The following is a 129,378-nucleotide window of genomic DNA, read 5'->3' on the forward strand; positions in this document are numbered from 1 at the left end:
GAGTATTGTGTGCAGTTTCGGTCCCCTAATTTAAGGAAGGACATTCTTGTTATTGAGGGAGTGCAGCGTAGGTTTACAAGGTTATATTGTCATTTGTACCTAGCTCGGTGCAGTGAAATTCTTAGTTTTTGCATACCATGTACACAAAAGAGTCGCCACAAATACACCGACAATTTACAAAAAGTGCTCACCCCTTCTTTCTTCCCCCCTCCCACCCCCATTAGTCTAGAGTTTAGAGATACAGCGCGGAAATGAAGGAATAAGTTTATTGGCCAAGTATTCCCATACAAGGAATTTGCTTTGGTGCTCTGCCCGCAAGTGGCAACATGACATACACTGACAGTTAGGAAAGACACATAAAACATAAAATAGGCTCTTCGGACCACCGAGTCCGCGGCGACCAGCGATCCCTGCACACTGGCACTGCCCTACACACACTAGGGACAATTTACAATTTTTTACAGAAGCCAATTAACCTACAAACCTGCACTTCTTTGGAGTGTGGGAGGAAACCGCAGCTCCCGGAGAAAACCCTCGCAGGTCACGGGGAAGAATGTACAAACTCCGTACAGACAGCACCCGTGATCGGGATTAAGTCTCAAATTAAGTCTAAATTAAAAATAAAAACAGACAAGAGAACAAACAGGAATAGTGCAATGTCTAGATAATGCCCCCAAGTCTATGTAGCTCACAGGGGTAGAAGCTGTTCCTCAAGCTGGATGTCACAGTTTTCAGGCTCCTACACCTTCTTCCCGATGGCAGGAGTGAAATGGCAGCTTGGCCAGGGTGGTGATTGTCTCTGATGATGAATAGACGAGTGAATTGGTCTCTGACGATGCTGGCTGCCCATTTTAGATGCAGTGACTCCTGTAGATGGCTGCAATGGGGGGTGGCCTGTGCGAGTCTCAATGGGCCAGTCAGTCTGCTGAGGGGCGCCTGTAGTGACCTTGTCCCAGGTGATCCACAACAGGATCCCACCAGGTGTGATGCTACGAATGACACACCTGTGTGGTCATATAACTCATTAATCTCCAGTCACGCAGCCAGTGATCCAGGCAGCTGCACTTGCAATGTCACCCCACCCTTCACCATAGTGACCTTCATCACGCGATAAACCGTCTCCCCTCTCCGACAAACTCTCCAACTCCCGCACCATCCATTTCCTTCCCAATAACAGGCAGCACGGTGGCGCAGAGGTCGACCTACTGCCCTGCAGTGCCAGGGACCCCGGTTCGATCCTGACCATGGGTGCTTGTCTGTATGGAGTTTGTACGTTCTCCCTGTGACCCCGTGGGTTTTCTCCGGGTGCTCTGGTTTCCTCCCACACTTCAAAGACGTGCAGGTTTGTAGGTTAATAGGCTTGGGTAAAATTGTAAATTGTCCCTAGTGTGTGTAGGATAGTGTTAGTGTGCGGGGATCGCTGGTCGGTGCGGACTCGGTGGGCCAAAGGGTCTGTTTCATAACTAAAATGTCCCCAATAAGGCACAGCGGAACACAGGGAACCATGTTCGATCCTGACCTCAGTGATACTTAGTATCTAGTTTTAGTTTTAGAGATACAATGTGGAAACAGGCCCTTCGGCCTACCGAGTTCGTGCCAACCAACGATCACCCTGTACACTGGTTCTATCCTACACACGCGGGGCAATTTGCAGAAGCCAATTAACCTGTAAACCTGCGCGTCTTTGGAGTGTGGGAGGAAACCGGTGCACCCAGAGGAAACCCACGCGGGTCACGGAGAGAACATACAAACTCAGTACAGACAACAGCTGTAGTCAGGACCAAACCCAGGTCTCTGGCGTTTTTGGGCATCAACTCTACCGCTGCGCCACTGCGCGCCCTAATAATGCACAAAGACCCGCTGAGTACATAGATGGAACTACACAACTTGGAGTTTTCCCTGTTGGGGGATGCTAGGCAGTCTATATCTGTCAATGCTTCATATTTTCTAGCACACGCCATAAAGGTTTGAGAAGGAAAGAACTGCAGATGCTTGTTTAAATCAAAAGTAGACACCAAATGCTGGAGTAACTCAGCGGGACAGGCAGCATTTCTGGAGAGAAGGAATGGGTGACGTTTCGGGTCGAGACCCTTCTTCAGACTGATCTAAAAGGGACTGAGCTGATTAGATAGGGTCTCTGGTGCTGCAAGGCAGCAACTCTACCACCTGTGCTGTCCGCGTCGAGTTACCAGGTTCTCCCCGTGACCACTTGCGCTTCTCCCGGGCAGTACTGAGCAGTCATTGTACATCAGGAAGCTCGAAGGGCTGAATGGCCTCCTATTTTTCTATGTTTCTAGGAGGAACCTTCATGTAATGCAGGTCTTTCCTCTCGTCCCAGATATACCGAAGGATGGATCCTACTGTAATAAAAACAGTATATGAAATCACGAGAGGAATAGATTGGGCAGAGTCTGTTGCCCAGAGTAGGGGAATCGAGGACCAGACGACATGGGTTTAAGGTAAAGGGGAAAAGATTTAATAGGAATCCGCGGGGTAACATTTTCACACCAAGGGTGGTGGGTGTATGGAACAAGCTGCCAGAGGAGGTAGTTGAGGCTGGGACTATCACAATATTTAAGAAACAGTTAGACAGGGTAGGATAGGTTTGGAGGGATATGGACCAAATGTGGGTAAGTGTGACTAGTGTACCTGGGACATTTTGGGCGTTGTCGGCAAGTTGGGCCGAAGGGCAGATTGCTCAGTTTGGCCGGGCAGCCAGCTCTATGAAGAGTCCTGGTGGTTCCAAAGTTCTTCCATTTAAGAATGACGGAGGCCACTGTGCTCTTTGGGACCTGCAATGCTGCAGAAATTGTTTTATACCCTTCCCCAGATCTGCGTCTCGACACAATCGGGTCTCGGAGCTCTTCGAACAATGTCCTCGTCTTCATGGCTTGGTTTTTGCTCTGACATGCACTGTCAACTGTGGGACCTTATATAGACAGGTGTGTGCCTTTCCAATGAATTTAATTTACCACTGGTGGACTCCAATCAAGTTGTGGAAACATCTCAAGGATAATCAATGGAAACAGGATGAGCCTAAGTTAAATTTTGAGTGTCATAGCAAAGGGTCTGAATTTTTATGTAAATATGATATTTCAGTTATTTATTTCTAATTACTTTACAAACATTTCTAAACACTTGTTTTCACTTCTTCATTCTGAGGTATTATGTGTAGATTGATGATAAAAAAAATGAATATAATCCATTTTAAAATTAGGCCGTAAGGTAACAAAATGTGGAAAAAGTGAAGGGGTTTGTATACTTTCTGAATGCACTGTAGATGTCAGGACCGCTCTCTAGTTGGTGAGAGGAGGGTTCATTTGCCTGATAACGACATATCTATTTTTGTTACAGGCTTTATGAACATAAAACATAGAACAGTACAGCGCAGTAACAGGTCCTTCGACTTAAAGCGCCGAGTCCACACTGACCGTCGATCACCCGTTCACACGCCCAGTTTCATGATATTCCACTTTCTCAACGACTCCCTACACACCGAGTGCAATTTACAGAGGGCCAATTAACCTACAAACACGCAAGTCTTTGGGAGTGTGGGAGGAAAGCGGGACACCCGGAGGAAACCTTCGCGGTCACAGGGAGAACGTGCAAACTCCGCACAGACAGCACCCGAGGTCAGGATTGAACACGGGTGAATGGCGATGTGAGACAGCAGCTCTACCCGCTGCGTCACCGTGCCACCTAAAGGGCCTGTCCCACTTACGCGACCTTTATAGGCGACTGCTGGCACCCGTCATAGGTCGCTGAAATTTTCAACATGTTGAAAATTCAGCGGCGACCAGAAAGACACTACGACTCTTTGGAGACCTTTCACGACCATAGGAGACCTCTCACAACCATACAGGCGACCCCTGGCAGCATGTCGCGGGTGACCTCTCACGACCATAGGAGACCTTTCACGACCATACAGCCTATGGTCGTGAGAGGTCTCCAAAGAGTCGTAGCGTCTTTCTGGTCGCCGCTGAATTTTCAACATGTTGAAAATTTCGGCGACCTATCAGGTGTGCCGGCAATCGCCTGTAAAGGTCGCGTAAGTGGGACAGGCCCTTAAGCTCGCTTGTGGTGGGTTATGGTCCCGCGCAAACGACTTCCTGCCCGGTAGTAGACAAAATGTGTGGGAAGGAACTGCAAATGCTGGTTTAAACCGTAGGCACGAACACAAAAAGCTGGAGTAACTCAGTGGGACGGGCAGCATCTCTGGAGAGAAGGGATGTCTGAAGAAGGGTCTCGACCCGAAACGCCACCCATTTCTTGATGCTGCCTCTCCCGCCCGCTGAGTTAAGGGCCTGTCCCACTTACGCGACCTTTACAGGCAACTGCCGACACCTTTGATAGGTCGCCGAAATTTTCAACATGTTGAAAGTTCAGCGGCGACCAGAAAGACGGTACGACTCTTTGGAGACCTATCACGACCATAGGAGACCTCTCACAACCATACAGGCGACCCCTGGCGGCATGTCGCGGGTGACCTCTCATGACCATAGGAGACCTCTCACAACCATACAGGCGACCCCTGGCGGCATGTCGCGGGTGACCTCTCGTAACCATAGGAGACCTCTCACAACCATAGAAGACCTCTCACAACCATAGGAGACCTCTCACGTCCTATCACGGGTGCCGGCAGTCGCCTGTAAAGGTCACGTAAGTGGGACAGGCCCTTCACTCCAGCTTTTCTGTGCCTATCTCCTGCTTGGTAGTATAATCCATAAAGCTGCTGGTGGAAGCAGGGAACCCCCTCCCATTCAAGTTCCCTCAAAACTCAATCCCGTTCAGCTTTGTCTTCAGTGTAAACAGAGTGAAGTCTAATCTCGGACTCAATTGTTGACATGGTTCTGGACTCCTCCTGCTTATAATTGCCATTAAAAACAGTGGCAGCCCCTTCTAGATATAAAAGGCAACGGTGTGAACAGAGGAGACACAAGTCCCGGCCACCTAACCTCAGTCACACAGTTCTAGCAGGAGAGTGAGTACTATTCAAACTTCTTTTTGTTTCACCGGCTGAAAAATGTACCATTTCGCTGTTTGCTGTTGATGGTCTGAATGAACGAATGGGATTACTGTGCGGGTATTAACAATGGAAGACAGTGTGAGTTTTGTGTGGGGGAAAAACACATTGTTTGTTTAAAGGTAGACAAAAATGCTGGAGAAACCCAGCGGGTGAGGCAGCATCTATGGAGCAAAGGAATGGGTGTTCCATTCGAAGAATGAAGAAGGGTCAGTCTGAGTCTGAAGAAGGGTCTTGACCTGAATGGAGTACCTATTTCCTTCGCTCCACAGATGCTGCCTCACCCCCTGTGTTTCTCCAGCATTTTTGTCTACCTTCAATTGTTCCAGCATCTGCAGTTCCTTCTTAAACACTTGTATGTTTGAAGATTCACTTTGTCTTCAGATTCATTTGCCGATTTTTCAAAGAAAGACAAGGTCGCCCAAAGTTTCCACCATCATCCTTACGGGCGAGAGAGGTTTTTTATTTTTTTACAAATGGTGAACTCTGACGGGGAAAACATCAGAGAGGGAGAGTTAAACCAGTCGCCGATCCGAAAGCTTAGCCCTTTCTCTTTCCATGGATGCTGCCCGACCTGCTGAGTATTTCTCAGCATTTTCTGATCTTGTTTCAAGATTACCCAGTGTCTGATTTTCAATGAACCAGGGGATGTTCGTTGGGGAGTAGCAGAGAGATCTTGATGTGGGAGTCAGTAACTGATTCGAGTCATCGAGTCGCACAGTGTCTGGTATCAGGCCCTTTGGCACATCTCGACAATGCCGACCAAGATGCCCCATCTACGCTAGTCCCTCTTGCCCACGTTTGACCCAAATGCCTCTAAACCATTCCAATCCATGTCCAACCGTTTATATGCTGTTCTAGTATCTGCCTCTATAACCTCCTCTGGCAGCTCGTTCCATACACCCACCTGCTGGTTCGAAGGGCCGAATGGCCTAATCCTGAGGGATTGTCAGGAGTTTAGAGAAATGTATTCAATGGATATGCTGGGAATGAGGAGGGGTCTCATTGAAACTTACCGAATAGTGAAAGGCTTGGATATAGTCGATGTGGAGAAGATGTTTCCACTGGTGGGAGAGTCTAGGACCAGAGGGCACAGCCTCAAAATTAAAGGACATTCCTTTAGGAAGGAGATGAGGAGGAATTTCTTTAGTCAGAGGGTGGTGGACCTGTGGATCTGCAGAAGACTATGGAGGCCAAGTCAACGTATATTTTTAAGGCAGAGATAGATTCTTGATTAGTATGGGGAGAAGGCAGGAGAATGGGGTTAGGAGGGAGAGATAGATCAGCCATGATTGAATGGCGGAGTAGACTTGACGGGCCGAATGGTCTAATTCTGCTCCTATCACTTATGAACTTACGAATGGAGGGATATGGATCAGGTGCGGACAGTGGAGGTTAGTTGAACTTGGCATCATGTTCGGCAGGACATTGTGGGCTGAAGGACCTGACCCCATGCTGTGCTATCCTGCCACCTCTGTTTTCAAGAGAGAGTTAGATTTAGCTCTTAGGGCTAACGGAATCAAAGGACATGGGGAGAAAGCAGGAACGGGCTACTGATTCTGGATGATCAGCCATGATCATATTGAATGGGGGTGCTGGTTCGAAGGGCCGAATGGCCTACTCCTGCACCTATTTTCTATGTTTTGTAAATGATATATATATATTAAATAAATTAAATGTTGCGGAGTTCATTCCAGACACAATGAGCCTGATCACTGCTTTTCAACAGGTTTACGATGAAGATCACGGACTTCCTCGTCGCAGGAGATGTGGCGGCTGCCCTCGCCGAGTGCAACGGTAATCTCACTCTCCACACAATCCTCCATATTCCGCTCTCGTTCCTGCCCTTGGTTTCACGGAGTCCTGGTGCCATCTGTGCGTAACCCCGAGTCACTGATCCTCGTTAGGGATCGCTTCCATAAGTCACCTTATCCGCACGGTGGCGGCGCAGCGGTAGAGTTGCTGCCTCGCTGCGCCAGAGACCCGGGTTCGATCCTGACCCCGGGAGCTGTCTGTACGGAGTTTGTACGTTCTCCCCGCAGGTTTTCTCTGGGTGCTCCAGTTTCCTCCCATACAAAGATGTGCAGGTTCGAAATTCATTGGAACTATTTCCGTGCTGTAGCTCGATAATCTAATTCCTTAATTGATGTAAAAGAAGGCCATTCAATCCATCAGTTATATGCCAGCCCCTAGAAAAGCAACTCTCCTTGTTTCTCTGTGGTTGATGCTACATTGGATCAGAATTAGGCCATCAAGTATATTCTGCCATTCAATCATGGCTGATCTATCTTTCCCTCCGAACCCCATTCTCCTGACACTTGCCCAGCAATTTGCTAGTGAATCTTTCTGCCATTTGCCCTCACTAGGGGGTCATTTATAGTCGCTACCAACAAATTTGGGGGTTAGAGGAAAATCCACGCGGTTCTCCTCACAGGGAGAGCGTGCAAACAGTGAAGGGTGGAACTGCAGATGCTGGTTTAAATCGAAGATAGACACAAAATGCTGGAGTAACTCAGCGGGACAGGCAGCATCTCTGGAGAGAAGGAATGGGTGATGTTTTGGGTCGAGACCCTTCTTCAGACATCACCCATTCCTTTTCTGTAGAGATGCTGCCAGTCCTGCTGAGTTACTCCAGCTTTTTCTCTGGGTGCTCCAGTTTCCCCCCCACACACACAAAGATGTGCGGGTTTCGAGATTCTGCGCTGTATCTCTATAATCTAATTCCTCAATTGATGTATCACAACACTGAAGGAGGCCATTCAATCCACCAGGTCTGTGCCAGCCCCAGTCCCTCCGCGCAAACTGTACCTATCTTGGTATCCAACCCTGGACTTGCGAGGCAACAGCAATTTCAATGGTGCTTTAATGCAATGTGTGCTCTGCAGAATTACATTATTTCTACATAGATCACACATGCACGAGTCGCTATATTTTGGGTCCAAAGTCCGGTCCAAGCGCTGGATGTACTGGAGCGGCTCCCGATCAAGACGAGCCCCAGGCTGCTGTAGGGCCTCCTCCGTCACCCTCGACTGGCCCGGGGAGGGAGGGAGGGGTGGGCGCCTCATGTAGCTGTCCTTGCAGGTGCTGGAGGCAATGGGCGGCACGGTGGCGCAGCGGTAGAGATACTGCTTCGAAGGCGCCAGAGATTCGGGTTCGATCCCGACCACGGGTGCTGCCTGTACGGAGTTTGTACTTTCTCCCCGTGGGTTTCCTCCCACACTATGTAGGACTGTCGGTTAATTGACTTGTTGTGCAGCAAATGTAAATTGTCCCTAGTGTGTGTGTGTGTGTGTGTGTGTGTGTAGGACAGTGTTAATGTGCGGGTGATCGCTGGTTGGCACGGACTCGGTGGGCCGAAGGGCCTGTTTCTGTGCTGTATCTCTCCCACCCGGCCCACTCCTCGCGTCCGTCATATAACCATATAACAATTACAGCACGGAAACAGGCCATCTCGGCCCTTCTAGTCCATGCCGAACACTTATTCTCCCCTAGTCCCATCTACCTGCACTCAGACCATAACCCTCCATTCCTTTCCCGTCCATATACCTATCCAATTGATTTTTAAAATGATAAAATCGAACCTGCCTCCACCACTTCCACTGGGAGCTCATTCCACACAGCTACCACTCTCTGAGTAAAGACGTTCCACCTCATATTACCCCTAAACTTCTGTCCCTTACCTAAACTCTGTCATCACCAGCGGCTCCCTTGTTCCTTGTTCTTCAGGGCCAAGCGCGGCGGCTTCCCAGCTCCCCACCACCGGGCTCTTCTTCGTTCTGTTCCACGGCGCATCCTTGGAGCACTAAGCTCTGCGCCACCATTTCTAAACTCCGAGCCCCCCCCCCCCCCCTCCCCTCGCTCACACTTGGCCAATATTTCTTCCAAGACGGTATTCTCCCGCTGACAACTCTGCCCTGTTCCAGCTCCAGGATCCTTCCACCTCAAGAGATTTTCCCAGACCTCTGGTCTCGCCAAGAAATCTTCGGAAGAGATGGGGAAAATCTTCGGCATTATCGACGAGGACGGGAGTGGCTTCATTGAGACGAGTGAGCTCAAGTAAGCAACTCCTCATTGCTCTCTAAACCTCCGCGGGCATTATCTCTGGAGCTTGAGTTTGAGTTTAAAGTGAATATATATATATATTCAATGGTATATGGACACACTGATCTGTTCTGTATTTATGCCTACAATGTTCTGTTGTGCTGAAGCAAAGCAAGAATTTCATTGTCCTATCTGGGACACATGACAATAAACTATCTTGAATCTTGAGAGAGAGAAAGTTTAAAGAAGATTTGCAAGGCAAATATTTGTCGCGGAGAGAGGTTGGTACCTCGAATGCGCTGCCAGGTGAGTTGGTAGAAGCAGATAAGATATCAATGTTAGAAGGAACATTTAGACAGATGTCTGAACAGGCAGACAGTAGAGGGATAAGGACCATCCAACTCTTGATTAGTACACGTGTCAGAGGGAGAGATAGATCAGCCATGATTGTATGGCAGAGTACACATGATGGGCCGAATGGTCTAATTCTACTCCTATTTCTTATGACCTTATGCAGGCAGATGGGATTAGTAAGATTTACATCATGGTCAGTGCATATATGATGGGCCGATGGGCCTATTTCTGTATTGTGTGTTCTGTTATAAGATTAGCAGCTGGAAATCTTTACGGCGCGGGAACAGGCCCTTCGGCCCACATAGCCTGCGCCGACCATTGATCCCCACACATTAACACTATCCTTCACACACTAGAAACAATTTACAATTATACCAAGCCAGTTAGCCTACACACCTGCACGTCCTTGTAGTGTGGGAGGAAACCGGAGGTCTCAGAGAAAACTCACACAGGTCACGGGGAGAAAGTACAAACTCCGTACAGACAGCACCCGTAGTCGGGATCGAACCCGGGTCTCTGGCGCTGTAAAGCAGCAACTCTACCGCTGCACCATTGTGCCGCCCTGTGCAGGGAAAATGTTACAGGGAACATTCACCTGCATTACACAGTAACTGTACACGGTGGACAGCTTGATTGTAATCATGTACAGTCCTTTCTCTGACTGGATAGCACACAACGAAAGAGCAGTTCACTGCACCTTGGTACACGTGGCAATAGACTAAACTAAAGTGATGGACTCCTCTTTACGTTAAAGGCTGTTCCTACGGTACTTCTGTCCAGAAGCCCGAGAGTTGAGTGACGCTGAGATGGACAGTTTCGTCTCCGCTGGAGATGTAGATGGAGACGGCAGGATTGATTGCGGTGGTAAGTTTACACACATTTAAAAATGCCTCACTGTATTTGGGCAGCACAGTGGCGCATCGGTAGAGCTGCTGCCTCCCAGCGCCAGCGACCCAAGTTTAAACCTGACTATGGGTGTTTGTGTTTGTACGTTCTCCCCATAACCTGTGCGGGTTTTCTCCGAGATCTTCGGTTTCCTCCCAAAGTCGTGCAGGTTTGTAGGTTAATTGGCTTGATATAAATGTAAATTGTGCCTTGTGTGTGATGGATAGTGTTAGTGTGCGGGGATCGCAGGTCGGCGCGGACACGGTGGGCCGGTTTCCGTGCTGTATCTCTAAGTAAAGACTATTTCCCTTACTCCCAATTCCTCGTCTAAGCCACATCTGCGCCCAAAATGAGGTGTTCCATACCAGGACTTTCGTAAAGTCCTCATTCTTTAGGGAAATGGGGTTACCTACTACCATCATTGATGAGGCCCTCACACGTGTCTCCTCTGTACTCCGCAGCTCCGACCTTGCTCCCCCTCCCCGTCACAAAGACAGCCTCCCTTGTCCTTACCTTTCACCCCATCAGCCGTCGCATACAACACATAATCCTCTGAAATTTTCACCACCTCCAACGGTATCCCAACACCAGTCACATCTTTCCAGCTCCACCCCTTTCCGCCTTCCACCGAGACCTTCTCACCGCAACTCCCTGGTTAACTCATCCTTTCCCACCTAAACCACCCCCACCCCAGGTACCTTCCCTCTGCAACTGTAGGAGATGCAAAACCTGTCCCTATACCTCCTCCCTCGATTCTGTCTAGGGACCCCGGCAGTCCTTTCAGATTAGACAGAAGTTCACTTGGACCTCCTCCAACCTCATCTACTGTATCTGTTGCTCAAGATGCGGACTCTTATACATTGGCGAGACCAAACGTAGACTGGGCGATCGTTTCGCTGAACACCTTCGCTCAGTCCGCCTGAACCTACCTGATCTCCCTGTTGCCAAACACTTTAATTCCCCTTCCCACACTGACCTTTCTGTCCTAGGCCTCCTCCATTGTCAGTGAAGGAACAGCATCACTTATTTCGCTTGGGCAGCTTTCAACCCAGTGATAATAATCTTGATTTCTTTGAATTCGAATAACCCTGGCATTCTCTCTCTCTCTCTACCCCCCTACCCCCACCCAAGTCACATCATAGTCATAGTCTAGGAGTCTCAGTGTGGAAACAGGCCATTTGGTCCAACTTGCCCTCACCTGCCAACATGTCCCATCGATACTAGTTCCACCTTCCTGCATTTGGCCCATACCCCTCTAAACCTGTACCTGTCTGTTTCTTAAACATTGCAATAGTACCTGCCTAGACTACATCCTCCGGCAGCTCGTTCCATACCCACCACCCTTTTAGTGAAAATGTTACCAGCAGATTGTTTGTGTAGGATGGAAAGTAACCTCAAAATGCTGACATCAGCTGTTCTGAACCTGCAGAATTCCTGAGTCTGATAAGTACGCAAGGATAAATCGGATGAAGATTCCCTTCAAGTTGTCGCTCCCAAACCCACCTCTGGAAACAATGGAAAATACCTGGAATTCTTCAAATCGATCAGCGTCAAATCCTGTGTCGTTGAGTTGCACCCGATGGATTGTCACTGCTGGATTCAGTCAAGTAACAGCAATAAAATCTCTTTGTGAACCACTGTCTGCTTTTGTTTTAGAACATAGAAGAGTATTCCACTCCTTCTTTAAAGGACGTTCTTTTAGAAATGAGATGAGGAGAAATTACATTACTCCTGTGAAGTGCACAGAAAACGGGCATTTCAGACAATAAAATTTACCCCACACATCTCCATTAAACTCCCTCTCTCTGCTCTCAAGTGTTAGCCATTTCTACCCTGGGAAAAAAAGGTACTGACTGTCTCCTCTATCTGTGCCTCTCATAATTTTACTAACTTCTATCAAGTCTCCCCACACTATCTGACGTTCCAGAGAAAACAATGCAAGTCTGTCCAACCTCACCCTGTAGCTGAAGTCCTCTAATCCAGACAGCCTTCTGGAAAACCTCCTCTGCACCATCTCCAAAGCCTTCACTTCCAGAATTGCATGCAGTACTCCTAATGCGGCCTGACCAAAGAGCTGCACCATGACTTTGGTCCTTGAGAATAAGGGGTGGGATGTCTTTGGCTGCTTGCAATGATAGTCAGTGATACACCGTGGAAACAGGTCCTTCGGCCCAACTTGCCCCCACTTCACTCGTCAATATCCCTCCAAACCTGTCCTATCCATATAACTGAAGAAGGGGTTCGGCCCAAAACATTGCTTATTTCCTTCGCTCCATAGATGCTGCTGCACCCGCTGAGTTTCTCCAGCATTTTTGTGTACCTATCCATATAACTAAGTTTCTTAAACGTTGGGAAAGTCCCTGCCTCAACTACCTCCTCCAGCAGCTCGTTCCATACAACCACAATCCTTTGTGTGAAAAAGTAACCCCTCGGATTCCTATTAAATAATTTCCCATTCACCTTAAACCTATGCCCCCTGGTCCTCAATTCCCCCATACTCTGGACAAGAGACCCAGTGCGTCTACCAGATCCATTCCTCTCATGATTTTGTACACCTCTTATAAGATCACCCCTCATCCTCCTGTGCTCCAGGTAATAAAGTCCGAGCCCGTCCAACCTCTCCCTGTAGCTCAGGCACCTCGAGTCCTGGTAACGTCCTCGTAAATCTTCTCAGCACCCTTTCCAGTTAACGATTTTGCAGAGATGCTGCCATCCCAGAGATCAGCCATCCATGTCCTCCAGAAATGTTGTCTGAAGAGTAACGATTCGGCCCAATGTTACTTGAAGATGCTTTTGACCAAATGTAGCAGCCCGAGGCAGATGGACACAGCCAGTGTAGATATGTCACCACTCTATACAAACTCACAGGAAACACACTGATGTTAACGAACTTTATAAAAGACTATTTATTTTTTTAATTACAGCAACGAAAGAGCACATTGAGGCAAACGAGAGATTGGATCGAATGGAATGATTAGTTTTTTTTAGCTTGTATGAAAACGACATTTTGATAAGCTCTTGTACTCACACTATAAACATATATCACAAATATGATTAGATTAATTGGTAACTGCTATGCTTTAGAGCTAATCAAATATCAAAGAGAGACACAAAAAGCTGGAGTAACAGCGGGTCAGACACCACTCTGGAGAAAAGGAATTGGTGACTTTTCGGGTCGAGACTCTTAATCAAACTGCAATGTGGACTTTAACCAAGACTTGGTCAATAATCGCTAATATTGCGTTTAGTTTAGAGATACAGTGTGCAAACAAGCCCTTCAGTCCATCAAGTCCCCTAGAGTTCAATGTTATCCCAGTTTCGCATCCTACACACTGGAGGCAATTCACAAAAGCCGATTAACCGACAAACCTACACGTCTTTGGAATGTGGGAGGAAACCGGAGCACCCAGGGAAAACCCACGCGGTCACAGGGAGAACGTACAAACTCCGCACAGGCAGCACCCGTCATTGGGATCGAACCCGGGTCTCTGGCACTGTGAGGCAGCTGCCCTACATCTCTTTACAAAGCTTATTAAATGTTAGCTACTTGATTTACATCTTTTAACCGTGCTATCATTATAGTTGGTAATGTTGGTCCTCAAGAATCCTAAGTGGATGAATAATGCCTATGAATGATCTCTCCAGCAATCCCATGGTGAACTCCAAACTACCTGCGGTGAACCCTCAGCTCTTTAGTACAATGGGACGGTGAAGAGTAAGGAGATAGCCACCGCCATCAAAAACACAGGAGCAATGCAGTTTTAAGCTGATTTTAAACTAATGGCTAAATTACAAAAACTGGAATGCTGGAATGTTTAAAGTTTAGAGATACAGCATGGAAACAGGTCCATCATCCCACCGAGACCGCGTCGACACTAGTTCTATGTCCCACACTCTAGGGGCAATATACAGCAGCCAATTAGCCCACAAACCCGTACGTCTTTGGCATATGGGAGGAAACACCCAGAGAAAACCCACGCGGTCACAGGGAGATGGTGCAAATTCCGCATAGGCAGCACCCGCAGTTTATTGCTGCGCTGGAGCAGTATTAGGCTATTCTGCCCATCGAGTCTACTCCCTCTCATCCCCATTCTCCTGCTTTCTCGACATCCGTACTAATCGAGAACTGTCTATCTTAAAACCTGCCTTAAAAATATCCTGTGCACAGGTAGACTGCTAGAGTCAAGAGTCAGAATATAGCCTGGATGTCAAGGACCGTTCCCTAACATAGCACAGTCACTGACTAGGTAATGCCGAGGCTCTAGAAGGCGCGGGTCAGGCCGCATTTGGAGTATTGTGAGCAGTTCTGTACCCCGCATCCAAGGAAGGATGTGGAGGCGTTGGAGGGTCCAGAGGAGGATTACAAGAATGATCCCAGAAATGAGTGGGTTCACGTATGATGAGGGTCTGATGGCACTGAGCCTGTGCTCGCTGGAGTTTAGAATGATGTGGGTGGGAGGGGGGGGGGGACTTCATTGAAACTTTCCAAATAGTGAAAGGCCTGTACAGAGTGGATGTTTCCACTAGTGGGAGTATCAAGGAGCAGAGCCCACAGCCTCCAAATAAAAGGAAGGAGATGAGGATGAATTTCTTTAGTCAGAGGGTGGCAAATCTGTGGAATTCATTGCCATGGAAGGCAGGGTTGATGGCCGAAATATATAATGCCAAAATCTACTAATCTACCTGTACATGGTCTATATATCTAATCTACCTGTACATGGTCCATATCCCTCAATTTCCTGCATATCCACATGCCTGCCCATGTCAATGAAAGCACTGAGTCCACGTTGACCATCGATCACATGTTCACACTAGTTCTATGTTATCCCAAATTCTCATCCACTCCCGACACTAGGGGCAATCTACAGAGGGCCGATTAACCCTCAAACCCGCGTGTCTTTGGGATGTGGGAAGAAATCCTCGCGGTCGGAGGGAGAACGTGCAAACTCGATACCCGCTGCACCACAGGAGGCTGTGGAGGCTACGTCAAAGGTTATTTTCAAGGCAGAGACAGATACTGTATATTCCTGTTTAGTACCGATGTCTGGGGTGATGGGGAGAGGTTAGAAGGGGTTGGGAGTGAATGAGAGATCAAAGGGCGGAGTGGACGATGGGCTGAGTGGCCTAGTTGTGCTCCTGTCACCGATGCATTAAGAGAGGTCCAGCTGGTACACGGTGATGAACCCGTTGCCTTGGGTGACAACCAGGTTGTTGCAATTGTCGATGGTGATTACGCGTGGTTTGTGAAGGCCGTTGGCAGTGGTCAGCAGCTCCTCCCTGAAGTCCCCATCGGGCCAAAACAAGAGGATCCGGTTCCGCTCGGTGACCAGAATGTTATCGGCTTCATCCGTGCAGATGCTGTAGGGATAGAACGCCCGGCCCACTCCGTTCATGGTGACCTGGTCCCAGTTGGCCAAGACGCAGCCATCTCTGTCGAAGATCAGGATGCACTTCTTGCCGCAGTCGGCCACGATGAACCGCTCGTCGCTGTTGACGGCGAGGAAGAGGAAGCGCCCCCCCTCGTAGCCGTACGGCTGCACCATGTCGACCACCTGCCCGTTGATGTCGTACAGGGAGAGGGAGCACATGGACCCCTCACTCACAGCCACGTATTCATCACTGTAGGCGGCAAGGTGGTAGACGGACTCGGAGCCGCGGAGGAAAAGCTTCCTCAGCAAAGTCCCGTCCATGTCCAGCATGTACAGCTGGTTCCGAGACGAGCAGACGATGGTGTCATCAAAGATGGCAACACTGCATGGTTTGTCATCATCGTCCGGCAGTGAGATGGTCGCAGTGAGGTGCCCGTAGTTGGTGAAGCATTTCAGAAGGGAATTGTCCTCATCCGCCACCACGATGCCGTTGCTGGAGATGCTGACGCCCGTCAGCTTCGGATCACGCACGTCACCACCCAGCTCCGTTTCGAAGCAATGTAGATTCCGCGCCCTCTGCTTAAGTTGGGGAAGTGGCGCGAAGGCCGGCGGGTTCTTGGGGGCCGAGTCTTCGCCAAAGGTGACGCTGAAAAGGTTGGAGTGAGACAGTATGCTCTTGAGCGACTCGTTGACGGTCAGGCTGGGGCGGGTCTTCTTGTTGTCTGGGACCCTCGGCGCTTGGAGTCCATCGATCTGGTCTTCCACGACGGACCGCAGGCAGACTATTTCCCTCATTTTACCGGAATCCAGGACCCCCTGGGAAAATTCCCTGGTGTCCTTTGCCTTCTTGATCTTGAGCTGCAGATCGTCTCGTGCGACCTTGTACAACTCTTCCTGCTCCCTGACGTAATTGGAGAGCGTGTCCTTGATGGTGTCGCCATGTTTTATCAAGTTATTTGTTACCTCGGCCAGGGTGCACTCTATCATAGATATCAGAGATCTTTCCGTCGCCTTCATCCCCTCCATTTCCTGGATAATATCGTCTTCCTGTTGGACCAGCGACTGCATGTCAGTCTTCAGTCTCTCCATGAGATTCATCACCGTGGGTCTCTCTGTGGCCCCTGCCTTGACCAGGGACACCTTCGAGTGCTTGGCGTGGGCGTGCGAGGAACAACTGCTGCAGATCATGCTGTTGCAGGTGTTGCAGAGATGGTCCACCAGGGTTCCTGGGTGGCTCTGGCAGTAGATCATCTTCTGCATCTTTGTCTCTGCCTCGCAAAGGCCGGCGCCGTGAGCAGGCAGATCCTCCAGCACGTGGCGTGGGTTGGCAGTCCCGTGGGTGAGCTTGCAAGGTGGGCAGAGGCACTTGAGGCAGGTTTTACACCGAGCCATGGCGGCAATCTCGCTGAGACCAGCTGTCGCGCACCAACTGCAGACCACCTTCTCGTTCTCCTTGCTCTTGATGATATCCATCAGACTGTTAATGTGAAAGTTGGTCTTGAGTTTGCTGACGCCACCTCTCACGTCAAACACTTCCCTGCACTCCGGGCACTGCACCTTCCGGTCTGACCTAACCATCTTCTCCAGGCACCCCTGGCAGTAGGTGTGGGCACAAGGCAGCATCTTGGGCTGTGTGAACCAACTGAGGCAGATCTTGCAGTTTAATAGATCGTTTTGTATCTGATCTGTAATATCCCCCGACATGGCCATGATGTGGACACAATCTGCAACAGATCAGAGGACACAATGAGATAGTTGAGGCTGGGACTATCCCAACATTTTAAGAAACAGTTAGAAAGGTACATGAATAGGGCAGGTTTGGAGGGATATGGACAAAGCACAGGCAGGAGGGAAACAGCTGTTTCCACACTGACTATGAGAAGTTTGCTCACAGAAAGTTTGGGTCTTAAAATACAGGTCCGCGATTCAAGAGTGTTTTATTTTCACACCAGACGCCCCGTGGACCTGTTGGATCCCCGTTGTGATACCGGACAAGTACACACGGAAGTATTTTGGCGATCTGAACCCCATCAGCCACGCCCGCGCAGTTGGGGGAGAGTTGCCGGGCATCTTAATCTCGAAGATTTAAAGACATCCATTTGTATCATTAGAAAATATACTTCCTAATTGGCCTGTCCCACTTAGGTGACTTTTTAGGCGACTGCAGGAGACTATGCGGGCTGGTGAAGGAAGCGATGTGTGTGTGTGTGTGTGTTCCACTCTGACAGTTGTCATTCTAGTCGCCGGTTTTACAGGCGACTGCCAGTGACTTGACATTCGCCTTAAAAATCGCCTAAGTGGGTCACGCCTATAAGCAAATTCAGCAGGTGAAAGAAATATGTGATCTCAACTTTGATCTTAGCTGATCTCAACTTTTTTAGAGTATGCATGGAGGTTGGTGACAGCAAACAGTTAGTAGTTGGAAATGGGATCAATAATCAGCAAGAATTAACTGACCACTGGAAGTGTGCATGTGATTTTGAGAGTGGTTTGCCGGCAGGGTCAGTTTTCTCTCAAAAGTGCCGATAGCTCCGATTGTACAGTTAAACATGCTGGTCTCCAACTTCACCCAAGCATCAAACATGACCCCAACTTCAGCTTCCTGCCACACACTAAACATGCTTTCAAAACATTGGCACCTGCTGGAATATATCTAACAAGGCACAAAGTGCTGGAGGAGGCCAGTGGGTCCGACAGCATCTCTGGAGAATACACCCGTTCGTTGGTTCCCCGTTGTGACGAGGGAAGAACTGCAGATGCTGGTTTAAATCGCCGACATACACAAAATGCTGGAGTAAAACCCCTGTCCCACTTGGATGATCTATGCCGACCTATTACTCATGGACATTTTTAAATCAGGTTGGAAAAAACGCTGCAACCTACTTGAGGCCACGAGTACACGGAGACCACTCACGAGCATGAGGAAGAGTTACAAAGACCTCCCATGATCTCGTGGCGACCTAGCTGCGAGTACGTCAAGGGCAAACTCGGCAGAGGTCGACAATTAGGTCGTACAAGTGGGACAGGCCCTTAACTCAGCATCTCTGGAGAGCAGGAATATTCACGACGTCCCGTGGGCCCGTTGTGACGCTAGATGAACTGCAGATGCTGGTTTAAATCGGGTCCACGGGCCGTTTAAATCGGGTCCACAGGCTGTCTAGTATTCTTTAAAAATCACTGCCGATTGTTTGAGTTCAAATTCCTCAGGTGGTCAAGGTGGTGGAGACGGCGGACGTGAGGAACACGGGCCAGTAGGAGGGGGAAGTGTGTTAATGCCTCCATCCAGCATCTTCAGGCTCGGCTGCAGGAGGAGTCCCCGGGACACAAAGATGGCTGGGCGGGGAGAGGAGAGGAGGGGGATGTAGTTTCGCGGGAACTATAATATTAATTTATTGTCCGTCTATTCTTTAAAAATCACTGCTGTTTGCATGAGTTCAAATACCTCAGGTCGTCGACTGCTGCGTTCAATATTCAACCACTCACATGTGCTAGAGGCAATTCTCAGCGAAAATGGCGGTTCCAGGCAGGCAACCCTCGCCCCAACCGCACAGGCCAGACGGCCGCGTTCAAACATGTACCGTTGACGGTTGAACCTTCCCCCAACTATGCAGGCGCGGCTGAGTGACGGGGCCGGCAAGTGGGAGCACACTGCGCAAGCGTAACTGCCGCGTTCAAACTTTTGTGCCGTTGACTTGACGGCAGAAAGTCAATTAAAATTTATGACGGGAATAAATGACGTGTGGAGTCGTTTGTAAAATAGAAGGAAACTTACCCGTGGACCCGTTGCGAGGCCAGTTAACTGCACAGGTAAGCATGAGATTAAAAAGGCGTTCTGAAAATTGCCAAAGGCAACCCTCAAAGGAAAAGGTAATAGGGGGGTTGCACGTAATTTCATTGGATCAAAGGGCGTGACGCATGGAGCAGCTCAATCCGTCTGGAGGACATGGCAGCCTCGGCATACACTGTTAACACAGGAAACATGTACTTTCTTACCAGTTACAATTCGACAAAATTGTCAATTTTTGCGCTGTAAATAATTGTGGAAATCAGGGTAACCGTGAGAGACATTTATCCAACATCAGAATTCCAAAAATGAGGAGAGAAGCGACAGCTGAAGGGACAACAGCTAAAGTGGTGCGCGAACATTGGTCGTGCAAACATCAAGATTTAATATATTGGGAATTATCACGTTTGCTCACTGCATTTCATCAACAGTGAGGCGTTATTTGTGGTTTTTCTTGATTCCTTTGGTATCTAAAAAGTTTCAGAAGTGATAATTCTGGCTGTAAAATTTTAAAATCGCCCATAGGTCTCAAGTGGGTTTTCACATGCAAAAGGAAAACGCTTCTGAAGCTAAATTTATCATTAAAAAAATCTCCAGACTTACGAGTGGTATGTGGGAAAGTAAGTTTTCTATCATTATGTTAATGAGATGTATATTTTAGCAAATAATAAAATGTCCTGACAGCTTAAACACCCACTCCCTTTCAAAGATATTGTCAATTTGCTGAGGTTGATTATGTCCAATTAACAGCTAACAATTATGCCATTCCTTGGCTTGCATCTGAGTAAAATGTAATTCAAAACCCACTTATGGTTTGCGATTTAAAAAAAATATGTAAAAAAGTAACAATGATAAAGTCCTGGTCTGTCTAACCTCTCCCTGTATCTCAGGCACCTCGAGTCCTGGCAACGTCCTCGTAAATCTTCTCAGCACCCTTTCCAGTTTAACGATTTCGCAGAGATGCTGCCTGACCCGGAGATCAGCCATCCAGAAATGCTGGCTGAAGAGTAAAGATTCTGCCCAACGTTACCTGAAGATGCTTTTGACCAAATGTAGCAGCCTGAGGCAGTTGGACACAGACAGTGTAGATATGTCACCACTCTATAGGGAGGTTTCACGGCAGTCGGGTCACGACCCATGACCCGTATTGTTGCTAGGCTACTCCAAATGGATTACACGCGATGAACTGCAGGTAGGCACTTACCATTGTTTCCAGCGTAGCGGGCCTGTTAAAACCCACTGAAATTGTCAATTTTTGCGCTGTAAATAATTATGGAAATCGGGATAAGTGTGTGAGACATTTAGCCTACTTCAGAATTCCAAAAGTGAGGAGAAATGTCGGTAGATAGAAGCGAGAGCGCAAGGACAACAACAGGCAGAGTGCTTGGCGAACATTGGCCGTTTGCTCACTGCATTTCATCAACAGTAAGGCATTATTTGTGTTTTTTCTTGATTCCTTTGGCATCTAAAAAGTTTCAGAAGTGATAAATCTGGCTGTAATTTTTTTAAATCGCCCATGGTTCTCGTGGGTTTTTACATACAAAATGAAAACGCACCTGAAGGAAAATTTACAGCCAGATTTATCACTTCTGAGAATTTTTAGATACCAAAAGGAATCAAGAAAAAACACAAATAATGCTTTACTTGATGAATTGCAGTGAGCAAACGCAATAATTCCCAATATTTTCAATGTTTACCAAACATTTTAGCTGCTGTAGTCCCTTCAATTCTCGCTTCTCTATACCTTCATTTCGCTTCACGTTTGGAATTCTGAAGTTGGGTACATGTCTCTCACACTTACCCCAACTTTCACAATTTTTTTCAGCGCAAAAATACAACATTTTGGCGGTTTTTAACAGGTAGGAAAGTACGCGTTTCTAGCATTAATAACATATACCGGAAGTGACGTATGTCTTCCAGTTGGATTTAGCGGCTCCGTGCGTCGAGCCCTCTGACCCAGTGACCTTTCGTGCAACCTCCCTATACAAACTCACAGGAGAAACTCACCGATGTTTAAGAAATCATAAAAGTTTAGTTAATTTTTTAATTACAGGAACGAAAGAGCACATTGAGGCAAACGAGAGATTGGATCGAATGGAATGATTAGTTATTTTTTTAGCTTGTAGGAAAACGACATTTTGATAAGCTCTTGTACTCACGCTATAAACATAAATCACAAATAGATTAATTGGCGACTGCCATGCTTGAGAACTAATCAAAGACCAAAGAGAGACACAAAAAGCTGGAGTAACTCAGCGGGTCACACAGCATCTCTGGAGAAAAGGAATTTGTGACTTTTGGTGTCGAGACTCTTAATCAAAGTGCAATGTGGACTTCAACCAAGACTTGGTTAGTAATCACTAACATTGCGTTTAGTTTAGAGAATTAACCGACCACTGGAAGTATGCATGTGCTTTTGAGAGTGGTTCGCTGGCAGGGTCAGTTTTCTCTCTAAAGCGCCCAGAGCTCCTTGGTTCTTGGTTACTTGGTCCTCCAAAATATTCCAACTGGAATTTAAACTGGAGGTGGTGAAGGGAGGGATTAAGCCAGAAAGGGTTATTGGGAAGAAAATGCTACTTTAAATTTAGTTGCATCTGGTTGGGTAACTATAGTTTGGTGGAGATTATTCCATGCTTTAATTGTGCGTGGGAAGAACAAATTGCTGTATACATCTGTCTTTGTAGCACAGTTAAACATGCTGGTCTCTAACTTCACCCAAACATCTAACACGACTTCAGCTTCCTGCCACACACCTAAACATACTGCAAAGCATTGGCATCTGCTGGATTACATCTAACAACAAGGCACAAAGTGCTGGTGGGCAGTGGGTCAGGCAGCATCTCTGGAGAATACACCCGTTCGTTGGGTCCCCGTTGTGACGCGGGAAGAACTGCAGATGCTGGTTTAAACCGACGAGAGACACACAAAAAAATGCTGGAGTAACTCAGCATCTCTGGAGTCAGAGCAGGAATATTCACGACGACCCGTGGTGACGCCAGATGAACTGCAGACGCTGGTTTAAATCGAAGGAAGTCCACGGGCCGTCTGGTATTCTTTAAAAATCACTGCCGATTGTTTGAGTTCAAATTCCTCAGGTGGTGGAGACGGCGGACGTGAGGAGCAAGGGCCGGTTGGAGGGTGAAGCGGGAATAATGCCTTCATCCAGCGGCTGCAGGAGGCGCCCCCGGGACACAAGGATGTCCGGGCTGGGAGAGGAACGTCGTTTCGCGGGAACTATAATATTGACTTAAATTGAAGATAGACACAACGGGTTCACGGGCCGTCTACTCACTGGCGTTTGCATGGGTTCAAATACCTCAGGTAGACGACTGCCGCGCTCAATATTCGACCACTCACCTGTGCACGAGGCAATCCTCAGCGAAAATGGCGGTCCCGGGCGGGCAACCCTCTCCCCAACTGCGCAGGCGCGGCTGACGGGGCCCGCACTGCGCCGGCGCGCGGCCGCGTTCAAACTTGGGCCGTTGACGGTTGACCCCTCCCCCCAACCGCTGAGTGCAGTGGGAGCGCACGGCGCAGGCGCGGCTGACGGCGGCCGGCAAGTGGGAGCGCACTGCGCAAGCGTGGCTGACGGGGGCCGGCAAGTGGGAGCGCACTGCGCAGGCGCGGTTGACGGGGGCCGGCAAGTGGGAGCGCACTTCGCAGGCGCGGCTGCCGCGAGCGTTCAAACTTTTGTGCCGTTGACTCGACGGCAAAATGTAAATTGAAGCTTATGAAGGGAATAGACGACCTGTGGGGTCGTTTGTACAATAGAAGGAAACTTACCCCTGGACCCGTTGTAAGGCCAGTCAAGTGCACAGGTTAATATGAGGTAAACAAAAGACGATCTGAAAATCACCAAAAGTGACCCTCAAATGGAGACGGTTAGATGGAGCATGGCAAGTAGGCCCCTGATGAAGTGGGACCCCTATATCAAGTAGGCCCCTGATGAAGTGGGACCGCTATATCAAGTAGGCCCCTGATGAAGTGGGACCGCTATATCAAGTAGGCCCCTGATGAAGTGGGACCGCTATATCAAGTAGGCCCCTGATGAAGTGGGACCCCTATATCAAGTGGGCCCCCTTTGTCTCCTGGCAACCAATATTTTTAGACCCAGTCCGCCACTGCACAGTAACTGTACACGATAAGCAGATCTACATCGGTGAGACCAAGCGGAGGCTTGGCGATCGTTTCGCCGAACACCTCCGCTCGGTCCACAATAACCAACCTGACCTCCCGGTGGCTCAGCACTTCAACTCCCCCTCCCACTCCATATCCGACCTCTCTGTCCTGGGTCTCCTCCATGGCCAGAGCGAGCAACACCGGAAATTGGAGGAACAGCACCTCATATTCCGCTTGGGGAGTCTGCATCCTGGGGGCTTGAACATTGAATTCTCCCAATGTTGTTAGTCCTTGCTGTCTCCTCCCCTTCCTCAGCCTTCCTGCTGTCTCCTCCCATCCCCCAGCCTTCGAGCTCCTCCTCCTTTTTTCTTTCTTCTCCTAGCCCCCCCCACCTCCGATCAGTCTGAAGCAAAGATCCTATAGCAGAGCTCCGCTATAGGATCTTTGGTCTGAAGAAGGGTTTCGGCCCAAAACGTTGCCTTTTTCCTTCGCTCCATAGATGCTGCTGCACCCGCTGAGTTTCTCCAGCTTTTTTGTGTACCTTCGATTTTCCAGCATCTGCAGTTCCTTCTTAAACACTGTACACTGTGAACAGCTTGATTGTAATCATGTAGTCTTTTCTCTGACTGGATAGCACGCAACAAAAGAGCAATTCACTACACCTTGGTGATGGACTCTTCTTTACTTTAAAGGCTGTTCCTACCGTACTTCTGTCTAGAAACCCGAGAGTTGAGTGATGCTGAGATGGACAGTTTCGTCTCCGCTGGAGATGTAGATGGAGATGGCAGGATTAGACAATAGGTGCAGGAGTAGGCCATTCGGCCCTTCGAGCCATTCACTGTGATCATGGCTGATCATCCCCACACTCAGTACCCCGTTCCCGCCTTCTCCCCATATCCCCTATCTTTAAGGGCTCTATCCAACTCTCTCTTGAAAGCACAGGATTGACCTCCACTGCCTTCCGAGGCAGAGAATTCCAGATTCACGACCCTCTGAGTGAAAACGTTTTTCCTCATTTCCGTTCTAAATGGCTTACCCCTTATTCTTAAACTGCGGCCCCTGGTTCTGGACTCCCCCAACATCGGGAACATGTTTCTTGCGTCTAGTGTGTCCAAACCCTTAATAATCTTATATGTTTCAATAAGATCCCCTCTCAACCTAAATTTCAGAGTGTACAAGCCCAGCAGCTCCATTCTATCAGCATATGACAGTCCTGCCATCCCGGGAATTAACCTCATGAACCTACGCTGCACCCCCTCTCATACTTCGCTTGGGCAGCTTTCAACCCAGTGGTATGAAGGTTGATTTCTTTGAATTCAAGTAACCCCGGCATCCCCCCTCTCTTTCTATCCCCCTCCCCACCCAAGCCATGCCAGTTTCTCGTTCTCACCCAACAAACAGCTAACAATGACCTGTTTCCTTTATCATTGTTACTTCTTTGCATATCTTTCATTCATTTGTTCTATATCTGTCTACATCATCGTCTATATCTTACGTTTCCCTTTCCTGTGACTTTCAGTCTACCTCCTCCAGCGCCTCGTTCCATACACCCACCACCCTTTGTGCGAAAGAGTTACCCCTCAAATTCCTATTAAATAATTTGCCCTTCACCTTAAACCTATGCCCCCTGGTCTCAATTCCCCCATACTCTGGGCAAGAGACCCTGTGCGTCTACCCAATCTGTTCCTCGCATGATTTTGTACACCTCTTATAAGATCACCCCTCATCCGCATGTGCTCCAGGGAATAAAGTCCTAGCCTGTCCAACCTCTTCCTGTAGCTCAGGCATCTCGAGTCCTGGCAACGTCCTTGTAAATCTTCTCAGCACCCTTTCCAGCTTAATGTTTTCGTAGAGATGCTGCCTGACCCATAGATCAGCCATCCATGTCCTCCAGAAATGTTGTTTGAAGAGTAAAGATTCTGCCCAATGTTACTTGAAGTTGCTTTTGACCAAATGTAGCAGCCTGACGCAGCTGGACACAGCCAGTGTAGATATGTCATCACTCTATACAAACTCACGGGAGAAACTCATTTATTTCAAAAGTTTATTTAATTTTCTAATTACAGCAACGAAAGAGCACATTGAGGCAAACGAGAGATTGGATAGAATGGAATGATTAGGTTTTTTTTAGCTTGTATGAATATGACATTTTGATAAGCTCTTGTACTCACACTATAAACATAAATCACAAATATGATTAGATTAATTGGTGACTGTCATGCTTTGGAGAGCTAATCAAAGATCTCTGGTGTAAAGGAATTGGTGACTTTTCGGGTCGAGACTCTTAATCAAAGTGCAATGTGGACTTTAACCAAGACTTGTTCAGTAATATTTAGTGATGTTACAAAACCTACCTTCAGCGGCGCTGCAGTTCTGCCACTGGCCGACTTTAGCGCCTTTGAGGGGGGGGGGGGAGGCGGAATTAAAATGCAGTTTTGTACTGCTTGTCAGAGAGGGATTTCTTAGGGCTGCTAGCTGATGAAGAAAAATCGATCGGACTTCCGCTCCTGTTTTTTTTTTTGAATCGCTGGACAATTTAATAATTGGATTAAAATAAAATGCGACTTTGAACGCCTACAACGTGACGTATCGTAATGACAGGACAAATCAAAGGGTAAGTCGTCTATTTTACATGTAATCTTGCTTCTTGGGATGGCTTTAATCTAATTTTACGTTGCGAAAATGTTATTTGGGCCCCATAGGAACCGGCCATGTCTTTCCTGCAGATATGGGGTTCAAATTCACCGCAAGCGCAAAGTTCCAATCGATCGCGTTCGAGAAACACCCACTCGCATGATGATTTATATGCTTTTTTTTGGACAATCATGTCATAAGAGCATCTAAATTGTCTATACTTTGTGTTATTGTCTATCCATAGTCAATATTTTTATACTAAATATACACAATAGTTTTAGCCACATCTATTGCGCAAAAAATAATAATTTTGATTATATTGAGTGGATGTTTCTAGATTAATTTATGGGACTTAAACATTACATTTCTTCCATCTGGCATATAAATTAATGACAGTGAGATTTAAAAATCATGTTATATTGTGAATTCTTGTGTGAATGGGATTAGTTTGTTATTTGGATACTTAGGCTATTTAAAAAAAATATCCTTTTCTTAAGAAATGGAATCTACAGGACATTCGTAATGGGAAAGTAGTAGGCAGAAAGGGATCATGTGTTCAACAGGTAACTGCAGATGCTGGAATATCGAAGGTACACAAAATTGCTGGGGAAACTCAGCGGGTGCAGCAGCATCTATGGAGCGAAGGAAATAGGCGACGTTTCGGGCCGAAACCCTTCTTCAAAGGGATGTTGTGTATGGTTTGAAGAGCAAAAACTTGTAGGTTACAATGCCAAAATTGAAAAGTTGAGGAAAAACAAGGTGTACAGAGTTGCTTATTGGTTACAATCTGAGGAGTATGATGATGCTATTGATTATGATATGATACCAGCTAGCAACTGATCTTCTCCATAAAGACTTGGTCTATTGCTAGAAATTTTAATTTATTTACCTATCTGTTACGGACTTACAGTATATAATACAATAATATTAAAGTTCTGATCTTGAGAATATCACATTTTTGAATTTTCAAGGCAGTCTGGGTGTTTATTGCTATTTCCATCACAACGGTCAATTTTGTAATTAGCTACAATTAGATAATTAGCTAATTATATGCTTTAATTTCAGTTCATCCAAGTAAGCTGTTTTATATTTGTTTCAGAATGCTTCAATCTATAATAACTGAAAATTTCATTCAGTTCTCTTAATTTTTAAGAAAGTCATGGGCTTTTGACTGTCCTCGATCACAGCTTTTGTGTTAAGTCAATGGAAAAGCAATAGGGAACAAGTTGCTAATTTCCGAGTATGAAAATGGCTATAACATTTTTAATACTAAAGATATGAAAGTGAATTAGGTGTCAAATTAAACTTCTTTTTATGCTTTATCTGATGGGATAAATTGCAGACTTGGTTTTTAAAATCTCAAAAGTTTATAACATTGCTATAACATTGCGTTTCGTTTAGAGATACAGTGTGCAAACAGGCACTTCAGCCCATCAACTTCATGCTGACCACTAACCAAACGCCCAATTGTGTTCAATGTTATCCCAATTCGCATCCTACACACTAGAGGCCATTCACAAAAGCCAATTAACCGACAAACCTGGACATCTTTAGAATGTGGGAGGAAACCGGAGCACCCGGAGAAAACCCACACAGTCACAGGGAGAACGTGCAAACTCCACACTGGCAGCACCTGTCAGTGGGATCGAACCCGGGTCTCTGGCGCTATGAGGCAGCTGCTCTACATCTCTTTGCAAAGCATATTAAATGTTAACTATTTGATTTAATAATCAAAAGCTTTCCCTATATCCTCAATGATCCTTACTGAAGTAAACTTGTATTGTATTAGTGCATTTGTTTACATCTTTTAACCATCTCATCATTATCGTTGGTAGTGTTGATCCTCAGGAATCCTAAATGGATGAGTAATGCCTATGAGTGATCTCTCCAGCAATCCCATGGTGAACTCCAAACTACCTGCGGTAAACCCTCAGCTCTTTGGTACAATGGTGGGAGGGTGAAGAGTAAGCAGATAGTCACCGCCATCAAACACATGGGAGCAATGCAGTTTTAAACGGATTTTAAACGAATGGCTAAATTACAAAAACTGGAACGCTGGAATATTTAGAGTTTAGAGATACAGCATGGAAACAGGTCCGTCATCCCACCAAGACTGCGTCGACCATCGATCGACCCGTTCACACTAGATCTATGTCCCACACTCCAGGGGCAATATACAGCAGCCAATTAGCCTACAAACCCGTATGTCTTTGGGATGTGGGAGCACCCGGAGAAAACCCACACGGTCACAGGGAGAAGGTATAAACTCCACATAGGCGGCACCGCAGTCGGGATCGAACCCGGGTCTCTGGAGCTGTGAGATAGCAGCTTTACAGCTGCGTCATTGTGCCACCCTTTCAAACAGATGCTGGAATATGAATCAATTACAGCATCTAAATGTGGATACCAAAGAAACGTCAGATGTACCACGGTAAAAAGTGAAGCTTGCTCACCTCTAACCAAAGCCAGCACCCAAAGAACATCTTCATGTGGTTGGTCCTCACCATTTGAGACTTTAGAGTTACAGCGCGGAAACAGGCCCTTCAGCCCACCAATTCCGTGCCAACCAGCGATCACCCCGTACACTAGGATTATCCTACACACTAGGGACAATTATTTTCTCCCTGTACGTCTTTAGAGTTTTGGAGGAAACCAGAGAAAACCCACGTGATCACAGGGAGAACTTGCAAACTCCGTAGACAGCGCCCGTAGACAGGATCAAACCTGGGTCTCTGACGCTGTAGGGAAGCAAGTCTATCACTGCATTGACTATTCTGCCCATCGAGTCTACTCCGCCATTAAATCGGGGCTGTTACATCTTTCCCTCTCATCCCATTTCTCCTGCTTTCTCGACACCGGTACTAATCGAGAATCTGTCGATCTTAAAATCTGCCTTAAAAATATCCTGTGCACAGATAGACTGCTCTGAGCTCGACTCAAAATACAGCCTGGATGTCAAGGACAGGTCCCTAACATAGCACAGTCACTGACATACTCAGCGCCACATGTGTGAAATTTCAGTAGGGAGGTCCACGCTTAGGTAATACGGAGGCTCTTGAAGGCGCTGGTTGGACCGCATTTGGAGTATTGTGAGCAGTTCTTTGCCCCACATCCAAGGCGGGATAGGGTCCAGAGGAGGATTATGAGAACGATCCCAGGAATTAATTGGTTCACATATGATGAGCACCTGATGGCACTGGACCTGTACTTGCTGGAGTTTATAAGGAGGGGGGGGGGGGGGGAGGACGGGACCTAATTGAAACTTACCAAATAGTGAAAGAGTGGATGTGGAGAGGATGTTTCCACTAGTGGGAGAGTCAAGGACCAGATGCCACAGCCTCTGAATAGTTCCATGTTATCCCATGTTACCTAGTTCCATGTTTTTCCCAAATTCTCATCCACTCCCTACACACTGGGGGCAATCTACAGAGGGCCGATTAACCTACAAACCCGTACGTCTTCGGGATGTGGAGGAAATCTTCACGTTCATAGGGAGCACGTGCAAACTTCATACCCGCTGCGCCACAGAAGTCTGTGCAGGCCAAGTCAATGGGTATTTTCAAGGCAGAGACAGATAGATTCCTGATTAGTACGGGAGTCAGGGGTGATGGGGAGAGGTTAGGAGAAGGGGGTTAGATTGGAAAGAGATCAGCCATAATTGAATGGCGGAGTGGACTTGATGGGCTGAGCGGTCTAGTTGTGCTCCTGTCACCGATGCACTAAGAGAGGTCCAGCTGGTAAACGGTGATGAACCCGTTGCCTTGGGTGACGACCAGGTTGTTGCAATTGTCGACGGTGATGACGCGTGGTTTGTGAAGGCCGTCGGCAGTGGTCAGCAGCTCCTCGCGGAAGTCCCCGCTGGACCAAAACAAGAGGATCCGGTTCCGCTCGGTGACCAGAATATTGTCGTCTTTGTCCGTGCAGATGCTGTAGGGATTGATTGCCTGAACCACCCCGTTCATGGTGACCTGGTCGCAGGTGGTTAAGACATAGCCGCCCCTGTCGAAGATCAGGATGCATTTCTTGCTGCAATCGGTCACAATGAACTGCTCGTCGCCGTTGACGGCGAGGAAGAGGAAACGCCCCCCTTCATAGCCGCACGGCTTCACCCTGTCGAGCACCTGCCCGTTGATGTTGTACAGGGAGAGGGAGCACATGGACCCCTCACTCACAGCCACGTATTCATCCTGGTAGGCGGCGAGAGGGTAGACGGACTCGGAGCCTCGGAGGAAGAGCTTCTTCTGCATGGTCCCGTCCATGTCCAGCATGTACAGCTGGTTCCCAGACGAGCAGGCGATGGTGTCGTCAAAGATGGCAACACTGCATGGTTCGTCATCGTCCGGCAGTGAGATACTTATGGTATGGTCCCCGCAGTCGATGAAGCATTTCAGAAGGGAATTTTCTTCGTCCGCCACCACGATGATGCCATCGTTGGAGACGCTGACGCCCGTCAGCTTCGGATCGTACTCGTCACCACCCAGCTCCGTGTCGAAGCTATGTAGATTCCACGCCCTCTGCCTGGGTTGGGGGAGGGGAGTGTAGGCCAGTGGGCTTTTCGTCGGGCTCTTGCGCGGCTTGCTATTCGCTGGAGCGGCCATCGCCTTGGCGGCCGATTCTTCGCCGAAGGTGAGGCTGAAAAGGTTGGAGTGGGACAGCATGCTCTTGAGCGACTCGTTGACGGTCAGGCTGGGGCGGGTCTTCTTGTCATCCGGGACCCTCGGCGCTTGGAGTCCATCGATCTGTTCTTCCACGACGGACCGCAGGCAGACTATTTCCCTCATTTTACCAGAATCCAGGACCCCCTGGGAAAATTCCCTGGTGTTCGTTGCCTTCTTGATCTTGAGTTGAATATCATCCCGCGCGACCTTGTACAATTCTTCCTGCTCCCTGACGTAACTGGAGAGCGTGTCCTTGATGGTGTCGCCCTGTTTTATCAAGTTGTTTATGACCTCGGCCAGGGTGGACTCTATCATAGACATCAGAGATCTTTCCGTCGCTTTCATCCCCTCCATTGCCTGGATGATGTCGTCTTCCTGTTGGACCAGCGACTGCGTGTCAGTCTTCAGTCTCTCCATGAGATTCATCACCGTGGGTCTCTCTGTGGTCCCTGCCTTGGCTAGGGACACCTTCGAGTGCCTGGCGTGAGCATGCGAGGAACAACTGCTGCAGATCACGCTGTTGCAGGTGTTGCAGAGATAGTCCACTAAGGTTCCTGGGTGGCCCTGGCAGTAGATCATCTTCTGCATCTTTGTCTCTGCCTCGCAAGGGCCGGCGACGTGACCGGGCAGATCCTCCAGCACGTGGCGTGGGTTGGCAGTCCCGTGGGTGAGCTTGCAAGGCGGGCAGAGGCACTTGAAGCAGGTTTTACACCGAGCCACGGCGGCAATCTCTCTGAGACCAGCTGTCGCGCACCAACTGCAGACCACCTTTTCGTTCTCCTTGCTCATGATGATATCCATCAGACTGTTAATGTGAAAGTTGGTCTTGAGTTTGCTGACGCCACCTCTCACATCAAACTCTTCCCTGCACTCCGGGCACTGCACCTTCCGGTCTGACCTAACCATCTTCTCCAGGCACCCCTGGCAGTAGGTGTGGGCACAAGGCAGCATCTTGGGCTGCGTGAACCTACTGAGGCAGATCTTGCAGTTTAATAGATCGTTTTGTATCTGATCCGTAATATCCCCCGACATGGCCATGATGTGGACACAACCTGCAACAGATCAGAGGACACAATGAGGTAGTTGAGGCTGGGACTATCCCAACGTTTTAAGAAACAGTTAGAGGGACTAATGTTGTTGGGACATATTGGCTGGTGTGGGCAAGTTGAGTCAAAGGGCCTGTTTCCACACCATGAGAAGTTTGGTCACAGAAAGTTTGGGTTTTAAAATACAAGTCTGAGAATCAAGAGTGTTTTATTGTCATATATCCCAGATAGAATAGTGAGATTCTTACTTGTTTTTACACGCACACACACATACACAGAAAACCTCCACCACCGATTTTCTGGCAACTGGTGATCCAGCACCTCCTTTAATCCGGACAAAATGACCAGAGCGCACTTGAGACCTCCTCCTGGAAGTCCCCCCCGAAAATGAAGCGCCCTTGCTGAGTGAGGCGGCCGATATCGACCTCATTGGGACTTTCACGGCCGATCAAACTTGCCCTCCTGCGGCCAGGTTTTTTCTCATATAGAGATACATTGCGGAAACACGGCCCTTCGGCCCACTGTGCCGACTGGCGTTCCCAGCTATCCTATCCCTTCACACACTAGGGATAATTTACAATTATACCAAGCCAATTAACCTACAAACATGTACGTCTTTGTAGTGTGGGAGGAAACCGGAGCACCCGGAGGAAACCCACGGGGAGAACCTACAAACTCTGTACAGACTGCACCTGTGGTCAGGATCGAACCAGGGTCTCTGGGGCTGTGAGGCAGCAACTCTACCGCTGTGCCATCGTGCCACCACTTACTCCAGCCCAGTCAGAGCCGGCAGACCCGTTCCCATAGATGGCTTCCAAGGCAGACTTTGCGGACCCCCGGCGGCCTAGGCGGAATGTTCCAAGACCGTTAGACGCCTCTGTTGGTCTGGCAAAACGGATCATCCGGCAAGGCTCTGGAACCAAGGGTGCTGGGAAATCGGTGGTGGACCTGTAATTGTTTAGATCAGAGCCCATCCATTCCACACAACTAGGCAGCACAGAGGTGCAGCTGCCTCACAGTGCCAGAGTCCCTGGGTTTCATCCCGACCACGGGCGATCTCTGTGTGGAGTTGCATGTTCTCCCTAGGACCACGTAGTCAGGATCGAACCTGGAGAACCAGGTGCACCACTGTTAAAATATTCTAAAAGATTTTTCTTTTGTATTCAGAGTAATTTCTTCAGAGGTTATAATGTACAAAGGGCAGCACGGTGGCGCAGCGCTGTTCTGCCTCACAGCGGCAGAGACCCAGGTTCAATCCTGACGATGGGTGGTATCTGTGTGGAGTTTGCACGTGCTCCCAGTGACCGCGTGGGTTTACTCCAGGTACTCCGGTTTCCTCCCGCATCCCAAAGACATGCGGGTTTGTGGGTTAATTGGCCCTCTGTAAAATTGCCCCCGGTGTGTAGGGAGTGGATGAGAAATTGGGATAACATAGAACTATTGTTCAGTTCAGTTTAGTTTAGTGTTCATGTACAGTAAAGGCTTTTGTGTGCTTATCAGTTAGGGAAAGACGATACATGATTGCAATCGATACATGATAAGAGAATAACGTTTAGTGTAAGGTAAAGCCAGTAAAGTCCGATCAAATATAGTTCGAGGTGATTCAGTTGCTTGATAACAGCTGGGAAGAAACTGTCCCTGAATCTGGAGGTGTGTGTGAATGAGTGATCGATTGTTAGCATGGACTCGGTGGGCCGAAGGGGCTATTTATATGCTGTATCTCCAACCCAAACTGCATGAGCTGTGATTTACCCCAGCTAGAAACGAAACTTAGAGTGAGAGAGATTCCAGAATGGAAAGTGAAAGTAATGACACGGCGACATTGTTGTTGAACAGCCCCTTTAAATATACAGTGGTTTAAAACGCTTCCACCAGCGAACAGCCGAGGACCAGGTGGTAATGAGTGTCATTGCCCGGGAGAGGTGACACTTGGTTCCCAAAGTAAGTCACGCAAAGACCCCGTTTCATCTATGAACCTTGTGTGTTAACATACTCCCATCGCTGCTCTCTCCTCTCTTCTTCTTCCCTCCCCTCCTCTCTCTTCTTCTCCCCTACCCTACCATTTCCTGCCCACCCCTCCCATCTCCACCCCGACCTTCCCTTTCCCTCCTCTCCTCTTCCCTCCCGCCCCAACCAGAGACTGGGCAACATCACAGCGCCGTGTGATGGGCCCGATTTCCTAGCTCACCGCAGTGACGCGGATGTCCCGGCGCCTGGAGATTTAAAAACACGCTCTTACATCCTATCTCAACCTCACTCCCTCCCTCTGAGCCCCCCCCCCCCCCCCCCCCGCCAGTCGCCCTCTGCAGCATGTCACTCACCTGAGCTGGGGTGGTGGTGAGCAAAGACGATCTTTGGTGGTGAGTGTGTGTGGAGGTCCACGTCTCTGCTGCGAGGCGAGAAAATGAACAGCGAACTGAGAGACAGAGGCGGGGCAGCCGGTCTCTCCGCCTCGCTGCCCTTTATGTCTCACTTAGTGTGTTTGTGTGCGTGTGTGTGTACTCAATGAGAACCCAGCTTGTTTACGCTGGAGAGCAAGGAACTGCAGGTGGTTGACGCCGTAGATAGACACAACGTGCTGGAGGAACTCAGCGGCTCTGGCAGCATCTCTGGAGAGAAGGAAAGGGTGACGTTACGTGGTCGAGACCCTTCAACTACCTCCTCCGGCAGCTCGTTCCCTACACCCAGCACCCTTTGTGTGAAAACGTTACTTCTCAGATTCCTATTAAATAATTTCCCCTTCACCATAAACCGATGCCTCCCGGTCCTCAAATCCCCCATACTCTGGGCAAGAGACCCTCTGCGACCAGATCTATTCCTCATGATTTTGTACACCTCTTATAAGATCACCCCTCATCCTACTGTGTTCCATGTAATAAAGTCCTAGCCTGTCCAACCTCTTCCTGTAGCACAAGCACCTCGAGTCCTGGTAACGTCCCTGTAAATCTTCTCAGCACCCTTTCCAGTTAACGATTTCGCAGAGATGCTGTCTGACCCAGAGATCAGCCATCCATGTCTTCCAGAAATGTATGGAGAGTAAAAATTCTGCCCAATGTTACTTGAAGATGCTTTTGACCAAATGCAGCAGCCTGACACAGATGGACACAGCCAGTGTAGATATGTCACCACTCTATACAAACACAGGAAACACACTGTTGTTAAAGAACTTCATAAAAGTTTATTTAATTTTCTAATTACAACAATGAAAGAGCACATTGAGGCAAACAAGAGATTGGATCGAATGGAATGATTAGTTTTTTTTAGCTTGTATGAAAACGACATTTTGATCAGCTCTTGTACTCACACTATAAACATAAATCACAAATATGATTAGATTAATTGGGGACTGCCATGCTTGAGAGCTAATCAAATATCAAAGAGAGACACAAAAAAGCTGGAATAACTGCGGGTCAGACAACATCTCTGGAGAAAAGGAATTGGTGACTTTTTGGGTTGAGACTCTTAATCATAGTGCAATGTGGACTTTAACCAAGACTTGGTCAGTAATATTGCGTTCAGTTTAGAGATACAATAATAATAATAATAAATGTTATTTATTGGGCGCCTTTCAGACATCTCAAGGACACCTTACATAGATTAACAGGAATATAAACATATAATCAGAATAAAATAAATAATAAAGACATCACAGAAACACAAACTAAAAACAGATTCAGTCCAAAAACAAAAAATCAAAAACACAATGTGAAGAGAGAGCAGCAGTGTGCAAGAGAGATACAGTGTGCAAACTGGCCCTTCAGCCCATCAAGTCCACGCTGACCATCAATTACTCGTCCACTCGAGTTCAATGTTATCCCAGTTTCGCATCTTATAATTCACAAAAGCCAATTAACCGACAAACCTGCACATCTTTAGAATGTGGGAGAAAACCCACGCGGTCAAAGGGAGAACGTGCAAATTCCGCACAGGCAGCACTGGTCAGCGGGATCAAACCCGGGTCTCTGGCGCTGTGAGGCAGCTGCTTTACATCTCTTTGCAAAGCTTATTTGATTTAATAATCAAAAGCTTTCCCTATATCCTCAATGATCCTTACTGAAGTAAACTTGTATTGTATGAGTGCATTTGTTTACATCTCATCATTATCGTTGGTAGTGTTGGTCCACAGGAATCCTAAATGGATGAGTAATGCCTATGAATGATCTCTCCAGCAATCCCATGGTGAAATCCAAACTACCTGTGGTGAACCCTCAGCTCTTTAGTACAATGGTGGGATATTTAGAGTTTGGAGATACAGCATGGAAACAGGTCCGTCATCCCACCGAGACCGCGTCGACCATCGATCGACCCGTTGACACCAGATCTATGTCCCACACTCTAGGGGCAATATACAGCAGCCAATTAGCCAACAAACCCGTACGTCTTTGGGATGTGGGAGCACCCGGAGAAAACCCACACGGTCACAGGGAGAAGGTCCAAACTCCACATAGGCGGCACCGCAGTCGGGATCGAACCCGGGTCTCTGGAGCTGTGAGATAGCAGCTTTACAGCTGCGTCATTGTGCCGCCCTTTCAAACAGATGCTGGAATATGAACCAATCACAGCATCTAAATGTGAACACCAAAGAAACACCGTCAGATGTACCACGGTAAAAAGTGAAGCTTGCTCACCTCTAACCAAACCCAGAACCCAAAGAACATCTCCATGTGTTTGGACCTCACAATTTTAGACCTCAGAGGTATAGTGCGGAAACAGGCCCTTCGGCCCACCAAGTCTGTGCCGACCGGCGATCACCCCATACACTAGGAGTATCCTACACACTAGTGACAATTATTTTCTCCCTGTACGTCTTTAGAGTTTTGGAGGAAACCAGAGCACCTGGAAAAAACCCACGTGATCACGAGGAGAACTTGCAAACTCCATAGACAGCGCCCATAGACAGGATCAAACCTGGGTCTCTGACGCTGTTGGGAAGCAAGTCTATCACTGCGCTGGCTATTCTGCCCATCGAGTCTACTCCGCCGTTCAAACAAGGCTGATCCATCTTTCCCTCTCATCCACTTTCCCCTGCTTTCTCGACACCCGTACTAATCGAGAATCTGTCGATCTAAAAATCTGCCTTAAAAATATCCTGTGCACAGGTCGACTGCTCTGAGCTCGACTCAAAATACAGCCTAGATGTCAAGGACCGCTCCCTAACATAGCACAGTCACTGACATACTCAGCGCCACACGAGTGAAACTTCAGAAGGTGGTCCACTCTGAGGTAATGCTGAGAGTCTAGAAGGCGCGGGTCGGGCCGCATTTGGAGTATTGTGAGCAGTTCTGTACCCCGCATCCAAGGAGGGATGTGGAGGTGTTGGAGAGGGTCCAGAGGAGGATTACGAGAACGATCTCAGGAATGAGTGGGTTCACGTATGATGAGCGTCTGATGGCACTTGGCCTGTACTCGCTGGAGGCCGGAATTCAGTGTATGTGGAGAGGATATTTCCACTAGTGGGGGAGTCCAAGACCAGAGGCCACGGGCTCCGAATAAAAGGATGAGGATGAATTTCTTTATTCAGAGGGTGGTGAATCTGTGTAATTCATTGCCACAGAAAGCAGGGTTAATGGGCGAAATATATAATGCCAAAATATACTAATCTAATCTACCTGTACCTGGCCCATATCCCTCAATTTCCAGCATATCCACATGCCTGCCCATGTCACTTTAAGCACTGAGTCCATGCTGACCATCGATCACATGTTCACACTAGTTCTATGTTATCCTAAATTCTCATCCACTCCCAACACTAGGGGCAATCTAGTGGGCCAATTAACCTACAAACCCGCACGTCTTTGGGATGCGGGAGGAAAACCTCGTGGTGGCAGGGAGAACGTGCAAACTCCATACCCGCTGCGCCACAGGAGGCCGCCAATGGGTATTTTCAAGGCAGAGACAGATAGATTCCTGATTAGTATGGGTGTCAGGGGTGATGGGGAGATGGCAGAAGGGGTTAGGAGGGAATGAGAGTTCAGCCATGACTGAATAGTGGAGTGGCCGAGTGGCTTAGTTGTGCTCCTGTCACCGATGCACTAAGAGAGGTCCAGCTGGTACACGGTGATGAACCCGTTGCCTTGGGTGACGACCAGGTTGTTGCAATTGTCGACGGTGATGATGCGTGGTTTGAGAAGGCCGTCGGCAGTGGTCAGCAGCTCCTCACGGAAGTCCCCGCTGGGCCACAACAAGAGGATCCGGTTCTGCTCGGTGACCAGAATATTGTCGTCTTTGTCCGTGCAGATGCTGTAGGGATTGATCGCCTGACCCACCCCGTTCATGGTGACCTGGTCACATTTGGCCATGACGCAGCCATCCCTGTCGAAGATCAGGATGCACTTCTTGCCGTAGTCGGCCACGATGAACCGCTCGTCGCTGTTGATGGCGAGGAAGAGGAAGCGCCCCCCTTCGTAGCCGCACGGCTTCACTCTGTCAACCATCTTCCCGTTGATGTCGTACAGGGAGAGGGAGCACATGGAGCCCTCGTTCACCGCCACGTATTTATCCCGGTAGGCAGCGAGGTGGTAGACGGACTCGGAGCCGCGGAGCAAGAGCTTCCTCTGCATGGTCCCGTCCATGTCCAGCATGTACAGCCGGTTCCCAGATGAGCAGGTGATGGTGTCATCAAAGATGGCAACACTGCATGGTTCGTCATCGTCCGGCAGTGAGATGGTCGCGGTGAAGTGCCCGTAGTCGGTGAAGCATTTCAGAAGGGAATTGGCTTGGTCCGCCACCACGATGATGCCGTCGCTGGAGACGCTGACGCCCGTCAGGTTCCGAACACACAAGTCACCACCCAGCAACGTGTTGAAGCAATGTAGATTCCACGCCCTCTGCCTGGGTTGGGGGTGGGGTGTGTAGGATAGTGGGTTTTTCGCCGGGCTCTTGCGCGGCTTGCTTTTCGCTGGAGCGGCCAGGATCTTGGTGGCCGAGTCTTCGCCGAAGGTGACGCTGAAAAGGTTGGAGTGAGACAGCATGCTCTTGAGCGACTCGTTGACGGTCAGGCTGGGGCGGGTCTTCTTGTTGTCTGGGACCCTCGGCGCTTGGAGTCCATCGATCTGGTCTTCCACGACGGACCGCAGGCAGACTATTTGCCTCATTTTACCAGAATCCAGGACCCCCTGGGAAAATTCCCTGGTGTCCTTCACCTTCTTGATCTTGAGCTGAATATCATCCCGCGCGACCTTGTACAATTCTTCCTGCTCCCTGACGTAACTGGAGAGCGTGTCCTTGATGGTGTCGCCCTGTTTTATCAAGTTGTTTATGACCTCGGCTAGGGTGCACTCCATCATAGACATCAGAGATCTTTCCGTCGCCTTCATCCCCTCCATTGCCTGGATGATGTCGTCTTCCTGTTGGACCAGCGACTACGTTTCAGTCTTCAGTCTCTCCATGAGATTCATCACCGTGGGTCTAGCTGTGGCCCCTGCCTTGGCCAGGGACACCTTCGAGTGCTTGGCGTGGGCGTGCGAGGAACAACTGCTGCAGATCACGCTGTTGCAGGTGTTGCAGAGATGGTCCACCAGGGTTCCTGGGTGGCTCTGGCAGTAGATCATCTTCTGCATCCTTGTCTCTACCTCGCAAGGGCCGGCGATGTGACCGGGCAGAACCTCCAGCACGTGGCGTGGGTTGGCAGTCCCGTGGGTGAGTTTGCAAGGCGGGCAGAGGCACTTGAGGCAGGTTTTACACCGAGCCACGGCGGGAGTCTCACGGCGACCAGCTGTCGCGCACCAACTGCAGACCACCTTCTCATTCTCCTTGCTCTTGATGATATCCATCAGACTGTTAATGTGAAAGTTGGTCTTGAGTTTGCTGACGCCACCTCTCACGTCAAACACTTCCCTGCACTCCGGGCACTGCAGCTTCCGGTCTGACCTAACCATCTTCTCCAGGCACCCCTGGCAGTAGGTGTGGGCACAAGGCAGCATCTTGGGCTGTATGAACCTACTGAGGCAGATCTTGCAGTTTAATAGATCGTTTTGTATCTGATCCGTAATATCCCCCGACATGGCCATGATGTGGACACAACCTGCAATAGATCAGAGGACACAATGAGATAGTTGAGGCTGGGACTATCCCAACGTTTTAAGAAACAGTTAGAGGGACTAGTGTAGTTGGGACATACTGGCCGGTGTGGGCAAGTTGAGTCAAAGGGCCTGTTTCCACACCATGAGAAGTTTGGTCACAGAAAGTTTGGGTTTTAAAATACAAGTCTGAGAATCAAGAGTGTTTTATTGTTCTACTAGACCAAGTGCAGACCCGTTGGGTCTGGTTTCCGAACGTGCTTCAGACCCCGAGTACGGGGGTGGGGGGGGGGGGGGAGGGGTGGAGGGAGGATTTTATTTTTTAAAACGTGTAAATAAACATGTCCAAATGTTTTGGGAAGTGCATGAGTGAATGTAAAAGTGAATTAGCTAGCGAAATGGAAAAAATCACGGAGTTTCAGAGTGTGGTGCTGGCGGACCAAGGAATCAAAGGCCGAATCTGACATACAACCACACACACAGAGTTTTAATAGTATAAGATAGATGTCCCAGATAGAATAGTGAGATTCTTACTTGTTTTTACACGCACACATACATACACAGAAAAAACAAACAATAATACTCCGCCACCGATTTTCTGGCAACTGGTGATCCAGCACCTCCTTTAATCCGGACAAAATGACCAGAGTGCACTTGAAACCTCCTCCCCGAAGTCCCCCCAAAAATGAAGCACCCTGGCTGGGTGAGGCGGCCGATATCGAGCTCATTGGGACTTTAAACTTGCCCTCCTGCGGCTGGGTTTTTTCTCATATAGAGATACATTGGGGAAACATGGCCCTTCGGCCCACCGCTCTGACTGGCGATCCCAGCTATCCTATCCCTTCACACACTAGGGATAATTTACAATTATACCAAGCCAATTAACCTACAAACATATACGTCTTTGGAGTGTGGGAGGAAACCGGAGCACCCGGAGGAAACCCACGGGGAGAATGTACAAACTCTGTACAGACTGCACCCGTGGTCAGGATCGAACCCGGGTCTCTGGGACTGTGAGGCAGCAACTCTACCGCTGTGCCACCGTGCCGCCACTTACTCCAGCCCAGTCAGAACCGGCAGACCCGTTCCCATAGATGGCTTCCAAGGCGGACTTTGCGGACCCCCGGTAGCCTAGGCGGAATGTTCCAAGTCCGTTAGACTCCTCTCGGAGGCCTTGACCTCTGTTGGCCTGGCAAAACGGATCATCCGGCAAGGCTCTGGAACCAAGGGTGCCGGGAAATCGGTGGTGGACCTGTAATTGTTTAGATCAGAGCCCATCCATTCCACACAACTAGGCAGCACAGAGGTGCAGCTGCCTCACAGTGCCAGAGTCCCTGGGTTCCATCCCGACCACGGGCGATCTCTGTGTGGAGTTGCATGTTCTCCCTAGGCCCACGTAGTCAGGATCGAACCTGGAGAACCAGGTGCTAACCACTGTTGAAATATTCTAAAAGATTTTTCTTTTGTAGTCAGAGTAATTTCTTCAGAGGTTATAATGTACAAAGGGCAGCACGGTGGTGCAGCGCTGTTCTGCCTCACAGCGGCAGAGACCCAGGTTCAATCCTGACGATGGGTGCTATCTGTGTGGAGTTTGCACGTGCTCCCAGTGACCGCGTGGGTTTCCTCCCGCATCACAAAGACGTGGGGGTTTGTGGGTTAATCGGCCCTCTGTAAAATTGCCCCCAGTGTGTAGGGAGTGGATGAGAATTTGGGATAACATAGAACTATTGTTCAGTTCAGTTTAGTTTAGTGTTCATGTACAGTAAAGGCTTTTGTGTGCTAACCAGTCAGCAGAAATACATGATTACAATCGAGCCATTTACAGTGTATGGATACATGATAAGGGAATAGGGTGATTTCACGAAAGGTCACTACAGCATAGATCCTCACCCACGTGACCGCAAAATTTAACTGGGGTACAAGCGTCACTTCCGGTACATGTTAGTGATGTTGAAAACATGCACTTTCACACCCGTTAAAAAACGCGAAAACGGCCAGTTTTTGAGCTGTAAATTACTGTGCCAGTCGGGGTGACCGTGAGGCACAGCTACCTAACTTTACAGTCCAGAAGAAAGATAAAAACTAAGGTAAATTCAAGAGGGAGCTGAAGCTGCAAAAACAGCGGAAGTGGTCAGCGGACATTTGCCGTGGAGATATAAAGATCGAAAATATCGGGAATTATCGCGTTTGCTCGCTGCATTTCATCAAAAGTAAGGCATTATTGACATTTTATCTTTATTCATTTGTTATATGAAAAGTTTTAAAAGTAAAAAATCCGTCCGTAAAATTGCAAAATCGCCCATGGTTCTCAGGTGGGTTTTAACATGCAAAATGAAAACGCTTCTGAAGCTCCATTTACCATTTAAATAATCGTAAACTATCAATGCGTTTTGAAATAAATTTTACTCAGATGCAAGCTAAGGAATGGGATAATTGTCAGCTGTTATTTGGACAAAATCAGGACATTTTATTATTTGCCAAAATATATTTCTCAATGTTTCTTGTTTAAAGCCTGCACAATCACCCAAACTACTTATTTATTTATCATCTAATAACAGACAAGCCTGCAGCATGGAATGATGTCAACAATCCTGATTGGGCACCCACTGTGAGCATTGAGAAATATATTTTGGCAAATAATAAAATGTCCTGATTTACGTTGCAGTGACCTTTCGTGAAATCACCCTATAATGTTTAGTGCAAGGTAAAGCCAGTAAAGTCCGATCAAAGATAGTTCGAAGGTCACTAAAGAGGTAGATAGTAGTTCAGGTCTGCTCTCGAGTTGTGATGAGATGATTCCGTTGCATGATAACAGTTGGGAAGAAACTATCCCTGAATCTGGAGGTGTGCGTGAATGAGTGATCGATTGTTAGCATGGACTCGGTGGGCCGAAGGGGCTATTTCCATGCTGTGATTCACCCCAGGTAGAAACGAAACTTAAAGAGTGAGTGAGATTCCAAAATCGAAAGTGAAAGTAAAGACACGGCGACATTGTTGTTGAACAGCCCCTTTAAATATACAGTGGCTTAAAACGCTTCCACCAGCGAACAGCCGATGACCAGGTGGGAATGAATGTCATAGCCCGGGAGAGGTGACACTTGGTTCCCAAAGTAAGTCACGCAAAGACCCCGTTTCATCTATGAACCTTGTGTGTTAACATACTCCCATCCCTGCTCTCTCCTCTCTTCTTCTTCCCTCCCCTCCTCTCTTTTCTTCTCCCCTACCCTACCCTCTCCTCCCCTACCATTTCCTGCTCTCCCCTCCCATCTCCACCCCGCCTTTCCCTTTCCCTCCTCTCATCTTCCCTCCCGCCCCAACCAGAGACGGGGCAACATCAGAGCAACATCATGGGCACTGTCACACCAAGGGTCTGGGACGTTCTGGTGAGAAGGTCCCGATTTCCTAGCCCACCGCAGTGAGGCGGATGTCCCGGCGCCTGGAGTTTTAAAAACAACACGCTCTTACATCCTATCTCAACCTCACTCCCTCCCTCCCCCTGAGCCCCCCCCCCCCCCCCCCCCTCCCACAGTCGCCCTCTGTAGCATGTCACTCACCTGAGCTGGGGTGGTGGTGAGCAAAGACGACCTTTGGTGGTGAGTGTGTGTGGAGGTTCACGTCTCTGCTGCGAGGCGAGAAAATAACCAGCGAACTGAGAGACAGAGGCGGGGCAGCCAGTCTCTCCGCCCCGCTGCCCTTTTATGTCTCACTTAGTGTGTTTGTGTGCGTGTGTGTGTACTCAGTGAGAACCCAGCTTGTTTACGCTGGAGAGCAAGGAACTGCAGGTGGTTGACGCCGTAGATAGACACAACGTGCTGGAGGAACTCAGCGGCTCTGGCAGCATCTCTGGAGAGAAGGAATGGGTGACGTTACATGGTCGAGACCCTTCAACTACCTCCTCCGGCAGCTCGTTCCATGCACCCAGCACCCTTTGTGTGAAAAGGTTACCCCTCAGATTCCTATTAAATAATTCCCCCTTCACCTTAAACCTATGCCCCCGGTCCTCAATTCCCCCATACTCTGGGCAAGAGACCCTGTGCGTCTACCAGTTCTATTCCTCATGATTTTGTACACCTCTTATAAGATCACCCCTCATTCTCCTGTGTTCTAGGTAATAAAGTCCGAGCCCGTCCAACCTCTCCCTGTAGCTCAGGCACATCGAGTCCTTGTAACGTCCTCGTAAATCTTCTCAGCACCCTTTCCAGTCAACGATTTCGCAGGGATGCTGCCTGACCCAGAGATCAGCCATCCATGTCCTCCAGAAATGTTGTCTGAAGAGTAAAGATTCTGCCCAATGTTACTTGAAGTTGCTTTTGACCAAATGTAGCAGCCTGAGGCAGATGGACACAGCCAGTGTAGACATGTCACCACTCTATACAAACTCACAGGAGAAACTCACTGATGTTAAAGAACTTCATAAAAGTTTATTTAATTTTCTAATTACAGCAACGAAAGAGCACATTGAGGCAAACGAGAGATTACATCGAATGGAATGATTAGTTATGCTTTTTGCTAGTATGAAAACAACTCTTCTATTCACTATAAACATAAATCAGAAATATGACTAGATTAATTGGTGACTGCCATGCTTGAGAGAGCTAATCAAATATCAAAGAGAGACACAAAAATCTGGAGTAACTCAGCGGGTCAGAGAGCATCTCTGGTGAAAAGGAATTGGTGACTTTTCGGGTCGAGACTTAATCAAAGTTCAATGTGGACTTTAACCAAGACTTGGTCAGTAATCACTAACATTGCATTTGGTTTAGAGATACAATGTGGAAACAGACCCTTCGGCCCAACGGGTCTGTGCTAACCATTCGTGACCCGTACACTAGTTCTATCCTACATACACTAGGGACAATTTACAGAAGTCAATTAACCTGCAAACTCGTGCATCTTTGGTGTGTGGGAGGAATCTGGAGGAGCAGGAGAAAACCCACGCAGGTCAGGGAGAGAATGTACAAACTCTGTACAGACAGCACCCAAGGTCAGGATTGAATCCCGGTCTCTGGCACTGTGAGGCAGCAACTCTACCGTTGCACCATTTGTCATGTGCAGTAGCCACGATCGAGACGGTGGAATGATGGTGGTGGCTCGTCGTAGACGACTATAGCATGGTGGTGCAGTCTCATGTCTCATGGGATCGAGTGTGGTTTATGGGTGGAAAGATAGACAGTGGAGTATGTACCCTACACATTTTCCTTAACTTCCAAGTCTGGCTGTCTCCCTGTGAGTTTTGAGATACAAGAAACTGCTGATGGTGTATTGGAGTATCGTGAACAGTTCTGGGCCCCACATCCAAGGTGGGATGTGGAGGCGTTGGAGTGGGTCCAGTGGATGATTATAAGAATGATCCCAGGAATGAATGGGTTTACGTATGATGAGCATCTGATGGCACTGGGCCTGTACTCGCTGGAGTTTACAAGGATGTTGGGGGGGGGGGGCTCATTGAAACTTACCAAATAGTGAAAGGCCTGGAGAGAGTGAATGTGGAGAGGACGCTTCCATGAGTGGGGGAGTCAAAGACCAGAGGCCACAGCCTCCGATAAAAAGGAAGGAGATGAGGATCAATTTCTTTAGTCAGAGGGTGGTGAATCTGTGGAATTCATTACCACAGAAGGCAGGGTTGATGTTGAAATATATGATGCCAAAATATAGTAATCTAATCTATCTGTAAATGGCCCATATCCCTTAATTTCCAGCATATCCACATGCCTGCCCATTTCACTAAAAGCACTAAGTCCATGCTGACCATCGATCACATGTTCACACCAGTTCTATGTAATCCCAAATTCTCATCCACTTCCTATACACTAGGGGCAATCTACAGTGGGCCGATCATCCTACAAACCCGCACGTCTTTGGGATGTGGGAGGAAATCCTCACGGTCGCAGGGACAACGTGCAAACTCCATACCCGCTGCGCCATAGAAGGCTGTGGAGGCCAAGTCAATGGGTATTTTCAAGGCAGAAACAGATAGATTCCTGATTAGTACGGGTGTCAGGGGTGATGGGGAGAGGTTAGGAGAAGGGGGTTAGGAGGGAATGAGAGATCAAAGGGCGGAGTGGACTCGATGGGCCGAGTGGCCTAGTTGTGCTCCTGTCACCGATGCACTAAGAGAGGTCCAGCTGGTACACGGTGATGAACCCGTTGCCTTGGGTGACGACCAGGTTGTTGTAATTGTCGACGGTGATGACGTGTGGTTTGTGAAGGCCATTGGCGACGGTCAGCAGCTCCTCACAGAAGTCCCCGTTGGGCCAAAACAAGAGGATCCGGTTCCGCTCGGTGACCAGAATATTGTCGTCTTTGTCCGTGCAGATGCTGTAGGGACTGATCGCCTGACTCACCCCGTTCATGGTGACCTGGTCACAGATGGTGAAGAGGCAGCCATCCCTTTCGAAGATCAGGATGCACTGCTTGCCGCAGTCGGCCACGATGAACTGCTCGTAACTGTTGATGGCGAGGAAGAGGAAGCGCACCCCCTCGTAGCCGTACGGCTTCACTCTGTCGACCACCTGCCCGTTGATGTTGTACAGGGAGAGGGAGCACATGGACCCCTCGCTCACCGCCACGTATTCATCCTGGTAGGCGGCAAGGGGGTAGACGGACTCAAAGCCTCGGAGGAAGAGCTTCTTCTGCATGGTCCCGTCCATGTCCAGCATGTACAGCTGGTTCCCAGACGAGCAGGCGATGGTGTCGTCAAAGATGGCAACACTGCATGGTTCATCATCGTCCGGCAGTGAGATACTTATGGTATGGTCCCCGCAGTCGATGAAGCATTTCAGAAGGGAATTGTCTTCATCCGCCACCACGATGATTCCATCGTAGGAGACGCTGACGCCCGTCAGCTTCGGATCGTACTCGTCACCACCCAGCTCCGTGTGGAAGCAATGTAGGTTCCACGCCCTCTGCTTGGGTTGGGGGAGGGGAGTGTAGGCCTGCGGGCTTTTCGCCGGGCTCTTGAGCGGCTCGCTATTCGCTGGAGCGGCCACTGCCTTAGCGGCCGATTCTTCGCCGAAGGTGAGGCTGAAAAGGTTGGAGTGAGACAGCATGCTCTTGAACGACTCGTTGACGGTCAGGCTGGGGCGGGTCTTCTTGTCGTCCGGGACCCTCGGTGCTTGGAGTCCATCGATCTGTTCTTCCACGACGGACCGCAGGCAGACTATTTCCCTCATTTTACCAGAATCCAGGACCCCCTGGGAAAATTCCCTGGTGTTCTTTGCCTTCTTGATCTTGAGCTGAATATCATCCCGCGCGACCTTGTACAATTCTTCCTGCTCCCTGACGTAACTGGAGAGCGTGTCCTTGATGGTGTCGCCCTGTTTTATCAAGTTGTTTATGACCTCGGCCAGGGTGCACTCTATCATAGACATCAGAGATCTTTCCGTCGCCTTCATCCCCTCCATTGCCTGGGTGATGTCGTCTTCCTGTTGGACCAGCGACTGCGTGTCAGTCTTCAGTCTCTCCATGAGATTCATCACCGTGGGTCTCTCTGTGGCCCCTGCCTTGACCAGGGACACCTTCGAGTGCTTGGCGTGGGCGTGCGAGGAACAACTGCTGCAGATCACGCTGTTGCAGGTGTTGCAGAGATAGTCCACCAGGGTTCCTGGGTGGCCCCGGCAGTAGATCATCTTCTGCATCTTTGTCTCTGCCTCGCAAGGGCCGGCGACGTGACCGGGCAGATCCTCCAGCACGTGGCGTGGGTTGGCAGTCCCGTGGGTGAGTTTGCAAGGCGGGCAGAGGCATTTGAGGCAGGTTTTACACCGAGCCACGGCGGCAATCTCGCTGAGACCAGCTGTCGCGCACCAACTGCAGACCACCTTCTCGTTCTCCTTGCTCTTGAAGATATCCATCAGACTGTTAATGTGAAAGTTGGTCTTGAGTTTGCTGACACCACCACCAACGTCAAACTCTTCCCTGCACTCCGGGCACTGCACCTTCTGGTCTGGCCTAACCATCTTCTCCAGGCACCCCTGGCAGTAGGTGTGGGCACAAGGCAGCATCTTGGGCTGTATGAACCTACTGAGGCAGATCTTGCAGTTTAATAGATCGTTTTGTATCTGATCCGTAATATCCCCCGACATGGCCATGATGTGGACACAACCTGCAATAGATCAGAGGACACAATGAGATAGTTGAGGCTGGGACTATCCCAACGGTTTAAGAAACAGTTAGAGGGACTAGTGTAGTTGGGACATATTGGCCGGTGTGGGCAAGTTGAGTCAAAGGGCCTGTTTCCACACCATGAGAAGTTTGGTCACAGAAAGTTTGGGTTTTAAAATACAAGTCTGAGAATCAAGAGTGTTTTATTGTTCTACTAGACCAAGTGCAGACCCGTTGGGTCTGGTTTCCGAACGTGCTTCAGACCCCCAGTACGGGGGTATGGGGGGAGGGGAGAAGGGGTGGGGGAGGGGGAGGGGTGGAGGGAGGATTTTATTAAAAAGCGTGTAAATAAACATGTCCAAATGTTTTGGGGAGTGCATGAGTGAATGTAAAAGTGAATTAGCTAGCGAAATGGAAAAAGTTTCAGCGTGTGGTGCTGGCGGACCAAGGAATCAAAGGCCGAATCTGACATACAACCACACACACACACACACACAGAGTTTTAATAGTATAAAGATAGATGTCCCAGATAGAATAGTGAGATTCTTACTTGTTTTTACACGCACACATACATACACAGAAAAAACATACAATAATACTCCGCTACCGATTTCCTGGCAACTGGTGATCCAGCACCTCCTTTAATCTGGACAAAATGACCATAGTGCACTTGAAACCTCCTCCCCGAAGTCCCCCCAAAAATGAAGTTTCCTGGCTGGGTGAGGCGGCCGATATCGACCTCATTGGGACTTTAAACTTGCCCTCCTGCGGCTGGGTTTTTTCTCATATAGAGATACATTGCGGAAACATGGCCCTTCGGCCCACCGCTCCGACTGGCGTTCCCAGCTATCCTATCCCTTCACACACTAGGGATAATTTACAATTATACCAAGCCAATTAACCTACAAACATATACGTCTTTGGAGTGTGGCAGGAAACCGGAGCACCCGGAGGAAACCCACGGGGAGAACGTACAAACTCTGTACAGACTGCACCCTTGGTCAGGATCGAACCCGGGTCTCTGGGGCTGTGAGGCAGCAACTCTACCGCTGTGCCACCACTTACTCCAGCCCAGTCAGAACCGGCAGACCCGTTCCCATAGATGGCTTCCAAGGCGGACTTTGTGGACCCCCGGCAGCCTAGGCTGAATGTTCCAAGACCGTTAGACTCCTCTCGGAGGCCGTGATCTCTGTTGGTCTGGCAAAACGGATCATCCGGCAAGGCTCTGGAACCAAGGGTGCCGGGAAATCGGTGGTGGACCTGTAATTGTTTAGATCAGACCCCATCCATTCCACACAACTAGGCAGCACAGAGGTGCAGCTGCCTCTCAGTGCCAGAGTCCCTGGGTTCCATCCCGACCACGGGCGATCTCTGTGTGGAGTTTGCATGTTCTCCCTATGACCACGTAGTCAGGATCAAACCTGGAGAACCAGGTGCACCACTGTTAAAATATTCTAAAAGATTTTTCTTTTGTATTCAGAGTAATTTCTTCAGAGGTTATAATGTACAAAGGGCAGCACGGTGGGGCAGCGCTGTTCTGCCTCACAGCGGCAGAGACCCAGGTTCAATCCTGACGATGGGTGCTATCTGTGTGGAGTTTGCACGTGCTCCCAGTGACCGCGTGCGTTTCCTCCCGCATCACAAAGACGTGCGGGTTTGTGGGTTAATTGGCCCTCTGTAAAATTGCCCCCAGTGTGTAGGGAGTGGATGAGAAATTGGGATAACATAGAACTATTGTTCAGTTCAGTTTAGTTTAGTGTTCATGTACAGTAAAGGCTTTTGTGTGCTAACCAGTCAGCGGAAATACATGATTACAATCGAGCCATTTACAGTGTATGGATACATGATAAGGGAATAATGTTTAGTGCAAGGTAAAGCCAGTAAAGTCCGATCGAAGATAGTTCGAAGGTCACTAAAGAGGTAGAAAGTAGTTCAGAAGGTACACAAAAATGCTGGAGAAACTCAGCGGGTGCAGCAGCATCTATGGAGCGAAGGAAATAGGCGACGTTTCGGGCCGAAACCCTTCTTCAGACAGGAGACAGCTCGAGGGTTAAGGAAGGGGAGGAGACAGCAAGGGCTAGCAAAATTGGGAGAATTCAATGTTCATGCCACCCGGACGCAAGCAACCCAGGCGGAATATGAGGTGCTGTTCCTCCAATTTCCGGTGTTGCTCACTCTGGCAATGGAGGAGACCCAGGACAGAGAGATCGGATTGGGAATGGGAGGGGGAGTTGAAGTGCTGAGCCACCGGGAGTTCAGGTAGGTTATTGCGGACTGAGCGGAGGTGTTCGGCGAAACGATCGCCCAACCTACGCTAGTCTCCCCGATGTAAATCAGCTGACATCTAGAGCAGCGGATGCAGTAGATGAGGTTGGAGGAGATACAGGTGAACCTTTGTCGCACCTGGAACGACTGCTTGGGTCCTTGAATGGAGTCGAGGGGGGAGGTGAAGGGACAGGTGTTGCATTTCTTGCGGTTGCAACGGAAAGTGCCCGGGGAGGGGGTGGTATGGCAGGGAAGGGAAGAATTGACAAGGGAGTTGCAGAGGGAGCGGTCTTTGCGGAAGGCAGACATAGGGGGATATGGGAAGATGTGGCGAGTGGTGGGGTCACGTTGGAGGTGGCGGAAATGGCGGAGGATTATTTATTGTATTTGCCGGCTGGTGGGGTGAAAGGTGAGGACTAGGGGGACTCTGCCCTTGTTGCGAGTGCGGGGATGGGGAGAGAGAGCAGTGTTGCGGGGTATGGATGAGACCGTGGTGCGAGCCTCATCTATGGTGGCGGAGGGGAATCCCCGTTCCCTGAAGAACGAGGACATTTTCGATGCACTGGTGTGGAACGTCTCATCCTGGGAACAGATGCGGCGTAGGCGGAGGAATTGGGAGTGGGGGATGGAGTCTTTACAGGGGGCAGGGTGGGAAGAGATGTAGTCCAGATAGCCATGTGAGTCAGTTGGTTTGTAGTGTATGTCGGTCAGAAGTCTGTCTCCTGCGATGGAGATGGTGAGGTCAAGGAATGGTAGGGAAGTGTCGGAAATGGTCCAGGTGTATTGGAGTGCCGGATGGAAGTTGGTGGTGAAGTGGATGAAGTCAGTCAGTTGTGTGTGGGTGCAGGAGGTGGCCCCAAAGCAGTCGTCAATGTAACGGAGGTAGAGGTCGGGGATGGGGCCCTGGTACGTATTGAACAAGGATTGTTCAACGTACCCGACAAAGAGGCAGGCGTAACTGGGGCCCATGCGTGTGCCCATAGCTACGCCTTGTATTTGGAGGAAATGGGAGGAGTCAAACGTAAAGTTGTTGAGGGTGAGGACCAACTCCGCTAGGCGGAGGAGAGTGTCAGTGGCTGGGTATAGGTTGCTCCTCTGGTCGAGGAAGAACCGGAGGGCTTTGAGGCCATCCTGGTGGGGGATGGAGGTGTAGAGTGAACTGAGAGATAGTAGTTCAGGTCTGCTCTCGAGTTGTGATGAGATGATTCCGTTGCATGATAACAGCTGGGAAGAAACTATCCCTGAATCTGGAGGTGTGCGTGAATGAGTGATCGATTGTTAGCATGGACTCGGTGGGCCGAACGGGTTATTTCCATGCTGTGATTCACCCCAGCTAGAAACGAAACTTAAAGAGTGAGTGAGATTCCAGAATGGAAAGTGAAAGTATAGACACGGCGACATTGTTGTTGAACAGCCCCTTTGAATATACAGTGGCTTAAAACGCTTCCACCAGCGAACAGCCGATGACCAGGTGGGAATGAATGTCATTGCCCGGGAGAGGTGACACTTGGTTCCCAAAGTAAGTCACGTAAAGACCCCGTTTCATCTGTGAATCTTGTGTGTTAACATACTCCCATCCCTACTCTCTCCTCTCTTCTTATCCCCTCCCCTCCTCTCTCTTCTTCTCCTCTCTCTTCTTCTCCCCTCTCTTCTCCTCCCCTCCCATCTCCACCCCGCCTTTCCCTTTCCATCCTCTCCTCTTCTCTCTCGCCCCAACCAGAGACGGGGCAACACCATGGGCACTGTCGCACCAAGGGTCTGGGAAGTTCTGGTGAGAAGGTCCCGATTTACTAGCCCACCGCAGTGAGGCAGATGTCCCGGCGCCTGGAGATTTTAAAAAAAAACACGCTCCTATATCCTATCTCAACCTCACTCCCTCCTTCCCCCTGAGCCCCCAGTCGCCCTCTGCAGCATGTCACTCACCTGAGCTGGGGTGGTGGTGAGCAAAGACGATCTTTGGTGGTGAGTGTAGAGGTCCACGTCTCTGCTGCGAGGCGAGAAAATGAACAGCGAACTGACAGAAGGTACACAAAATTGCTGGGGAAACTCAGCGGGTGCAGCAGCATCTATGGAGCGAAGGAAATAGGCGACGTTTCGGGCCGAAACCCTTCTTCAGACGCGAACTGACAGAGGCGGGGCAGCCGGTCTCTCCGCCCCGCTGCCCTTTTATGTCTCACTTAGTGTGTTTGTGTGCGTGGGTGTGTACTCAGCTGGTTTACGCTGGAGAGCAAGGAACTGCAGGTGGTTGACGCCGTAGATAGACACAACGTGCTGGAGGAACTCAGCGGCTCTGGCAGCATCTCTGGAGAGAAGGAATGGGTGACGTTACATGGTCGCGACCCTTCAACTACCTCCTCCGGCAGCTCGTTCCATGCACCCAGCACCCTTTGTGTGAAAACGTTACCCCTCAAATTCCTATTAAATAATTTCCCCTTCACCATAAACCGATGCCTCCCGGTCCTCAATTCCCCCATACTCTGGGCAAGAGACCCTCTGCGACCAGATCTATTCCTCATGATTTTGTACACCTCTTATAAGATCACCCCTCATCCTACTGTGTTCCAGGTAATAAAGTCCTAGCCTGTCCAACCTCTTCCTGTAGCTCAAGCACCTCGAGTCCTGGTAACGTCCCTGTAAATCTTCTCAGCACCCTTTCCAGTTAACGATTTCGCAGAGATGCTGCCTGACCCAGAGATCAGCCATCCATGTCTTCCAGAAATGTATGGAGAGTAAAAATTCTGCCCAATGTTACTTGAAGATGCTTTTGACCAAATGCAGCAGCCTGACACAGATGGACACAGCCAGTGTAGATATGTCACCACTCTATACAAACTCACAGGAAACACACTGTTAAAGAACTTCATAAAAGTTTATTTAATTTTCTAATTACAACAACGAAAGAGCACATTGAGGCAAACAAAAGATTGGATCGAATGGAATGATTAGTTTTTTTTAGCTTGTATGAAAACGACATTTTGATCAGCTCTTGTACTCACACTATAAACATAAATCACAAATATGATTAGATTAATTGGGGACTGCCATGCTTGAGAGATAATCAAATATCAAAGAGAGACACAAAAAAGCTGGAATAACGGCGGCGGCGGTTGGGAGGAGGAGGCGGAGGCAGGCCAGGCCAGAAAGTTGCTCAACCTGGAAAACTTGCAGGACTTAGGACTTGTTTAGTGGATTTAGCTGCGGGAGGTCGTTCGAGTCACTTCGGAGATTCTTGAGGCCCATGGCTTCAGAGAGTGGTGGGGCTGAGGGTGGTGGGTGGCAGACTGTAGGTAAGGAAAGGGGGGGCTCTAAGAGAGAGGCATCGAGCGAAAGACCCGAAATGTCAGGAGACGAAGGAAGTAAAGTTAGGAGAACTAGAATTATTGAAGAATTCGTCGTGCTGTTTAAAGTTAAAGGAGTAAATCAAGGAGATGCAGGATTTAGAGCAGTGAATCCATTAAAAATTACCACCGCTTTGGAGAGCCAGATAGGCAGGGATTTTCAGGCTAAGATTCTGTATAATGGGATGTTAAGAGTTTGTTGCAAAGACAGAAAACAGTTTAATGATGCTAGGGGTGTGGGGAAATTGGTGGTCAAGGTGGAGAGTTTGGTCCCTAGAGAAAGACAGCCGGGAATAAAGGGAGTGGTGTATGGGATGTATGATGGCTTGTCTGAGAAGGAGATCTTAGAAAATGTTAAGGGGGCCCAGGTAACTGATGTTGTGAGATTTAAGAGTAGGAATGGAGTCAGGGACCCGCCGGTCCTGCTTACGTTCAAAGATGGAGTACTGCCACAGAGAGTGTTTCTTGGGAGTATGGCGTATCAAGTGAGGGAGTACATTAGACCACCGTTGCGCTGTTATAACTGTCAGAGGTTTGGACATGTTGCTGGGTCTTGTCGGGGTAAAAGAAAGTGCGCAAAGTGCGGTGGAGATCATGTAATACAAAATTGCAAGGCAGAGGCTCCTAAGTGCCCTAACTGTGATGGGGATCATGCAGCAGGGTTTCGTGGTTGTGAGCGCTTTGTTCAGGCGAAGAGAGTGCAGGAAGTGAAGGATCAGAACAACGTGTCATATGCAGAGGCAGCTCAAAGGGTGGCTAGAGAACGCGGAGATGTGAGCGCTGGGACTAGAGTGGTGCTAGGAAGCCAGATCACTGTGCCAAACTTGCCGTCGGCTTTTCCATCTGACATGTTGATTTTTAATAAGGAGTCATTTCTGTCTTTTGTTTCTGATGTGCTGGTAGGAGCTAAGAAAGCAGCTAACCGGTCAGATGTCATCAGGTTAGTGGTGGGGGCAGCTGAAAGGTTCCTCAGTGTAAAGCAGTTGCCAGAAAAGTTGCATCAATACATGACGGAGAGTCAGTGTATGGAGAGGTCACAGTTGTCGAGAGCTAGCAGTATGGAGTATGTCAGTGAGGTGGATGATGGGGATCCTCATTAACACCATAATGTTTTATATACTTCAATGGAACGCCCGGAGTCTGATTGGAAACGGTCAAGAGTTAAAGAGATTTGTTGATGAATTTAAAGAAGCACCAGAACTAATATGTATCCAAGAGACATGGTTAAAGCCCTGTCTAGATTTTGTAATCCCAGGTTATGAATGTGTGCGATTAGATAGGTCTGATAGATCAGGTGGGGGTTGTGCAACTTTTGTTAAGACTGGGTTGCAGTATAGGAAAGTTGACATTAATTCTAATCTTGAGGTTTTGGCTGTGGAAGTTAGGAGCGGCCAGAATTCTATCACTGTGATAAATTATTATAACCCCTGTCAACCCTTGATATTGTCAGATTTTGATGAGATAATGGAGAAGGTAAGGTGTCCTGTTATATGGATTGGAGACTTTAATGCGCATAATCCTTTATGGGGTAGTGATCACAGGGATAAAAATGGTGTTATTGTTGAAGAATTTCTAGACAAGTATGAGTTGGTATTGTTAAATGATGGAAGGCCGTCTAGGTATAATATTGTGAGAAACACCTGCAGCCACATAGATTTATCAATTGCTTCATCAAATTTAGCAAGAATTGGTGAATGGGATGTAATGGATAGATATACACTGGGTGGTGATCATTATCCAATTGTATGTAGGTTTGGTAGGGATTTGAGGAGAGAAGTGGAAAAGAAAGTCCCTAGATATAACTTTTTTCAGGCCAAATGGGATAAATTCCAAGAGAAGGCTCAAAGTTTAGTTGGAGAGGTTAATAGTGAGGGTTCTGTAGATAGTTGGAATACTTCCATTAGTCTCATGATTCATGAGGCAGCTTGTTGTACTATTCCTGTGAAGCAGGAACCTAGGTCCCGTATGTCTGTTCCTTGGTGGAATAAAGAATGTGATGAAGCTGTAAGGAATAGGAATATAGCCTATCGAAAATTAAGAAAGTATCCAATTTTGGTCAATGCAATGGAGTACAAGCGGCTAAGGGCAGTAGCAAGACGAGTTGTAAAGGATGCAAAGAGGAATAGTTGGAGGAAGTTTTGTGGTACGCTAGGCCCGGAAACTCCAGTAAGGCACTTGTGGTCAGCTGTGCGTAGAATGTCAGGAGTATACAAAATAAGTTTGTTACCAGTGTTGCAGAAGGGTGAGGTGGTAGCAGTCTCCAATAAGGAAAAAGCAGACATGTGTGTTGACAGTTTTCAAGCAGTGCATAGATCAGAGAGCATGGGAGTGGAGAGGTGTAGAAAGAGAACTGAGCTGATGGCAGTTAATCAGTGGAAGCTGGAGAGGAGTTCAGTAAATGATAATACCTTTAATCTGTTTTTTACCATAAAAGAGTTGAAGGATGCAATTATGTCTGGGGCAAATACCACCCCGGGGAGAGATAGGTTGTCGTATGAGTTATTTAAACATCTGGATGATATTGTACTTGATGAAATCTTAGCTTTGTTTAATACTGTGTGGGCAGAGGGTTATTTACCAAAGGAATGGAAACATGCAGTCGTGGTCCCTATTTTAAAACCAGGCAAAGAGGCATCTGACCCTAGTTCATATCGCCCTATAGCGCTCACAGCAGTGCTCTGTAAAATTATGGAGAGGATGGTAACCAACAGACTAGTTTATTTTTTAGAAACCAGAGGACTACTTGTTGATGTACAGAATGGCTTTAGGAATGGAAGGTCTACAATGGAGTCTGTATCAGTTTTGGATCAGGATATTAAAAGGGCATTTAGAAGCAAGGAAACAGTAGTGAGTGTATTCCTTGATATTGAGAAGGCATATGATTATTTGTGGAAGGAGGGATTAATGATTAAAATTTTTGACTTGGGAGTCAGGGGACGAATGTTCAACTGGATTAAGGATTTTTTATTGAATAGAACAATACAAGTAATGGTTGGTAGTGTCAGCTCAGAGACTGTAGAAATAGAGAATGGAACCCCGCAGGGAAGTGTTATCAGTCCAGTTTTATTTAATATCATGATAAACGACATATTTTGTAAATTAGAGAGAGGATTTGGTCTGTCTTTGTTTGCAGATGACGGGGCCATCTGGAAAAGAGGTCGTAATGTAGAGTTTGTTTTAAAACAGATTCAAAGAGTGTTAGTGTCTGTAGAGGAATGGGGGAACACATGGGGCTTTAAAATCTCTGCCTCTAAGACTAAATATATGGTATTTGGTTTTAAAAGAAAGTTACCTAAGTTAGGGCTGTATATGTATGGGTCTCTATTGGAGAAGGTAAAGGTTTTTAAGTTTTTGGGTGTTTGGTTTGAAGAGCGTATGACTTGGGCTGTGCATGTAGGTAAAATTGTGTTGAAGTGTGGAAAAGTTCTGAATGTTATGAGAAGCCTGGTTGGGTGTGAGTGGGGGGCCAACAGGGAGACAATGCTGCTAATTTATCAGGCCATGATCAGATCTTCTCTTGACTATGGGTGTTTTGTGTATGGGTCTGCGTCTAAAACTGTTCTGGCTAGGCTAGATGTGTTGCAGGCAAAGGCTTTGAGGCTTTGCTGTGGAGCCTTCAGGACTTCCCCAGTCCCTGCCCTGATTGTTGAAATGGGAGAAATGCCCTTATGGTTAAGGCGCATTAAGCTAGGGTTACATTACTGGGCTAAACTTTGTGGGTGTAATGATACCTTCCCAGCAAGGTGTTTGTTGCAAGAGGTTGATGATGGTAACAAATATAACACATTTTTTGTCATTATAAATCAGTGGGCTAAGAAGCTGGGTTTGGAACAAGGGGGTATTATAGAGCATACAATATGGCTACCTGTGCCCTATTGGGTTCTTCCTGAACTGTTTATTGAGCTTGCTTTTCTTCAGGAAAAAGATAAGCGCGAGGTGACTCCAAGAATAGTGGAATATCTTAATTCAATCAGTGAGAGCACTTTGATTGTTTTTACAGATGGATCTAAAGATCCAGTTAGTGGGAGAGCTGGGTTTGGAGTGTATGTGGAGCAGCTTGGCTTGAAGATTGGCCGGCGCATTTCTGATGGAAGCTGTTCTCACGACTGAATTAATGGCAATTCAATGGGCTCTATGGTGGATTGAGGAAGCCAGTTTTAGTGAAGTCATTATCTGTTCTGATTCTGCAGCTGCTCTTGAAACTTTAAGAGTAGGGAAATCTAAAGCTCGTCCTGACATTCTAAATTAAATCATGAGTGTGTTTTCTAGAATTGGGTTTGCGTGTAACATCACTTTTTGCTGGGTTCCCGGGCATGCTGGGGTGAGGGGGAATGAGCAGGTGGACCTCATAGCAAAGGAGAGTTTAAGAAGAGAAATAGATATCCATGTATTATTGGGGAGAGTGGAACTGAGAGAAATAATTAAAGAGGGCTTAACAAAAGAATGGCAGAGAGGATGGGAAATGGAAGTCAGGGGTAGACACTACTTTTCTATACAATCTGAAGTTAGGAAAATATGTTTCTGTACATCTTTGTCCCGTAGGGACTCAGTTAAACTGTGTAGATTGAGGTTGGGACACTGTGGGTTAAATTACTATTTGTGCATTGTAGGGAAACATGTTTCTGGCTTGTGTGAATGTGGGAGTAATGAGACAGTTAAGCATGTTTTCCTAGAATGTAAAAAGTACAGGGTAGAAAGAGAAGTATTGTTTGTTAGACTGACAGGACTTGGAGTTGAGGCTTTTTCTGTTTCATCTTTGTTTGGACACAGTGAGAAACATCAACTGATATCCAGGGCTGTTCTTCAATTCCTGCAAGTTACAGGACTGTATGTAAGGATTTAGTTCAAACTTTGACCTGTGGAGGGCAGTAATACGCATAGCAGCGTCTACACTGCCGGAATCCTACAAGAAGAAGAAGTAGAAGAAGCTGAAATAACTGCGGGTCAGCCAACATCTCCGGAGAAAAGGAATTGGTGACTTTTCGGGTTGAGACTCTTAATCATAGTGCAATGTGGACTTTAACCAAGACTTGGTCAGTAATATTGCGTTCAGTTTAGAGATACAATAATAATAATAATAAATTTTATTTATTGGGCGCCTTTCAGACATCTCAAGGACACCTTACATAGATTAACAGGAATATAAACATATCAGAATAAAATAAATAATAAAGACATCACAGAAACACAAATTAAAAACAGAATTCAGTCCAAAAACAAAAAATCAAAAACACAATGTGAAGAGAGAGCAGCAGTGTGCAAGAGAGATACAGTGTGCAAACTGGCCCTTCAGCCCATCAAGTCCACGCTGACCATCAATTACTCGTCCACTCGAGTTCAATGTTATCCCAGTTTCGCATCTTATAATTCACAAAAGCCAATTAACCGACAAACCTGCACATCTTTAGAATGTGGGAGAAAACCCACGCGGTCAAAGGGAGAACGTGCAAATTCCGCACAGGCAGCACCGGTCAGCGGGATCAAACCCGGGTCTCTGGCGCTGTGAGGCAGCTGCTTTACATCTCTTTGCAAAGCTTATTTGATTTAATAATCAAAAGCTTTCCCTATATCCTCAATGATCCTTACTGAAGTAAACTTGTATTGTATGAGTGCATTTGTTTACATCTCATCATTATCGTTGGTAGTGTTGGTCCACAGGAATCCTAAATGGATGAGTAATGCCTATGAATGATCTCTCCAGCAATCCCATGGTGAAATCCAAACTACCTGTGGTGAACCCTCAGCTCTTTAGTACAATGGTGGGATATTTAGAGTTTGGAGATACAGCATGGAAACAGGTCCGTCATCCCACCGAGACCGCGTCGACCATCGATCGACCCGTTGACACCAGATCTATGTCCCACACTCTAGGGGCAATATACAGCAGCCAATTAGCCTACAAACCCGTATGTCTTTGGGATGTGGGAGCACCCGGAGAAAACCCACACGGTCACAGGGAGAAGGCCCAAACTCCACATAGGCGGCACCCACAGTCGGGATCGAACCCGGGTCTCTGGAGCTGTGAGATAGCAGCTTTACAGCTGCGTCATTGTGCCGCCCTTTCAAACAGATGCTGGAATATGAACCAATCACAGCATCTAAATGTGAACACCAAAGAAACACCGTCAGATGTACCACGGTAAAAAGTGAAGCTTGCTCACCTCTAACCAAACCCAGAACCCAAAGAACATCTCCATGTGTTTGGACCTCACAATTTCAGACCTCAGAGGTATAGTGCGGAAACAGGCCCTTCGGCCCACCAAGTCTGTGCCGACCGGCGATCACCCCGTACAGTAGGAGTATCCTACACACTAGTGACAATTATTTTCTCCCTGTACGTCTTTAGAGTTTTGGAGGAAACCAGAGCACCTGGAAAAAACCCACTTGATCATGGGGAGAACTTGCAAATTCCATAGACAGCGCCCATAGACAGGATCAAACCTGGGTCTCTGACGCTGTTGGGAAGCAAGTCTATCACTGCGCTGGCTATTCTGCCCATCGAGTCTACGCCGCCGTTAAAACAAGGCTGATCCATCTTTCCCTCTCATCCACTTTCCCCTGCTTTCTCGAAACCCGTACTAATCGAGAATCTGTCGATCTAAAAATCTGCCTTAAAAATATCCTGTGCACAGGTCGACTGCTCTGAGCTCGACTCAAAATACAGCCTAGATGTCAAGGACCGCTCCCTAACATAGCACAGTCACTGACATACTCAGCGCCACACGAGTGAAACTTCAGAAGGTGGTCCACTCTGAGGTAATGCTGAGAGTCTAGAAGGCGCGGGTCGGGCCGCATTTGGAGTATTGTGAGCAGTTCTGTACCCCGCATCCAAGGAGGGATGTGGAGGTGTTGGAGAGGGTCCAGAGGAGGATTACGAGAATGATCTCAGGAATGAGTGGGTTCACGTATGATGAGCGTCTGATGGCACTTGGCCTGTACTCGCTGGAGGCCGGAATTCAGTGTATGTGGAGAGGATATTTCCACTAGTGGGGGAGTCCAAGACCAGAGGCCACGGGCTCCGAATAAAAGGATGAGGATGAATTTATTTATTCAGAGGGTGGTGAATCTGTGTAATTCATTGCCACAGAAAGCAGGGTTAATGGCCGAAATATATAATGCCAAAATATACTAATCTAATCTACCTGTACCTGGCCCATATCCCTCAATTTCCAGCATATCCACATGCCTGCCCATGTCACTTTAAGCATTGAGTCCACGCTGACCATCGATCACATGTTCACACTAGTTCTATGTTATCCTAAATTCTCATCCACTCCCGACACTAGGGGCAATCTAGTGGGCCAATTAACCTACAAACCCGCATGTCTTTGGGATGCGGGAGGAAAACCTCGTGGTGGCAGGGAGAACGTGCAAACTCCATACCCGCTGCGCCACAGGAGGCCACCAATAGGTATTTTCAAGGCAGAGACAGATAGATTCCTGATTAGTACGGGTGTCAGGAGTGATGGGGAGAAGGCAGAAGGGGGTTAGGAGGGAATGAGAGATCAGCCATGACTGAATCATGGAGTGGACTCGATGGGCCGAGTGGCCTAGTTGTGCTCCTGTCACCGATGCACTAAGAGAGGTCCAGCTGGTACACGGTGATGAATCCGTTGCCTTGGGTGAGGACCAGGTTGTTGCGATTGTCGACGGTGATGACGCGTGGTTTGTGAAGGCTGTCAGTGGCGGTCAGCAGCTCCTCCCTGAAGTCCCCGCTGGACCACAACAAGAGGATCCGGTTCCGCTCGGTGACCAGAATATTGTCGTCTTTGTCCGTGCAGATGCTGCAGGGATAGAACGCCTGGCCCACCCGGTTCATGGTGACCTGGTCCCAGTTGGCCAAGACGAAGCCATCTCTGTCGAAGATCAGGATGCACTTCTTGCCGTAGTCGGCCACGATGAACTGCTCGTTGCTGTTGATGGCGAGGAAGAGGAAGCGCACCCCCTCGTAGCCGCACGGCTTCACTCTTTTGACCATCTTCCCGTTGATTTCGTACAGGGAGAGGGAGCACATGGAGCCCTCGTTCACCGCCACGTATTTATCCCGGTAGGTAGCGAGGTGGTAGATGGACTCGGAGCCACGGAGCAAGAGCTTCTTCTGCATGGTCCCGTCCATGTCCAGCATGTACAGCCGGTTCCCAGACGAGCAGGCGATGGTGTCATGAAAGATGGCAACACTGCATGGTTCGTCATCGTCCGGCAGTGAGATGGTCGCGGTGATGTGCCCGTTGTCGGTGAAGCATTTCAGAAGGGAATTGGCTTGGTCCGCCACCACGATGATGCCGTCGCTGGAGACGCTGACGCCCGTTAGGTTCGGAACACACAAGTCACCACCCAACAACGTGTTGAAGCAATGTAGATTCCACGCTCTCTGCCTGGGTTGGGGGTGGGGTGTGTAGGATAGTGGGCTTTTCTCCGGGCTCTTGCGCGGCTTGCTTTTTGCTGGAGCGGCCAGGATCTTGGTGGCCGAGTCTTCGCCGAAGGTGAGGTTGAAAAGGTTGGAGTAAGACAGCATGCTCTTGAGCGACTCATTGACGGTCAGGCTGGGGCGGGTCTTCTTGTTGTCTGGGACCCTCGGCGCTTGGAATCCATCGATCTGGTCTTCCAAGACGGACCGCAGGCAGACTATTTGCCTCATTTTACCGGAACCCAGGACCCCCTGGGAAAATTCCCTGGTGTCCTTCGCCTTCTTGATTTTGAGCTGAATGTCATCCCGCACGACCTTGTACAATTCTTCCTGCTCCCTGACGTGACTGGAGAGCGTGTCCTTGATGGTGTCGCCCTGTTTTATCAAGTTGTTTATGACCTCGGCCAGGGTGCACTCTATCATAGACATCAGAGATCTTTCCGTCGCCTTCATCCCCTCCATTGCCTGGATGATGTTGCCTTCCTGTTGGACCAGCGACTGCGTGTCAGTCTTCAGTCTCTCCATGAGATTCATCACCGTGGGTCTAGCTGTGGCCCCTGCCTTGGCCAGGGACACCTTCGAGTGCTTGGCGTGGGCGTGCGAGGAACAACTGCTGCAGATCACGCTTTTGCAGGTGTTGCAGAGATGGTCCACCAGGGTTCCTGGGTGGCTCTGGCAGTAGATCATCTTCTGCATCCTTGTCTCTACCTCGCAAGGGCCGGCGATGTGACCGGGCAGATCCTCCAGCACGTGGCGTGGGTTGGCAGTCCCGTGGGTGAGTTTGCAAGGCGGGCAGAGGCACTTGAGGCAGGTTTTACACCGAGCCACGGCGGGAGTCTCACGGCGACCAGCTGTCGCGCACCAACTGCAGACCACCTTCTCATTCTCCTTGCTCTTGATGATATCCATCAGACTGTTAATGTGAAAGTTGGTCTTGAGTTTGCTGACGCCACCTCTCACGTCAAATACTTCCCTGCACTCCGGGCACTGCACCTTCCGGTCTGACCTAACCATCTTCTCCAGGCACCCCTGGCAGTAGGTGTGGGCACAAGGCAGCATCTTGGGCTGTATGAACCTACTGAGGCAGATCTTGCAGTTTAATAGATCGTTTTGTATCTGATCCGTAATATCCCCCGACATGGCCATGATGTGGACACAACCTGCAATAGATCAGAGGACACAATGAGGTAGTTGAGGCTGGGACTATCCCAACGTTTTAAGAAACAGTTAGAGGGACTAGTGTAGTTGGGACATATTGGCCGGTGTGGGCAAGTTGAGCCGAATGGACTGTTTCCACACCATGAGAAGTTTGGTCACAGAAAGTTTGGGTTTTAAAATACAAGTCTGAGAATCAAGAGTGTTTTATTGTTCTACTAGACCAAGTGCAGACCCGTTGGGTCTGATTTCCGAACGTGCTTCAGACCCCGAGTACGGGGGTGGGGGGGGGGGGGGGGGGGAGGGGTGGAGGGAGGATTTTATTTAAAAAAACGTGTAAATAAACATGTCCAAATGTTTTGGGAAGTGCATGAGTGAATGTAAAAGTGAATTAGCTAGCGAAATGGAAAAAATCACGGAGTTTCAGAGTGTGGTGCTGGCGGACCAAGGAATCAAAGGCCGAATCTGACATACAACCACACACACAGAGTTTTAATAGTATAAGATAGATGTCCCAGATAGAATAGTGAGATTCTTACTTGTTTTTACACGCACACATACATACACAGGAAAAACAAACAATAATACCCCGCCACCGATTTTCTGGCAACTGGTGATCCAGCACCTCCTTTAATCCGGACAAAATGACCAGAGTGCACTTGAAACCTCCTCCCCGAAGTCCCCCCAAAAATGAAGCGCCCTGGCTGGGTGAGGCGGCCGATATCGAGCTCATTGGGACTTTAAACTTGCCCTCCTGCGGCTGGGTTTTTTCTCATATAGAGGTACATTGGGGAAACATGGCCCTTCGGCCCACCGCTCTGACTGGCGATCCCAGCTATCCTATCCCTTCACACACTAGGGATAATTTACAATTATACCAAGCCAATTAACCTACAAACATATACGTCTTTGGAGTGTGGGAGGAAACCGGAGCACCCGGAGGAAACCCACGGGGGGAATGTACAAACTCTGTACAGACTGCACCCGTGGTCAGGATCGAACCCGGGTCTCTGGGGCTGTGAGGCAGCAACTCTACCGCTGTGCCACCGTGCCGCCACTTACTCCAGCCCAGTCAGAACCGGCAGACCCGTTCCCATAGATGGCTTCCAAGGCGGACTTTGCGGACCCCCGGCAGCCTAGGCGGAATGTTCCAAGAGCGTTAGACTCCTCTCGGAGGCCTTGACCTCTGTTGGCCTGGCAAAACGGATCATCCGGCAAGGCTCTGGAACCAAGGGTGCCGGGAAATCGGTGGTGGACCTGTAATTGTTTAGATCAGAGCCCATCCATTCCACACAACTAGGCAGCACAGAGGTGCAGCTGCCTCACAGTGCCAGAGTCCCTGGGTTCCATCCCGACCACGGGCGATCTCTGTGTGGAGTTGCATGTTCTCCCTAGGCCCACGTAGTCAGGATCGAACCTGGAGAACCAGGTGCACCACTGTTGAAATATTCTAAAAGATTTTTCTTTTGTAGTCAGAGTAATTTCTTCAGAGGTTATAATGTACATAGGGCAGCACGGTGGTGCAGCGCTGTTCTGCCTCACAGAGGCAGAGACCCAGGTTCAATCCTGACGATGGGTGCTATCTGTGTGGAGTTTGCACGTGCTCCCAGTGACCGCGTGGGTTTCCTCCCGCATCACAAAGACGTGGGGGTTTGTGGGTTAATCGGCCCTCTGTAAAATTGCCCCCAGTGTGTAGGGAGTGGATGAGAATTTGGGATAACATAGAACTATTGTTCAGTTCAGTTTAGTTTAGTGTTCATGTACAGTAAAGGCTTTTGTGTGCTAACCAGTCAGCAGAAATACATGATTACAATCGAGCCATTTACAGTGTATGGATACATGATAAGGGAATAGGGTGATTTCACGAAAGGTCACTGCAGCGTAGATCCTCACCCACGTGACCGCAAAATTTAACTGGGGTACACGCGTCACTTCCGGTACATGTTAGTGATGCTGAAAACATGCACTTTCACACCCGTTAAAAACCGCGAAAATGGCCAGTTTTTGAGCTGTAAATTACTGTGCCAGTCGGGGTGACCGTGAGGCACAGCTACCTAACTTTACAGTCCAGAAGAAAGATAAAAACTAAGGTAAATTCAAGAGGGAGCTGAAGCTGCAAAAACAGCGGAAGTGGTCAGCGGACATTTGCCGTGGAGATATAAAGATCGAAAATATCGGGAATTATCGCGTTTGCTCGCTGCATTTCATCAACAGTAAGGCATTATTGACATTTTATCTTTATTCATTTGTTATATGAAAAGTTTTATAAGTGAAAAATCCGTCAGTAAAATTGCAAAATCGCCCATGGTTCTCAGGTGGGTTTTAACATGCAAAATGAAAACGCTTCTGAAGCTCCATTTACCATTTAAATAATCGTAAACTATCAATGCGTTTTGAAATAAATTTTACTCAGATGCAAGCTAAGGAATGGGATAATTGTCAGCTGTTATTTGGACAAAATCAGGACATTTTATTATTTGCCAAAATATATTTCTCAATGTTTCTTGTTTAAAGCCTGCACAATCACCCAAACTACTTATTTATTTATCATCTAATAACAGACAAGCCTGCAGCATGGAATGATGTCAACAATCCTGATTGGGCACCCACTGTGAGCATTGAGAAATATATTTTGGCAAATAATAAAATGTCCTGATTTACGTTGCAGTGACCTTTCGTGAAATCACCCTATAATGTTTAGTGCAAGGTAAAGCCAGTAAAGTCCGATCAAAGATAGTTCGAAGGTCACTAAAGAGGTAGATAGTAGTTCAGGTCTGCTCTCGAGTTGTGATGAGATGATTCCGTTGCATGATAACAGCTGGGAAGAAACTATCCCTGAATCTGGAGGTGTGCGTGAATGAGTGATCGATTGTTAGCATGGACTCGGTGGGCCGAAGGGGCTATTTCCATGCTGTGATTCACCCCAGGTAGAAACGAAACTTAAAGAGTGAGTGAGATTCCAAAATCGAAAGTGAAAGTAAAGACACGGCGACATTGTTGTTGAACAGCCCCTTTAAATATACAGTGGCTTAAAACGCTTCCACCAGCGAACAGCCGATGACCAGGTGGGAATGAATGTGATTGCCCGGGAGAGGTGGCACTTGGTTCCCAAAATAAGTCACGCAAAGACCCCGTTTCAGCTATGAACCTTGTGTGTTAACATACTCCCATCCCTGCTCTCTCCTCTCTTCTTCTTCCCTCCCCTCCTCTCTTTTCTTCTCCCCTACCCTACCCTCTCCTCCCCTACCATTTCCTGCTCTCCCCTCCCATCTCCACCCCGCCTTTCCCTATCCCTCCTCTCCTCTTCCCTCCCGCCCCAACCAGAGACGGGGCAACATCACAGCAACATCATGGGCACTGTCACACCAAGGGTCTGGGACGTTCTGGTGAGAAGGTCCCGATTTCCTAGCCCACCGCAGTGAGGCGGATGTCCCGGCGCCTGGAGATTTAAAAACAACACGCTCTTACATCCTATCTCAACCTCACTCCCTCCCTCCCCCTGAGGCCCCCACCCCCCAGTCGCCCTCTGTAGCATGTCACTCACCTGAGCTGGGGCGGTGGTGAGCAAAGACGATCTTTGGTGGTGAGTGTGTGTGGAGGTCCACGTCTCTGCTGCGAGGCGAGAAAATAACCAGCGAACTGAGAGACAGAGGCGGGGCAGCCGGTCTCTCCGCACCGCTGCCCTTTATGTCTCACTTAGTGTGTTTGTGTGCGTGTGTGTGTACTCAGTGAGAACCCAGCTTGTTTACGCTGGAGAGCAAGGAACTGCAGGTGGTTGACGCCGTAGATAGACACAACGTGCTGGAGGAACTCAGCGGCTCTGGCAGCATCTCTGGAGAGAAGGAATGGGTGACGTTACATGGTCGAGACCCTTCAACTACCTCCTCCGGCAGCTCGTTCCATGCACCCAGCACCCTTTGTGTGAAAAGGTTACCCCTCAGATTCCTATTAAATAATTCCCCCTTCACCTTAAACCTATGCCCCCGGTCCTCAATTCCCCCATACTCTGGGCAAGAGACCCTGTACGTCTACCAGTTCTATTCCTCATGATTTTGTACACCTCTTATAAGATCACCCCTCATTCTCCTGTGTTCTAGGTAATAAAGTCCGAGCCCGTCCAACCTCTCCCTGTAGCTCAGGCACCTCGAGTCCTTGTAACGTCCTCGTAAATCTTCTCAGCACCCTTTCCAGTCAACGATTTCGCAGGGATGCTGCCTGACCCAGAGATCAGCCATCCATGTCCTCCAGAAATGTTGTCTGAAGAGTAAAGATTCTGCCCAATGTTACTTGAAGTTGCTTTTGACCAAATGTAGCAGCCTGAGGCAGATGGACACAGCCAGTGTAGATATGTCACCACTCTATACAAACTCACAGGAGAAACTCACTGATGTTAAAGAACTTCATAAAAGTTTATTTAATTTTCTAATTACAGCAACGAAAGAGCACATTGAGGCAAACGAGAGATTACATCGAATGGAATGATTAGTTATGCTTTTTGCTAGTATGAAAACAACATTTTGATAAGCTCTTCTATTCACTATAAACATAAATCAGAAATATGACTAGATTAATTGGTGACTGCCATGCTTGAGAGAGCTAATCAAATATCAAAGAGAGACACAAAAATCTGGAGTAACAGCGGGTCAGAGAGCATCTCTGGTGAAAAGGAATTGGTGACTTTTCGGGTCGAGACTTAATCAAAGTTCAATGTGGACTTTAACCAAGACTTGGTCAGTAGTCACTAACATTGCATTTGGTTTAGAGATACAATGTGGAAACAGACCCTTCGGCCCAACGGGTCTGTGCTAACCATTCGTGACCCGTACACTAGTTCTATCCTACACACACTAGGGACAATTTACAGAAGTCAATTAACCTGCAAACTCGTGCATCTTTGGTGTGTGGGAGGAATCTGGAGGAGCAGGAGAAAACCCACGCAGGTCAGGGAGAGAATGTACAAACTCTGTACAGACAGCACCCAAGGTCAGGATTGAATCCCGGTCTCTGGCACTGTGAGGCAGCAACTCTACCGTTGCACCATTTGTCATGTACTGTAGCCACGATCGAGACGGTGGAATGATGGTGGTGGCTCGTCCTAGACGACTATAGCATGGTGGTGCAGTCTCATGTCTCATGGGATCGAGTGTGGTTTATGGGTGGAAAGATAGACAGTGGAGTATATACCCTACACATTTTCCTTGACTTCCAAGTCTGGCTGTCTCCCTGTGAGTTTTGAGATACAAGAAACAGCTGATGGTGTATTGGAGTATCGTGAGCAGTTCTGGGCCCCACATCCAAGGTGGGATGTGGAGGCGTGGAGAGGGTCCAGTGGATGATTATAAGAATGATCCCAGGAATGAATGGGTTCACGTATGATGAGCATCTGATGGCACTGGGCCTGTACTCGCTGGAGTTTACAAGGATGTTGGGTGGGGGGGGGGCTCATTGAAACTTACCAAATAGTGAAAGGCCTGGAGAGAGTGGATGTGGAGAGGACGTTTCCATGAGTGGGGGAGTCAAAGACCAGAGGCCACAGCCTCCAATAAAAACAATCTTTAGAGGGTGGTGAATCTGTGGAATTCATTGTCACAGAAGGCAGGGTTGATGTAGAAATATATGATGCCAAAATATAGTAATCTAATCTATCTGTACATGGCCCATATCCCTCAATTTCCAGCATATCCACATGCCTGCCCATGTCACTAAAAGCACTAAGTCCATGCTGACCATCGATCACATGTTCACACCAGTTCTATGTTACCCAAATTCTCGTCCACTTCCTATACACCAGGGGCAATCTACAGTGGACCGATCATCCTACAAACCCGCACGTCTTTGGGATGTGGGAGGAAATCCTCACGGTCGCAGGGAGAACGTGCAAACTCCATACCCGCTGCGCCATAGAAGGCTGTGGAGGCCAAGTCAATGGGTATTTTCAAGGCAGAAACAGATAGATTCCTGATTAGTACGGGTGTCAGGGGTGATGGGGAGAGGTTAGGAGAAGGGGGTTGGGAGGGAATGAGAGATCAAAGGGCGGAGTGGACGATGGGCTGAGTGGCCTAGTTGTGCTCCTGTCACCGATGCACTAAGAGAGGTCCAGCTGGTACACGGTGATGAACCCGTTGCCTTGGGTGACGACCAGGTTGTTGCAATTGTCGACGGTGATGACGCGTGGTTTGTGAAGGCCATTGGCAACGGTCAGCAGCTCCTCACAGAAGTCCCCGCTGGGACAAAACAAGAGGATCCGGTTCCGCTCGGTGACCAGAATATTGTCGTCTTTGTCCGTGCAGATGCTGTAGGGATTGATCGCCTGAACCACCCCGTTCATGGTGACCTGGTCGCAGGTGGTGAAGAGGCAGCCATCCCTGTCGAAGATCAGGATGCACTTCTTGCCGCAGTCGGCCACGATGAACTGCTCGTCGCTGTTGATGGCGAGGAAGAGGAAGCGCACCCCCTCGTAGCCGCACGGCTTCACTCTGTCGACCATCTTCCCGTTGGTGTCGTACAGGGAGAGGGAGCACATGGACCCCTCACTCACAGCCACGTATTCATCCTGGTAGGCGGCAAGGGGGTAGACGGACTCAAAGCCTCGGAGGAAGAGCTTCCTCAGCAAAGTCCCGTCCATGTCCAGCATGTACAGCTGGTTCCCAGACGAGCAGGCGATGGTGTCGTCAAAGATGGCAACACTGCATGGTTCGTCATCGTCCGGCAGTGAAATACTTATGGTATGGTCCCCGCAGTCGATGAAGCATTTCAGAAGGGAATTGTCTTCATCCGCCACCACGATGATGCCATCGTTGGAGACGCTGACGCCCGTCAGCTTCGGATCGTACTCGTCACCACCCAGCTCCGTGTCGAAGCTATGTAGATTCCGCACCCTCTGCCTGGGTTGGGGGAGGGGAGTGTAGGCCTGCGGGCTTTTCGCCGGGCTCTTGCGCGGCTTGCTTTTTGCTGGAACGGCCACTGCCTTAGCGGCCGATTCTTCGCCGAAGGTGAGGCTGAAAAGGTTGGAGTGAGACAGCATGCTCTTGAACGACTCGTTCACGGTCAGGCTGGGGCGGGTCTTCTTGTCGTCCGGGACCCTCGGCGCTTGAAGTCTATCGATCTGTTCTTCCACGACGGACCGCAGGCAGACTATTTCCCTCATTTTACCAGAATCCAGGACCCCCTGGGAAAATTCCCTGATGTCCTTCGCCTTCTTGATCTTGAGCTGAATATCATCCCGCGCGACCTTGTACAATTCTTCCTGCTCCCTGACGTAACTGGAGAGCGTGTCCTTGATGGTGTCGCCCTGTTTTATCAAGTTGTTTATGACCTCGGCCAGGGTGGACTCTATCATAGACATCAGAGATCTTTCCGTCGCTTTCATCCCCTCCATTGCCTGGATGATGTCGTCTTCCTGTTGGACCAGCGACTGCGTGTCAGTCTTCAGTCTCTCCATGAGATTCATCACCGTGGGTCTAGCTGTGGCCCCTGCGTTGGCCAGGGACTCCTTCGAGTGCTTGGCGTGGGCGTGCGAGGAACAATTGCTGCAGATCACGCTGTTGCAGGTGTTGCAGAGATGGTCCACCAGGGTTCCTGGGTGGCCCTGGCAGTAGATCATCTTCTGCATCTTTGTCTCTGCCTCGCAAGGGCCGGCGACGTGACCGGGCAGATCCTCCAGCACGTGGCGTGGGTTGGCAGTCCCGTGGGTGAGTTTGCAAGGCGGGCAGAGGCATTTGAGGCAGGTTTTACACCGAGCCACGGCGGCAATCTCGCTGAGACCAGCTGTCGCGCACCAACTGCAGACCACCTTTTCGTTCTCCTTGCTCGTGATGATATCCATCAGACTGTTAATGTGAAAGTTGGTCTTGAGTTTGCTGACGCCACCACCAACGTCAAACTCTTCCCTGCACTCTGGGCACTGAACCTTCTGGTCTGACCTAACCATCTTCTCCAGGCACCCCTGGCAGTAGGTGTGGGCACAAGGCAGCATCTTGGGCTGTGTGAACCAACTGAGGCAGATCTTGCAGTTTAATAGATCGTTTTGTATCTGATCCGTAATATCCCCCGACATGGCCATGATGTGGACACAACCTGCAATAGATCAGAGGACACAATGAGGTAGTTGAGGCTGGGACTATCCCAACGTTTTAAGAAACAGTTAGAGGGACTAGTGTAGTTGGGACATATTGGCCGGTGTGGGCAAGTTGAGTCAAAGGGCCTGTTTCCACACCATGAGAAGTTTGGTCACAGAAAGTTTGGGTTTTAAAATACAAGTCTGAGAATCAAGAGTGTTTTATTGTTCTACTAGACCAAGTGCAGACCCGTTGGGTCTGGTTTCCGAACGTGCTTCAGACCCCCAGTATGGGGGTATGGGCGGAGGGGAGAAGCGGCGGGGTGGGGGAGGGGGAGGAGTGGAGGGAGGATTTTATTAAAAAACGTGTAAATAAACATGTCCAAATGTTTTGGGGAGTGCATGAGTGAATGTAAAAGTGAATTAGCTAGCGAAATGGAAAAAGTTTCAGCGTGTGGTGCTGGCGGACCAAGGAATCAAAGGCCGAATCTGGCATACAACCACACGCACACACACACACACACACACACAGAGTTTTAATAGTATAAAGATAGATGTCCCAGATAGAATAGTGAGATTCTTACTTGTTTTTACACGCACACATACATACACAGAAAAAACATACAATAATACTCCGCCACCGATTTTCTGGCAACTGGTGATCCAGCACCTCCTTTAATCTGGACAAAATGACCAGAGTGCACTTGAAACCTCCTCCCCGAAGTCCCTCCAAAAATGAAGTTTCCTGGCAGGGTGAGGCGGCCGATATCGACCTCATTGGGACTTTAAACTTGCCCTCCTGCGGCTGGGTTTTTTCTCATATAGAGATACATTGCGGAAACAAGGCCCTTCGGCCCACCACTCCGACTGGCGATCCCAGCTATCCTATCCCTTCACACACTAGGGATAATTTACAATTATACCAAGCCAATTAACCTACAAACATATACGTCTTTGGAGTGTGGCAGGAAACCGGAGCACCCGGAGGTAACCCACGGGGAGAATGTACAAACTCTGTACAGACTGCACCCGTGGTCAGGATCGAACCCGGGTCTCTGGGGCTGTGAGGCAGCAACTCTACCGCTGTGCCACCGTGCCCCCACTTACTCCAGCCCAGTCAGAACCGGCAGACCCGTTCCCATAGATGGCTTCCAAGGCGGACTTTGCGGACCCTCGGCGGCCTAGGCGGAATGTTCCAAGACCGTTAGACTCCTCTCGGAGGCCGTGACCTCTGTTGGTCTGGCAAAACGGATCATCCGGCAAGGCTCTGGAACCAAGGGTGCCGGGAAATCGGTGGTGGACCTGTAATTGTTTAGATCAGAGCCCATCCATTCCACACAACTAGGCAGCACAGAGGTGCAGCTGCCTCACAGTGCCAGAGTCCCTGGGTTCCATCCCGACCACGGGCGATCTCTGTGTGGAGTTTGCATGTTCTCCCTATGACCACGTAGTCAGGATCAAACCTGGAGAACCAGGTGCACCACTGTTGAAATATTCTAAAAGATTTTTCTTTTGTATTCAGAGTAATTTCTTCAGAGGTTATAATGTACAGAGGGCAAGCACAGTGGTGCAGCGCTGTTCTGCCTCACAGCGGCAGAGACCCAGGTTCAATCCTGACGATGGGTGCTATCTGTGTGGAGTTTGCACGTGCTCCCAGTGACCGCGTGGGTTTCCTCCCGCATCACAAAGACGTGCGGGTTTGTGGGTTAATCGGCCCTCTGTAAAATTGCCCCCAGTGTGTAGGGAGTGGATGAGAAATTGGGATAACATAGAACTATTGTTCAGTTCAGTTTAGTTTAGTGTTCATGTACAGTAAAGACTTTTGTGTGCTAACCAGTCAGCGGAAATACATAATTACAATCGAGCCATTTACAGTGTATGGATACATGATAAGGGAATAATGTTTAGTGCAAGGTAAAGCCAGTAAAGTCCGATCGAAGATAGTTCGAAGGTCACTAAAGAGGTAGATAGTAGTTCAGAAGGTACACAAAAATGCTGGAGAAACTCACCGTGTGCAGCAGCATCTATGGAGCGAAGGAAATAGGCGACGTTTCGGGCCGAAACCCTTCTTCAGAATGATTGGGGGTGGGGGGGGAGAAGGAAGGAAAAAGGGAGGAGGAGGAGCCCGAGGGCGGGGGGATGGGAGGAGACAGCTCGAGGGTTAAGGAAGGGGAGGAGACAGCAAGGGCTAGCAAAATTGGGAGAATTCAATGTTCATGCCACCCGGACGCAAGCAACCCAGGCGGAATATGAGGTGCTGTTCCTCCAATTTCCGGTGTTGCTCACTCTGGCAATGGAGGAGACCCAGGACAGAGAGGTCGGATTGGGAATGGGAGGGGGAGTTGAAGTGCTGAGCCACCGGGAGTTCAGGTAGGTTATTGCGGACTGAGCGGAGGTGTTCGGCGAAACGATCGCCCAACCTCCGCTTAGTCTCCCCGATGTAAATCAGCTGACATCTAGAGCAGCGGATGCAGTAGATGAGGTTGGAGGAGATACAGGTGAACCTTTGTCGCACCTGGAACGACTGCTTGGGTCCTTGAATGGAGTCGAGGGGGGAGGTGAAGGGACAGGTGTTGCATTTCTTGCGGTTGCAACGGAAAGTGCCCGGGGAGGGGGTGGTACGGCAGGGAAGGGAAGAATTGACAAGGGAGTTGCAGAGGGAGCGGTCTTTGCGGAAGGCAGACAGGGGGAGATGGGAAGGTGTGGCGAGTGGTGGGGTCACGTTGGAGGTGGCGGAAATGGCGGAGGATTATTTATTGTATTTGCCGGCTGGTGGGGTGAAAGGTGAAGACTAGGGGGACTCTGCCCTTGTTGCGAGTGCGGGGATGGGGAGAGAGAGCAGTGTTGCGGGGTATGGATGAGACCGTGGTGCGAGCCTCATCTATGGTGGCGGAGGGGAATCCCCGTTCCCTGAAGAACGAGGACATTTTCGATGCACTGGTGCGGAACGTCTCATCCTGGGAACAGATGCGGCGTAGTCGGAGGAATTGGGAGTGGGGGATGGAGTCTTTACAGGGGGCAGGGTGGGAAGACGTGTAGTCCAGATAGCCATGTGAGTCAGTTGGTTTGTAGTGTATGTCGGTCAGAAGTCTGTCCCCTGCGATGGAGATGGTGAGGTCAAGGAATGGTAGGGAAGTGTCGGAAATGGTCCAGGTGTATTGGAGTGCCGGATGGAAGTTGGTGGTGAAGTGGATGAAGTCAGTCAGTTGTGTGTGGGTGCAGGAGGTGGCCCCAAAGCAGTCGTCAATGTAACGGAGGTAGAGGTCGGGGATGGGGCCCTGGTACGTATTGAACAAGGATTGTTCAACGTACCCGACAAAGAGGCAGGCGTAACTGGGGCCCATGCGTGTGCCCATAGCTACGCCTTGTATTTGGAGGAAATGGGAGGAGTCAAATGTAAAGTTGTTGAGGGTGAGGACCAACTCCGCTAGGCGGAGGAGAGTGTCAGTGGCTGGGTATAGGTTGCTCCTCTGGTCGAGGAAGAACCGGAGGGCTTTGAGGCCATCCTGGTGGGGGATGGAGGTGTAGAGTGAACTGAGAGATAGTAGTTCAGGTCTGCTCTCGAGTTGTGATGAGATGATTCCGTTGCATGATAACAGCTGGGAAGAAACTATCCCTGAATCTGGAGGTGTGCGTGAATGAGTGATCGATTGTTAGCATGGACTCGGTGGGCCGAACGGGCTATTTCCATGCTGTGATTCACCCCAGCTAGAAACGAAACTTAAAGAGTGAGTGAGATTCCAGAATGGAAAGTGAAAGTATAGACACGGCGACATTGTTGTTGAACAGCCCCTTTGAATATACAGTGGCTTAAAACGCTTCCACCAGCGAACAGCCGAGGACCAGGTGGTAATGAGTGTCATTGCCCGGGAGAGGTGACACTTGGTTCCCAAAGTAAGTCACGCAAAGACCCCGTTTCATCTGTGAATCTTGTGTGTTAACATACTCCCATCCCTGCTCTCTCCTCTCTTCTTATCCCCTCCTCTCTTCTTCTCCCCTCTCTTCTCCTCCCCTCCCACCTCCACCCCGCCTTTCCCTTTCCATCCTCTCCTCTTCCATCTCGCCCCAACCAGAGACGGGGCAACATCATGGGCACTGTCGCACCAAGGGTCTGGGAAGTTCTGGTGAGAAGGTCCCGATTTCCTAGCCCACCGCAGTGAGGCGGATGTCCCGGCGCCTGGAGATTTAAAAAAAAAACACGCTCCTATATCCTATCTCAACCTCACTCCCTCCTTCCCCCTGAGCCCCCAGTCGCCCTCTGCAGCATGTCACTCACCTGAGCTAGGGTGGTAGTGAGCAAAGACGATCTTTGGTGGTGAGTGTGTGTGGAGGTTCACGTCTCTGCTGCGAGGCGAGAAAATGAACAGCGAACTGAGAGACAGAGGCGGGGCAGCCGGTCTCTCCGCCCCGCTGCCCTTTATGTCTCACTTAGTGTGTTTGTGTGCGTGGGTGTGTACTCAGCTGGTTTACGCTGGAGAGCAAGGAACTGCAGGTGGTTGACGCCGTAGATAGACACAACGTGCTGGAGGAACTCAGCGGCTCTGGCAGCATCTCTGGAGAGAAGGAATGGGTGACGTTACATGGTCGCGACCCTTCAACTACCTCCTCCGGCAGCTCGTTCCATGCACCCAGCACCCTTTGTGTGAAAACGTTACCCCTCAGATTCCTATTAAATAATTTCCCCTTCACCATAAACCGATGCCTCCCGGTCCTCAATTCCCCCATACTCTGGGCAAGAGACCCTCTGCGACCAGATCTATTCCTCATGATTTTGTACACCTCTTATAAGATCACCCCTCATCCTACTGTGTTCCAGGTAATAAAGTCCTAGCCTGTCCAACCTCTTCCTGTAGCTCAAGCACCTCGAGTCCTGGTAACGTCCCTGTAAATCTTCTCAGCACCCTTTCCAGTTAACGATTTCGCAGAGATGCTGCCTGACCCAGAGATCAGCCATCCATGTCTTCCAGAAATGTATGAAGAGTAAAAATTCTGCCCAATGTTACTTGAAGATGCTTTTGACCAAATGCAGCAGCCTGACACAGATGGACACAGCCAGTGTAGATATGTCACCACTCTATACAAACTCACAGGAAACACACTGTTGTTAAAGAACTTCATAAAAGTTTATTTAATTTTCTAATTACAACAATGAAAGAGCACATTGAGGCAAACAAGAGATTGGATCGAATGGAATGATTAGTTTTTTTTAGCTTGTATGAAAACGACATTTTGATCAGCTCTTGTACTCACACTATAAACATAAATCACAAATATGATTAGATTAATTGGGGACTGCCATGCTTGAGAGCTAATCAAATATCAAAGAGAGACACAAAAAAGCTGGAATAACTGCGGGTCAGACAACATCTCTGGAGAAAAGGAATTGGTGACTTTTCGGGTTGAGACTCTTAATCATAGTGCAATGTGGACTTTAACCAAGACTTGGTCAGTAATATTGCGTTCAGTTTAGAGACACAATAATAATAATAATAAATTTTATTTATTGGGCGCCTTTCAGACATCTCAAGGACACCTTTCATCAGTGGTTCCCAACCTTTTTTTGGCCATGCCCCACCTAATCACCTCTAAAATCCTGATGCCCCCCCTACACAATAAAGACCTTTTTTACCCCAAAAAAATTATTTACTCAAAATAACATCTGAAACATAAACTAGATATGTTTACCTGATGGAAAATCCAAAAAAATAAAAATCGAAAATTTGGACCCAGACCTCCTCAGTCGCGCTCAATTGCCCCCCTTAAAAATCAAATTGCCCCCCTGTGGGGCGTACGCCCCACGTTGGGAACCACTGCCTTACATAGATTAACAGGAATATAAACATATAATCAGAATAAAATAAATAATAAAGACATCACAGAAACACAAATTAAAAACAGAATTCAGTTCATAAACAAAAAATCAAAAACACAATGTGAAGAGAGAGCAGCGGTGTGCAAGAGAGATACAGTGTGCAAACTGGCCCTTCAGCCCATCAAGTCCACGCTGACCATCAATTACTCGTCCACTCGAGTTCAATGTTATCCCAGTTTCGCATCTTATAATTCACAAAAGCCAATTAACCGACAAACCTGCACATCTTTAGAATGTGGGAGAAAACCCACGCGGTCAAAGGGAGAACGTGCAAACTCCGCACAGGCAGCACCCGTCAGCAGGATCAAACCCGGGTCTCTGGCGCTGTGAGGCAGCTGCTTTACATCTCTTTGCAAAGCTTATTTGATTTAATAATCAAAAGCTTTCCCTATATCCTCAATGATCCTTACTGAAGTAAACTTGTATTGTATGAGTGCATTTGTTTACATCTCATCATTATCGTTGGTAGTGTTGGTCCACAGGAATCCTAAATGGATGAGTAATGCCTATGAATGATCTCTCCAGCAATCCCATGGTGAAATCCAAACTACCTGTGGTGAACCCTCAGCTCTTTAGTACAATGGTGGGATATTTAGAGTTTGGAGATACAGCATGGAAACAGGTCCGTCATCCAACCGAGACCGCGTCGACCATCGATCGACCCGTTGACACCAGATCTATGTCCCACACTCTAGGGGCAATATACAGCAGCCAATTAGCCTACAAACCCGTACGCCTTTGGGATGTGGGAGCACCCGGAGAAAACCCACACGGTCACAGGGAGAAGGTCCAAACTCCACATAGGCGGCACCCACAGTCGGGATCGAACCCGGGTCTCTGGAGCTGTGAGATAGCAGCTTTACAGCTGCGTCATTGTGCCGCCCTTTCAAACAGATGCTGGAATATGAACCAATCACAGCATCTAAATGTGAACACCAAAGAAACACCGTCAGATGTACCACGGTAAAAAGTGAAGCTTGCTCACCTCTAACCAAACCCAGAACCCAAAGAACATCTCCATGTGTTTGGACCTCACAATTTTAGACCTCAGAGGTATAGTGCGGAAACAGGCCCTTCGGCCCACCAAGTCTGTGCCGACCGGCGATCACCCCGTACAGTAGGAGTATCCTACACACTAGTGACGATTATTTTCTCCCTGTACGTCTTTAGAGTTTTGGAGGAAACCAGAGCACCTGGAAAAAACCCACTTGATCATGGGGAGAACTTGCAAATTCCATAGACAGCGCCCATAGACAGGATCAAACCTGGGTCTCTGACGCTGTAGGGAAGCAAGTCTATCACTGCGCTGGCTATTCTGCCCATCGAGTCTACTCCGCCGTTCAAACAAGGCTGATCCATCTTTCTCTCTCCACTTTCCCCTGCTTTCTCGACACCCGTACTAATCGAGAATCTGTCGATCTAAAAATCTGCCTTAAAAATATCCTGTGCACAGGTCGACTGCTCTGAGCTCGACTCAAAATACAGCCTGGATATCAAGGACAGGTCCCTAACATAGCACAGTCACTGACATACTCAGCGCCACACGAGTGAAACTTCAGAAGGTGGTCCACTCTGAGGTAATGCTGAGAGTCTAGAAGGCGCGGGTCGGGCCGCATTTGGAGTATTGTGAGCAGTTCTGTACCCCGCATCCAAGGATGGATGTGGAGGTGTTGGAGAGGGTCCAGAGGAGGATTACGAGAATGATCTCAGGAATGAGTGGGTTCACGTATGATGAGCGTCTGATGGCACTTGGCCTGTACTCGCTGGAGGCCGGAATTCAGTGTATGTGGAGAGGATATTTCCACTAGTGGGGGAGTCCAAGACCAGAGGCCACGGGCTCCGAATAAAAGGATGAGGATGAATTTCTTTATTCAGAGGGTGGTGAATCTGTGTAATTCATTGCCACATAAAGCAGGGTTAATGGCCGAAATATATAATGCCAAAATATACTAATCTAATCTACCTGTACCTGGCCCATATCCCTCAATTTCCAGCATATCCACATGCCTGCCCATGTCACTTAAAGCACTGAGTCCACGCTGACCATCGATCACATGTTCACACTAGTTCTATGTTATCCTAAATTCTCATCCACTCCCTACACACTGGGGGCAATCTACAGAGGGCCGATTAACCTACAAACCCGCACGTCTTTGGGATGCGGGAGGAAAACCTCGTGGTGGCAGGGAGAACGTGCAAACTCCATACCCGCTGCGCCACAGGAGGCCGCCAATGGGTATTTTCAAGGCAGAGACAGATAGATTCCTGATTAGTATGGGTGTCAGGGGTGATGGGGAGAAGGCAGAAGGGAGTTAGGAGGGAATGAGAGTTCAGCCATGACTGAATCGTGGAGTGGCCGAGTGGCTTAGTTTTGCTCCTGTCACCGATGCACTAAGAGAGGTCCAGCTGGTACACGGTGATGAACCCGTTGCCTTGGGTGACGACCAGGTTGTTGCAATTGTCGACGGTGATGACGCGTGGTTTGAGAAGGCCGTCGGCAGTGGTCAGCAGCTCCTCACGGAAGTCCCCGCTGGGCCACAACAAGAGGATCCGGTTCCGCTCGGTGACCAGAATATTGTTGTCTTTGTCCGTGCAGATGCTGCAGGGATTGATCGCCTGACCCACTCCGTTCATGGTGACCTGGTCACAGTTGGCCAAGACGCAGCCATCCCTGTCGAAGATCAGGATGCACTTCTTGCCGTAGTCGGCCACGATGAACCGCTCGTCGCTGTTGATGGCGAGGAAGAGGAAGCGCTCCCCTTCGTAGCCGCACGGCTTCACTCTGTCAACCATCTTCCCGTTGATGTTGTACAGGGAGAGGGAGCACATGGAGCCCTCGTTCACCGCCACGTATTCATCCCGGTAGGCAGCGAGGTGGTAGACGGACTCGGAGCCGCGGAGCAAGAGCTTCCTCTGCATGGTCCCGTCCATGTCCAGCATGTACAGCCGGTTCCCAGACGAGCAGGCGATGGTGTCATCAAAGATGGCAACACTGCATGGATCGTCATCGTCCGGCAGTGAGATGGTCGCGGTGAAGTGCCCGTAGTCGGTGAAGCATTTCAGAAGGGAATTGTCTTGGTCCGCCACCACGATGATGCCGTCGCTGGAGACGCTGACGCCCGTCAGGTTCGGAACACACAAGTCACCACCCAGCAACGTGTTGAAGCAATGTAGATTCCACGCCCTCTGCCTGGGTTGGGGGTGGGGTGTGTAGGATAGTGGGCTTTTCGCCGGGCTCTTGCGCGGCTTGCTTTTCGCTGGAGCGGCCAGGATCTTGGTGGCCGAGTCTTCGCCGAAGGTGAGGCTGAAAAGGTTGGAGTGAGACAGCATGCTCTTGAGCGACTCGTTGACGGTCAGGCTGGGGCGGGTCTTCTTGTTGTCTGGGACCCTCGGCGCTTGGAGTCCATCGATCTGGTCTTCCACGACGGACCGCAGGCAGACTATTTCCCTCATTTTACCGGAACCCAGGACCCCCTGGGAAAATTCCCTGGTGTCCTTCGCCTTCTTGATCTTGATCTGAATATCATCCCGCGCGACCTTGTACAATTCTTCCTGCTCCCTGACGTAACTGGAGAGCGTGTCCTTGATGGTGTCGCCCTGTTTTATCAAGTTGTTTATGACCTCGGCCAGGGTGCACTCTATCATAGACATCAGAGATCTTTCCGTCGCCTTCATCCCCTCCATTGCCTGGATGATGTTGTCTTCCTGTTGGACCAGCGACTGCGTGTCAGTCTTCAGTCTCTCCATGAGATTCATCACCGTGGGTCTAGCTGTGGCCCCTGCCTTGGCCAGGGACACCTTCGAGTGCTTGGCGTGGGCGTGCGAGGAACAACTGCTGCAGATCACGCTTTTGCAGGTGTTGCAGAGATGGTCCACCAGGGTTCCTGGGTGGCTCTGGCAGTAGATCATCTTCTGCATCCTTGTCTCTACCTCGCAAGGGCCGGCGATGTGACCGGGCAGATCCTCCAGCACGTGGCGTGGGTTGGCAGTCCCGTGGGTGAGTTTGCATGGCGGGCAGAGGCACTTGATGCAGGTTTTACACCGAGCCACGGCGGGAGTCTCACGGCGACCAGCTGTCGCGCACCAACTGCAGACCACCTTTTCGTTCTCCTTGCTCATGATGATATCCATCAGACTGTTAATGTGAAAGTTGGTCTTGAGTTTGCTGACGCCACCTCTCACGTCAAATACTTCCCTGCACTCCGGGCACTGCACCTTCCGGTCTGACCTAACCATCTTCTCCAGGCACCCCTGGCAGTAGGTGTGGGCACAAGGCAGCATCTTGGGCTGTATGAACCTACTGAGGCAGATCTTGCAGTTTAATAGATCGTTTTGTATCTGATCCGTAATATCCCCCGACATGGCCATGATGTGGACACAACCTGCAATAGATCAGAGGACACAATGAGGTAGTTGAGGCTGGGACTATCCCTACGGTTTAAGAAACAGTTAGAGGGACTAGTGTAGTTGGGACATATTGGCCGGTGTGGGCAAGTTGAGTCAAAGGGCCTGTTTCCACACCATGAGAAGTTTGGTCACAGAAAGTTTGGGTTTTAAAATACAAGTCTGAGAATCAAGAGTGTTTTATTGTTCTACTAGACCAAGTGCAGACCCGTTGGGTCTGGTTTCAGAACATGCTTCAGACGGGGGTTGGGGGGGGGAGACGGGGCGGTGGGAGAAGGGGCGGGGTGGGGTAGGGGGAGGGGTGGAGGGAGGATTTTATTTAAAAAACGTGTAAATAAACATGTCCAAATGTTTTGGGAAGTGCATGAGTGAATGTAAAAGTGAATTAGCTAGCGAAATGGAAAAAATCACGGAGTTTCAGCGTGTGGTGCTGGCGGACCAAGGAATCAAAGGCCGAATCTGACATACAACCACACACACACACAGAGTTTTAATAGTATAAGATAGATGTCCCAGATAGAATAGTGAGATTCTTACTTGTTTTTACACGCACACATACATACACAGAAAAAACAAACAATAATACTCCGCCACCGATTTTCTGGCAACTGGTGATCCAGCACCTCCTTTAATCCGGACAAAATGACCAGAGTGCACTTGAAACCTCCTCCCCGAAGTCCCCCCAAAAATGAAGCGCCCTGGCTGGGTGAGGCAGCCGATATCGAGCTCATTGGGACTTTAAACTTGCCCTCCTGCGGCTGGGTTTTTTCTCATATAGAGATACATTGGGGAAACATGGCCCTTCGGCCCACCGCTCTGACTGGCGATCCCAGCTATCCTATCCCTTCACACACTAGGGATAATTTACAATTATACCAAGCCAATTAACCTACAAACATATACGTCTTTGGAGTGTGGGAGGAAACCGGAGCACCCGGAGGAAACCCACGGGGAGAATGTACAAACTCTGTACAGACTGCACCCGTGGTCAGGATCGAACCCGGGTCTCTGGGGCTGTGAGGCAGCAACTCTACCGCTGTGCCACCGTGCCGCCACTTACTCCAGCCCAGTCAGAACCGGCAGACCCGTTCCCATAGATGGCTTCCAAGGCGGACTTTGTGGACCCCCGGCAGCCTAGGCGGAATGTTCCAAGACCGTTAGACTCCTCTCGGAGGCCTTGACCTCTGTTGGCCTGGCAAAACGGATCATCCGGCAAGGCTCTGGAACCAAGGGTGCCGGGAAATCGGTGGTGGACCTGTAATTGTTTAGATCAGAGCCCATCCATTCCACACAACTAGGCAGCACAGAGGTGTAGCTGCCTCACAGTGCCAGAGTCCCTGGGTTCCATCTCGACCACGGGCGATCTCTGTGTGGAGTTTGCATGTTCTCCCTATGACCACGTAGTCAGGATCAAACCTGGAGAACCAGGTGCATCACTGTTGAAATATTCTAAAAGATTTTTCTTTTGTATTCAGAGTAATTTCTTCAGAGGTTATAATGTACAGAGGGCAGCACGGTGGTGCAGCGCTGTTCTGCCTCACAGCGGCAGAGACCCAGGTTCAATCCTGACGATGGGTGCTATCTGTGTGGAGTTTGCACGTGCTCCCAGTGACCGCGTGCGTTTCCTCCCGCATCACAAAGACGTGGGGGTTTGTGGGTTAATCGGCCCTCTGTAAAATTGCCCCCAGTGTGTAGGGAGTGGATGAGAATTTGGGATAACATAGAACTATTGTTCAGTTCAGTTTAGTTTAGTGTTCATGTACAGTCAGTGGCGTAGCGTGGGGGTGGGGGGGGGGGGGCAGAGGGGCGGTTGCCCCGGGCGCTAAATTATTAGGGGCGCAAAAAAAATGTTGGATAAAAAAATTAAAATAAATTAAGAGGCCCGGGGGTCCGTTGGAGCGAGGAGTATAAACCACAGCTGTCCCAGCTCCGAGGCCGCCAGCTCCGCCATTAGGCCTCGGCGCAGGCGGAGACGGGGGATACGACAAAAGAAGTCGCATCTCCCCGAAGGAAGAGACCAAAAACGTGTTCCTTCCCCTTCCCTTCCCTCGCCCCTCTCCCTCGCTCCGCTCCGCCCCCCCCCCGCCAATGAGGAGGCGCAATACTTTAAACTGCCCCGGGCGCTCAAACCCCACCCTACGCCACTGTGTACAGTAAAGGCTTTTGTGTGCTAACCAGTCAGCAGAAATACATGATTACAATCGAGCCATTTACAGTGTATGGATACATGATAATGGAATAATGTTTAGTGCAAGGTAAAGCCAGTAAAGTCCGATCAAAGATAGTTCGAAGGTCACTAAAGAGGTAGATAGTAGTTCAGGTCTGCTCTCGAGTTGTGATGAGATGATTCCGTTGCATGATAACAGCTGGGAAGAAACTATCCCTGAATCTGGAGGTGTGCGTGAATGAGTGATCGATTGTTAGCATGTTAGGTGGGCCGAAGGGGCTATTTCCATGCTGTGATTCACCCCAGGTAGAAACGAAACTTAAACAGTGAGTGAGATTCCAAAATCGAAAGTGAAAGTAAAGACACGGCGACATTGTTGTTGAACAGACCCTTTAAATATAGTGGCTTAAAACGCTTCCACGAGCGAACAGCCGATGACCAGGTGGGAATGAGTGTCATTGCCCGGGAGAGGTGACACTTGGTTCCCAAAGTAAGTCACGCAAAGACCCTGTTTCATCTATGAACCTTGTTTGTTAACATACTCCCATCCCTGCTCTCTCCTCTCTTCTTCTTCCCTCCCCTCCTCTCTCTTCTTCTCCCCTACCCTACCATTCCTGCCCACCCCTCCCATCTCCACCCCGTCCTTCCCTTTCCCTCCTCTCCTCTTCCCTCCCGCCCCAACCAGAGACTGGGCAACATCACAGCGCCGTGTGATGGGCCCGATTTGCTAGCTCACCGCAGTGAGGCGGATGTCCCGGCGCCTGGAGATTTAAAAACACGCTCTTACATCCTATCTCAAACTCACTCCCTCCCTCTGAGCCCCCACCTCCCCAGCCAGTCGCTCTCTGCAGCATCTCACTCACCTGGGGTGGTGGTGAGCAAAGACGATCTTTGGTGGTGAGTGTGTGTGGAGGTCCACGTCTCTGCTGCGAGGCGAGAAAATGAACAGCGAACTGAGAGACAGAGGCGGGGCAGCCGGTCTCTCCGCCTCGCTGCCCTTTATGTCTCACTTAGTGTGTTTGTGTGCGTGTGTGTGTACTCAGTGAGAACCCAGCTTGTTTACGCTGGAGAGCAAGGAACTGCAGGTGGTTGACGCCGTAGATAGACACACCGTGCTGGAGGAACTCAGCGGCTCTGGCAGCATCTCTGGAGAGAAGGAATGGGTGACGTTACATGGTCGAGACCCTTCAACTACCTCCTCCGGCAACTCGTTCCATACACCCAGCACCCTTTGTGTGAAAACGTTGCCCCTCAGATTCCACGAAAGGTTACTGGGTCATAGGTCTTCACTCACGGAGCCGCAAAATCCAACTGTGGTACCAACGTCACTTCCAGTACATGTTATTGATGCTAGAAACGCATTCTTTCAAACCTGTTAAAAACCGCGAAAACGGTTAGTTTTTGCGCTGTAAATAACTGCAAGTCGGGGTGACCGTGAGACACAGCTATCCTACTTTAGAGTTCCAAAGATTAAGAAAAACGAAGGTAAAGAGAAGAGATAGCTGAAGGGAAAATAACAGCGGAAGTTGTTGGCGAACATTGCCGTGCAGATATAAAGATAGAAAATATCGGGAATTGTCGCGTTTACTCACTGCATTTCATCAAAACTAAGGCTTTATTGATGTTTTGGTGAAATGCAGTGAGCAAACGCGATAATTTCCGATATTTTCTATCTTTATATCTGCACGGCCAACAACTTCCGCTGTTATTTTACTTTTATTATATTTTACGTTTATTATATTATGAGGAGTTACCCCTCAGATTCCTATTAAATAATTCCCCCTTCACCTTAAACCTATGCCCCCTGGTCCTCAATTCCCCCATACTCTGGGCAAGAGATCTTGTGCGTCTACCAGATCCATTCCTCATGATTTTGTACACCTCGATCACCCATCATCCTCCTGTGCTCCAGGTAATAAAGTCCTAGTCTGTCCAACCTCTCCCTGTATCTCAGGCACCTCGAGTCCTGGTAACGTCCTCTTAAATCTTCTCAGCACCCTTTCCAGTTAACGATTTCGCAGGGATGCTGCCTGACCCAGAGATCAGCCATCCATGTCCTCCAGAAATGTCTGAAGAGTAAAAGATTCTGCCCAATGTTACTTGAAGTTGCTTTTGACCAAATGTAGCAGGCCGAGGCAGATGGACACAGCCAGTGTAGATATGTCACCACTAAATAAAAACTCACAGGATAAACTCACTGATGGTAAAGAACTTCATAAAAGTTTATTTAATTTTCTAATTACAGCAACGAAAGAGCACATTGAGGCAAACGAGAGATTGGATCGAATGGAATGATTAGTTTTTTTTTAGCTTGTATGAAAACAACATTTTGATAAGCTCTTGTATTCAGAATCAAGTACACAGGACAAGCTGTTAAGAAGTCCCTTGTGCCAATAGGTGGGGAGCATTTCACGACATTCGTTGATTGTTGAGAGTGGTAGACGCTCAACATCGATGGGGGGCGGGGATACGTATATCTTGGCCTGGGTAACCTTCAGGACAGTTGGGCACAGGACACATCATCAGTAGCGTACCCCTGCATCACTGGGTGTTTCGGCCTTTTAAAACACTATACACCCTCCACAAGGGCGGCCCGCTGCAGGATGATCAGCCCTCAGCGCGTGTCCCGTGTCAAACCGTCCCAAAGATTCACCCTGACGTACTTGGGGCCCACCATGATTTAAACATAAATCAGAAATATGACTAGATTAATTGGTGACTGCCATGCTTGAGAGAGCTAATCAAAAATCATAGAGACACAAAAATCTGGCGTAACTCAGTGGGTCAGAGAGCATCTCTGGTGAAAAGGAATTGGTGACTTTTCGGGTCGAGACTTAATCAAAGTTCAATGTGGACTTTAACCAAGACTTGGTCAGTAGTCACTAACATTGCATTTGGTTTAGAGATACAGTGTGGAAACAGACCCTTCGGCCCAACGGGTCTGTGCTAACCATTCGTGACCCGTACACTAGTTCTATCCTACACACACTAGGGACAATTTACAGAAGTCAATTAACCTGCAAACTCGTGCATCTTTGGTGTGTGGGAGGAATCTGGAGGAGCAGGAGAAAACCCACGCAGGTCAGGGAGAGAACGTACAAACTCTGTACAAACAGCACCCAAGGTCAGGATTGAATCCCGGTCTCTGGTGCTGTGAGGCAGCAACTCTACCGTTGCACCATTTGTCATGTGCTGTAGCCACGATCGAGACGGTGGAATGATGGTGGTGGCTCGTCGTAGACGACTATAGCATGGTGGTGCAGTCTCATGTCTCATGGGATCGAGTGTGGTTTATGGGTGGAAAGATAGACACTGGAGTATGTACCTTACACATTTTCCTTGACTTCCAAGTCTGGCTGTCTCCCTGTGAGTTTTGAGATACAAGAAACTGCTGATGGTGTATTGGAGTATCGTGAACAGTTCTGGGCCCCACATCCAAGGTGGGATGTGGAGGCGTTGGAGAGGGTCCAGTGGATGATTATAAGAATGATCCCAGGAATGAATGGGTTCACGTATGATGAGCATCTGATGGCACTGGGACTGTACTCGCTGGAGTTTACAAGGATGTTGGGGGGGGGGGGCTCATTGAAACTTACCAAATAGTGAAAGGCCTGGAGAGAGTGGATGTGGAGAGGACGTTTCCATGAGTGGGGGAGTCAAAGACCAGAGGCCACAGCCTCAGAATAAAAGGAAGGAAATGAGGATCAATTTCTTTAGAGGGTGGTGAATCTGTGGAATTCATTGTCACAGAAGGCAGGGTTGATGTTGAAATATATGATGCCAAAATATAGTAATCTAATCTATCTGTACATGGCCCATATCCCTCAATTTCCAGCATATCCACATGCCTGCCCATGTCACTAAAAGCACTAAGTCCATGCTGACCATCGATCACATGTTCACACCAGTTCTATGTAATCCCAAATTCTCATCCACTTCCTATACACTAGGGGCAATCTACAGTGGGCCGATCATCCTACAAACCCGCTCGTCTTTGGGATGTGGGAGGAAATCCTCACGGTCGCAGGGAGAACGTGCAAACTCCATACCCGCTGCGCCATAGAAGGCTGTGGAGGCCAAGTCAATGGGTATTTTCAAGTCAGAAACAGATAGATTCCTGATTAGTACGGGTGTCAGGGGTGATGGGGAGAGGTTAGGAGAAGGGGGTTGGGAGGGAATGAGAGATCAAAGGGCGGTGTGGACTCGATGGGCCGAGTGGCCTAGTTGTGCTCCTGTCACCGATGCACTAAGAGAGGTCCAGCTGGTACACGGTGATGAACCCGTTGCCTTGGGTGACGACCAGGTTGTTGCAATTGTCGACGGTGATGACGCATGGTTTGTGAAGGCCGTCGGCAGTGGTCAGCAGCTCCTCACGGAAGTCCCCGCTGGGCCAAAACAAGAGGATCCGGTTCCGCTCGGTGACCAGAATATTGTCGTCTTTGTCCGTGCAGATGCTGTAGGGATTGATCGCCTGAACCACCCCGTTCATGGTGACCTGGTCGCAGGTGGTGAAGACGCAGCCATCCCTGTAGAAGATCAGGATGCACTTCTTTCCGCAGTCGGCCACGATGAACCACTCGTCGCTATTGATGGCGAGGAAGAGGAAGCGCCTCCCCTCGTAGCCGTACGGCTTCACCCTGTCGACCACCTGCCCGTTGCTGTTGTACAGGGAGAGGGAGCACATGGACCCCTCGCTCACAGCCACGTATTCATCCCTGTAGGCGGCAAGGGGGTAGATGGACTCGTAGCCGCGGAGGAAGAGCTTCCTCAGCAAAGTCCCGTCCATGTCCAATATGTACAGCCGGTTCCCAGACGAGCAGGCGATGGTGTCATCAAAGATGGCAACACTGCATGGATGTGCGTTATTGTCTGGCAGTGGAGTGGTCCAGGTATGGTCCCCGCAGTCGATGAAGCATTTCAGAAGGGAATTGTCTTCATCCGCCACCACGATGATGCCGTCGCTGGAGACGCTGACGCCCGTCAGCTTCGGATCACACACGTCACCACCCAGCGCCGTGTCGAAGCTATGTAGATTCCACGCCCTCTGCCGGGGTTGGGGGAGGGGCGTGAAGGCCGTCCAGCTCTTGAGCGGCTTGCTTTTCGCTGGTGCGGCCAGCACCTTGGGGGCCGAGTCTTCGCCAAAGGTGAGGCTGAAAAGGTTGGAGTGAGACAGCATGATCTTGAGCGACTCGTTGACGGTCAGGCTGGGGCGGGTCTTCTTGTCGTCTGGGACCCTCGGCGCTTGGAGTCCATTGATCTGTTCTTCCACGAAGTACCGCAGGCAGAACATCTCCCTCATTTTACCGGAATCCAGGACCCCCTGGGAAAATTCCCTGGTGTCCTTCGCCTCCTTGATCTTGAGCTGAATATCACCCCGCGCGACCTTGTACAATTCTTCCTGCTCCCTGACGTAACTGGAGAGCGTGTCCTTGATGGTGTCGCCCTGTTTTATCAAGTTGTTTATGACCTCGGCCAGGGTGGACTCTATCATAGACATCAGAGAACTTTCCGTCGCCTTCATCCCCTCCATTGCCTGGGTGATGTTGTCTTCCTGTTGGACCAGCGACTGCGTTTCAGTCTTCAGTCTCTCCATGAGATTCATCACCGTGGGTCTAGCTGTGGCCCCTGCCTTGGCCAGAGACACCTTCGAGTGCCTGGCGTGGGCGTGCGAGGAACAACTGCTGCAGATCACGCTGTTGCAGGTGTTGCAGAGATAGTCCACCAGGGTTCCTGGGTGGCCCCGGCAGTAGATCATCTTCTGCATCCTTGTCTCTGCCTCCCAAGGGCTGGCGCCGTGACCGGGCAGATCCTCCAGCACGTGGCGTGGGTTGGCAGTCCCGTGGGTGAGCTTGCAAGGTGGGCAGAGGCACTTGAGGCAGGTTTTACACCGAGCCACGGCGGCAATCTCGCTGAGACCAGCTGTTGCGCACCAACTGCAGACCACCTTCTCATTCTCCTTGCTCTTGATGATATCCATCAGACTGTTAATGTGAAAGTTGGTCTTGAGTTTGCTGACGCCACCTCTCACGTCAAACTCTTCCCTGCACTCCGGGCACTGCACCTTCCGGTCTGACCTAACCATCTTCTCCAGGCACCCCTGGCAGTAGGTGTGGGCACAAGGCAGCATCTTGGGCTGCGTGAACCTACTGAGGCAGATCTTGCAGTTTAATAGATCATTTTGTATCTGATCCGTAATATCCCCCGACATGGCCATGATGTGGACACAACCTGCAACAGATCAGAGGTAACAATGAGGTAGTTGAGGCTGGGACTATCCCAACATTTTAAGAAACAGACAGGTACATGAATAGGACCGGTTTGGAGGGATATGGACCAAGCGCAATTAGGGACTAATGTAGCTGGGACATTGGCCGGTGTGGGCAAGTTGAGCCGAAGGGCCTGTTTCCACACTGACTCAATGAGAAGTTAGCTCACGGAAATTTTTTGTTTTTAAATACGTCTGAGAATCATTATTGTCATATGTCCCAGATAAAACAATGAGATTCTTATTTGCAGCAGCACAACAGAATGTGTAAAGATAGTAGGCTGGAAACAATATAATAAATGAAAGCCCACGTTGCACAGCCAGCTCCAGCTGCTTCTCCTCTGGTCCCCCTCGCTAGCTCCTGCCCCCCTCCCCCATGATACCCCCTTCTCCCCCATGGCTCTTCCCCGTCTTTTCTCTGAGCTCTCTCCCCCCCCCACAACCCCCTCAACCCCCCTCCCCCCACACCCCTCCCCCACCAACACACCACTCCCCCACACACCCCTTTCCCCGCCCGCACACACCCCCTCCCCCACACACTCCCGCTCCCCCACATCGCTCTCCCCCCCCACAACCCCCTCAACCCCCCTCCCCCCACCGGCCCCCACACCCCTCCCCCGCCAACACACCACTCCCCCACACACCCCTTTCCCCGCTCCCCCACACTCCCGCTCCCCCACATCGCTCTCCCCCCCCACACACCACCCGCCCATATACACACCTCTCCTCCCACCCCACAACCTCCCACCACACCCCCCCCCCATACAGCAACCTCTCCCCCCTCCTACACCTCCCCGCCCACCCCGCACCCCATCTCCTCCTCCCCTCCCACCCCGCACTCCCTCTCCGCCACACACCCGACTTCCCTCCCTCCCTCCCCTCCCACACATGAAGAGGAGGGGGAGGGAGTGCTGAGAGATGAGCTGAAATGAGCCGCACTATGGGTGAGTGGTGGAATATTGCGTTGGGGAATGGGTTGTGTTGGGGGACCAAGCCTCCCGTGTGACTGAGACACTACGGGTCCCATTTAGTCTAGTATACCTATAGAAGTCTCATCTTGTGTGTGTGTTGTATGTGTGTCTGTATTCTTTGTATCTTCCTCAAAACACTACATGACAGGGCTTACACTTTTACACATTCTGACACATTTCCCCCCCCTCCAGGTTCACTTAAGATTTCATCCTGTATGTCACAAGTTATTGGTGATTCAAATTTTAAAAAATTCGGTTCTCACACACAGCCTTTTTCCAGGAGCTTCCAGTGATGATGTCACAATGCCAATCACAGTGCACCAATCACCATGGGCTCTCAGGCTGCTGAGTGCCACAATGGCATCACAATGGGACGTTGACAACGGTAACTGCCGCAGAAGGACAGGTTGCCAAAGGCAGAGGGGGTGGGGGTGGGGCAACGAGCCTCATGCCTGTCTGCTTCAAAGGGATCTTGATTTGGGGGCCTCTAAAATTGAGGGGTCTCTGCTTGATCTTGGTTTGGGGGGTCTTATATTGAAATTGGCCCGGGCCTCTGTTCATCTATGAGAGTGCCTGGCCAAAGCTGCCATCGAGGGAGAGAGTGAGAGGGAGAGAGAGAAAGAGAGAGAAAGATTGCCCGCAACCCCCTTCCCCTACACGTCCACGCTGCCCGCTCCCCCCCCCAACGTGGGGACGATTGATTGCCTCCATAAATTCCATAATTTTCCTTGTGGGAGGTGATGGGGAGATTTGCTCCGAGGGACGCCAACGGGGCGCAACGGGTCCCACGTGGTCTAGTATATATATATATAGGGTGATTTCACGAAAGGTCACTGGAGCGTAAATCCCCACTCACGTGACCGAAAACTTTAACTGGGGGACAAGCGTCACTTCCGGTACATGTTAGTGAATGGGAAAACACGCACTTTCACACCCGTTAAAAACATCAAAAACGGCCAGGTTTTGAGCTGCAATTAAGTGAGCCAGTCGGGGTGACCGTGAGGCACAGCTACCTAAATTTACAGTCCAAAAAAAAGATAGAAACTAAGGTAAATACAAGAGGGAGCTGAAGGTGTAAAAAAGGCGGAAGTGCTAGCGGACTTTTTTCTTGGAGATTTAAAGATCCAAAATATCGGGAATTATCGCGTTTGCTCGCTGCATTTCATCAAAAGTGGCATTATTGACTTTGTTATCTTTATTCATTTGTTATATGAAAAGTATTAAAAGTTAGAAATCCTTCAGTAAAATTGCAAAATCGCCCATGGTTCTCAGGTGGGTTTTAACATGCAAAATGAAAACGCTTCTGAAGCTCCATTTACCATTTAAATAATCGTAAACTCTCAAATGCGTTTGGAAATCAATTTTACTGAGGTGCAAGTTTACGATTATTTAAATGGTAAATGGAGCTTCAGAAGCGTTTTCATTTTGCATGTTAAAACCCACCCGAGATCCATGGGCGATTTTGCAATTTTACTGAAGGATTTCTAACTTTTAATACTTTTCATATAACAAATGAATAAAGATAACAAAGTCAATAATGCCACTTTTGATGAAATGCAGCGAGCAAACGTGATAATTCCCAATATTTTGGATCTTTAAATCTCCAAGAAAAAAGTCCGCAATCAACTTCCGCCTTTTTTACACCTTCAGCTCGCTCTTGTATTTACCTTAGTTTCTATCTTTTTTTTTAACTGTAAATTTAGGTAGCTGTTCCTCACGGTCACCCCGACTGGCTCCGTTAATTGCAGCTCAAAACCTGGCCGTTTTCGATGTTTTTAACGGGTGTGAAAGTGCGTGTTTTCCCATTCACTAACATGTACCGGAAGTGACGCTTGTCCCTCAGTTAAAATTTTCGGTCACGTGAGTGGGGATTTACGCTCCAGTGACCTTTCGTGAAATCACCCTATATATATATATATGCGTGTGTGTGCGTGTGTATATACATAAACTATAGCCCAAAGATACTAGAGGAGCATATATCTGGGACTGGATGTCAAGTATCCCGACAGGCTTTGGGAGGATGCTGCTAGCCGGAGACAGACAGAGCGAAATGCTGGAGCCAAGAAAAAAAACAAGCGCAGTGAAAATGGTCATGTCATTGACATCTGGTGGGGGCAGAGCTGAAGGTAACTTCACGGCTAAGGCAGGACGGCCTTGAGAAGATAAGGTGCCTGGAACGCACATTCTGCAAAATAACACTCTAATGTGAAGGAGATATGAACAGGCAACATAATTGAGAACTCCCTAGCCTGATAAGGAATGAAGATGTGTTTTGTTTATTCAGTCACTTAGAGTAGTGACAGCTTGAAATGATTGATTTAAAGCCATGGGAGTCTTGGGTTAGGACAAAGGCTTCCTTTAGGAGATTGAAGGAAAATTAGTATAAACGACATAGGCAGCGACAACCCGGGAACAACCAAAGATCCTATAGCGGATCTTTGGGAACAACCATCGCAAGAAGGAGGGACCTGAGTTCGAAGCCGAGAGATGAATACCCCCTACCACAGAGTGAATCTGGCCAATTCGTTCACATGGGTAATATCCAACTCCAAGTGTTTAAGAAGGAACTGCAGATGCTGGAAAATCGAAGGTAGACAAAAAATACTGGAGAAACTCAGCGGGTGAGGAGGCAGCATCTATGGAGCGAAGGAAATAGGCGGTTTCCTTCGCTCCATAGATGCTGCCTCGCCTGCCGAGTTTCTCCAGTATTTTTGTCTAACTCCAAGTGATGAGTTTTGTGATTCAGTAAAATCGTGGGTTAACCGACCCTCTGTAAAATTGCCCCCAGTGTGTAGGGAGTGGATTAAATTGGGATAGTGGGATAACATAGAACATAGCAGTCTGAAGAAGGGTTTCGGCCCTAAACGTTGCCCATTTCCTTCGCTCCATAGATGCTGCTACACCCGCTGAGTTTCTCCAGCACTTTTGTCTAACATAGAACTATTCAGTTTAGTGTCATCTACAGTAAAAAGTTTTTGTGTGCTAACCAGTCGGCGGAAAGACAATACATGATTACAATCGAGCCATTTACAGTGTATGTGGGATACATGATAAGGGAATAACAATTTAGTGCAAGGTAAAGCCAGTAAAGTCCGATCAAAGATAGTTCGAGAGTCACTAAAGAGGTAGATAGTAGTTCAGGACTGCTCTCGAGTTGTGGTGAGACGATTCCGTTGCCTGATAACAGCTGGGAAGAAATCAGTGACCAACCGGGGACCAGGTGGGAATGAGAGTCATTGCCCGGGAGAGGTGACACTTGGTTCCCAAAGTAAGTCACGCAAAGACCCCGTTTCATTTCTGATCTTTGTGTGTTAACATACTCCCCTCCCATCCCTGCTCTCTCCTCTCTTCTCCCCTCCCCCACCATCTCCCCCCCCCCTCTTTTTCTCTCCCGTCCTCTTCTCCCCTCCCCATCTCTCCCCCCCCCCCTCCCCCCCTCCCTCTCCCTCCTCCTCTTCCCTCCAGAGACGGGGCAACAACACAGCGCCGTGTGTTAGAGAGTTAGTTCATGATAGCGGAGTAAAGGGAAACGGGGAGAAGGCAGGAACGGGGGGGGGGGGGGGGGGGTACTGATTGTGGATGATCAGCCACGATCACATTGAATGGCGGTGCTGGCTCGAAGGGCCGAATGGCCTACTCCTGCACCTATTGTCTCTGTGTCTGTCTCTCTCGCTCTCTTCCCCTCACGCTCTTCCACACTCTTTCTCTCGCACTCGCTCCCACTTGCTCTCTCCCCCGCTCACACGTTTATACTCTCATACACTCTTCTGGGACGTTCTGGAGAGAAGGTCCACCCGACTTCCGAGCCCATCGCAGTGGAGCGGTCGACAGGAGATATTAAACAAAAACCACGCTCCTACATCCTATCTCAACCTCACTCCCTCCCACTGAGGCCGCCCCGGCAGCATCTCACTCACCTGAGCTGGGGTGGTGGTGAACAAAGACGATCTTTGGTGGTGAGTGTGTGTGGAGGTTCACGTCTCTGCTGCGAGGCGAGAAAATGAACAGCGAACTGAGAGACAGAGGCGGGGCAGCCGGTCTCTCCGCCCCGCTGCCCTTTTATGTCTCACTTAGTGTGTTTGTGTGTGTACTCAGTGAGAACCAAGGATCTTTGGTGAGAATTCTGTTTCTTTACGCTGGGGGGGAGGGGGACTGCCGGTGCTGGTTTACGACGAAGATAGACACAAAGTGCTGGAGGAACTCAGCAGCCCTGGCAGCATCCCTGAAGAGAAGGAATGGGTGACGTTTCGGGGTCGAGACCCTTCTTCAGACTGAGGGTCAGGGGAACATATGTCCATGTGATATGAGAGGAATTAGGCCATTCTGCCCATCAAGTCTACTTCACAATTCAATCATAGCTGATAGGCAGCTGCAGGCCATCGTAAAGCTGCAGGCAGGCGGCACCAAACCCTTGAGGCGTCGCAGGTGAGGACAATATGGACGCTGCAAGTCGAAGAACTAGACCTGACCTCCATAGACCTCTATGTCAGGATTCCACACTTCACCACCCAGAACTAAGACTGTCTACTAATCTCCTTCAGGGGGTGCACTCAGCTCGCTGAGGTCGGGAATGAACTTCCCCAGGTAGTTCACCATGCCCAGAAAGCGCTGCAGGCTGGGTACGTCGGCGGGTGCAGACATCGCAGAGACCGCAGCCGTCTTCTGCGGGTCGGGCTTCAGCCCCTCAGCAGTGAAGACGTGGCCCACGTACGTGACCTCTGGGACGCGGAAACGGCACTTAGGGTTGAGCTTAAGGTTGATCTCACGAGCCCCGTCCAGGACTTGGCGGAGGTGGAGGTCGTGCTCAGCGACGTCCTTCCCGTATACCAGGATGTCATCGACTATGATAGCACACGGCAGACCGGCAAACAGCTGTTCCATGGTGCGCTGGAAGACCTCGCTAGCAGAATTGATCCCGAATGGCATGCGAAGGAAACGGAACCTGCCGAAGGGTGTGCTGAAGGTGGTCAGGTGTGAGGAACGTTTATCCAGCGGTATCTGCCAGAAAGAGCTTTTGGCATCGAGGACTGAGAAGACAGTGGCCGGGCCAACCTGTGCAGCGACGTCCTCCACCGTCCGTATGGGGTAGTGCGGGCGCTTGATGGCAAAGTTCATGTCCTTGGGGTTTATACAAATGCGAAGCTCACTCTTATCCCTCTTTGCAGCAACAACCATGGTGGAGACCCACCGGGTGGGATCACTCACCTCCTTGAGGATGCCCACAGCCACCATGTGGCGCAGAGTCGACTCCACCTTGTCCTTCATAGCAAAGGAGACGCGGTGTGGTGGGCGGACCACAGGCTCGACACCCGGGTCGACAACGATCTTGTAACTGCAGGGCAGCCTGCCCAGCTCGTCGTCGAAACGATCAGGGTACTCACACAGGGGGTCCAGGAGGGTCCGCACCTGGTGGATATCGCGGTGAAAGGAGACCAAACCGAGGTCCTGGCACGCACGGGCGCCCAACAGCGTGATGTTCTCAGTGTCCAGCAGATAAAAAGTGAGGGGCCGAGAGGCCTTCAAAACCTTGCAGATAAGAGTTGCCTTCCCGACTGGTATGAGCATGCCTCCCCCATAGGCATGTAGACAGGATTTGTCGGGAGTGACCTTCTCCCCAGACCTTATCTCTTTGAAGAGGCTCACTGACATAACATTGGCCACCGCCCCCGTGTCGACCTTTGCTGGGAAGATCAACCCATTCACAGTAACACGCACTGAGGGATCCGTTATCAGCGCAGGTGCACCCAACAGTGAAAAAATGCTTGAATTATCATGGGAGGAACTGGTATCAGAATCAGGGTGTTCGTCCGACTGGTACTGTGAACCGAGCGCGCTATCAGCCTCCGCAAGGTTGGGTAGGGAACTGGGCGACATACACATAATACACATATGCATTATTTACCATCCTATCGACTTGTGAAGGAAAATAATAGAGCAGAGAATTAATAGGGTTAGTTTGGTTTGAAAAAGTTCTCTGCTTGAAAACAAGTCTGAACACAAAGGACAGCTTGTGCTCTCAAGGTTACAACTGATAAGAACCTAGATGAAACTATGAAAAGTAATCCTTTCTCTGACATTCTGACTCTCTCTCTTTGACCCTGACTCTCTCTATGTCCCTCTCTATGATTCTCTGTGACTCTCTCGATGACCCTCACTAGGAAGGAAAGAGTGTTCACGTCACGGCCCTGTTTCCACCAATCTGTCCACCTCCACGCACAAGAAGCGCAAGACAGACACGTACAAAGCTTTTCCAAGGATCACAAATTTTTTTAATGTGAAATAATGTGCGCACAGCGCACATCACGAGCGCGAAGCGTGAAGTCCCTCGATGCCGGGGTCCGGGGTTTTTAGATCTGGGGTTTTAGATGCTCTCTGAAGCATTCTGAGCCTTATTTTGGAGCATTTTTACCCCAAATTTATGACCAATATTTCAGAAATTAACAGGAATCTGAGAGGTAGCTTTATCACACAAAGGGTGCTGGGTGTATGGAACAAGCTGCCAGAGGAGGTAGTTAAGGCTGGGACTATCCTAATGTTTAAGAAACATTTGGAAACGTACATGGATAGGACATGTTTAGATGGATATGGGCCAAACGCGTGTGAGTGGGACTAGTTTAAATGGGACATGATGGTCGGTGTGGGCAAGTTGGGCTGAAGGGCCTGTTTTCACACTGCATCATTCTATGACTAAAAAGTTAAGAAGAAAAATGCATGTAGATAAGTAGAGCAGATTTGAAAGAGGAGTGAAATGTAAAGGCAGAGAGGTTTATGGGTGGAAAGGAACATAGGAAAATAGGGGGGGAGAGTGGGCTTGGGCAGATGGGTGATGGGAAAATAGACACAAAGTGGAGTAACCCAGTGGGTCAGGCAGCATCTCTGGAGAACATGGATAGGTGACGTTTCACAGAGTGCTGGAGTAACTCAGCGGGTCAGGCAGCATCTCTGGAGAAAAGGTATAGATTATATTTCGGGTCAAGACCCTTCTTCAGTAATATTCATGATGTGACAATGTATAGACATTCCTGAATGTTACCCAAACCATCGTGAGCTACTTTGTTACGGTGCTTACCCTCTCCTATAACATCTCTGCTGCCTTGGGTGATGCAGGACAAGACACAAGCTTTAGGACACAGTGTGAAGCTGTTGCAGTCTGTCCCAGCCTGGTAAAAGCCTGGATGGAGTGGATGTGGAGGATGTTTCCACTAGTGGGAGAGTCTAGGACCAGTGGCCACAGCCTCAAAATTAAAAGATTTTCCTTTAGGAAGGAGATGAGCAGGAATTTCTTAAGTCAGAGGGTGGTGAACTGTGGAATTCATTGCCACAGACAGCTGTGGAGGCCAAGTCAATGGACATTTTTCAGGAGGAGATTGATAAATTCTTGATTGATACGAGTGTCAGAGGTAATGGGGAGAAGATAGATAGATAGATATAATAGATAGATATAATTTATTGCCACACAACCAGGGTTGGTGGAAATTTGGGTTGGCAGGAGAATGGGTTTGAAAGGGAAAGATAGATAGAGTCATAGAGTGATACAGTGTGGAAACAGGCCCTTCGGCCCAGCATGTCCCATTTACACTAGTTCCACCTGCCGACGTTTGATCCATATCCCTCCAAACCTGTCCAATCCATGTACTTGTCTGAAGAAGGGTTTCGGCCTGAAACGTTGCCTATTTCCTTCGCTCCATAGATGCTGCTGCACCCGCTGAGTTTCTCCAGCTTTTTTGTGTACCATGTACCTGTTTAACTGTTTCTTAAATGTTGTGATAGTCCCTGCCTCAACTACCTCCTCTGGCATCTTGTTCCATACACCTACCACCCTTTGTGTGAAAAATATACCCCTCAGATTCCTATTAAATCTTTTCCCCTTCACCTTAAACTTATGTTCTCTGCTCCTCGATTCACCTACTCTGGGCAAAAGACTCAATCTGATCTATTCAAATCACGATTTTATACACCTCTATTAGATCATCCTTCATCCTCCTGTGCTCCATGAAATAGAGTCCCAGCCTACTCAACCTCTCCCTATAGCTCTAGCCCTCTAGTCCTGGCAACATCCTCGTAATAGATCGGGTAGATGCACAGTCTTTTGCCCAGAGTTGGGGAATCGAGGACCAGAGAACATAGGTTGAAGGTGAAGGGGAAAAGATTTAATAGGAATCCAAGGGGTAACTTTTTCACACAAAGGGTGGTGGGTGTATGGAACGAGCTGTCAGAGGAGGTAGTTGAGGTTGGGACTATCCCATTGTTTAAGAAACAGTTAGGCAGGTACATGGATAGGACAGGTTTGGAGGGATATGGACCAAACGCAGGCAAGTGGAACTAGTGTAGCTGGGACATTGTTAGCCGGTGTAGGCAAGTTGGGCCAAAGGGCCTGTTTCCACACTGTGTCACTCTATGACTCTATCCATGTTCTCCAGAGATGCTGCCTGACCCGCTGTGGCAGATTGTGCTTCCTCAGCTGCCGTAGGAAGTACATCCTCTGTTGTGCCTTTTTGACCGTGGGGTCGATGGTAGCCCCCCACTTAAGGTCCTTGGAGATGATGGTTCCTAGGAACTTAAAAGACTCCACAGATGTGACTGTGGTGTTGTTGATGGTGAGTGGGGTGAGGGGAGGGGGAGCTCTCCTAAAGTCTACAATCAATTCCACTGTCTTAAAGCATTGTGCTCCAGGTTGTTGCGATGGCACCAGGACGCCAGCTGTGACACTTCCTGTCTGTAGGCAGATTCCTCCCCATCCTGGATCAGTCCAATCAGGGTTGTGTCGTCTGAAAACTTGTGAAGCTTCACAGAGGAGTCAGTGGAGGTGCAGTCATTGGTGTAGAGAGAGTAGAGGAGACGGGAGAGAATGCAGCCTTGCGGTGCTCCTATGCTGAGCGTTTGCGGGTCCGAGATGTGCTTTCCCAGCCTCACATGCTGCTTCCTGTCTGGTGATCCACCGACAGAGGGGTTCAGGCACAGTCAACTCGGAAAGCTTGGAGTGTAGTAGCTCTGGCACAATGGTGTTGAATGCAGTGCTAAAATCAACAAACAAAATCCTTGCATAGGTTTAGGTGCTGGAGGATGAAGTGTAGGCCAAAATTGACTGCGTCATCCACAGATCTATTGGCCCGATATGCAAACTGCAGAGGGTCCAGCAGAGGGATTGCGATCAAAGATTCTAAAGCGGAGCAAGATAAACCACTACTGTAAAATCCAATGGACTGACATGCAATACGCAACAGAGCGTAACTTTGGCCATTTCAGTAACCTGACCCTATCTTTGACCCGACCCGACTTCAGTTATGCGATCAGTTAAAACGGCACATACCTTGTACAGGGAGGAACTGCAGATGCTGGTTTAAACCGAAGGCAGACGCAAAAGGCTGGAGTAACTCAGCGGATCAGGCAGCATCTCTGGAGATGCTACTGTATGTACATACACGTGTACATATATATATTTTGCTGTTCCATTATTCTATGTTCACTCTTCTGGGTGAGATGCTAACTGCATTTCGTTGTCTCTGTACTGTACACTGCACAATGACAATAAAGATTGAATCTGAATCTGAGAAGGAATAGGTGATATTTCAGGTCGACTTTGTCGTTAGCTGCCTTGACCCGTTATAGCTATCGAACAAGTCGACCCGAAATATCACCTATTCCTTCTCTCCAGAGATGCTGCCTGATCCGCTGAGTTACTGAGCAATTTCACCCTCCTCCATCCTTTATTAGAAAAAAAACCACTTTCATTTCCCTGTACGGATGGAGGGGTGACCCGAATGCTGCAAAAAAAAAAATTTGTGTTCGTTAACAGCCATTTTAGCATGACATGAAGTGTAAGTAGACAACAAGGTGCCTGACTGTGTCTGAGATCACTGTAAACATTTTTTGTTGCATTTTTCTTATAATTTCTCTCTCTCCGCCCCCTCCCTAACTCTGGTAAGTTGCAAACCCAGCAAAGGTTGAGTATCACTCCTGTTAATTCTGGTATTTTCTCTTGTTTAAAATAAAACATCCCACTCTGGTTTGCAATAAGAATTTTTTCTTGTTGTGTGGGTGTAAATATCACGCTGCATTTATCTGCCCCCGACCAAACGTAATATTTTTTTTGTGTGTGTTTTAAAACATTGCGGGACCAGGGTTTGTTTTTAGATAGAAGGTAGACACAAAAAGCTGGAGTAACTCAGCGGGACAGGCAGCATCTCTGGAGAGAAAGAATGGGTGGCGTTTCGGGCCGAGAACCTTCTTCAGACACTTTGTTTTTATAAAACTGTGTTTGACCTACAAAATAAATGCAACATTTCTGTGAAGAGGAAATAAACCGAGATGTGCAAGTGTCGGGATCTCTCTCTATCTCTCTCTCTCTCGCTCTCTCTCTCTCTCTCTCGCAAACACATCCAGTGCGTGAATTCGCAGCTTTAATCCAAGGGCGAGCGAACGCGCAGGCAGACGGACGAAAGCAACGATCATAGAACGGAATAGGTGACATTTCGGGTCGGGACCCTTCTCAGACTGCGTCAGGAGAAAGAGGAACAAGAGATATCGACGGTACTAAGGACAAATGAATGGAAGATATGCCTATTCTACTCAACAGCCAAAAATCTGTAGCCTCCCTTTGATCTGGTATTTTGTTGGTTCGCATGCTTGATCAATGGTGTTTTATCTTTAATATTTTATTATTATTAATGTTTAGTGCCTTCTGAGTCATTCGTAACTGTCACTGTATGTCATGTTGTTACTTGTGGGCGGAGCACCAAGGCAAATTCCTTGTATGTGAATACTTGGCCAATAAACTTACTTACTTCCCTTTCCCTTGACTGTCAGTTTGAAGAAGGGTCTCGACCCGAAATGTCACTTACTTGATCATTGCTTTCGTCCGTCTGTCCACGCGTTCGCTCGCTCGCTCTTGGTGCCGGCGCTTCTCCCCTCAGACTCCGCCAAACAAACACACACACACACACAGCATGTCCGGCAGATCGGAGAGGGCCGAGACCAGGAGCAGGGCAAAGGATGACATCAAACGTGTCATGGCAGCGATCGAAAAAGTACGGAAATGGTAAGGGGGAAATTAAAAAAAAAAAATACCCGAAGGAAATAGATGTTTAACAAAAAAAAGGGGGGCCGGCGATCATTCCGTGTCCGTGTCCGTGTCGGAGTGGGGGGGGGTAGGGGGAGTAGGATGGCTTGAGTGGGTGCAGGATTTTCTGGAGCTCCTTCCAAATGGCAATATTTTGTATGTTCAAAGTTAATAAGGAAGACTAGGCAAGAATATCAAAATGATCACCTTCAGCTGAGAAACAAAAAGATGATTTGTGTATGAAGACGCCATGACTAAAGCTGGTTACGGAAATGGTGCTGAAGATTACCCATGACCCTACTACGGCTTTTTTGTCGAGTGGACTATCTTGCTTATAGGATTTTTGATTGTGATATTTTTCAGCTTGGCGAGCACAAGCCTTTCAAGGGTCTTCATGATACAGAGGTCAGTGTGACAGGCCTGGAGTCATTAAGACAAGTAATCCCTTGTCTGTCTTTTGTTTGGAGGTCTAGACTTTTTTATGTGGGGAGTGGGGAGGGGGAAACTGCCTTTCAGGGTCCCTACCTGGTCGGAGAGGCAGCTTTTCTCTGGGCTGCAGCTTCGACCCGTCCTCGCGGCCTACCAGCGGGCCTGGAGCGGCGTTTCCTGTCGGGGACCGCCCAGAACCTTGGCTTCAGCGGCGGCACAGCGCTGGAGCGCTATCGCGGAGCGGCCGATGCCTTGCCCGGGTCGCCGCGCTGGAGCTCCGGTGAGCTGAAGATCGCTGAGGAAAACATTGCGGAGCTGCGGGACTGTGGAGCGACCAGCTGCGGGCGGCGGCGCTGAACTTTACACCGGGAGCCTGGGATCTCTAGATGAGATCGCCAGTTGTGGAGCTCCAACCGGCGCGGCCTTGTTGGCTTCGGAAGCCGCGGCCTCCAGTACGGAATCGGCCGTTCCAGGTATCCCACTGTGAGGACTCTCCCGACGCCGGAGCAACATCACCCGGCGAGAACGGCCTGGAACATCGGGCCTCCGTAGAGGCAACTGTGGAGGCCTCAATAGGCCCGACTATGGGTGAACTGGGGTTGGGGACTGGACTTTGTGCCTCCCCTCATAATGGGAACCATTGTGGGGGGATGTTCTTTATGTTTAAAACACTTATTAATGTTATGTCTGTATTCCTTCTTTATGTGCTGCAAAATGGCAAGAAGCATCTCACTTCACTACACCTAGGTGTATGTGAATGTGACCAATAAAATACCTTTGATACCTTTGAAAAGCCCCTCCACCTCCTCTATTTTTATTGTTGATGAAGTGATGTTTTGTTCAACCAGGAGGGAGTCGGTAATTGGGTGTGAAGTGGTGATTGGGGAGGGGTGGGTGTAGAAGGGCCCAGTCTTTGCAGACTGAGGTTGGGCTCTGAGTGGGTGTGAAGTGTTGGTTGGGGTGGGAAAGATTCCAGTCTTTTCAAACTGGAGTCTTGCCTTAAGTAGGTGTGAAGTGGTGAATGGGAAGGAGAGGGTGCCGGATCCATTCTTTGTCTGGCTGTGTTTGTTGGGGAGGGGGTACCAGGATTACGTTTCTGATTTTCAAACCTGCAGTAAAACTCATTCAGGTCGTTGGTCAGCTGACGATTGTCCAAAGAGCAGGGGGCTTTCCTCTTATAGCTGGTAATTTCTTGCATGCCCTTCCAAACTAGCTGAGAACTTGCTCCTCAACTTCTCAGAGTACCTTCCTTGGCAGCTCTGATTCCTCTTCTCAGCTCTTTATCGATTAAGCTATCTTTTAACCAAAGATCTTATAGGATCTTTGCTTTTAACCCTTTAACGATTGACGCATATTTGCCCCCACCCCCCCCTCCTTGATCTCGAAATGGAAATGTTACATCTGTATATAATGATCCCATTAAAATGTATATTTTATACATTTCCAATATTTTATACTACGTTTATTAAAATTGGTTAAGTACTTTTGTTATAAGATGGAAGGTGTAGATCCGCAAATGTCATAATTTGAACGTGAATTAAAATGATTATCGACAATCTACACCTCTGTAACTTAGTTTTAAGGGGGGTATACCGTACAGTGCAGATTTTGGTAAAGAAATTCGCATTTCAATTACACAAAAACGTCAGAAACGCACGTGTCAATTTTTTTTAGTTTTTAACCATAAAGAATCACAGTTAGCTCTGAATAAAATTGGTGATAAAATTTTCCCTCTCCTAACCTTTGGTTTTCACTGCACCAAGGAGATCTTCCAACTCCATCTTCTCCCTATCTTCCTCAATTGCAACATCATCAATGGACTGCTGCATTACTGCAGACAGATCCATGATCATCCTGAAAACATGCAGATTTTGTAATATTCAAATATTATTAACTCACAAACTATGGAATTCATATTTTTTTGTATTGTTATCAAGGAAACGAAAGCAGTTCCAATTGTTTGATATTATTTGATATTGTTTAATATTCATATGGAGGAGAAAATATAATAGCTCTAAAACCTACCTTAATTTTGCAATCTCACTAAAGATAATCCCCCTTTCCCTCTCCCCTCCACCTCTCTCTCCCTCCCCATCTCTCTCTCCCATCCCCTCCTTCCCCTCTCTCTCTCCACCTCCCATCTCACATTCTCCCCACTGTTTCTCCTTTAGAAACATAGACAATAGGTGCAGGAGTAGGCCATTCGGTCCTTCGAGCCTGCACCGCCATTCAATATGATTATGGCTGATCATCCAACTCAGTATCCTGTACCTGCCTTCTCTCCATACCCCCTGATCCCCTTAGCCACATCTAACTCCCTCTTAAATATAGCCAATAAACTGGCCTCAACTACCTTCTGTGGCAGTGAATTCCACAGATTCACCACTCTCTGTGTGAAAAATGTTTTTCTCATCTCGGTCCTAAAAGATTTCCCCCTTATCCTTAAACTGTGACCCCTTGGACTTTCTCCCTCCCACGCAGCATTGGAGGGCCTGCGGCGAGGGAGGGGGGGGGGGGAAGAGGAGAGGGTCCGCGGCAGGAGGGGGAAAGAGGCGAGGGTCTGCGGCAGGGGAGGGGTGGTGTCATGGGCCCGCCAGGGGAGAGGCGAAGGCCCGGCCGGAGCGGCGTCTGGTCAGATTCAGATTCAGATTCAGATTCAATTTTAATTGTCATTGTCAGTGTACAGTACAGAGACAATGAAATGCATTTAGCATCTCCCTGGAAGAGCGACATAGCAAATGATTTAAATAAATAATAATAAGTGATAATAAGTGTCCGGGGGGTGGGGGGGTGATTGGCAGTCACCGAGGTACGTTGTTGAGTAGAGTGACAGCCGCCGGGAAGAAGCTGTTCCTGGACCTGCTGGTTTGGCAACGGAGAGACCTGTAGCGCCTCCCGGATGGTAGGAGGGTAAACAGTCCATGGTTGGGGTGAGAGCAGTCCTTGGCGATGCTGAGCGCCCTCCGCAGATAACGCTTGCTTTGGACAGACTCAATGGAGGGGAGCGAGGAACCGGTGATGCGTTGGGCAATTTTCACCACCCTCTGCAATGCCTTCCGGTCCGTTCTGGTGTCCAGGTTACGGCCGCTGCCAGTCGTTCCCGCTCCCGCCCGGCGACGGGAGAACGGTCTCCTGTTAGACCCTTCGCGGGTAGTTTGCTACTCTGGATAAAAACCAGACTCCCCCTCCCGCGACGCGATATTCCACGACTTACCCAGAGTAGACACGAGGCATTGAGGCGATAGCTGATTGTGTGGACTGCAAAATGCGATCTGATCCCGCCCGGGCCCACTGCGCACACGTGGAGAGACAGCGTCATTTTGCATCGCTACTGTGTCACCGGCTTCCCCCAACTGCGCAAGATGGTTGCAATTTTCCCCCCCAAATTATCCAGCAGGAGGGACCAGAATTTCGAGTAAACGCTGATTGCGCTCCAAATTTTTTTTTCCTCGGGAATTTTACTTACTGTGGGGAAAAAATGGCGGTGCGAGCGCACTCAACGCACACACCTCCTTCGGACGGCCATGAGTTAGACACAAAAAGCTGGAGTAACTCAGCGGGTCAGGTAGCATCTCTAGAAAAGGATAGGCGATGTTTCTGGTCGAGACCCTCCTTCAGACTGAAAGTCATGATCAAGGGATACTGGAGGTATGAAATGGTACAAAGAACAAATGAATGGAAGGTCATGTGATAGGAGTAGAATTAGGCCATTCGGCCCATTCGGCCCTATCTCTCCCTCCTAACCCCATTCTCCTGCTTTCTCCCCATAACCTCTGACACCTGTACTAATCAAACATCTATCTAACTTAAAAATATCCACTGACTTGGCCTCAATAGCAGTCTGTGGCAAAGAATTCCACAGGTTCAACACCCTCTGACAAAATAAATTTCTCCTCATCTCCTTCCTAAAAGAACATCCTTTAATTCTGAGGCTATGACCTCTAGTCCTAGATTCTTCCACGAGTGGAAACACCCTTCCCACATCCACTCTACCCAAGCCTTTCACTGTTCTGTATGTTTCAATGAGATACCCCCCCCCTCCCTCATTCTTCTAAACTCCAGCGAGTACAGGCCCAGTGCCGACAAACGGTCTGCAAAAGGACAAATCGTAGCCTCTTTGTAAGCCGTGCCAAGTTCCTGCAATGAGGTTAATCATGGATCAGCACTGAGATTCAGGGCACTGAAGTTGCACCTTGCTCCAGCGTGCGTGACACAATCTGTCCTGACTGTTATCATTGCCTTGATTCAGGAGAGGTTGCAGTGATATCTCAGCATTGTGAATGATTGACCTCATCTCAAGCACTCGCATGACCCAGGGATAGCAAGGCTAGGTTGCAGGTATTCACTGCTACACTAGATGGCACCCTTTCCATTTGGCTGAGCTGCAAGGAAAACCAGCCATGCACAAAAACAGTTGCGAACCAGCTCGGACTTTAACGAGTAGCTACAATACTGGTTTAGTTCTGTTTAGTTTAGAGATACAGTGTGGAAACAGGCCCTTCGGTGATGTTGGAGTTACTCCAGCACTTTGTGTCCATTTTTGTAAACCAGCATCTGCAGTTCCTTGCGTCTACTGAGCCACTAAAGCCTTTCTCACCGATCAGTTCAATCTCGGCTGATTTGTGATCACACTCCCTATTCCCACTATCAAAGATCTTATAGCGGAACCCGCTATAAGATCTTTGCCCACTATCACCTGCATCCCTTGCCCTCTGTTTAACATAAATCCCTCAACCTTCGATCGTAAGGTGGCCAAAATAAACCAGTACCAATACCATTGACCCAGCATTGAAATTCCACAAGAGGGAGTACATTCCAACATTAGACTTTAGACCAGTGGTTCCCAACCTTTTTTTGGCCATGCCCCACCTAATCACCTCTAAAATCCTGATGCCCCCCCCCCCCCCATGTGGTGATATATAATTCTTATCATTTAAAAGGTGAACTCCGTTTCAGCTGAAGAAGCTTAAAACGCCAATACCTAGGTTTAAACACGCTTCAAAAGAACATGGCATCCATGAAAAAGAAAAATGAAATAAACAAAAGACAGTTAAAGTTCTGAGCAAGAAATTATAAAAAATTGTAAAAAAAAAAGAAAAATCAAATTGCCCCCCTTAAAAATCAAATTGCCCCCCTGTGGGGCGTACGCCCCACGTTGGGAACCACTACTTTAGACTTTAGAGATACTGCGCGGAAACAGGCCTTTTGGCCCACCGTGTCCACACCAACCTGCGATCCCTGCACATTTACACTATCCTCTACACACTAGGGACAATCTCACATATGTACAATTATACCAAGCTGATTAACCTTCAAACAAACCTGTAAGTCTTTGGAGTGTGGGAGGAAACCGAAGATCTCGAAGAAAACCCAGGCAGGTCACGGGGAGAATGTACAAACTCTGCACAGACAAGCACCCATAGTCAGGATCAAACCCAGGTCTCTGGCGCTGTAAGGCAGCAACTCCACCACTATTTACTCCGGATACTCCGGTTTCCTCCCACACTCCAAAGACGTACAGGTTTGCAGATTAATTGGCTTGGTACAATTGTAAATTGTCCCTAGTGTGTGCAGAATAGTGTAAGTGTGCGTGGATCGCTGGTCGGCACGGACTCGATGGGCCAACAGAGCTGTTTCCGAACTACATCTCCAAACTAAACTAAACTAGTCCTTCAATAGACACCAAAAGCTGGAGTAACTCAGCGGGTCAGGCAGCATCTCTGGAGAAAAGGAATAGGTGACGTTTCGGGTCAAGACCCGTCTTCAGACTGAGAGTCAGGGGAGAGGGAAACGAGAGATAAAGAACAGCGAGAGAGGGTGTTGCAGAACTCTCATCGGAGAGATGAGGAGCACGTCTTCAGAGTAGGCATGCCTTGAGGAGATTTCACAGTGGAGCCATCCTCAGATACAGTGCCCAAAACTGCTCACAATACTCTGAATATGGAGTATTTGTCACATCACGTATTTGTTAGTGTAATGCCCTGAATCTTCACTAGCCGTTGGATCTTTGCCACAGGGCCAGGGTTTTGGCATGAGGGTGTAAATGGGAACATCATCTGTACGCTGATAACTATCGACAGCGTGATAAGCTGCACAAGAAGCTGCCCATTGAGGAACCCCTCGTCTTTTAGGACTTGTGTGAAAATTGCAATTAACCAGCAAATCCAATAAATCTACTGGCTTTGCTGTGAAGTGCTTCCTCCCTCGACATTTCAAGGTACAAGGAGGAATCTTGAATTTACTTGGAAGATTCTTATTCTCTCCACACTTGGCTGTGAGCTCAGGGCATTGTCACCTCTGAATAACGCTGACGTTAGCTTTAGTTTAGTTTGGAGATACAGGGCGGAAACAGGCCCTTCGGCCCACAGCGTCCAAGGCCACCTATGATCCCCTAGCGCTAGCACTAGAGGTGTCCGTTTTCACACTTTGGTACCTCTTGCCTGATGGGAGAGGGGAGAAGAGAGAGTAACTGGGGCGACACTGTTCCTTGATTATGCTGCTGGCCTAGACGAGGCAGCGTGAGGTGTAGATGGGAGATACTGTTATCAGCAGAGGCTGCCACAGGGTAAGGTGCAAGGGTGGGCTTAAGGGAAAGGTGAGGGGGGAAGGGAGTAAAAGGAAAGGGGTAATGGTGCAAAATGATGGGGTACAGTTTCAGAATAAACCATTTGGTGGAGTGACATGACACGTTGTGTAATCCTGCAGTTTAGTTTAGAGATACAGCACGGAAACAGGCCCTTCGGCCCACCGGGTGCAGCATACGGGTTAAACAGACAATTCCAGCCAAAACATAAAATGGAGTTATCAGCGAAATTAGCAGCAACTGCATTCCATACCGTTCGAAAACAAGGTTCAAACATACTGTGTTCCAGACAAGTGGGAGATGTTTTCTGCATCATGTCATGGGAAAGCGTGGCGTTGGTGAACAAAACACAACAGGAATAGTTGGGTAGACCACAGCAGGCATTGAAGAAAGCGAATGGCATGTTGGCCTTTATAACTAGAGGAGTCGAGTATAGAATGTCCTTCCTCAATTTAGAGACCAAAACTAGAGGCCTCCCCCCAGCATGGCACTGTCCCAGTCCCACTATGGCCGTTACCCCCACTCTGCACACAGGCAGTCAGTGGGGTTCAGTAAACGGGGGAACCCACAGGAACTGCCCTCACCCATTAATTAGGCTGGTTCAGGAGTTGGACCTCTGCAGCAGTCGCATTCAAAATACACACAATTATATTAATATATTATTTTTATATAATATAATTATAACTATATATAATTATATATAATTACAGTCATATTCAAAAGTCATATATGATATAATAGACAATAGGTGCAGGAGTATGCCATTCGGCCCTTCCAGCCAGCACCGCCATTCAATGTGATCATCCCCAATCATAGCTGATCATCCTGCCTTCTCCCCATATCCCCTGACTCCGCTATTTTTAAGAGCCCTATCTAGCTCTCCCTTGAAAGCATCCAGAGAACCGGCCTCCACCGCCCTCTGAGGCAGAGAATTCCACAGACTCACCACTTTCTGTGAGAAAAAGTGTTTCCTCCACTCCGTACTAAATGGCTTACTCCTTATTCTTAAACTGTGGCCCCTGGTTCTGGACTCCCCCAACATCGGGAACATGTTTCCTGCCTCTAGCGTGTCCAAGCCCTTAACAATCTTATATGTTTCAATGAGATATCCTCTCATCCTTCTAAACTCCAGAGTGTACAAGCCCAGCTGCTCCATTCTCTCAGCATATGACAGTCCCGCCATCCCGGGAATTAACCTTGTAAACCTACGCTGCACTCCCTGAATAGCAAGAATGTCCTTCCTCAAATTAGGGGACCAAAACTGCACACATTACTCCAGGTGTGGTCTCACTAGGGCTCTGTACAACTGCAGAAGGACCTCTTTGCTCCTATATTTGATTCCACTTGTTATAAAGGCCAACATGCCATTCGCTTTCTTCACTGCCTGCTGTACCTGCATGCTTACTTTCATAGACTGATGTACAAGGACCCCCAGATCCCGTTGTACTTCCCCTTTTCCCAACTTGACACCAGTGAGATAGTAATCTGCCTTCCTGTTTTTGCTACCAAAGTGGACAACCTCACATTTATCCGCATTAAACTTCATCTGCCATGCATCTTCCCACTCCCCCAACCTGTCCCAAGTCACCCTGCATTCTCATAGCATCCTCCTCACAGTTCACACTGCCACCCAGCTTTGTGTCATCTGCAAATTTGCTAATGTTACTTTGAATCCCTTCATCCAAATCATTGATGTATAATAATATATAGTTTAAACAGACGGAATTAGGCTCCCCATGGAATAATATGAGCATTGAACACTAGATAGCGGTTACGTTTTCGATCTCATTTTCTAATTAAAGTGCATCTTTTGGCACTGTCCAGTTATGACTTCCTCTGCAATTATATTTTATCTAAATCTGTGCAAAATTTCAAGTAGTTCCCAGACATGGGTCACGAAAGTTAAATTCTAGACACATTTTTGATGCTTGGCCCACAGCCTAACGTCATCCACAAGTCTCCCTCAGTGTCCGGCTTGGCGCCAGTGCCCCGGGATCGCGGGGTCGTGGCCGGAGCGAGCGGACAATCGCTTCCCGCCAACTTTCCCTGGCGCTGAAGTTTGGCGGGTTTCGCGCAGACGGACAGCGGCCTCCGCCAATCGGACGGGCTGTCCACCCATGGCCCAACGCTGTGGCCGGAGCGAGATCCAATGGTCAGCGAGGGGGGGCGGGACAGGGCGGGGTCTATAAAAGGCGGCGCTGCAGTCCAGTGTCCGCAGTGTCCGCGGGCGAGTGGCCGGAGAGGAACCTCGACGCGCGATCCCCGCCCCGAGTGGACAGCGGCGCGCCCCCCCCTCCCCGTCCGCCAGGGATCCCTCAAGACACAGTCCATCGCTCTGGTCATCGCACTGGTCAGCGAGGCTTCACCGGCCGGACCGGGTCTACGTTCCGGACACGACCAAGGGTCAAGGTGAAAGACATCGCCCCTCTCCCGCAGTTGAATAAAATATCTTCTGATGGGCCGCTGACCGACGGGTCGGGTCCCCTTGAGGGGCGAGTGTCATTCTTTCTTGTATCATTCTGCTCCATTCTGTTCGCGGTTACACTCACTCACTCACTCACTCACTCACTCACTCACTCACTCACTCACTCACCGGCGCTCAGCCCCCCGCAAGTCCAGCTACGCACAAACACCTGCAGGTCAGGTTGGCCCCTAGGTGACCCATCGCCACTGGACCACTCTGCGATCAGCCTTGAAGACGATGGCGTGGGAGGGAGACCGCGACCGAGATGCGCTTCAAGCCCGAGATCTTGTCGGAGATCGGTGAGGTTCAATCTCCTCGGTCGGGAGAAAAACAGCTGGAGGAACTCAGCGGGTCGGGCAGCATCTGTGGAGGGAGTGGATCGTGACCCTTCAAGACTCCATTCTTGTCTCCATTTCACTCCGTCCAACAAAGGCCCCTTTAAGAGCCACTAGACAGAGCTACAACCTATTCCCCGCCCGCTCTCTCGTCTGTACTTGGGACTCCATCGTACAACTGGCAGCGATCTGTTGCTCGGGAGAATCCACGGCGTTTTAGAAATTTGTCAAAACTAATCCGGACACGGAAACACACACGGGGACAGACACACACACACGCAGACAGACACACACACGGAGACAGACACACACACACGGAGACATACACAGGGACACAGACACACACACACGGACACAGACACACACAGGGAGACACACATACATAGGGGGACACACACACATAGGGAGACAAACACACACACACACACAGGGACACACACACACACACATAGGGAGACAAACACACACACACACGCAGGGAGACATACACAGGGACACAGACACACACAGGGAGTCCACACACACCTCCAAATTTCCAAGCAGTAATTGTCCAATCAAAGCACGTTGACATCAAAACAATAACAATGTTTCCAAGGTACAACGGTGTTGACACACAAGGGATAAAGGTATTGCAACCTAGTTACTTCAAAACAATAACAAGGTTTCCAAAGACTAAAGGTAATGCCAACCTTGCTGATGCTCAAATCCTTTTGCTATGAATGCTAACATACCATTCGCCTTCACTGCCTGCTGCACCTGCATGCCTACTTTTAATGACTGGTGTACCATGACACCCAGGTCTCGTTGCGTCTCCCCCTTTCCTAATCGGCCACCATTCAGATAATAATCTACTTTCCTGTTTTTGCCACCAAAGTGGATAACCTCACATTTATCCACATTATACTGCATCTGCCATGCATTTGCCCACTTACCCAGCCTATCCAAGTCACCTTGGATGCTAGGAGGCTGCAGGACAATGCTGCTCCCCACCATCATCACCACAATGACCCAGAAGGGCAGGCTGGCCAAGGTGGATGCGCTGCGGTGCCACACTTACGGAGCCCGCAGCAGGTCTCAAAGCAGCTCCAGCTCCAGCCGTGGGCAGCTCTGGACGGGGGGCGAGTTAGGGTTAGGCATTTACCTGTCAGTGGAAGACGCCTTAGCCTCCCCCCAGCCTGGCACTGCCCCAGTCCCACTAAGGCCATGCCCCCCACTCTGCACACTGGCAGTCAGTGGGATTCAGTAAATGGAAGGGGGGGGACCCACTGGAACTGCCCTCATCCATTAATTAGGCAGGTTCAGGAGCCGGACCTCTGCGGCAGTCTCATTCAAAATACACACTCACAATTATATTCATTATATTATTTTTAAATAATGTAATGATATATAACTCCAGTCATATTCACGTCATATATATATCTATGGTATAATATATATGGTTTAAGTAGACCGAAGCACGGAATTAGGCTCCCCATGGTGTAATATGAGCATTGAACAATAGATGGAGCTTACTTTTTCGATCTCACATTTTCTAATTAGTTGAATTTATTAATGTGCAACTTTAATGTCCAGCGGTGATCGAGAACAAAAACATCCCGTAGGTACACAAAATTGCTGGGGAAACTCAGCGGGTGCAGCAGCATCTATGGAGCGAAGGAAATAGGCGACGTTTCGGGCCGAAACCCTTCTTCAGACTGGTGCCGTGTTCTGCTGTGTACTCGGGATACATGAGTTATGTGCCTTAGTGTAATAAAATACTTAGATTCAAATACTAATGAATCTGTTGTCCGAATCCGGTGATTTATCGAACACAGGACTGACCAGTGATCCCCGCACGCTGACACTACCCTACACACACTGGGGCCAATTTACATTTACACCAAGCCTGCTCGGCTTTGGAGTGAGGGAGGAAACCGGGGCTCCCGGAGAAAACCCACGCACGTCACGGGGAGATCCGTACGGCAAGCAGCCGAGGTTCAGGATCGAACCCGCGACCCTGGCGCTTTGAGGCTGCAACTCTACCGCTGTACCACCGAGCCGCCCAAAGTTTCAAAACTCTGGGGTCAAAATATTCACTTTGATGCATGCATGATATCCCGATGAGAGGTGGAATGTGAGGAAAATTGATTTAAATTGCGGGGAGAATAAGAGGGGTCAGCATAGAGTGGAATGGAATATTTTATTGTCACATCTGACAAGGCATAATTAAATTCTTTGCTTGTATACCTAAGGTACGTAAATAGGCACCCGACCACTGCCCTCCCCCTCTAATGGTGCACCTCCTTTTATAACGGTGGGAACCAAAATTATATGTAGCAACATGATGCTCTAACCAAGTTTTCATAAGTTCATATCATAGGAGCAGAATTTGGCCATTCAGCCCATCGACTCTACTCCGCCATTCAATCATGGCTGAATTAACTTCCCCTCTCAACCCCATTCTCCTGACTTCTCCCAGTCCAGTACTGAAGGACCATCGAGGTTGGTGATGGACCCCCATCAAGGAACACCGTCCTCTCTTACTTCGAGGGCGACCCCCCTTGGTGCAGCTGAGCTCTGGGTCCCTGGACCCCCTCGGGGGCCCCTGCGGAAGGTGACCCGCCCCGCCGAGCCCCTCCTGCGCCGGGCCGCCGACTCCTTGTAGTTCTTGGAGAGCAGGGTGTAGAGGAAGGGGTTGATGCAGCTGTTGCTGTAGGTCAGGCAGGTCACAAAGAAGTTGACGTAGGTGTGGGCGGCTGGCGACAATCCCAGCAGGCCGCGGTGGTACAGCTTGGCTAGCTGCCACGACCAGAACGGCACAAAGCAGGCCCAGTAAGCCAGGATGATGCTGAAGATCATGTACAAGACCTTCTGCTTCAAGTTGACGTTCCTCCTCTCGAGACTCAACCTCCCGGAGAACCAGTAGACGTGCCCCAGCCGGGCGTACAGATACCCGATGATCAGGCCTGGGGCCAAGATGCTGGTGTTGAATAAAATGGTGAGGTAGACCTTGTAGGAGTCGTGTTTCCAAGACGTGTAGCAGATCCTCTTTGGGATCCCGGCTGGGTCCGGGCTTTCTCGTAGATGTATGGTGATCATCATGGGCAAGCTGAGAAGGCAGGACAGTAGCCAAACGAGGGCGGCAACTGCCTTCCTGCAGCTTCTCGAACGCCCGGGGTCCAGGGGCGAGGCCACGGCTCGGTACCGCTCCACGCTCATCACAGTGAGGATGAAGATGCTGGCGTGCATGGTCAGCAGGTCCAGGCTGAAGAGGAGCCTGCAGCCCACCTCCTCGAAGTACCAGTCCTTGGCAAAGTAGGTGCAGACTACGAAGGGGATGGTACACAGATAGAGCAGGTCGGCCAGGGCCAGGTTGGAGATGTAGACGCACATGGAGCTGGTGGACCTCATCGACCGGGCGGTGACCACCAGAGTGTAGATGTTGCCCACGATACCAAAGATGCACATGGTGCCCAGGGTGGCCCCCAGCAGCGACGTGACCAGCACCTGGTTTGGGTTCTCCTCATTTTGAAGGGACGTGTTAGCGGTCGAGTTTCTCTTCGAGACTTGGCCAACATCAACGTCTTCCATCTTCCTCTTGATTTGTCATTTGGCTTCCCAAGCTGAGAGAGGACTGAGAGAACTCAGCTGGAGAGAAGGAATGGTTCACTGCCCGTTGCATCTGGAAAAAGAAAAATCTTGGTTATTTTCCTCAACAAGAAACGGCATGGTGGCGCAGCGGTAGAGTTGCTGCCTCACTACGTCAGGGACCCAGGTTCGATCCTGACTACGGGTGCTGTCCGTAGTCAGGAGCTTGTACGCTCTCCCCGTGACCGCCTGGGTTTTCTCCGGGTGCTCCGGTTTTTTCACACACTCCAAAGACGGACAGGTTTGGAGGTTCAATTACTTTTGGTACAATTGTAAATTGCCGCTAGTCCGCCTGAACCAACCTGATCTCCCGGTTGCCAAAGAGTTTCATTCCCATTCCCACACTGACTTTTCTGTCCTAGGCCTCTTCCATTATCAGTGAGGCTAATCGCTAATTGGAGGAACAGCATCTCATATTTCGCTTGAGCAGCTTACAACCCAGTGGTATGAAATTTGATTTCTCTCACTTCAATTAACGCCTACACTCTCTCTCTCTCTCTATCCCTCCCCCACCCAAATTGCACCAGGTTCTCGTTCACACCTAGCAAACAGCTAACAATGACCTGTTTCTTTTCTCATTGTAACTTTTTAATATATTTTTCTTTTATTTGTTCTGTGTCTCTACATCACAGTCTCGTTTCCATTTCCCCATCAACCATTCCTTCTCTCCAGCTGAGTTCTCTCAGTCTGTCCCGCATAGTTACTCCAGCATTTTGTGTCTATCTTTGGTTTAAACCGGCATCTGTAGTTCCTTCCGAAGCACTGTCCATGTACCTGTCTGATTGCTTCTTAATCATTGTCAATAGACTAGATATTCAAGAAGGAACTGCAGATGTTGGAGTATTGAAGGTAGACAAAATTGCTGGAGAAACTCAGCGGGTGCGGCAGCATCTATGGAGCGAAGGAAATAGGCAACGTTTCGGGCCGAAACCCTTCTTCAGACAATAGATAATAGGTGCAGGAGTAGGCCATTCGGCCCTTCAAGCCAGCACCGCCATTCAATGTGATCATCCCCAATCAGTACCCCATTCCTGCCTTCTCCCCAAAATCCCCTGACTCCGCTATCTTTAAGAGCCCTATCTAGCTCTCTCTTGTAAGTATCCAGAGAACCGGTCTCCACTGAGGCAGAGAATTCCACAGACTCACAACTCTTTGTGAGAAAAAGTGTTTCCTCGTCTCCGTTTTAAATGGCTAACCCCTTATTCTTAAACTGTGGCCCCTGTGACAATCACAGCCTCAACTACCTCCTCTGGCAGCTCGTTCCATACACCCACCACCCTTTGTGTGAAAAAGTTACCTCTCAGATTCCTATAAAATCTTTCTCCTCCCATTACTTTAAACTAATGTCCTCTGGTTTCTCGATTGGCCCACTCTGGGCAAGGGACTCTGTGCATCTACCCGATCTATTCTTCTCATGATCGTATAGACTCTATAAGATCACCCCTCATCCTCCTGTGCTGCATCCAGGGAATAGGATCCCATTAGCTTCGAGATCGTCAGGGTAAAGCCTTGGGTGCTGCCTCATCCAGTCATATTGACCAGTTAGGGTCACAGCAGCAGAAATGGGTAAACATGAGGAATGCTCGCAGTGACTGGGGGGGGGGGGGGGGGGGGGGGGGGGTGAGGGGAGCTGTAGGTCGCAAGGGAGTGGCAAGGAGTCCTGAACTACCATCTACCTAATTGGCGACCCTCAGACCGTTGATCAGACTTTGCTGGCTTTACCTTGCACTAAACGTTATTCCCTTATCATGGCAGACACAAAGCTGGAGCAACTCAGCGGCTCAGACAGCATCTCTGGAGAGAACAGACAGGCGACTCTCAGTCTGAAGAAGGGTCTCGACAGATATCACGGGGTTATGGGGAGAAGGCAGGAGAGTGGGGTTAGGAGGGAACGATAGATCAGCCGCGATTGAACGGCAGAGTAGACTGTCCTAATTCTGCTCCTATCACTTGTGACCCTATGTCCCGAAACATCGCCTGTTCCTTCTCCCCAGAGATGCTGCCTGACCCGCTGAGTAACTCCGGCTTTTTGTGTCTATCTTCAGTTTGAACCAGCATCTACTGTTCCTTCCAACACATGACCTTATCATGCATCTGTACACTGTAAATGGCTCGATTGTAATCATGTATTGTCTTTCCGCCGACTGGGCGGCGCGCAACGAAAGCTTTTCACTGTACCTCGGCACACATGACAATAAACTAAACTGAAGCGGAATATCTGCAAGGGGGAAATAAAACAGGAATGTCTGCAAGCAAGCACATTGATGTCACGTAGAAAATATTGATTAGACCTTACACTGATCATGTGAGGCAGCTTCTCTTGGTCTCCCTTTACTCCAGCAGTCCATCCAGCCTCCAGGTCAATTCCAACTCTCGTCCTCGTCCGATCCAAAATAAAACAGCATTGCTTTCTTCCGAAGTAAACGGACACCAGTGGGACTTGTGTTGGACAACTTAACTTCGGTTCCGTGGGATTATTATTTCATTTTTTGTTTGTTCCCGCTACAGCTCGGTGGGTAAACGTCGTGCCTTCAACTCAGCGGTTTTTCTTGGGGTGGGAGATTGCAACCTTCACCTGGTCCGCCCTGTTTCGACGAATGCAATCAACTCGACGTGCACAAACGGAAGATCAAATAGAACAAGTTGTCCAACAACTTTAGGCCGTGCACGCCACACGCAAGAAGAAGAAGAAACAAGTTCTCTCTCACACAAAATCCAGCATCTGGCTCGCTGGCGCTGAGTGGAGGAGACTCGCTGGCTGGGCAGGGAATGTGCCTCTGTCCTGTGATCTGTCCCTCTCTCTTTCTCTCTCTCTCTCTCGCCTGTCCATCTTCCTGCCTCCCCCTCCCCTCTCTCCTTCACTTTCCCACCCACTCTTACTTTCTCTCTCCTCTTCTCTCTCCCTCTCTCTGCTCTTCAAATGCTCCCTCTGCATTCTCTCCCTCCCCTCTCTCTCCCCCTCTCTCCTTCACTTTCCCACCCACTATTACTTTCTTTCTTTCTCCTCTCTCTATCTCTCTCTCCTCTTCTCTCTATCTCTCTCTGTTGCTCTTCAAACTTCAAACGCTTTCCTTTTATTCCTCTTTCTCTCTCCTATCACCATCTTCCCCTCTAAACTCCCCCCCCCTCTCCCCTTCCCTCATCGCTCCCCTCTCATTCTGTTTTTTCCTCTCCTTTTCCCTTCTGCCTTTTTTCTTGTTCCATCCTCCCTCATTTTCATTCTCTTCTTTTCCCATTCTCTCTCTCCCTCCTAATTCCTTCTGCATCCTCTCTCCCCCTTTCCTTCCCTCTCTCTCCCCTCCCTCCCATTCTCTCTCTCCATCCCTCCCCCCCTCTCTCCCCATTCATTCTCCCATCTCAATCTCTCTCCCTCTCCTCATTCCTTCTCTCCCTCCCTCACTCGGTTCTCTCCCTTACTCTCCCCTCCTTCTCCCTCGATCTACCCCTTCTCTCCCCCACTCTGAGTTCCCTCTCCCTTCCCCTTTCATTCAGCCTTCTGTTACTCCCCTACCCCCCCCCCCCCCCCCCCCACCGGCCGATGCTCCAGTCTCTGTCAACTGATGCCGGTCCGCAGACATGATTTGCAACACGTACATGTGATATTCCTGCACCGCTTGCTCCTTGCTGGTGAGATTCCTGCCCCGCTCACCTCACGCCCTCTTCTCCTTTACTTTGCGGCTCCGTGTTTCCCTCGCTCCCAAACCTTGTAATTACCCGCGCACTCTCTCACGTTTATTTCCCCAACTTCTTCCTCTCTCTCCTTCTCACTATACTAGGGGCGGCACGGTGACCTGGGTTCGATCCTGACCTTGGGCGCTGTCTGTGCAGAGTTTGCGCGTTCTCCCCGTGACCGCGCGGGTTTCCTCCGGGTGCTCCGGTTTCCTCCCACATCCGAAAGACGTGCGGCTTTGGCTTCTGTACATTGCCCCTATAGTGTAGGATAGAAGGAGTGTACGGCGATCGCTGGTCGGTGCGGACTCCAACCTCTCCCCTGGCCTCCACACCCATCTGTGGCAATGAATTCCACAGATTCACCACATTCTGGCTCAGGAAATCCCTCCTCATCTCCTTCCTAAGGGAACGTCCTTTTATTCTGAGGCCAGTTCATAAGTGCTAGGAGTAGAATTAGGCCATTCGGCCCATGAAGTCTACTCCACCATTCAACTATGGCTGATCTATCTCTCCCTCCCAACCCCATTAGAAACATAGAAAATAGGTGCAGGAGGAGGCCATTTGGCCCTTCGAGCCAGCACCGCCGTTCATTGTCATCATGGCTGATCGTCCCCCATCAATAACCCGTGCCTGCCTTCTCCCCATATCCCTTGACTCCACTAGCCACTAGAGCCCTATCTAACTCTCTCTTAAATCCATCCAATGATTTGGCCTCCACTGCCCTCTGTGGCAGGGAATTCCATAAATTCACAATTCTCTGGGTGAAAAAGTTTTTTTCTCACCTCAGTCCTAAATGGCCTCCCCTTTATTCTAAGACTGTGGCCCCTGGTTCTGGACTCGCCCAACATTGGGATCATTTTTCCTACATCTAGCCTGTCCAGTCCTTTTATAATTTTATATGTTTCTATAAGAACCCCCTCATCCTTCTAAACTCCAGTGAATACAAGCCTAGTCTTTTCAATCTTTCCTCATATGACAGTCCTGCCATCCCAGGGATCAAACTTGTGAACCTACGCTGCACTGCCTCAATCACAAGGATGTCCTTCTGCAAATTAGGAGACCAAAACTGTACACAATACTCCAGATGTGGTCTCACCAGAGCCCTATACAACTGCAGAAGAACCTCTTTACTCCTATACTGAAATCCTCTTGTTATGAAGGCCAACATTCCATTAGCTTTCTTCACTGCCTGCTGTACCTGCACGCCAACTTTCAGTGACCTGTGTACAAGGACACCCAGGTCTCACTGCACCTCCCCCTTACCTAACCTAACCCCATTGAGATAATAATCTGCCCCCTTGTTTTTGCCGCCAAAGTGGATAACCTCATATTTATCTATATTATACTGCATCTGCCACGCATCTGCCCACTCACTCAACCTGTCCAGGTCACCCTGCAACCTCCTAACATCCTCTTCACAGTTCACACTGCCACCCAGCTTTGTGTCATCCGCAAACTTGCTAGTGTTGCTCCTAATTCCCTCTTCCAAATCATTAATATATATGGTAAACAGTTGCGGCCCCAACACCGAGCCTTGCGGCACTCCACTCGCCACTGCCTGCCATTCTGAAAAGGACCCGTTCACTCCTACTCTTTGCTTCCTGTCTGCCAACCAATTTTCTATCCAAGTCAACACCCTACCCCAATGCCATGTGCTCTAATTTTAGTCACCAGTCTCCCGTGCGGGACCTTATCAAAGGCTTTCTGAAAGTCTAGATACACTACATCCACTGGCTCCCCTTCATCCATTTTACTTGTCACATCCTCAAAAAATTCCAGAAGATTAGTCACGCATGATTTCCCTTTCATAAATCCATGTTGACTTGGACTAATCCATTTACTGCTATCCAAATGCCCCATTATTACCTCTTTAATAATTGACTCCAGCATCTTTCCCACCACCGGTCAGGCTAACTGGTCTGTAATTCCCCGTTTTCTCTCTCGCTCCTTTCTTGAAAAGTGGGATAACATTAGCTATCCTCCAATCCACAGGAACTGATCCTGAATCTATTGAACATTGGAAAATGATCACCAATGTGTCCACTATTTCTAGAGCCACCTCCCTGAGGACCCTGGGATGCAGACCATCAGGCCCAGGGGATTTATCATCCTTCAGTCCCATTAGCCTACCCAATACTATTTCTCACCTAATGAACATTTCTTTCAGTTCCTCTACCCCCTTAGATCCTCTGTCCTCCAGTACATCTGGGAGATTGTTTGTGTCTTCCTTAGTGAAGACAGATCCGAAGTACTGTTCAACTCTTCTGCCATTTCCTTGTTCCCCATAATAATTTCACCCATGTCTGCCTTTAAGGGACCCACATTTGACTTTGCTACTCTTTTTCCCTTAACATATCTAAAGAAGCTTTTACTGTCCTTCTTTATATTCCTGGCCAGCTTCCCTCGTACTTCATCTTTTCAGCCCGTATTGCCCGTTTTGTTTCCTTCTGTTGTCCTATGAAAGTTTCCCAATCCTCTGGCTTCCGGCTACTCTTTGCTGTGTTATACATCTTTTATTTTAGTTTATTCTATCCCTAACTTCTCTTGTCAGCCACGGTTGCCTCCTACTCCCCTTAGAATCTACTACCTTTTTGGAATGAAATGATCCTGCGTCTTCCGGATTATGCCCAGAAATTCCTGCCATTGCTGTTCCACCGTCATTCCTGCTAGGATCCCCTTCCAGTCTACCTTGGCCAGCTCCCCTCTCATGCCTTCATAGTCCCCTTTGTTCAACTGCATCACTGACACTTCCGATTTAACCTTCTCCTTCTCAAATTGCAGATTAAAACTAATCATATTATGATCACTACCTCCAAGCGGTTCCTTTACCTCGAGTTCTCTTATCATATTTGGTTCATTGGACAACCCTAAATCCAGAATTGCCTTTTCTCTGGTCGGCTCCATTCCAAGCTGCTCTAAGAATCCATCTCGGAGGCATTCTACAAACTCTCTTTCTTGGGGTCCTGAACCAACCTGATATTCCCAGTCTACCTGCATATTGAAATCCCCCATCACCACAGTGGCATTACCTTTGTTACATGCCGGTTTTAACTCCTGCTGCAACTTACACCCTACATCAAGAATCTATCTACCTCCACCTACCTCTACCAATACCCATTGACTTGGCCTCCACAGCCGTCTGTGGCAATAAACTCCACAGATTCACCACCCCCTGACTAAAGAAATTCCTCCTCATCTCCGTCCTATAATTCCAAGGCTAGACTCTCCCACCAGTGGAACCATCTGCTCCACATCCACTCTGTCCAGGCTTTTCACTATTCAGTTCAATCGATCAACTTGCGTCCCATTGTTTCCCAATTTCGGATTCACTCGCTCTCAGTGTAACAGCTTAGCCCGCAAACCCATTCACTCAGCGTTCAACCCCCACCCCAGGCAGCCGCTGCCCACACTAAGATGCTGAGAGGCACGGTGGCGCAGCGGTAGAGTTGCTGCCTTACAGCAAAATGCAGCACCGGAGACCCAGGTTCGATCCCGCCTACGGGTGCTGTCTGTACGGAGTTTGCACGTTCTCCCCATGACTGCGTGGGTTTTCTCCGGGATCTTTGGTTTCCTCCCACACTCCAAAGGCGTGCAGGTTTATAGGTTAATTGGCTTGGTGTAAATGTAAAAAAATGTCCCTAGTGTCTGCATGATAGTGTTAATGTGCGGGGATAGTGTTAATGTGCGGGGATAGTGTTAATGTCGCTGGTCGGCGTGGACTCGGTGGGCCAAAGGGCCTGTTTCCGCACTGTATCTCTAAACTAAACTAAGCTAAAACACTCCTGGGACACGCACAGCACAGATTCGATACGGAGTAAACCTCCTTTATCACCATTTTAATTCAAGGCCATCGACCTTCAGACACAAAAATGCTGGAGGAACTCAGCGGGGCAGGCAGCATCTCTGGAGAGAAGGATTGGGTGACATTTCGGGCCCCGACACTTCTTCAGACCAAAAACATTAACTCTGGTTCTCCCCCCACTGATGTTGCCTGACCCACCACCACTAATGACTTGCTCTTAGTCTTCTATACAAATACAAGTTGTACTTGGACCATGTCGCTGCCATCATCAGCCTTTATATTGTTGACAAAGTGTATGGGCAATATCAGAAAGGCAGCGCCACTGTGTCGAAAGTTTCCACGCCACTTTTCCCAATGTTCCCTGTTCCTGGTCAGACCATTTAACCCCAGGACTGTGACTGTTCCACCTCTGAATAATGGCCACCTATTATTCTGTAGGTAGTTTTCCCTTTTTCCCCTCTAGGCTCTAACCTCTAGGGTAATTGATAATATGTATTCAAGAGAGAGTTAGATTTAGCTCTTAGGGCTGACGGAATCAAGGGATATATGGGGAGGTAGCAGGAACGGGGTACTGCTTTTGGATGATCAGCCATGATCATATTGAATGGCGGTGCTGGCCCCGAATGGCCAAATGCACCTATTTACTATTTCTGTGGACACAAAATGCTGGAGTAACTCAGTGGGACACAGGCGCCATCTCTGGAGAGAATGAATGGGTCGGGACAACATCTTCGGACTGAGAGCCATGGGAGGCACAGAGATGGGGAAGGGCAAGGCGTGAAAACGAGACACAAAAGGGGATGGAGATCATAATAGTTGACTGGGGTGGGGAATTCTGCTGGGACTCGGTGAGTGTTAATGGAAGGTGCCAGCTGGTGAAGGGCTGGGCGATACAACTAACGGTAGCCGCGTTCACCCCGTGAGTTAATCACAGCGGGTTCCGTCTCAGAGTCTGGTCTGACAGGTCAGTCAGTGGTGGAAATCCTTAGGTCAGGCTCGACGGAGCTGGCTGTTGTGCTTTACGGTCCAGTGCCGGGCTGTTCCAAGTTAAGCCAACAATTCTGGAGGGGGTGGGGGAAGGAAAAACGCCATCAGTAGTATCTGGAGACATTGGTGAAACGGGTTCCAGAGGCAAATGTCACTTTGTTTGTCCGTAAAAAGTGGGTGGAGAGTCGGAGGCAGGTCGGCTTGTTCTATCGTCTGTGTTTGAAGTAGGCTTCCACTGAAAGAGAGAAGAGATCCAATCATTCACTCACTCGAGCAAGCAGTTGGCGTGGCAAAGCCCTCCTCCCTCCCCGCTCTGACCACCGTGAGCAGTTTAGAGATACAGCGCGGAAACAGGCCCTTCGGCTCACCGAGTACGTGCCGACCAGCACATCCCCGGCACACAAACACCATCCAACACACACGCTAGGGACAATTTTACCGAAGCCAATTAGCCTGCAAACCTGTGCGTCTTTGGAGTGCGGGAGGAAACCGGAGATCCCGGAGAAAACCCACGGGGAGAGCGTACAAACTCCGTACAGACAGCACCCGCAGTCGGGATCGAACCCGGGTCTCTGGCGCTGTGAGGCAGCAACTCTACCGCTGCGCCACTGTGCCGTCCTGAGGTGTAGAAAAAAAGATACCAAGTGCTGGAGTAACTCAGCATGTCAGGCAGCATCTCTGGAGAGAATGGATAGGTGACGAGACCCTTCTTCAGACGACATTGAGAAAGGTTTAGGTTTAATATTGTCACAAAGCTTTGCTTTGCATGCTATCTAATCAAATTAGACAATGCTATGCATAAATATGTGTGTGGAGGAAACATAGAAAATAGGTGCAGGAGTAGGCCATTCGGCCCTTCGAGCCTGCACCACCATTCGATATGATCATGGCTGATCATCCAACTCAGTATCCCATCCCTGCCTTCTCTCCATACCCCCTGGTCCCTTTAGCCACAAGGGCCACATCTAACTCCCTCTTATATATAGCCAATTAACTGGCCTCAACTATCTTCTGTGGCAGAGAATTCCACAGATTCACCACTCTCTGTGTAAAAAATGATTTTCTCATCTCGGTCCTAAAAGACTTCCCTCTTATCCTTAAACTGTGACCCCTAGTTCTGGACTTCTGGACATCGGGAATAATCTTCCTGCATCTAGCCTGTCCAACCCCTTAAGAATTTTGTAAGTTTCTATAAGATCCCCCCTCAATCTTCTGAATTCCAGCGTGTACAAGCCGAGTCTATCCAGTCTTTCTTCATATGAAAGTCCTGCCATCCCAGGAATCAGTCTGGTGAACCTTCTCTGTACTCCCTCTATGGCAAGAATGTCTTTCCTCAGATTAGGAGACCAAAACTGTACGCAATACTCCAGGTGTGGTCTCACCAAGACCCTGTACAACTGCAGTAGAACCTCCCTGCTCTTATACTCAAATCCTTTTGCTATGAATAGGAAACTGCAGATGCTGGTTTAAACCAAAGATAGACACAAAATGCTGGAGTAACTCAGCGGGACAGGCAGCAGCATCTCTGGAGAGAAGGAATGGGTGATGTTTTGGGACCACACTCTTCTTCAGGCGGAAACAACTTAGTTTAAATGAGTTTATTGTCATGTGTACCAAGGTACAGTAAAAATACAATTAAGTCAAACTCCAGTACAATAGTGTGAAGGGGTGTAGAATCTAGCTCTCAACAATGAAGCACATCGGGCGTATCGGTTCCTGCTTTTCCCCCATATATCCCTTGATTCCATCAGCCCCAAGTGCTATTATCTAACTCTCTCTTGAATACATATTACCACCTACCCTGGAAACAGAGCCTGGAGGGAAAAAGGGAAAACTACCTACAAAATAACACGAGGCCATTATTCAGTTGCTGCCTCACAGCGCCAGAGACCCGGGTTCGATCCTGACTACGGGCGCTGTCTGTACGGAGTTTGTACCTTCTCCCCGTGACCTGCGTGGGGTTTCTCCTGCTGCTTACGAACATGTGAAAAGAGGGATGGAGGCAAGAGAATAGGGAGGTTTCACGGCAGTCGGGTCACGACCCATGACCCGTACTGTTGCTACGCTACTCCACGTGGAGTACACGCGATGAACTGCAGGTAGGCACTTACCATTGTTTCCAGCGTAGCGGGCCCGTTAAAACCCGCCGAAATTGTCAATATTTGCGCTGTAAATAATTATGGAAATCGGGATAAGCGTGTGAGACATTTAGCCTACTTCAGAATTCCAAAAATGAGGAGAAATGACGGTAGATAGAAGCGAGAGCTGAAGGGACAACAACAGCCAGAGTGCTTGGCGAATATTGGCCGTTTGCTCACTGCCTTTCATCAACAGTAAGGCATTATTTGTGTTTTTTTCTTGATTTCTTTGGCATCTAAAAAGTTTCAGAAGTGATAAATCTGGCTGTACATTTTTTAAATCGCCCATAGTTCTCAAGTGGGTTTTTACATACAAAATGAAAACGCATCTGAAGAAAAATTTATCACTTCTGAGACTTTTTAGATACCAAAGGAATCAAGAAAAAACACAAATAATGCCTTACTTGATGAAACGCAGTGAGCAAACGTGATAATCCCCAATATTTTCAATTCCGATATCTGCACGGCCAATGTTTACCAAACATTTTAGCTGCTGTTGTCCCTTCAGCTCTGCTTCTCTTTACCTTCATTTCGCTTCACGTTTGGAATTCTGAAGTTGGGTACATGTCTCTCACACTTACCCCGACTTACACTATTTTTTTCAGCGCAAAAATGCAACATTTTGGCGTTTTTTAACAGGTAGGAAAGTACACGTTTCTTGCATTAATAACATATACCGGAAGTTACGGCTGTCTTCCAGATGGATTGAGCGGCTCCATGCGTCAAGCCCTATGACCCAGTGACCTTGCGTGCAACCCCCCTATAGGCAGGAAGGGAATGTTAACTGTGGGGTGGGGAGAGAGGGAGAGGGCAGGGAGAAGAGTGTGCCACGTGGAGGGGAGAGAGGAGAGGCAGTACCTGTATATTCCTGCGGTGACATCTGTTGAGCCATCACCCCGTTGAACACTGACACCCATTCCTGCCGATCTTGCTCCGTCTCGCAGATGAAGAGGAAGTCGCGGTCGGGGGTTACGATGGTGATGCCGTGCTGCCAGGAGCCGCTGGCCGGTGTGCCCGGCGGCAGCCCCTCTTTCACCACATACCCGTTGTCGCTGCTGCCGATGAACACCTCGCCCCGGGCATACGCGTCCTGCAAAGGCAATGTCCGCGGAGAGCCTTTAGGTGTTGTCGCTGCCTCGCCTCGCCACGCCACGGACCCGGGTTCGATCCCGGCCTCTGGGGCGCTGTCTGTGCGGAGTTTGCACGTTCTCCCCGAGACCCGCGCGGGTTTTCTCCGGGTGCTCCGGTTTCACCCCACACTCGAAAGACGTGCGGGTCTATCGGCCTGTGTAAATTGTAAACTGCCCACTAGTGTGTAAAAGTGGGGTAACAGTGAACTGGTGATCGATGGTGAGTGTGAACTCTCAGCCCGATGGGCATGTTTTCACTTGGGCCACACAGTGGTAGAGTTGCTGCCTCACAGCGCCAGAGACCCGGGTTCGATCCTGACTACGGGTGCTGACTGTACAGAGTTTTTGCCTTCTCCCTGTGACCCGCGTGGGTTTTCTTCCGGCTGCTCCGGTTTCACCCCACATCCCAGATTCCTCCCACATCCCACGAGGATGTAGCCAGGACTAGAGAGCCTGAGCTACAGGGAGAGGTTGGGCCGGCTAGGACTTTGTTCCTTGGCACACAGGAGGCTGGAGGGGTGATCTTATAGGGGTGTGTAAAATCATGAGGGGAATAGATAAGCTAGACAAAATTCCTTCTCTCCAAAGATGCTGCCTCACCTGCTGAGTATCTCCAGCATTTTTGTCTACCTTCGATTTTTCCAGCATCTGCAGTTCCTTCTTAAACAGGGGAATAGATGAGGTGAATGCAGAACAAGAACCAGAATAGAAAGGTTTAAGCTGAAGAGGTGAAAGATTTAAATGGGACCCGATGGCAGATTTTTCCACAGAAGAAGGGTCTCGACCCGAAAAACGTCACCCGTTCCTTCTCTTTTAAGAATTTTACAGTTTAAGAATAAGGAGGAAGCCATTTAGAACGGAAATGAGGAAACACTTTTTCTCACAGAGAGCGGTGAGTGTGGCATTCTCTGCCTCAGAGGGCGGTGGAGGCCGGTTCTCTGGATACTTTCAAGACAGAGCTAGATAGGGCTCTTAAAGATAGTGGAGTCGGGGGATATGGGGAGAAGGCAGGAACGGGGTACTGATTGTGGATGATCAGCCATGATCACATTGAATGGCGGTGCTGGCTCAAAGGGCCGAATGGCCTCCTCCTGCACCTATTGTCTACCTCACCCGCTGAGTTTCTCCAGCATTTTTGTCCACCTTCGATTTCTCCAGCATCTGCAGTTCCTTCTTAAACAGGGGAATAGATGAGGTGAATGCAGAACAAGAACCAGAATAGAAAGGTTTAAGGTGAAGAGGGGAAAGATTTAAAAGGGAGCCGAGGGGCAGATTTTTCCACTCAGAAGAAGGGTCTCCACCCGAAAAACGTCACCCGTTCCTTCTCTCCAGGGATGCTGCCTGTCCCGCTGAGTGACCCCAGCACTTTGTAGTGTGGTGGCAACTCTGCTGCGCATCTCACAGAGTGAGGGTGCTGTGTGCAGTTAGGCTCCAGTATTAGACTGCGCGCCACTAATTCCCCGGGCCCTCTGTACAACACACGAAGGATTCCACGGTGAATCAGCTGTGAAAGCGGTGAAGCAACATAGGAAACGACCCAACTTCCACTTTCATTCAGGAAGGGTTCGGACCCTGTCTGCCACACTGTGTGTGACAAGAACCTGCTTTCTCAAACCCCTTGCTTTACCCAGGCAGAGACATTTGGCCTGAGTTTAGTCTTACTTCAGGTCGGCCACAAAATGCTGGAGTAACCCAGCGGGACCAAAATGATCGATTGTAATGATGTATTGTCTTTCTGCTGACTGGTTAGCACACGACAAAAAGCTTCTCATTACACGCCAGTCCACAGTCATAGAGTGATACAGTCTGGAAACAGGCCCTTCGGCCCAACATGTCCCAGCTACACTAGTCCCACCTGCCAGCATTTGGTCCATATCCCTCCAAACCTGTCCTATCCATGTACCTGCCTAACTGTTTCTTAAAAGTGGAGATAGTCCCAGCCTCAACTCCTCCGGCAGCTCGTTCCATACACCCACCACCCTTTGTGTGAAAACGTCACCCCTCAGATTCCCATTAAATCTTTTCCCCTTCACCTTAAACCTATGCCCTCTGGTCCTCGATTCACCTACTCTGAGCAAGAGACTCTGTGCATCTACCCGATCTATTCCTCTCATGATCTTATACACCTCTGTAAGATCTCCCCTCATCCTCCTGAGCTCCATCTTAACGATAGAGGCAAAGGGTGAATGAAATAAAGGTTGATCAAATGCATCTAGAGTGC

The 129,378-nt window shown here is 49.1% G+C and overlaps 11 protein-coding genes across 11 annotated transcripts in view; 1 reads left to right on the plus strand and 10 right to left on the minus strand.

Annotated features, from left to right (window-relative positions):
• The first annotated feature begins 4,889 nt into the window (after positions 1–4,889).
• Positions 4,890–11,940, plus strand: LOC116966959 (parvalbumin, thymic-like). The gene is made up of 5 exons (XM_033013346.1): positions 4,890–4,981; positions 6,753–6,820; positions 8,947–9,079; positions 10,173–10,282; positions 11,733–11,940. The coding sequence occupies exons 2-5, from the start codon at positions 6,760–6,762 to the stop codon at positions 11,762–11,764; spliced, it is 336 nt and encodes a 111-aa protein (XP_032869237.1). The 5' UTR covers positions 4,890–4,981; positions 6,753–6,759; the 3' UTR covers positions 11,765–11,940.
• Positions 11,941–15,289: 3,349 nt separating this feature from the next.
• LOC116966793 (E3 ubiquitin-protein ligase TRIM56-like) lies at positions 15,290–17,393 on the minus strand. The gene has a single exon (XM_033013132.1). It carries the CDS (start codon positions 17,380–17,382, stop codon positions 15,454–15,456), a length of 1,929 nt encoding a protein of 642 aa, XP_032869023.1. The 5' UTR covers positions 17,383–17,393; the 3' UTR covers positions 15,290–15,453.
• Positions 17,394–29,928: 12,535 nt separating this feature from the next.
• On the minus strand, positions 29,929–34,379 carry LOC116966794 (E3 ubiquitin-protein ligase TRIM56-like). Its single transcript, XM_033013133.1, has 2 exons — positions 34,235–34,379; positions 29,929–31,919 (listed from the first exon to the last, which is right to left on the minus strand). The coding sequence occupies exon 2, from the start codon at positions 31,903–31,905 to the stop codon at positions 29,929–29,931; it is 1,977 nt and encodes a 658-aa protein (XP_032869024.1). The 5' UTR covers positions 31,906–31,919; positions 34,235–34,379.
• A 4,806-nt stretch (positions 34,380–39,185) lies between these two features.
• LOC116966865 (E3 ubiquitin-protein ligase TRIM56-like) lies at positions 39,186–43,632 on the minus strand. The gene is made up of 2 exons (XM_033013203.1): positions 43,486–43,632; positions 39,186–39,936 (listed from the first exon to the last, which is right to left on the minus strand). Exon 2 carries the CDS (start codon positions 39,920–39,922, stop codon positions 39,275–39,277), a length of 648 nt encoding a protein of 215 aa, XP_032869094.1. The 5' UTR covers positions 39,923–39,936; positions 43,486–43,632; the 3' UTR covers positions 39,186–39,274.
• Positions 43,633–46,041: 2,409 nt separating this feature from the next.
• LOC116966795 (E3 ubiquitin-protein ligase TRIM56-like) lies at positions 46,042–52,303 on the minus strand. Its single transcript, XM_033013134.1, has 2 exons — positions 52,220–52,303; positions 46,042–48,032 (listed from the first exon to the last, which is right to left on the minus strand). Exon 2 carries the CDS (start codon positions 48,016–48,018, stop codon positions 46,042–46,044), a length of 1,977 nt encoding a protein of 658 aa, XP_032869025.1. The 5' UTR covers positions 48,019–48,032; positions 52,220–52,303.
• An 8,907-nt stretch (positions 52,304–61,210) lies between these two features.
• On the minus strand, positions 61,211–66,903 carry LOC116966796 (E3 ubiquitin-protein ligase TRIM56-like). The gene is made up of 2 exons (XM_033013135.1): positions 66,741–66,903; positions 61,211–63,201 (listed from the first exon to the last, which is right to left on the minus strand). Exon 2 carries the CDS (start codon positions 63,185–63,187, stop codon positions 61,211–61,213), a length of 1,977 nt encoding a protein of 658 aa, XP_032869026.1. The 5' UTR covers positions 63,188–63,201; positions 66,741–66,903.
• Positions 66,904–69,281: 2,378 nt separating this feature from the next.
• LOC116966798 (E3 ubiquitin-protein ligase TRIM56-like) lies at positions 69,282–70,808 on the minus strand. The gene has a single exon (XM_033013136.1). The coding sequence runs from the start codon at positions 70,806–70,808 to the stop codon at positions 69,282–69,284; it is 1,527 nt and encodes a 508-aa protein (XP_032869027.1).
• An 8,707-nt stretch (positions 70,809–79,515) lies between these two features.
• On the minus strand, positions 79,516–81,405 carry LOC116966799 (E3 ubiquitin-protein ligase TRIM56-like). Its single transcript, XM_033013137.1, has one exon. It carries the CDS (start codon positions 81,403–81,405, stop codon positions 79,516–79,518), a length of 1,890 nt encoding a protein of 629 aa, XP_032869028.1.
• A 4,488-nt stretch (positions 81,406–85,893) lies between these two features.
• Positions 85,894–95,030, minus strand: LOC116966861 (E3 ubiquitin-protein ligase TRIM56-like). Its single transcript, XM_033013196.1, has 2 exons — positions 94,849–95,030; positions 85,894–89,923 (listed from the first exon to the last, which is right to left on the minus strand). The coding sequence occupies exon 2, from the start codon at positions 89,907–89,909 to the stop codon at positions 87,942–87,944; it is 1,968 nt and encodes a 655-aa protein (XP_032869087.1). The 5' UTR covers positions 89,910–89,923; positions 94,849–95,030; the 3' UTR covers positions 85,894–87,941.
• A 19,021-nt stretch (positions 95,031–114,051) lies between these two features.
• Positions 114,052–117,968, minus strand: LOC116966877 (urotensin-2 receptor-like). Its single transcript, XM_033013230.1, has 2 exons — positions 117,725–117,968; positions 114,052–115,462 (listed from the first exon to the last, which is right to left on the minus strand). Exon 2 carries the CDS (start codon positions 115,369–115,371, stop codon positions 114,301–114,303), a length of 1,071 nt encoding a protein of 356 aa, XP_032869121.1. The 5' UTR covers positions 115,372–115,462; positions 117,725–117,968; the 3' UTR covers positions 114,052–114,300.
• A 5,767-nt stretch (positions 117,969–123,735) lies between these two features.
• Positions 123,736–129,378, minus strand: part of LOC116966800 (arf-GAP with dual PH domain-containing protein 1-like) — a 31,134-nt gene continuing 25,491 nt past the window's right edge. The window contains exons 7-8 of the mRNA XM_033013138.1: positions 126,886–127,117; positions 123,736–124,124 (exon numbers count right to left, since the gene is read on the minus strand). Of these exons, the coding sequence (XP_032869029.1) occupies positions 124,096–124,124; positions 126,886–127,117 (261 nt within the window). The 3' untranslated portion in view covers positions 123,736–124,095. The remainder of the gene's footprint in view (positions 124,125–126,885; positions 127,118–129,378) is intronic.

This window comes from Amblyraja radiata, chromosome 38 (assembly GCF_010909765.2).
Source record: "Amblyraja radiata isolate CabotCenter1 chromosome 38, sAmbRad1.1.pri, whole genome shotgun sequence".
Lineage (NCBI taxonomy): Eukaryota > Metazoa > Chordata > Chondrichthyes > Rajiformes > Rajidae > Amblyraja > Amblyraja radiata.

Excerpts from the sequence above, each read along its gene's own strand:
- LOC116966877 (XM_033013230.1), bottom strand. The coding sequence starts at position 115,371 with ATGGAAGACGTTGATGTTGGCCAAGTCTCGAAGAGAAACTCGACCGCT.
- LOC116966959 (XM_033013346.1), top strand. The coding sequence starts at position 6,760 with ATGAAGATCACGGACTTCCTCGTCGCAGGAGATGTGGCGGCTGCCCTC. Across the intron at positions 6,821-8,946 it reads TGCCCTCGCCGAGTGCAACG|CTCCAGGATCCTTCCACCTC; the intron begins GTAATCTCACTC and ends GCCCTGTTCCAG. Across the intron at positions 9,080-10,172 it reads ATTGAGACGAGTGAGCTCAA|GCTGTTCCTACGGTACTTCT; the intron begins GTAAGCAACTCC and ends TTTACGTTAAAG.
- LOC116966794 (XM_033013133.1), bottom strand. The coding sequence starts at position 31,905 with ATGGCCATGTCGGGGGATATTACGGATCAGATACAAAACGATCTATTA.
- LOC116966796 (XM_033013135.1), bottom strand. The coding sequence starts at position 63,187 with ATGGCCATGTCGGGGGATATTACGGATCAGATACAAAACGATCTATTA.
- LOC116966793 (XM_033013132.1), bottom strand. The coding sequence starts at position 17,382 with ATGGCCATGTCGGGGGATATTACAGATCAGATACAAAACGATCTATTA.
- LOC116966798 (XM_033013136.1), bottom strand. The coding sequence starts at position 70,808 with ATGCAGAAGATGATCTACTGCCAGGGCCACCCAGGAACCCTGGTGGAC.
- LOC116966865 (XM_033013203.1), bottom strand. The coding sequence starts at position 39,922 with ATGGCCATGTCGGGGGATATTACGGATCAGATACAAAACGATCTATTA.
- LOC116966861 (XM_033013196.1), bottom strand. The coding sequence starts at position 89,909 with ATGGCCATGTCGGGGGATATTACGGATCAGATACAAAATGATCTATTA.
- LOC116966799 (XM_033013137.1), bottom strand. The coding sequence starts at position 81,405 with ATGCTGCCTTGTGCCCACACCTACTGCCAGGGGTGCCTGGAGAAGATG.
- LOC116966795 (XM_033013134.1), bottom strand. The coding sequence starts at position 48,018 with ATGGCCATGTCGGGGGATATTACGGATCAGATACAAAACGATCTATTA.